The sequence below is a fragment of the Momordica charantia genome (genome assembly GCF_013281855.1).
Source record: "Momordica charantia cultivar OHB3-1 chromosome 10 unlocalized genomic scaffold, Mcharantia_2.0 BLBB01000010.1, whole genome shotgun sequence".
In the NCBI taxonomy this organism is placed as follows: domain Eukaryota; kingdom Viridiplantae; phylum Streptophyta; class Magnoliopsida; order Cucurbitales; family Cucurbitaceae; genus Momordica; species Momordica charantia.
Window position 1 is genome coordinate 22,945,238 of NW_028275158.1, and position 120,294 is coordinate 23,065,531.

The 120,294-nt window shown below is 35.5% G+C and overlaps 6 protein-coding genes, 1 long non-coding RNA gene and 1 pseudogene across 15 annotated transcripts; 1 reads left to right on the forward strand and 7 right to left on the reverse strand.

Annotated features, from left to right (window-relative positions):
• Nucleotides 1-595: 595 nt before the first annotated feature.
• PP7 (serine/threonine phosphatase 7) lies at nt 596-22,232 on the forward strand. Of its 3 annotated transcripts, none has more exons than XM_022302595.2 (5): nt 597-1,327; nt 1,609-2,103; nt 4,021-4,167; nt 8,398-8,505; nt 20,957-21,410. In XM_022302595.2, the coding sequence occupies exons 1-5, from the start codon at nt 770-772 to the stop codon at nt 21,056-21,058; spliced, it is 1,410 nt and encodes a 469-aa protein (XP_022158287.1). In that variant the 5' UTR covers nt 597-769; the 3' UTR covers nt 21,059-21,410. The 3 variants fall into 3 exon arrangements, with proteins under 3 accessions (XP_087974733.1, XP_022158287.1, XP_022158288.1); XM_022302596.2 differs by lacking the exon at nt 20,957-21,410 and adding an exon at nt 21,976-22,232 and having other exon boundaries at nt 599-1,327; XM_088118607.1 differs by lacking the exons at nt 8,398-8,505; nt 20,957-21,410 and adding an exon at nt 21,976-22,232 and having other exon boundaries at nt 596-1,327.
• Nucleotides 22,233-22,686: 454 nt separating this feature from the next.
• On the reverse strand, nt 22,687-35,255 carry LOC111024799 (AT-rich interactive domain-containing protein 3). Of its 5 annotated transcripts, none has more exons than XM_088118606.1 (13): nt 35,080-35,255; nt 33,922-34,705; nt 33,786-33,825; nt 33,186-33,238; nt 32,759-32,804; nt 32,176-32,268; nt 24,489-24,575; nt 24,311-24,362; nt 24,156-24,231; nt 23,879-23,945; nt 23,738-23,788; nt 23,315-23,428; nt 22,687-23,001 (listed from the first exon to the last, which is right to left on the reverse strand). In XM_088118606.1, the coding sequence occupies exons 2-13, from the start codon at nt 34,674-34,676 to the stop codon at nt 22,900-22,902; spliced, it is 1,536 nt and encodes a 511-aa protein (XP_087974732.1). In that variant the 5' UTR covers nt 34,677-34,705; nt 35,080-35,255; the 3' UTR covers nt 22,687-22,899. The 5 variants fall into 5 exon arrangements, 3 of the variants coding, with proteins under 3 accessions (XP_087974732.1, XP_087974731.1, XP_022158266.2); XM_088118605.1 differs by having other exon boundaries at nt 24,468-24,575; nt 35,080-35,251; XM_022302574.2 differs by having other exon boundaries at nt 23,315-23,407; nt 24,468-24,575; nt 35,080-35,247.
• A 2,554-nt stretch (nt 35,256-37,809) lies between these two features.
• Nucleotides 37,810-40,795, reverse strand: DGAT2 (diacylglycerol acyltransferase family). Its single transcript, XM_088119220.1, has 9 exons — nt 40,409-40,795; nt 40,250-40,324; nt 40,093-40,178; nt 39,908-40,014; nt 39,676-39,831; nt 38,986-39,072; nt 38,758-38,855; nt 38,261-38,348; nt 37,810-38,011 (listed from the first exon to the last, which is right to left on the reverse strand). Exons 1-9 carry the CDS (start codon nt 40,573-40,575, stop codon nt 37,910-37,912), a joined length of 966 nt encoding a protein of 321 aa, XP_087975346.1. The 5' UTR covers nt 40,576-40,795; the 3' UTR covers nt 37,810-37,909.
• Nucleotides 40,796-45,334: 4,539 nt separating this feature from the next.
• Nucleotides 45,335-68,844, reverse strand: ZWI (kinesin-like calmodulin-binding protein (ZWICHEL)). 3 transcript variants are annotated; one of them, XM_022302586.2, is made up of 24 exons: nt 68,604-68,841; nt 67,882-68,076; nt 67,478-67,550; nt 67,213-67,344; nt 66,901-67,139; nt 66,430-66,757; nt 64,388-64,487; nt 64,123-64,304; nt 57,529-57,644; nt 57,212-57,314; nt 56,434-56,586; nt 56,205-56,351; nt 55,891-56,091; nt 49,775-49,939; nt 49,592-49,696; nt 48,978-49,118; nt 48,697-48,891; nt 48,387-48,513; nt 47,811-48,013; nt 47,529-47,711; nt 47,094-47,189; nt 46,774-46,971; nt 46,298-46,569; nt 45,335-45,781 (listed from the first exon to the last, which is right to left on the reverse strand). In XM_022302586.2, the coding sequence occupies exons 2-24, from the start codon at nt 68,025-68,027 to the stop codon at nt 45,589-45,591; spliced, it is 3,798 nt and encodes a 1,265-aa protein (XP_022158278.1). In that variant the 5' UTR covers nt 68,028-68,076; nt 68,604-68,841; the 3' UTR covers nt 45,335-45,588. The 3 variants fall into 3 exon arrangements, with proteins under 3 accessions (XP_022158278.1, XP_087974814.1, XP_087974815.1); XM_088118688.1 differs by lacking the exons at nt 64,123-64,304; nt 64,388-64,487; XM_088118689.1 differs by lacking the exons at nt 45,335-45,781; nt 46,298-46,569 and having other exon boundaries at nt 46,910-46,976; nt 68,604-68,844.
• Nucleotides 68,845-84,272: 15,428 nt separating this feature from the next.
• On the reverse strand, nt 84,273-87,706 carry LOC111024805 (pentatricopeptide repeat-containing protein At2g13600 pseudogene; annotated as a pseudogene).
• Nucleotides 87,707-91,530: 3,824 nt separating this feature from the next.
• LOC148208802 (histone acetyltransferase HAC1-like) lies at nt 91,531-103,102 on the reverse strand. Its single transcript, XM_088116967.1, has 7 exons — nt 102,966-103,102; nt 102,544-102,857; nt 101,831-101,970; nt 99,963-100,041; nt 99,383-99,775; nt 92,456-92,673; nt 91,531-92,258 (listed from the first exon to the last, which is right to left on the reverse strand). The coding sequence occupies exons 2-7, from the start codon at nt 102,793-102,795 to the stop codon at nt 92,147-92,149; spliced, it is 1,194 nt and encodes a 397-aa protein (XP_087973093.1). The 5' UTR covers nt 102,796-102,857; nt 102,966-103,102; the 3' UTR covers nt 91,531-92,146.
• A 3,230-nt stretch (nt 103,103-106,332) lies between these two features.
• LOC111024804 (histone acetyltransferase HAC1) lies at nt 106,333-110,208 on the reverse strand. The gene is given in 8 exon segments (XM_022302590.2): nt 106,333-107,353; nt 107,462-107,696; nt 107,698-107,960; nt 108,056-108,323; nt 108,544-108,658; nt 109,106-109,226; nt 109,775-109,849; nt 109,919-110,208. Coding segments are annotated over 6 exon segments (1,809 nt in total). The 5' UTR covers nt 109,153-109,226; nt 109,775-109,849; nt 109,919-110,208; the 3' UTR covers nt 106,333-106,472.
• A 7,460-nt stretch (nt 110,209-117,668) lies between these two features.
• On the reverse strand, nt 117,669-120,288 carry LOC111024802 (uncharacterized). The gene is made up of 2 exons (XR_015787131.1): nt 118,436-120,288; nt 117,669-118,165 (listed from the first exon to the last, which is right to left on the reverse strand). It is a non-coding gene; the product is annotated as an uncharacterized LOC111024802 (long non-coding RNA).
• Nucleotides 120,289-120,294: the final 6 nt, after the last annotated feature.

The window sequence follows — 120,294 nt, forward strand, 5'->3', positions numbered from 1 at the left end:
ATATCCACAATCTAAAGTTGTGAGTTTGATCTCTCACTCCCGTGAATGAGAACGAGAGTGATTTAATAGATCTTTCGGACAAGGAAGGACATGCACAAAGAAGTGGTGGGCCCCAATTTATAGGTTTGAGTATATGACATTGCATCCGACCGGCGGTCGAGCATGTCGAAAATGCTTGTGCTAAGTTTAGTACATGTGTACTCAATAATTGAACAAGTATAGCTGGTCGTTCCTGGGGTGGAACAAGCATCCGGACCAACCAAGTAGTCGATTGCTTGTTCTCTCGATTTGACTGTTTCGAATAGTTGAACTATTTTCCATTTCGTGTCCTCATTCGCTTGGGACGTGCTTTTCTCAACCTGAACTGGAGTGGATATGAAAAGAGGAGGGTATCTCCCCATCTCATTGTTTTATATAGATTTCTCTTTTTCTAGCCTGTCTATTAAACTTTCTGATTTTTTAAAAATAGAAAATCAAAAGTAATAATTAAATATGTTTGGTTTTTATTTTTGTAAAAATAAAAAATAGTTATCATAGTATAGAAAATTAAAAATAAAAAACAAAAGACTGAAATGGTTGTTGTGGGCGTTAGCTGTTGAAATAATTATTTGCGAATGCATTACGGAAGCGAGGCAGGGCAGGGGGCACGCACTCGCATTCGCAGATCGTAGTAGTTAAGACTCAAAAGAGTAAAGAGTATAGAAATGGAAAGCTTGCAATCGCTAGGGCTTTGGTTCCATGCCAGATCTCTTCTCAGAAGAAGATAACAATGTCGTCGCAGTCGCAGCATTCGGATTTGGATTCTTCAGCTTTGGGTACTCATATTTCATCCACTCCGGCGGCACCCATGGATCCCCCCTCCACCTCCTCCACCATCTCTGAATCCGATGAAAATCCCTGCACATCATCTTCACCTTCTTCCGCTCCACCTCCAGTTCACTTACCTCTTTCTTGGCCTCCCGATGCCACCCTCTCCCTCCAATGGATTCACCATCTCACCGCCGCCTTCGACTGGTCTTCCAAGAATCTACCTCCATCCCAGTTTCCTTCCGTCCTTCCCGTTTCCGTTTTCGACACTCTAATCCTCACCGCTTCTAAAATCCTCCATAAGGAACCCAATTGCCTCAGAATCCTCGAAGACTCCGTCGCCAGCACTGACTCCACTGTAGTCGTTGTCGGAGACATCCACGGTCAGTTTCATGATCTCCTCTTTCTCCTGCAGGATGCTGGCTTTCCTTCTGAAAATCGATTTTTTGTCTTCAATGGGGATTACGTCGACAGAGGGGCTTGGGGGCTGGAAACATTTCTGCTCTTATTGGCTTGGAAGGTAATTTTTTTTTTATGGACTCATTTTAATTCTCTCCCTCTCTTTCGCACCTTGGCTTCAAGCCAAAGTTAGTATCAACTATTTACTTTTAAGCCAAAGCATCTGGCCTGCTGCTCAATTCTCTCTCACTAGTTTCTCTCCAATCTCTATCAACTCCACCTACTAATTCTCCCACTAATAAGAAAAATATGGCATCACATATATCCTTGCTACTTTGTAGTGTTTCTTGCCTTGTACAGGGCGTTTTCATTTGATTAAATTTTGCTGGGTAATGTCTAAAGGTGTTCATGCCACATCGAGTATTTCTTCTTCGTGGAAACCACGAGTCCAAGTACTGCACGTCCGTTTATGGTTTTGAGAAGGAAGTGCTAACGAAGTACGGAGACAAAGGTAAGCATGTCTATCGGAAGTGTTTGGGATGTTTCGAAGGGCTGCCTCTGGCCTCCATTATTGCGGGATGTGTATATACAGCTCATGGAGGACTTTTCCGCAGCGTATCAGTTCCTTCATCTAAAAGATCAAAAGGGAAAAAAAATCGCAGAATAAGCTTAAATCCTGAGGCCAACGGGTTGTCTCTTGGTTCTTTGGAGGAACTATCCAAAGCCAGAAGATCGGTTCTTGATCCCCCATGGGAAGGCTTGAATTTAATACCTGGTGATGTGCTGTGGTCCGATCCCTCGATGAATCCTGGTCTCTCCCCAAATAGAGAGCGAGGCATAGGTCTTTTGTGGGGTCCTGATTGCACTGAAGAATTCTTGAAAAAATTCGGCCTGAAGGTAATATTAACACACATTGCTTTCTAGGTTAATTTTAACAATGTGTGTGCGTTTTTGGATATGATATCTCTATTACTTGTTAAAAGACATATTTTAATGCAAATCTCCCTTGTTCTGGGGCTTGACTTTCTTCCATTTTTTTGTGCTTCATATCTTCTATGAAATTGTTTCTTATAAAAAAAGATATATTTTTAATGCAAAATTTTCTTTAATGAATTGTTATGCAAGTCTCGGTGGCAAAGGGCAGTCAATGGGGTCAAAATTCTTGTTTGAAATGCTAAATACTAAGTTCAAAATTATTCAACTATAGAATGTTCTGGAGTACGGAGTGGTCGATATGTGGAATTGTGTTTGATAATTAATATTTGGCTGTTTAAAATCTCAGTGTCTGTGAGTAAGAGCTTGGAAAAAATTATGAGGAATATTTTTTTGGTGGTGAATGTGGGTTTGGGATGGGTGGATGCGGGGAAGGTTCTCACTTAGCCAATTGGTTGCATGCGTTTGAGCTTATTTTAGTTTACCTTTAGTTGGACAAAAGCAAGAATTTTGCATTGTGCAAGCCGATTAGATGTGATTTCAACACTACTAAATCATCTGTTTTAATCATTGTAATTGTTTGCATGCAAGTTTCTTACCTTTTATTTTTTCTATTATCTTTATCTTTTTCTTCTAAGAAACAATTTCATTGATATCATGAAATTACAAGAGAGGAACAATTGAGATCAAGGGAGTTATAGAAAACATCTCCAATTGCATGCATGTTTTTTACGAGCAAAATGTTTGCATGGACGTTGTTAGTATGGTGCAACAGGATTGACTTACTACTTTGAATTTTTACACGGTGCCAAATATATCTCTTTTTTCAATCATAATAATTCATCGGAGGTTATAATGTTAGCAACAAGTAGGTTATCTGGCGTAATGTTGTTGCAGCCACTGTTTAGAGGATGTAGTTTTAAAGGAGTCGGAGAGTCTTCAAAGAAAAAGAAACTTCTACGGAGTGTTTTTGGAAATTTGTTCATATTTTTGCATCATCTTGGTGTCTAATTGACAAGTTGTTTTGTAACTACAGCTTTGTGAATTTTAATGCCAACTGGAAGTCTTTTTTGTAACTGTTGGCTCTTTGGGGATTGCTTTTCCCATTATTTTGTTAGTGGCTCTCCTTGATAATGGAATTCTCAGTTTCTTATAAAAGAAAAAAAATGTTCCATCTGGCATTGTCGTCCCTTCCAATTTTCGTAGGTTGAAGTTTCCTTGACTTGTGATATTCTAAATGACATGGGAAAACACTGCATGAAGGGTTGAGGCAATAGCCATTTATGTTTTCAGAAATATGTTTTGCTTCCTTCTCCTGTTCTTGTAGATGTAGAAGCTTGAAACATAGATCTAAGCTTCATGATATGTTTCTAGAGTTTTTGATTGCTTGCTGGTTTCCTCCTCCATCCCTTCCAAGCATTCCAATTTTCCTTTCTATTTCCAAGATTCTCTGCATTCTGTCTCCTCTTCTGTAAATGTCTTCACTCTATCCTTCACAGATTGCTTTTCCATGTTCTTTTCCTTTTCGCATTGTGATTTTGCTGCTCTGATTTTAAAGTCGATAGAAATAGAGAAAAAACCTAGGAACAATGTTGGTCAAGGTTGTCAAGCGTTTGAGTGGCTTGTTCTGTTCTTACATTCCCGATTTGCTTCCTCCCTTTCCTCTTATTCAACCTTATTCTCCTGAACCCATTGATTAACAAGTAACAACATGTCCAATTGCCTGACTCTTTACTTGTCAACTAACATAGCATATACCGTTGGACACAGCCAACGATACTCTAGACATATCTTTTATGACATTAGTAAAATGAATAAAAGGCTTTGGTCAATAAATGATACTTCAAGTGGTATCCTTATAATTTTCCTTTTGTTGTCTAGTTAATTATCAGATCCCATGAAGGTCCTGATGCTAGAGAAAAAAGGTCCGGTCTTGCAGGGATGGATCAGGGTTACACAATAGATCATGTTGTAGATTCTGGGAAGCTGATTACTTTGTTTAGTGCTCCTGACTATCCACAATTTCAGGTATTGACCGGATCTTTATCTCTTAGTCTCGTGGTAGGTATTGATTTATTTTGCATATTTGTCTTTCTTGCAAGTTCTGTTTTGTATGTTTAAACTCAGCTTGAAGGGATAGGTTTTCTATCCATCCGCTTGCCAGATCAAAAATCAGTGTCACAACTTTATGTGGTGTTATGTCTGTAAATGATCTGGATCATGGTAGTTGTAGAATATTACATGTTACCTAGTCAAAATGTATTGTACTCTGAATGCTGTTTACACAAGAAAATTATTGTTGGCCTCGATCTATTTTTACCCAAGATGACAAATTTTCTAACGCCAAACATTACATTAAGTCCATCCCCCACCATTGAAGGAAAAAACTTTTTCCGTACACTTATCTTCCGTTGAATTCTTTCCATAATTGGATCCTGAAATTGTATAACTATTTGGATTTCCATCGAACTTTGATCAGAAAAAGGTAATAGTTTCAGACTTATAACCTTTTTGTTTTTTAATTTTATTTAAACTAATGAAAAGCCACGTGATTGGATTACTATTAGGATATAATTGGGGATATTATTAGGGTATTAAGAGTATAATAGGGTGTGTTTGGTTGGTAATCAGAAAACAGAAATCTGAAAACAAGGGATTCAATGAAAACCAAAATTGTACTATGTGTTTTCAGTGTTTTCAGATATGTGTTTGATAGCAGATTTGGTAATTGAATCTCAATTTAAAAAATTGTCCAATGTGTGTTTAGTAATATATTTGCAAACTAGAAGTAGTTACAAACTAAATATTTAGTTTAATCTAAAATAATTTTAATTAATTTATTAACATTTTTTTTAATGAATTTTGTATAATTATTATTTTACAACGTTATATAATTTAGAATACATTATATTTTATATGTTTTAATTTTAACAAACATAAAATAAGTTTATAATATGAAGTAATATATTTATCAAAGTTTTTATCATTTTCAATGTAATTCTGTATCTTAAAAATTTCAAATTATAAATCTGAAAACACTGAAAACATAAAAAAGTCGTTTTCAGAGTTTCTATTGTTTGGATCATAGAATCTGAAAACAGTTTAAAAAAACGAATCTCTCAAACCTTGCAAAACTCATATTCACTGAATACAATGAATTTGAAAACAAGAAACAAAATCTGAGTTTCAAACCAAACATGCCTTTAAATTATTTGGTTAGGGGTTTGGTTATAAATAGGGTGAGGGATTAAAGATGAAAGCAGGCAATTAGTAGACTGGTTTAGGCTCGAGTAAGAAGACTCAAGAGAGGGGAGGATCCAAGTACCTCAAATTACTTTGGGAGATATTGTAGTTTTATATCTTTTATATTTCAATATATTTCTAGTTTGGATTCTATCAATTTGGTATCAAAGCTGCAATGGAATTTGAGATAGATGAAGTTTTACGTGAAGGGATGTTGACGATTTTACGTGAAGAAATGGACCAATTAAAGAAGCAACTGATGAAGGAAGTGGACTTGATGTTCCGATCTATGTGGGAATCCATTGCCCAAGGTTTCAGAGAAATGAGAAAAGAGATTACAAAAATAAAAGAGGAGATGCCAACATGAGCTTAGCTCAGTGGTAATTGGCACCTATCTCTAACCAAGAGGTTTATGAGTTCGAATTCTCCCACCCCACTTGTTGTACTAAAAAAAAATAATAATAATAAAAAAGGAGATGAAAAAAGAGGGCAAACAGAGTAGAAAAGAAACAGAAAGATAAGGAACACAAGTCGATAATCATCGAGATGGAGTTGGGTGCGTGGGGGACAATGAAGAGCCGTGGTTCCCTATGATGGTGTCATTGTTGAAGTTTAGGATTATATGTAGGGTCATCATCTTTGTTAACATAGATTGGGTCGTGAGTATGAAAATTTTGTTTAGTGTTTGTAACCACCTCAAGGACAAGGTGTCTTGGAAGGGCGGGGTAATGTGAGAGTCCTAATGGGATAGTTTGGTAATAGTATTAGTATATTAGTTAGGGGTGTTATGGTAATTAGTTAGGAGGCGAGTTTATTATAAATAGAGGTAGCAGGGATAAGAGGGGTATCTTTTGGGAATTAGTTTAAGGTGAAGAACTTAGCATGGTTCTTGGAAGAGAGATAGCCTTCTTGAAAGGCTATTGATATTATAACGTCTTTTGATATTGCAACATTGTTACCTAGTTTCGTTTAGTGTATTCAGGATCCTAACATGCTTTTATTAAGAAGAATGAAAAAATACAAAAGGGAATTACAAAAAGATAGCCAAACAAAATGAGTTGAACTAAAGTAATGGGCTCCTGTAAAGAGTAATTACAAAAAATTTTGAGCACAGAAGCCCAAAGGGAAGCGTAAAATCGAGCAAGGCCCAAACTTCCTCCCAAGATCTCTCTACCCCTTTAAAGATCTTGTTGTTCCACTCATTCCACAAACCCACAAATAGCTAATAAACCCGCCTACCCTACCACAAAAACCACCCCTATCCCTAAGAAGGGTGAAGAGAACTTCCTCCAACATTCAGCTACACTCTATGGTGCAAGCAGAGCAAACCTCAAAAGCTTGAAACAAAAAGCAAGCTGGCAAGGAGGTGATCGATATCCTTTGCTGCTTCCCTCAAATAACACCAACACGGAGTCCTGAAAAAGGAGATTTATAACCCATTTTTCATGCTATCTCCACTCCATCAATCTTGACGAAGTACAATTCACACCACTTTCCAACAACTGTATATAGTTCATCACCTTAAAGTCTAACAAAACTTGAAAAACTCTGATCATATTAAATAAGTCTCAATTGGAATCATTATCATCAATGTTTTAAAAGGATTTTTTTTGGATAGGAAACAATTTCTTTGATGTATGAGATTTACAAAAGAGAAACCCTATCTAATGAAGTTATAAAAAACTTCTCCAACTGGATACAAGAGTGTTCAAGCTATAATTGTTGAAAGGTGTATCATTTTTACACCATGTAATAGCCAAAAAAGGATATTGAGTCTAACAAGTGTTGGAGGGAGTGTTCTTTTTCCTCAAAAAGTCTATAATTCCTCTCTCCAAATGGTGCACATGAATGCTCTATTGATTTGTAGCCAAAGGGTAACCTTATTGTGCTTAAAGGGATGATGAAGGAAAGATGATGCTAACCAGTCCCTTCTGTTGTTTTGTGAGATGAAATTCCATCATTTATTGATAAAAAATGCTTCCAGATTTTGGAGGAGAAGCGACAATCTATGAAGATAGGATATTGAGATTCACAGTCCGCTTTACATAACAGCATCATGAAGGAGAGATAGACCCCCATGGACATTGTAAATTTGAATGAATAAAAATATTTGCCCCTATTCAAACATGTAACTTAGGTCTTCTTATATAGGAGAATGACCTACTACAAATAAGGAAAGCAATAACTACCATAAAGACTAAATATCAACAATAAAGACTAAATATTAACGACTAATATTTACACAAATATTGATAAATCCAACAGACATCTTCTTTAAAGCTTATCGAAAGAGTTTAAGGATGAGTGATTAAGTTCCCAAATTAAAAATTTGATATTCTTTGGGTAAGGATGCTTTCCAGATAGCTTTGTAAAGAGACATTGGGGGAGGGTCATTTCTCGTGGGGGAGGTTAATGATGATGCATGAGTCAATGATTTGGCAGTGAATTCTCCATGTCTTTCTAGGTTCCGAAGCCATATATCACTTATGTCAGAAAAGCAGAAAGGGGATAATAAAGAGGATAAAGTTGCCCATTCTTCAATTTTATCTTCTTTAAGATTCCTTCTGAAGTTCATGTTCCATGCCTTTGGTTGTTTCGAGTTTTAAGAGTTTCGGTTTAAAAGGCTTTTAAGGCTTATACTTTGAGGCAGCCTTTTTAGATTTTCCCCTTCATATATATAATCTTTAAATAAATTTGATGAAGAAATATATATGAGTGAAAAAATTAGGTTGTGGTTTATTCTTTTAAAACAAGGAGACAGGTTTTGATTCACATGTGTACACAACCTTATCCAGAAATGCTGTTTTTTCTGTCTTCCCTCTTAATGAGAAGGTTCTGTTTCCTTAAAAAAAAAAAAAGCCGTTATCCAGAAATGCTACCAAAATTCAACAATTGACTGCTTCACTAGTCAACGTTTCCAGTCACTTGGATATCTTGGTAAACGAATACTTGATTTTGCCTTTCATTTCATCTGAAGTGAGATAACTATTTCTCTTTCTGTTTCTTCCCTTGCAGGCTACCGAGGAGAGGTACAAAAATAAAGGTGCATATATTGTTCTTGAACCTCCAAACTTGGACGTTCCAATCATCCATAGTTTTGAAGCCATTACTCCAAGACCGAAGGTAGGAAGCTATTGCTTTGTTTAGAAGATTAGTTCAGAGTTAGTGAATCTTTCCTACCGAAGATATTAAAATCGAAATTTTAAATCATTTGGGAGCTCGTACCACATCCTATGAACTATAGTATAGCATAATCCTCTGTTAGCTAAAATGTCCAACATGATTTTTTTCAATTTTATTTTAATAATTAGAATCACATAATATATACATTTTAGAAGAAACAGATAATCACATTAAACAAAAGGAGGAACAACGACAGCCTATGGGCTGGGATAGAGGTCACCTCCGCACCCCCAAAAGAAAAAAGAACTGGAATAAGACCTTCCAACCATACAAAATCGTGAGGGGCCTATAATTACAAAAGAATCACATAAATATTAAGCTAACAATATGAAATTTTTTTGCCAAACCGAGCATAGCTCAAGTGGTTAAGGCATTTATCTCTGACCAAGAGGTCATGAGTTCGAACCCCACCCCCGTTGTATCAGAAAAAAAAAAAAAATGAAAATTTTCATCAATTCATGATACCCCTAGGAAAAGAGGGCTATCCCCCTCCAACTCATCACGAGATCATTTAAGCTATAATCTGTAAGAGGGGAGAAAACATGCATACATCAGCCAAGAGCCATTACAAAGACACCATAAATAGATCTATGAAAAGGCTGAAATTTACTATGGAGAGGCCTGTTGTTTCTCTCTATCCATAGACTCCAAAGGAAGGCTCTAATAAGTTGCATCCAAAGGATCTATTTCTCCTCCTTTAAAGGATGTTCCAGCAAAAAGGTATGTATATGCCTAAAAATGTCACAGATGAATAAGTGCTCTTGGGATTCAGCATCTTTTCTATACGCTATGCATCAATTTGGAGAGGTGGCAAGGTTATTTTTTAATCATCTTGTAGTCCAAAATTTTGTTGGCCAAAAGGATGGAATCAAGGATAGCTTTGCTAGAGATAAAGGTAGATAGGTTAGCTGCAACAATAGAGTTCTTTTTTGGATAGGAAACAATTTTATTGATAATATGAAATGTTACGAATGGAATAAACCCGTCCAAAGGATTAAAAATAACTTCTCCGATGGGATAAGAGTGAGTTTAAGCTGTAATTACAAAAAATGCCCATTTTTACTCCAATATAAAGCCAAGAAGAGGATGGCATCTATAAGGGCTTCATCTTTGTCTTGAAAAATCCAAGCGTTGCGTTTGTTTCACATTACCCAAACAAAAGCTCTAGTTACGTTCATTCACAAAGACCTTTTCTCCTGCTAGAATGGGTGATCTTTAAGAATAAATGACAACCAATCTTGAACATTGTGAGGGGTTCCGAGGGACCAATTAAAAGCATCCAAGAAAAGCGACCAGATTTCAAGGAAAACTGGCAGTGAATAAAAATATGGCTCTCTCCTCTAAGATCCATTTTCTGCTTTGCAAAAGTGTGAGGATTCACTCACTTTTGGTATTAGAAAATAACGAATAGAGCCCGTAGGAAATACAACCCCACCAATTTGAGAGGGTGGATAATCTCTCCCTAGCTACCTTTTGGCACTAACAACCAGAATGATTCTTTCTAACAAACCCCACTTTTCTACTACTCCCTGCCCTATTACGTTACTTGATTCCTATTTCTGATGTTGCCAATGTTGAGACCCCCTTCAGTAATTGGGAGTTGTACTTTGTTCAAATTGATTAAGTGTAGGGTGCCATTGGATCGTGGTCCTTCCCATAAGAAATCTCACAAGATTTTTTCTATCTTTTTGGAAGCTTGTCCTGTGAGACTGAAAAGTGATAAGTAATAAGTAGGAAGATTAGAAAGAACCGATTGAATAATAGTGTGTCTCCCTCCTTTTGAGATAAAGAAGTTGCTCCATTTAGTAAGTCGATGCTGTAATTTTTCTACAATTGGCAGCCCTAATGAGTCTCTGTTGGGGTTTCCATTGAAAGGGAGACCCAAGTATGTGGAAGGCCAAGAGCCTTGTTTGCACCCCCAAGCCGTAGCAATGCAAAAGAGGGTATCAGGGGGCAAGGACACACCCAGAGTTTCAAACTTGTTGTAGTTAATATTGAGGCCGTAAGCTGCTTCAAAGAATTTGATGACTCAATAGATGTTTTGGACACTCTTGGGTCTTTGCTGGTGTAAAGGAGAGTATCATCAGCAAAAAGTCAGTGATTAATCTTAATGGAGCCATCCCGAGATTCATATCCTTTAAGATGACCACAATTTCCTCTATGGATAAGAAAACAGCTAAGTACAATCAGTAATAAGGATGAAAAGGAAGGGGGATAATGGGTCATCTTGCCTTAAGCCTCTAGTGGCTGTGAATTTGCCCCTAGGTTTGCCATTGATGATGACGGAGAAGCTGGTTGTTGAGATGCACGCCCGAATCCATTTCCTCCATTTTAATCCAAAACCTTTTTTATGCAAGACCGTGTCTAAGAAATCCCAATCCACCTTGTCAAAAGCTTTTCAATGTCAAGATTTATCACAACACCCTCCATCTTTCTTAAATTCTAGTCATCAATAATTTCATTAGCAATGAGTGATGAGTCCGTGATCTGTCTGCCCTCTACAAAAGCTGACTGATACTCTGTGATGGTGTGTGGAAGGACCTTCTTGAGTCTATCAGAGAGTACTCTAGCAAGGATTTTATAGGCACAGGGCATAAGGCTGATGGGTCTGTATTCGTGGACAGTTTTAGCACCGACTTTCTTCGGGATGCGGCAAATGTAAGTCTCATTCAAGGCTTTGTTGATGATGCCATTTTTGAAAAAATCCTGGAACATCATCATAATATCAGATTTAATGATGTTCCATGCTTTTTTGAAAAATTCAATAGTGAAGCCATCCGGTCCAGGTGCTTTATCTGTGCCTAAACTGCTTACTGCCTTGTAAACTTCCTCTTTAGTGAATGCTTGTTCCAACATAGAGCAATCCTTCGTTGTGATAGGGTCCCATTGCAGATTTAATGGGCAGTATCGGCGTCCCTCCTTTCAAGTGTATAATGATTTGTAGAAAGTGAGGAATTCCTGCTCTATATCCTCAATCCGAGTCAAGCTAGATCCGTTCCTAGAAAGAATTTTAGAGATGGTGCTTCTCCTCCTTTTGTTGGCCAGAAATCTGTGAAAGTATTTTGTGTTTTCATCCCCTTCCATGAGGCATTTTTGCTTGCATTTTTGTCTCCTAGGCCAAAGTAAGAAGGTCGTCTCTAGTTTGTTTCTGTTTAAAACTTGAGAGGTGGAAAGAGGGGAGATACCTTCAAGACCATCAATGGTGCGGATGGTATTAAGGAGCTCCGCCCTTTGTGTATGCAGTCGCCCGAAGTGCTTAGTGCTCCAAGATTTCAAGGCAATTTTGAAGGTTTTGAGTTTAATCATGATGCCATGACCCAGCTAGCCTACTTTGCCACCATGTTTGGAGGAAGGGTTGGAAGCTAGGAAACACGAACACATTTTTGGGCGAAGTATCTGTGTCGGACACGTGTCTGACATGGATACGCCCGGACACATGTCGGATGCGTGTCTGATTTTTTTTTTTTTAAATCAGACACGGCTGGACATGGGATGGACGCGGGATGACCGTTTTGTGGGTTTTCTGAGCCCAAATAAGAAGGCCCAATGCCCATTAGTAATTAAAAAAAAAACAAATAAATGATCAATAACCTAATACCCACCCACAAAAATGAAACACACCACCCACTCCACGAAGCCGACGCTGCTCGCCCTTGCCGCCGCCACTGACGCTGACGCCATCGCTCGCCCTTGCCGCCGCAGCGAACACCGCCCTGCCCTCTGTTTTTCTTTTTTGCTTCTTAGGTGAACTCTAATAACCTAACTTTTTTTTTCAACCCTTTGTTTTTCTTTCATTTTCATATACTACAAACAATTCTTATTTTTTAAATTGCTTTTTGAATTTTGACCATTTTATTTCACTAATTTTAAACTTTATTTTTCTTAGTTCCTGCGTTTTGTTTCTGTCACTTTCTTCTTTTTTTTTACAAGAAAAAATTACAAGGACTTTTAAAACATTTTTTGTGTTAAATTTACATATATCCTAAAAAAATATTAAAAAATAAATAAATGCATCCCCAACGTGTCCGTGTCTTAATTTTTTAGGAATTGACGTATCGCCGTGTCCTATCGTGTCTGTGTCCCGTATTCGTGTTCGTGCTTCTTAGGTTGGAAGGAAGCATGAGTAAGCCACATATTCTCAAATCTGAAGGGAGTCGGACCCCAGCTGTTCTCACCAAATGCTAGCAAAATGGGGAAGTGGTCTGAAGTGGTTTTTTCCATTCTTTTAGCCATAGGTTGGTCGAATTTCTGAAGGCACCCCTCGGTAATGAGGAATCTGTCTATAAGCGAGAAGGAGATGGAATTAGACGATGTGTGCTTTCCATTGCTTAGTGAGATGTCCAATGGATTAGTGTCTGTAATGAAAGCATTGAAGAGACGCATACTCTCTTTGTAAGGGGTCTACCATTCAATTTCTCCCAAGACCATCTGGTGACATTGAAGTCACCTGCCAAATCCATTGGTTGGTGCATAAATAAGACAGATCATGAAGTTCCTGCCAAAAGAGGTGTCGGAACTTGGGAGTGGAAGGGCCATAGATTCCTGTTAACCAGAATGCAAAGCCATCAGCTAAACAAAAATGGATAGAAAGAGAGTAGACACCTTCTATAATCTCAAGCATTGTGAAGTTTGAATTATTCCATAGGATAAGGATTTCTCCGACCGATCCCTCAGCATTAAGGGTTGTCCAGTCGATACCATGAGAGCTCCAGATAGATTTTACAGTGTTGTGGTCGATGGATGCAAGTTTAGTCTCTTGTAAGATCACCACGTTTGGATTGATAAGGGAGATGGATTGTTTTATGAGGGCTCTTTTTTTCCATGAGCCCATGCCCCTAATGTTCCATGAGATGCTTACGCTTTTCATAGTTGATAGACGAAGAGAGATTTCTGAGTTCTCTGTTACCCACCTTTGATTTTTTATGACGAAAGTTTCTTTGCATGGTTTCTGCCTGTGGGTTGGCCTGTGGGATAGCCAAGTCTAGGAATTGGTTCTTCGAGGCTTAGGAACAAAGCTCTCTTAATGGAATGGTTATGGCGTTTTGCAGTAGAAAAAGGCAGCTTATGGAGACGGGTGATAGCCACTATTTATGGGGTGGATTCTTTTAGATGGTTCTTCTATTGGTAGACCTTGGAGAGACATACAAGAGACTCTCGGAGACTTCAAAAAGCTCTCCTTTTTGAAAGTATCCTCAGGTGAAGTAGTCAGATTTTGGGAGGACTCCTAGATTGATTCTGCTCCTTTATCCACCACTTTCCTGGATCTATTTGCTTTGTCCGCCAAAAAATGTATGTCCATTGCAGATTGTTGGTGGAGGCATTAACTTGGAATCTGGGCCTTAGAAGGAATCTTTTTGAAAGGGAAATGACTAGATGGGAAAATTTCATTGAAAAAATTGAAGTAGTTATTGGGAATGGTAGGGATATTTTATGGTGGAAGGTGGATCCCTCTAGTAGTTTTACAGTCAACTCAGCCGTTGTGGCGCTCACGTCCCCTTCTCCTAAACTTAATTCGGCCATGATATGGAATTTTAGAGCTCCAAAGAAGATTAAATTCTTCATTTATACTCTGTTCTACATGGGGAGTCAACACTGTAGACAAACTACAGAGAAAACTTCCTCACTGGACCCTTTCACCTTCTGTGTGCAGAATGTGTATGAGTAGTAATGAATCTGTGAACCACCTATTTCTACATTGCCCTTTTGTTTTAAAAGCTTGGGGGTTTATAGCTTCGTTTTTGGATCCCTAGAAGGATCGAGGACTTTATTGCTGAAGGTTTCGAGGGTATGAAGCTCAAGGGCAAAGCTTGGGTTCTGTGTAATTGTGCGACTCAGGTTCTACTTTGGTCTATATGGAAGGAGAGGAATATAAGACTTTTTGAAGATAAGTTGATATCGTAAGATTCTTTTTGTGTGAATATTAAGCATCTTGCTTCTTGGTGGGCTTTATTACACAAGAAAGTTTTTTGTAACTACAATCTTCTTTTGCTTACTCAAGATTGGAAAACAGTGATTGTATAGAGCTTTGGGGAAGGTTTCCTCTCCCCTCTGCCTTTTGGTTGTTTCCCCTTTAAGGGTCTTTTTGATTTGAACACATCTTTCTTATCCAAAAAAAAAAAAGAAAAAGATACATAAACCCATTTCTTGCAAGTAGCTTGCAAGATATCTACGAAGGCTATTTGGTGAGAAAAGCTCGTCTGTAATGGCCTTGCCAGCAAAGTCGACGCATAGTGGGTCTATGGTTATAGGTTGTTGCATGGATGGGTTATTAGCCGGTGGGTTCCAATGGGTAGCTTGTTTATAATTGGAAGCTTGCAAGGTGGGTGGAGAGGGAGGTGTGGCAGATGTGGGATGAATGGGTGAAGGGTTGTCAGCGGTTTCTGGGATGGTGAAATCACCAAAAAGGATAGCTGGGATAATCCGTGAGGATGGGCTGTGAGGGGTGGTTAAGAGGGAGCTGTCCTCGAGAAAAGGACTATCCTCAGGTAGGGGGCTGAGTAGGTAGTCAACAGCTTCCATATTGTCTGAAAAAGGGATGTCTTGTGTGGGGAAAGGTTTCCTTTTCTGGAACAAGGTGATCGGCTGGTAAGCTTCTATATGAGAGACATTCCTTCTTTCATCAATGTTGGGCAGTGGGCACTGGAGTCAGGTATCAAGGGGGGAGGCACTGGTAGGTCTGCGATTTTGTCTTTTCCTTTAGTCAAAGCCAATGCTAGCCTCGATGGGTCACTGTCGAAGTTCTCTATCACGATATCAGTAAACATTAGAGCATTGGGTTTCGCGCTAGATGTTTGTGATCGGGGTTTGTGGTCGGATCTCGTCTCCGGTGATTGGCTCGATGTTGGGAATTGATTTTTCGGCGAGTTTCAGCACGGCCATCTGTGGGCGGTTCTCGTCTCCGATGATTGACTCAAGGCTGGTAACTGTTATTCCAGCGTGTTCCATCACGTGCATATGTTGCTTCTGTGGATCTCGTTGGCGTCTTTGATTACCCACAAGATTTTTGGCCATGAAGAAGGGGTCAACGTGGATAGAAAGAGGGGCTTCCTTTGTGATAGATGGAGGAAGTTCTATAGTGGCTGGGATGAACCCCGAGCAGTTTACTTTGACTTTTATCTCGAGTTCCATGAGATCCATAAGCCTAGATGACTTTTTGGATATCTTCACGAATCCACCACACTGGTCACCGATATATGGTACAACTTCATCGATCCATAGATGAAGGGGGAGGTCTCTAATGATTATCCAACCCCCATAGGAAGGGACCTTTCGGTTTGTGGTACTCCATTTCAAGAAACGAAGTTTGTGTGGCCCATAGGTCTGCCAATCCATAGAAGAGCAAGGGGAGCTTGCTTGTGTGCCATCTTCACACTGCAGAAATGTTTTGTCGGCGAATATGGGGATAATGGTACAGAAACTGCTGATCTCTAGTTGGAGGGAGTGGAGGATGGAGTGCCAATCATCGTGGAAGGATTTGCGTTGTACTATGATCCAACAGCTCCATGCGAAGGTTTCTGGGAAGAGGCTCGACTTGTTTACCTCATTCGTGGAGTGGTATTGGTGTTGTGGGTTTGTTGGGTGGATGGGTGGTGGGGCAACATGAAGGTGTTTTATGTGTTTTATAGGGGGAGTGAAGGCGGCTTTGGATCAGGTAGAGATGGCTTGGGCTCCTTAAGGTTTGTGTGCAATTGTGCTTTGGGATTGTCTGCCTTTCTCAGTGGCAAGGTAGCCATGGATAATGCCATAGAAAGCTTCCATCCTTCTCTTCCTGGTCTCGAGGGTACCATGATTCTATTTTGCCTCCATTGTTGTCAAGCTTATTGATTTCTATCCAGTAGCCTCGTTTGTTGTTCTATTTTTCCACCCAAAGAGTGTAGTCGTCACTACGATGCTCTTTGAAAAACTTGTGGGTAAGGGGAGAGCCAAGTAGGAGTTGGAGGAGATTGGTGAGCCAGTGTAAGGAGACCCATGTCAGGGAGAAGGAGAAGGAGGAGTCCTTGCTGTTCTCTGTCAGACGGGTGCGACTTCCCTGTAGAGCTTGTCGACCGTGATGGATATTGTTTTACACTCGATCAAAACCTTCTGGGTGGGGTAGTTCCATTCAGACATGATGTACAAGTGGGAGGGGAAAGAGGGGGATGGGGTCAGTAGGTGGCTGGTCCATGACTGCCGAAGGCGAAAAGGTGATGGTGAGGGATGGCGGAGGCTATGGGGAGAGAAGGGCGGGGAGACATTTTCTTAATAACAACCATTTTCTCTTCATCCGTGAGTTTGTGAATATCAAAATATCGCTCAACACAAAATAACTAGGAGTCGAGATCCTTACCTGTGAAGATAGGCATATCCACTTTCTTGAATTTATTTTGATCATATCCCTGATCATTGATCTGAATTATCTTCGCAGTCTCCTCCATTTGTTCGTTCTTCTGCACCGATGATTCGCCAAGTTGCGAAATTGACGGAGTTTTGCCGTCAATGATCTCCGATATGAACCCTTCCAACATCATTTGGATTCTTTCGATCATCACGCGTTGTTCCTCTACCTTCGCACACAAGGTCGTGATAGCTACTTTAATGTCCGAAATCTCCTTTTTTTTTCCTCACACCAAACTTCCAACTCCTTCATCGTCATCATCGATCAAAATTCCCAGTCTTGAACTTGCTCTGATACCAATTTGTGAGGATTCGTTCACTTTTGGCATTAGAAAACAACGGATAGAGCCTATAGGCAATACAAAGCTGCCCCACCAATTCGAGAGGGTGGGTAATCTCTCCCTAGCTACCTTTTGGCACTAACAACCAGAATGATTCTTTGTAACAAACCCCATCCCTTTTCTACTGCTCCCTGCCCTATTACATTAGTGGCCCCCACACCTAAACTGTTATTCCTTCCCTTCTCTCATATTACTCTTTTGCCCCAGGTACAATTCCTCTTCTACACTTCCTATGGTAAGTCTTCACTATTGGTGGCCTAACAAAAAGCTACACCGATTGTGGGAGAGAGAGAGATCCATGGGAGCCTTTGTTGCACATGGTCATGGGTATTAAGGCAGCTGTGACTAAACTCCCAAAGGAGGAACTTAAGTTTCTTTGGGTAAAGATCTTTCCAAATCAACTTATATAAGTCACAGTTTTCCAAATAGGGGCCTCTTGCCAAGGTGTTGACTAGAGATTTAGAAGAGAAAGCACCATCCTTTTCAAGATTCCAAACCCATATCTTCCCTGTGAGAGATCGACAGATGCAAGAAGCAATGACAAAGCTGCCCATTCACTAATTTCCTCTTCTTTTACGTTTATACGGAGGTTCAAAGCAAATTTATTTTGATGGTCCCATATATCTCCAACCGAGGCTTCTTTAGAATCTCAGGGTGAAAATAAAAAGGGAAAAGTCATAGCAAAAGGTTTCTGTCCAATCTAATTGTCTTTCCAAAAAAGAGTTCCACCATTTCGAACCTTATGCTGAATGTTTGAATGTATTAGGCTTCCTTGTGAAATAATGTGCTTCCAAGGGCCTTTTAGGATACTTTTAGCCTTGAATCCGATTTGAGATCAAAATGGATAGATCCATACTTTGCTGTAATTACTTTTCTACACAGAGCCGATTTTTCAGAATGAAACCACCAAGGCCCTTTTACTAACAGGGCTTTATTTCTTTGCCTCACATCTGTGATTCCAGGGCCCCCTTCAGGCAAAGGCCACTTCACATTAACCCCATTTTAGAAGATGGGAGGCTTCCTTTGTTTCTTTGGAGGTGCTTCAGGCTTAAGCATATATTTGGAAAAGTCGGCTTTGATTGGGATTAATGTTGACAAGAATGAGGTGAAGAATACTGCTTTTGCTCTTCTTCCCATTTCTTATCCTGGATTCCTTTTGGATGTAAACCTTCTGCCCCTTCTTTTTGGAACCCGACTATTGATAAGGTGAGAAGATTTTTAGCCTTGAATCCGATTTGAGATCAAAATGGATAGATCCGTACTTTGCTGTACTAATCTTTCTCCGCAGAGCCAATTTTTAAGATTGAAACCTCCAAGGCCCTTTTGCCAACTTTGCCTCAAATCTTCCAAGATCTCCTTTAAGCAAAGGCGGCTTCACATTAACCCCATTGTAGAAGATGGGAGGGGAGGCTTCCTTTGTTTTTTTGGAGGTGCTTCAGGCTTAAGCATGTATATCTGGAAAAACCAGCTTTAATTGGGGTTAATGTTGACAGAATGATGTGAAGAATACTGTTCTTGCTCTTGGGTGCAGTGGTGATTTTCTACCCATTTCTTATTCTGGAATGCCTTCTGGATGTAAACCTTCTGCCCCTTCTTTTTGTAACCCGATTATTGATAAGGTGAGGAGAAAACTAGCTAAATGGAGAGGTTTCTGCATTTCCATATGGGGTAGACTCACTTTGGTGAATTTGGTGCTCACTAGTATATCCCCCTTCACCACCCCTCGATTATCGCATTTTGGCCAAAATAAAAAATTATTGATAAAGTCACCAGAGATTCCCTCTGGAAGAAGCTAACAAGAAGAGGGCAGTCATTTAGTAAGCTAAACAGCTCCTTTAAATTCTGGCGGCCTTGGTATAGGTGATTTTAGATAGAAAAATAGAGCTCTTTTGGCCAAGTGGTTATGGAGGTTTTCCCAAGAGGAAAAGCTTTATGGAAAGAGACCAAGAGAAAGAGAAAGAGCGCCAGGCTTCCTGACAAGATCAGGAAGAGATGGCTATTTGCAGCCTTGGAAGGATATCAACAAATGAAGATCTTAATTGGAGGAAGCTTGGCGATGGCCAGAAAATTATCTGTGAAAATCCTTGGATCTCTCCCATTCCTCTGTGCAGCTCTTGTCCCTCCATTTATACCGTCTCTAATTCAAAGTTTACCACCATATTCAACTGCTGGTCTATCTGTAACAACGCTTGGGATCTTCAATTGAGAAGAGGTTTATTAGACAGAGAACTGGAGGAATGGGCCAACCTCATTGTTTTACTCCAAGATAAACATCTCATTCAAGTTAGAGACTCCGTTATTTGGGCAGCAGATCCTTCAGGGGGTTAATCAGCTAGCAACATCCTTCATCAGGAGACTCCATTGCTTAGTGTTTCTTAGCGAATCATTTGGAAAGGAAATAGCCCAAGAAACAATTCTTTTTTTGTTTGGTCTCTTGTTCGTAGGAGCTTGAATACTATGGATAGACTGCAAAAAAGGAACCCAAACATAGCCTTAACCGCAAATATGTGTCTGATGTGCAAACGTAGTGCAGAAACTTGCGACCATTTGTGCATAAAGGCTGGAACTACATTTGTAACTGGTTTAATTTTGCCAGGTGTCTTTCCAAGAAGATTAAAAATGGGCTTATAGCGTTGCTTTCAGGATGGTAGCTTAAAGAAAAAAGTGAATTCCTCTGGTTAAATGATTGTAGAGCTCTTCTTTGCTCCTTTGGAAAGAAAAAAAAATTTACAGTATACAACCTCAAATTGGAGTGCTTTACACAAATCTTTTCGTAATATTCCCTCTATCCTCTTCTCTTCAGATTGAAGGTCTTTTTTTTTTACTCTTTTCATGGGCTTAGGGATCCCTTGCCCCTAAAGGCATTTAGGTTGTCATCTCCCTTTTTGTTGATAATATATATATCCATTTCTCCTTGAAAAAAAAAGAAAAAACAAGAGTTGAGGAGTCCAATCTTGGAACACCTTAAAATTATCTTCTTTGATTTTTTGTTTGGGTAAGAGGATATTTGAATAAAAAGCAAACAAAAGCAACAACCTGGAGGTCGTAGGAAAGAGATGACCCTATGCCAATGAGGCACCAGACAGAAGTCCTCCAGTCTAAGTTGATGAAAAGGATGGGGAAATTACCATAAGTTTTGTGTAGAGCATTCCAATTAGGGGCTGCACACTGAACCCGTTCCCACAAACTTACAGAAAACCACGTTTATGTTTATCAGAGAAGGTTCTAGAGTTCCGAGCCAAGGGAAAGCTTCAACATGATCCTAGCTTTGTCTTTGATACTAGACTACCATTCAGAAGGCCATCTTCCATCTTCTTAGGAGGACACCTATCAAAACTCTTACAAATCCTTGGTAATATTGCACCATTCTTTTTTATTTTTTTTTATTTTTTAACAAGAAACAAACTTTTCATTGATAATATGAAAAGGAAGAAAATGTTCAAGATACAAACACCCAAAGGGAGCTAAAATATTACACAGTTCTTTTAAAAACTCACTTTTGTAACCGTCGGGACTAGGAGCTTGGTAAGGTTGTCCTCGTTTACACTGAATTTCCAGAATTAAGCTTCTCACTCTAGCATTGACAAAATTATGGAAATGACCAAAATTGTCACCACCCTAACAAAAGGTTTTGCATTTCTGCTTTCGGCTCATGTCTTCCTTTTCCCTGTCTCCAGCACTGGAGAAAAATTTCTAGAGGTGGTGCCAAGCTTCCTTGCAACTCTAGGGAAGTGGAACTTATAAATCCATCTGGTGGGAACAAAGAATCCGTCAGTTAAGGAGAAAATTGGCTGATTCCTATCAGTAGAGCAATTGGAGAGTGGGAGATCAACCAAGGAGATGTAGTTCAACCTTTGCACACTATAAGTAACTCTACCACCAGAGGATCTCCCATGGTTGCACCAATAAAAGTCACCTCCTAGACATCAACATCATTCATAAAAAACCAGAAAGAGCCTCCAAGTCCTCCCAAAAGTGGTTCCTATTTATGATCAGAAGGGTTCACATGGGAATTGCCCCTGGAAGCACCAGATGGTTCCAATACAGACCAGCCCATGTACTGAGTCTCAAAGAATTGGAGAGTTTTTCTCAAAAAAAAAAAACAAAAAACAAGAAGAAAAGAAAAAAGAATTTAACCGAGAGTCTATCAACCATGTCACATTTAGGATAAAAAATGACAGTATCAAGGGTGCATTTAATTATAGTATCTTTAATGTAACATCTTTGGGGTCTCTTATTACATTCGAGCTAAGGATAAGGATCTTTATGGAAAAATGGAAAAATATTTGGAGACTGCCGAGCAAGTATTGTGGTCATAGTTCAATTTAGCAATGAGAACTCAAGGAAGGGCAAGAGTAGAAATGGATGGCTCTCTTTTCTGCATCCCAACCTCTTCAGCAGCTAGAATGGAGTTGAAGATGTTTTCAGAAACTCTTCAAAGGCACGAGTGGAAATGGATGGCAGTGACCACTTAATAAACTCCAAGTTCTATGTGCCCGCTTTGAGGTGGACTAGGAAAGGAAACTGGGTATGCACTGCGAAAAGGATGTAGATGTAAATCCAATTCCACTTCGCATTTGTAGCCCATTTTACTTGTCTTATAATGGAAAACTGTTGTGCTATCAGCTATGCCGCTTGATTACTTACTAATGCCACGGAAATGGAGTTTCTCAAACTGTTCTTGATTTACATGCAGGTCAATGCATATTATGACTATGAAGACGTAATTGATTCTGATGAAGAACTAGATTTGACAACAATGGCAACTGATCCATGATTGTAAATTGAGTCTAATTTACGAAATTATGAAATTGTGTATTATATACATCATATATATTGCAAGAGAAGTATCTTTGTTCCGGTCGATGGCAGTTTGACGGTTGATTTCATTCAAGTACCGTAAAATTCTTAAATTTCTATTTAAATTATTAAAATTGCATGTTTTTCTTCCTACATTGTGTAGTTGATTTCAGGATGATCTGCTTTAAATGAAAATTGGACCATATTTTTCATGTTCCATCTTGTTCTTTAAAGCATTGGATAGACTACTCCGTTTACAACTCTCGTCAGGCAGCAAGACAAATTTTGAAACGGTATGATTTGCTTCATGCTTTTCCTAGAACACGAAAAAGAGTTGCCTCAGAGATCTTGGTGTTGGAAGGCTAATTATTCTCTCACAATTTTCACATCTTTTTTCCTTGGGTTCTTGGTATTGTCCTTAGAAAGCCTTACACGCAATCTACGGTTCAAATTAAATTCCACAATTCAATTCACATAAATGTAGTCACATAACCTTGCGATGTACGACATTATATCAATACTCATTCCCAAGAATAAATGCCCAAATGCAACGAACAGTACCCTTACTCTTGTAAGCTTCGCTGTAAAGGGAAAATAACCAAATGTATCAGCTTGTAAACTTTCTACCTTAGATTAGAGGGGGCGCCTTAGGTACAAGATACAGTAATAGCCTGTTAGATGCCAGCTAACCACTACCAAATATCTTACAGAACAAAATCATGGTTCCTAAACAGTTTTGCTATTATCGAACTGTATGAACATTATAGGACGACTAATATATCAAACTACAAGCTTGGTTTAAACATCCAGCTTAACACCATCATTCCAACTGTTCAAATGGAACACGAACAAACAACTGTCCATGTAATGTGACAACGGCAGACGTCTGGTGTGGGTCAATTCTTGAAGGTAGGCTGACCACCTGGTACCAGAAAACATGCATTCACAATTATTTTATATCAACCAATAAAATTGATCTCATCTTTTTTTTTTTTCTTTCCTTATCCTTATCCCTTTTTCCAGACGAAGAATCTGAAGTGGGGGTGGGAAAATCTGGGGGAAATGGATTTGAAAAAAGAAAAACATTCACCGACAAGTTTGGTTGACTCGAAAGACCCAGCTGTCTGAGCTGGGGAAAGATAAGTTTCAATGATAATACACAAATATTGAAGGTAAAACGTAAATAGAATTGGTTGAATGTGTTGTGTTCTATTCAAGTTAAGGGGGGTAAGGACCTTTTTGAAGGGTGTGACACCCCATGGATTATAAGGATGTTCAGGTTCACCACTAATAACCAAGCGTCCTGCTGGATCAGACTGAACACGCACCTGTAGAAACAGAAACAAGAACTGAGGGAATATTTAAACTCTTCTGCGTGGTCTCTATGTGACATGTATACTGGTTGTGAACCAAACAAAAAAGTCAAACAATTATAGGTGCCTTCAGAACTCGTAACCCAAGACACTCAGAAGCTAAAGATTGTTAGCAGCTGACAGATGGAAAATGCTTATCTAATCGCCATTGAAAGAAATCAGAAATTTCAAAGCAATTGCATTGTCAATTGAGCTTCTAAAATAAAGTTTTTGGAAAAGATGAACAAACCAGATTCAACGTAAGAACCATAAACATTGCAAATACTGAAAACGGAAATGATGTACCTCCTCACGAAGTAGTCCGGGAACTAATGCATAGACTTCATAACAATCTTTCTGCCACAAGAATGAACTTACTCTATAAGTTCCCTACTATCATTGAACATATTCAATGTATTTTAAATTCAAACATGCTCCACAACTTACAGTTTTCTGCACATTGACCTTGACCCAATCAGCTGGTTGTCCAATGTCAACAACTGCCACATCCAACCTAGCCACAAACATCAAAAATAAGTTAGCGGAAAATGGTAAGCACCTTTCTGTCGTTCCTTCTATGCTTTCTTGCATCATGCAGGCACTTCAATTGGCCTGGCCAATTGTCATATAACTTGATGAACCAATTCACCACCTTTACCAAGTATAATGTATAGGTGTATATAGTTGCATAAAATAAACATATAAACATACAAAGGATACTAACTGTGGTTTTGATGATTTTGTACGTGCTGACTTCATGGGATGCTCCATGTAAGATGGTTTCTTCCGCTTGAGAAGACCTACATCAACAAACAAGATTTTATAAAAAGGAACAAAACTGCAGTTATGCATACTGCAAAGAACACAAAAGAAGCTTACCGATGCTTTTAAGTTGTTTTTCCCTTTTCTGGACTGAAAGTGAGTTCTTATCCTACAGAATTTATTGTAATGGCACCCCCATTGGAAAAGGATATAATGGAATAAATTGAAAATGCATAAGAGAAATCAATTCACGAAACTATAACATTTACTGGACCTTGATAATAGGATCACTAACTTCACCATTTCCCAGAAGACGCTGTGAGTGCCAGCCCTGCATTGCACGTGCAGCAGCGTCTCTTCGTGCTCTACCTGAACCTGATCCCTGATGAAATTTGTGTGCAAAACAGAGAGTTAGGTTTAATCAGAAACAAAGTTACTAAATAAATTTGATCACGTACAGTATCATCCCCATGTATTTCCTCAGAAATATAATACAAGCATATGCAGGATCAATAACACCACCAGCATTATTAACACCTAAACTTTCTTAAACCAGAGGCTACAATCAAAAGATGATCTAACATACACATTTTGTAATCCCCTTGGCTTTACGGATATCTCATCTCCTAATTTGTATATTCTATTTGATTAAATACAAGTTCTGTTTCTTATAAATACTCTGATAGAACTCATATAACAAAAAAAGGACATACAAATATCTAATCCGAAAGAAAGGATATACAAAAAGGCTCAGGAAATTGAACTTCAAGAAATCACGGTACTACAACATGTCCTGTTTGCCTATTCTAGAACAGGCTGCAGAATAAGGGTACTACAACATGTCCTGTTTGCCTATTCTAGAACAGGCTGCAGAATAAGAGTATGGTTCACTTATATAACTCTCATATTTTAAGGTTTTTAAAGTTTATTTGTCATTTTGATTAGGCTTGTAAGGTTTGTTCCCCATCACAAACACCCTGATCCCAAGTATTGGGATGCAGGCATGGTTGACATTGGTACCATCAAAATTCAGGCTAGGCCATTTCTCATTGCCTTCCAAACTTCCCCAGATTCTCAAGAATATTCAGTTGGGGAAGGCAATTGTGTACTAACAAGGGATCCTCCATCTGAGGTGCTGGAGATTTTCAAGTTTGGACCTTCATCTGAAACTCTCCTCTAAATCTTTAACCTGTCGCTGCCCTCCCTAAGCTACGGAAGTTAAAATTTTCAAAGAAAATTGAACTTTTTGCTCGCCATGTGTCTCTTGGCTCTTCTATGAAAAATTTTCCTTAATGGTATGTTTTATGGAAGCAAATCATGCCCTTGACATTTTCCCAAGAGATTTTGGGATAATTTATGATAAATATTTTTTTAATAAGAAACTAGAGAAACTAAATAGAGAAACTAAATTACGATGAATTATCATTTCTCTAGTGCCCCTCCACAGAGCTGTCATAGATAAGATAGATAAAGTTCTGTTGTGTCTGATCTGGCTTCCAATGACAAAGGAAAAATTCCGTGAAAATTTGCTCCTTATGGCAATTTTTTAAAAATTAGGTTGGAAAGAAATAGAAGCTGGGTAGAAGTGAGGAAACTGGCCTTATTTAATCCTTCTACCATTTAGAATTGCGTTACTAGTGTTTTTAGAATTCTTCCTGTTTTATTGACTACTAACAATTACGGTTCTTTTCTTATTATTTTATTTGAGTTCCCTATTAATTTTTGTTTTGTTTTGTTTTTGTTTTTTAGAAGAAACAATTCATGATATGAAATTAAATTACAAAAGGGAGAGAACCTAAGGGGGTTACAAAAAAGCTCTCCAATTGGATGACAATGAAGCAAAACTATAATGGTGAAAAAGGGGGAACATTTATACCATGAAATAACCATAAGAACAATAGATTAAAAAAATATGGAAATTGCGATGGATAGCAAAAATCTTTTATGTATTTCAAAATATGTCACCTGTTTTTTAAATTTTCAAATATAGTAAAAATTTTTACTTCTATTAATAGTATTTCAGATACTCATATCAGTAGTATATCAGAAACTCATGATAGTAGTATATTAGATGTATATCACATATATATTGTATGACACTTATATCAATACTATATCAAATGTATATCACATACATATGACATGTATATCAAACACTTATATCAGTAGTATATCAGATGTATATCACATACATATGACATGTATATCAAACACTTATATCAGTAGTATATCAGATGTATATCACATACATATATTAGTAGTCAGATATAATACATATATTAGTAGTTAGATATATTACAAATATATTATTAGTAGTTAGATATATTACAAACATATTAGTAGTTAGATATCATTTGTGTAAAGTTGTCATTTTAAAATTGAACCTCCATTTGTTTTAAGTGTTATATTTTGTAAAGTTTAGGGAGAATAACAAAATAGAATTCGATTCAATTTATGCCTTGATACAAACCTAATAACCTATTTATAATACACTAATTCCTAAACATAATAGGAATAGGAATCTAATACAATAATATAAAATATACTAATAAATACTCTAACACTCCCCCTCAAATTGGTGCATATATGTTAATCATATCCAACTTGTTAGAGAGATAATCTATCCGCGCTCCATTCAGTGCTTTAGTGAAGATATCTCCTAACTGCTCCCCAATCTTCACATATCCTGTAGCCACCAATCCTTGATGTATTTTCTCACGTATATAATGGCAATCGACTTCAATGTTTTTGGTTCATTCATGAAATACTGGATTAGATGCAATATAAAGAGCTGCTTGATTATCACACCAAAGTTTTATTGGAGTGGTGATGCCAAATACCAATTCAATCAGAAGCTGATATATCCATACTAATTCACACACTCACTGTGTCATAGCTCTATATTCTGATTCAGCACTCGAACGAGATACCACATTTTGTTTCTTACTTTTCCAAGAAACTAAATTACCTCCAACAAATACACAATATCCTGAGGTTGATCTTCTATCTTCCTTAGAATCTGCCCAATCAACATCTGAAAAACATTCAATATTAAGATGACCATGATCTTTATATAACAAACCACGTCCAGGAGCACCTTTCAAATAACATAAAATATGCTCCAATGCGGCCCAATGGTCAGTTGTAGGAGAACTCATAAACTAACTGGATCTAGTCAAGTTTAGTAACTTGTAAGGTAATTCAACTCCCCTACTAATCTCCTATACTTCTCAGGATCTATCAACAACTCCCCTTTTTTTGTAAGTTGTAAATTAGGCATCATTGGAGTACTACGTGACTTAGCAGCTAACTTTCCTGTTTCAGTTAACAAGTCAAGTACGTATTTTCTTTGTGATAAAATGATACCCTTGCTCCTTATTACCTCAATTCCTAAAAAGTATTTCAACATTTCCAAATCTTTAGTATGAAATTGACTATGAAGAAAAGACTTGAGTGATAGGATGCCTGATGTATCATTACCAGTGATCACAATATCATCAACATATACAAGTAAGATAACACCAGACTCAGATCGTTTATAAAAACAGAATGATCTGACTTACTCTTCTTCATTCCAAAGTCTTCAATCACCTGACTGAATTTTCCAAACCATGCCCGCGGACTTTGTTTCAACCAATATAAGGATTTACGAAGGCGACATACCTTTCTATTCTCCCCCTGAGCAAGATCACCATGGAGGAATGCATTTTTAATATCAAGCTGATGCAAGGGCCAATGATGAGTAGATGCCAAGGAAATGAATAACCTGACAGAGGCCAATTTAGCAACTGGAGAAAAAGTATAAGAATAATCAATGCACATATCCTTTAGCAACAAGACGAGCTTTCAAGCGGACGATTGATTCATCAGGATGAACTTTAACGGCAAACACCCATTTACAACCGATAGGTTTCTTTCCTATAGGAATAGACTAAATCCCAAGTACCATTATCATCTAAGGCAGTCATCTCCTCCAACATAGCAGCCCGCCAACCAGGATGAGACAAAGCTTCATGAATAGTTTTAGGAACAGATACAGACTCAAGGGATGCAATAAATGAACAAGTAGGTGAGGACAAATGGTTATATGAGACAACAGAAGAAACAGGATAAGTACACTTACGAGCAATAGGAAGATCATCACTCGTTTCTGGATCCACAGACGAAGAAGCTGCTGGTATAGGACATGAGACCGAACGAGGTTGCCGTCGAGAATAAACTTAAGTAGGAGAAAAGGATCAGGTACAGAGGTAGATGTATCTCTAGGAAGCACGTCAGTATAAGTAGAGACAATGGAATAGACAAGAAAGTCATCATATTCCTGTGAATGCTCCCCCTAACTGGTATTCAAAGACGATGAAAAAGGAGTATCTTCAAAGAACGTAACATCATGAGAGACAAGATATCGATTGAGATCATGACAATAACATCGATACCCTTTTTGAACACGAGAATAACCAAGGAAAATGCATTTCAATGACTTAGGGTCCAATTTGGTGAGCTGGGGTCGAACATCCCGAACGAAACAAGTGCAACCAAATATTTTAGGTTTAATAGGAAATAAATGTTGCGTAGGACATAGAATACGATAAGGTATCTTACCCTTAAGAACTGATGAAGGCATGCGATTAATCAAGAAGCAAGCCGTCGAAATAGCATCGGCCCAAAAGTATTTTGGAACATGCATTTGAAACATTAAGGCCCTCGCTATTTCAAGAAGATTGATGAAGAATACCGTATTCGCTTAAATAGGAGCCAAGAGCACTAGAGAAATATTCTTTAGCATTATCACCCTATAGAACTTTAAGAGAGCCACCAAATTGAGTTCGAATCTCAGCATGAAAGTTACGGAATGTGGAAGTAACTCAGAACGATGTTTCATCAAATATAACCAAGTTACACGAGAGAAATCATCGATAAAAGTAACAAAATACCGAAATCCACTTTTGGACTTGTCAGGACTCAATAGGACAAGGACCCCAAACATCATAATGGACTAATTCAAAAAGAGCAGTAGCTCGTGTATTAACTCTAGGATACGAACTGAGACGATGAAACTTAGCAAATTGACATGACTCACAGTCTAAAGAAGGCAAACTACGAAATTGAGGACGAAGACTCTTTAACACGGAGAGAGATGAATGACCCAAACGATAGTGTTCTTCGAAAGGAGTTGGCACTCGAGTACAAACGATGGTTGTAGATATTTGTGTATCAAACGTGTAGAGACCATCAGATTCACGCCCTTTACCAATAGTCTTCTTCGTTGTAAGATTCTGAAATAAGCAATAACCAGGAAAGAACAAAACACAACAATTAAGATCACGAGTAAGTTTACTGACAGAAATCAAATTAAAGGACAATTGTGGCAAATTTAAAACAGATGTCAATGAAAGAGTTTTGGAAAGATGAATTGTGCCAGAGCCAAGAACAGGAGAAGTGCCATCTGCTATGGTAACATCAAGCAAAGATGTAGATGATGTAAAGGTAGCAAATAAACTGGGGTTACCTGACATATGATTTGTAGCACCAGAGTCAATGACCCATTTTGATGCAGAGGAAAGAAGACATTTACCGATATTACCTAACTCAACAAGGACAGAAATTGGATTAGATTATGATGCCATCAATGACTTGATACTGTTGAAATTTAGTGAACTCTTCTGCAGAAATCGTCACCATTGATTTCTTCTGAGTCATAACTTCAACGATATGAACACAAATAGAAAAGAATGCACTGAAACAAACCAAACCAAATCTGGAAGAGGAAAGGGAATCGAACCAGTGACCGACCAGATGAACCAAACCAATTGAACAAAGCCAAGTGAACCAAATCAATTGAACCAAACCGACAGATGAATCGAACCAATTGAATTAGACCAAGGGGACCAAACCGGTTGAACCGAGCCAAGTGGACTGAACCAGTTGAATCGAGCCGAGTGGACCAAATCAGTTGAGCCGAGCCAAATGAACCGAATCGGTTGAATCAGGTCGAACCGACCCAAGCAAGTGTTTCACCCTACACAACACACACGGTGGCTGACGAAGGCACCACCCTGCGACGAAGACACCACGACGCTAACCTGCAGCGACTAGCAGCGGCTGACGGTGAGGCGCAGCGTCTAACAGTGACGTGCAGCGGTTGATGACAAAGCCTGCAAGAGACGAACCCAAATCCCATCGCGACAGCAGCAAACGAAGACTGCAACAGTCGATGACGGGCGACAGCGGAGGTGGCGACAAGCGATGGCGGCGACGGCGGCGGGTGAGGATACTAATGAACACTTGCAAAAAAGTGTTCCAAAATTCAAACCCTAGTGGGTACAAAACCCTAATGGGCACAAACCCTAATGAGCACAAAACCCTAAGATTAAAAATAAGGTTTAAAAATTTAGAGAAAACCTAGAGCTCTGATACCATGTAAAGTTTAGAGAAAATAACAAAATAGAATTCGATTCAATTTATTCCTTGATACAAACCTAATAGCCTATTAATAATACACTAATTCCTAAACATAATAGGAATAGGAATCTAATACAATAATATAAAATATACTAATAAATACTCTAACATATTTGAAAATACTAAATGTGGTTGCTATTTTCCTAATTTTACTAAATTTTTTTGCCATATTTGCAACTGTCCGTAAAATATACGGTGAGGAGAGTGTTCCATGTCTTGAAAGATCCTACGGTTTGGTCATGGTTTTGCGGCCGCCTTAGTTTAAGGTTTAAGATGGCTCTAACCTAAGGCTTAACCATCCTCATAGCATAGAGGAGGGAACTTAGTGATTCAATGATCAACTGGATTTGAGCTATGGTAAAAATTAAAATACTAAAAACAATCATCTATCATTTCTCTTTGGATGCCTAAATGTTGGTTCTCAGGGCTGAATAGGCAATGGGATTATGGGTACAAATCAAATTTACTAATTCCTAAACATAATAGGAATAGGAATCTAATACAATAATATAAAATATACTAATAAATACTCTAACATATTTGAAAATACTAAATGTGGTTGCTATTTTCCTAATTTTACTAAATTTTTTTGCCATATTTGCAACTGTCCGTAAAATATACGGTGAGGAGAGTGTTCCATGTCTTGAAAGATCCTACGGTTTGGTCATGGTTTTGCGGCCGCCTTAGTTTAAGGTTTAAGATGGCTCTAACCTAAGGCTTAACCATCCTCATAGCATAGAGGAGGGAACTTAGTGATTCAATGATCAACTGGATTTGAGCTATGGTAAAAATTAAAATACTAAAAACAATCATCTATCATTTCTCTTTGGATGCCTAAATGTTGGTTCTCAGGGCTGAATAGGCAATGGGATTATGGGTACAAATCAAATTTAGTGGTATCAACTACAAATACATCGTATCAATGAATGAGCAATCTGAGCACATCACTACCAATCGTTCCATCCATTTTTCAATCGTTAGTCTCTTGGAATTACAAAAAGAGATATAGCGAATAGAGAAAGGAAAGGGGACGAAAATGATTGGTGCTTTTCTCAAGACAATTTGATTGCCCTGAGTAGATGGTACATCAATTAGAGCTACAACCCTTCTACGCTTTTAAGCAAGGCCTTGTCTGGCATCAAACAGAACATGAGGCTGATCCCAATAAGACAAACATGGTGCATGTATTAATTCCGGTTGATACGTATCTTCAAAATAATATTAAATAATAATTGAATAGCATTGGATTCAATGAGTTGAAGTGTTTCATAAGCTTCAACTCTTGCTCTGCTTTGCCTCATCTTGTAAACAAAAAAAAACCATAGTGGTTTGTTTTCCCTAAAAGTCACAGTATCGCTAAGAGAAACATGGATAAACTAAAAAAAGAAAATCTTCAAAGCTGCCTAAGAAATATAGGTGCAAAAATACCAAAGCTCACATTTAGAATATAGATACAAATACTGTCACTGTCACGATGAGATAAAATAATACAACTTGAGTAATTTGAAATTTCATATTACCTGGTTTTCAATACTCATAGGTTCTGAGTTGGAAGCAATAGGTACACTGAGTTCACCACCATGGGTTTTATGCCTCTCATAATCAAGAAGAGCCTAAAAAAAACTCAAAAAGTTACAACCAAAAGCATTGTGTTCTAACCTAAGCAATTAAATGATTTCTTTTTCCTGATTTTTGTTAACAGTAGATGGACACATTTGAGTCCGTCTTGATGCAGAACTTACAAAACTAAAAAGCATCAAAATGAATGAAAACTGATCAATATAGTGGCCCAAGTTAAAAAATAATTACATCAGATAATAAGTTGAAGAACATACTTGCTATAGGTAAGAATACATGTATTTAAAACCTCATCCATTTGATACGAGTACAATGGATTACAGACCTTAAGACCAGACCCACCAAAATGCACATTAACTGACCCCAAAGTAGTCTTAATTTCTGCAATCCTATTGCATTAGCTATCAATTCAAAAGAACGGCTTTTCCGCAGAACTAATGTGATTAGCTTCACATTTAGAATATAGATACAAATATTTCAGTGATAATACAGAAATATTCAAAGAAAACATCTTTCCAGTATCACCTTCTCATAAAATCCTCGAAACGTCCATGATACTGTCGTACATGTCCTGCAAAACAAAAACAAATGTGAATTAAAAAGCTTGGAATATCCAGGCTGGGGGATAAGGCAAATATAAAAGGTCCAAGAATTCTTCCAAAATGGGGGCATTACGATGAAATCATTCATTTCATAAATGATAAGTGGTAAACAATTTGAAGAGTTCATCTAAAACGATTTAGTATAGAAGTAAATGAGCCCAAGGTTAGGCATTATGATTTCAGACACTATTTCTGCTTTTACTCTTGAATTCGAGAAAGAAAAATAGTGAACGAACATAAACCAAATAAACAATTCAAAATAATGTTAATTGGCAAGAGCAGCAACTTGTTTCCCACAATGTCATCCAGAAGATTATGCATCGTGAGTAGTTCTTAAATTGTTTCCATACTTTGGGGGCTTGAAAGACTCTCCCACTTGCCGCCACAACTTGCATGAAGTCACCTGTTCAAAAAAGAACTCCAGTTAATAGTTATGGATGCGTCAAAAAAAAGATTGCAAAGGCTCAAAATTATACAATCAAACACAACAAAGAAATATCATGAGAAGAAAACAGAATAAAAACACAAATAATAAACCATAACATCCTTAGTCTTCTCCCTCAACTACCTAGGTCTAAGGTTGTCAGAGAGGGGCCATTACAACACTTACAGAATGCTGTACTTATAAATTACATATTCTCAACCATTGAAGTTGGCACATTACAGGTTTCATAAGACCAGTGTAGTCAGTCATCTAGAACACAATATTATTATTAAACAGCCTCTCATTCCCTAAGAGGCTGATTTCTGTCCATAAACATAACAGTATTGGAACTATCTTACAGAAGAATTGATAGTAGCGTTCAAATGATAGAAAATCACTTATGAATTAAAACACATTGTTAATGAAGCAAGAAACGATGTTTCAACTTCAGGTTATCTTTCATGGGAGACGTATACATCAGACAAGAAACACAGTAGATATTGTAGAAAAAAACAACAGAACGTACCTTGTCATAGCCACCCAATCTAGTCACGGCCCTCCATAACCTTATGGTAAAAGGTTAAAAAAATGTATAAGCTAAAAATTTTAATTCTCATTGAATGACATAAATCATGCTACAGTATTGAAGAACAAAAAATTACTTGAGGCAATTCAGACCCTCTCCATAAAACTTGGGAGGTTTGAATTCCAGGCTTCTTTCTCTGAAGAAATTCTCAAGCTCCTTCATGAAAGCAGATTGCTCTTCTTCTGTTCCTGATTCGCTACCTTCAGCAATATGATTTTCATCCAAAAGAAACGAGTGGTTCACATTTGAATGCCCGTTATGAGGTGTAGTAACACTATCTTCATTGACCTTCAATTCTATGGCATTCTCCATTTCAGCTTTAACACCAGATGACAATGGATGAGGAGTTACAGGTTCTTCATGACTTGCAGTTGAAGTGTCATCTAGAGAACCGGTTTTAATTTCAGGCATCTCAATGGCCTCATATTTGGCATCCATGGAGGATTGAATCGTTTCCAGGTGAGTGTTAGAGGTAGCAGCATCTAGACCCACCTCCCTTGGCAGCAACTCATCAGGCCCGGTCTTGACATCAGAGGCAGGTTCAGCATCAGGCTTATCCAACTCTTGGTCATGATCCAGGGGAGGTGAAGTTGCCGATTCTTGATTCGGTTGCTGAGTAATTGGAGGTATATCTAAATTATCCTCAGGAGGCACAACTTCAGGTACATGAGTCTTAGGTGAATCAATCTTATTTTCACAAGACTTGGTAGTTGCCTCAGCTGGCACAGAGAGAGAATCATGAAGCTCATCTTTTGAATTAACTTGGTTGCCTTCACTTAAAGCAACTGGAACATCTTCCGTAGGTTCCTCGTTCCCCTTCGCATCACACATCTCCGGTTCGAAAGGAAAAAATTCTACAACTAATCAAAATTAAATTTAGGTTTTGAGAGGACAGTTAATTAAAGAAGGAAAGAATGCTATATTAAAGGAAAATAAAAACCCAACCCAGAAATCCTTTAAAATGAAAACCCAAATGGGAGGTAACTTCCTATTCAAAACGATGAAGCCATCACATCACACTCGTCTTATTATTTCCTGGAAAACCTAACCATAAGAGGCGATTCTCCATTCTTTTCCCCTCCCAACGACAACGAGAAAGGAAGAGCAAATGAAGTGAAAAGGGAATAGAAATGCGTAAATCATCAAGACAAAAGTTACGGTTTCATATGCATTTAGAGGCCCGAGGGGGTTGGGGAAGAAGATCAGATGGAGCGGCAAGCTTCGAAATTCATACCTGGAAAACAAGAAACAACATGCAGATTGCAGATGCAGGCCAAAAAGAAACCCTAAGAATCGCCTATTTGTTACCGTTCCTCTTCGGTGCCAGGATCGTGCGACGTTTGGTTTTGAACTTCAAATCCGACGTTTGTCTATTTCTACTTTTCTCTAACGATCGCCATCAAAATTTAGAATTCAGGACTTGGACCTCCAAAACTGGTTCAACATCGATGGGCTTTTTATTTGGGTTGGGACGCTTGCAAAATGCAAATACACCGAATATCAATTTTTATTTTAAAATATTTATAAAAAATGGTGGCAATTTTTCATTTTCATTAGAGTTGTAAATATATATATCAATTATCTATCTATGTCCACTTTGTCAGTTATTTTCTAATATTATTAGAAATAAAAACTGTAATTAATATTCTAAACTACCAACTAAATTTATAAATAATTCTGTTTTAAATTGCGAACTATTTATCTTCTCATCCAGAGATAATATATATGGAGATTTTTTTTTTACCCAAATATTTATGGAGTTGTATTTTTAAGAGAGGACAAATTGACAGAAAATTTATAAAAACATTGTTTTTAAAATTAGTTTGGGTTTAGAATATTTTAAAAACTAGTTTTAATTTTAGTAATATCTTAAAAAATCAAACCTTTTTATACTCATTAAATTTAACTATAAACTTGAATAGGGGTAAACTAAATAACTCTTTAATTTAATTAAAATTAAATTGTGAGATTAATCTTGATTAATTTAATAGAATGCATGTCAATATGAAGTTAGTTCAATAGTAATTGACACTTGTTTCTCGCCAAGAAGTTACGGGTTTGAATCCCAACCTTATTATACTTGTAAAAAAAATTGAATAGATTACATAAAATTTCAAATTAAGTGAAAATGTCCAAACTAGGATAATACTTAAAAACTCAGTTGTTAAAAAAAAAAAAACTAAAATAAGCATTACATAAAAAATAGTATAGTTCAAATAACTTATAAGAATGTTTTTTTCTTTTCCTTTTCCAATTCAATAATGCACGTAAATAGCCACAAAACTTAATTTTTCTTTATAACTAATCGATGATATTTAATTTAACTACTCATTCAAGTATAAGATTTAATTTGATAATGTTTAAAATTAAAATCGACAGTTCTAGAGAAGAATGCTGAAATTAATTCCTGAATTAAAATTTTAAAATAATTTATTTTTTAACCATGTGGGATGTAATTCAAATATTTGACTTCTAGAATATATTATTTTATTTTTTGAATTTATTCTAGATATTATTTTCATTTTTTGTTTTATTTTTTTAACTGAGTTCAACTAGATCTAACCATGCACGATATTAAGTGTCAGTGAACTATATAGCATATTGTTTTCTAAATTAATTTCAAGTAAATTGGTGTTTTGTTTGGTTATTTTTTACCTACTCGTTTATGAAATCATGCTTGGTTATCTTTCTGACTGAATTTAGTTATTTATACCACTTGATTTTAAATGAAAATTTAATATTTTTAAGGGATATTAATTTTCACAATTATTAAAGTTAATATTTCAATCTAATAAAAACTAAAGTTAAAAAAAAAAGAAAAAAGAAAAAAAGATTGGTGTAACTATCCACATGATGGTTGATGCTTTTAACTAGGATCGAATTGTACTTAAAAAAAAAAAACTATGATCGAATAAATTCCTCTCTCAAATTTCTCTATTGGTATATGCTGAACTATGTTCGATTTGACAATTTATATTTATTTAATACAAAAATTTTATAGTAAATCTTATTCCACATGATATTTCACAAATGTTTTTTTTTTCTAATATTTATAAATCTAGCTTTCTATGATTCTTTTTATTCACAAATTGCCTCAATGAATATCATTATACATTTATTATCATATTTTAAAATGAATCTTTTATAGTTTAAGGTTTAAGATTTAGAGTTTGGGGTCTTATTTCTTTGTTAAAAATAGAAATTCTCTCTAATAGGTATAGGATTTAAATTTAAGGCTTATGGTTTAGTATTTTTTATTAAAAGTATATGAATATGAGTAGTTTGGTAATTTTTAACATGGACCCAAGCCTCTATTTTGAGAAATCTATAAATTATTAAGATTTAAGTCAATTAAGTTTTTTTTGTATGCTTATCCTTCTGGTCTAATTCCTATAAAAAAGATCAATAAAGTAGTTTCCATGAGAGTACAATTTTGAATTTTTTTTAAATTTTTATGATATTAACCTTAACTTTTAATATAATACCTAAATTTTCCTTAGCATTAAAAAAAAAACTGTCATAGTGTGCGTCAGTAATTTAAACTTCTTTCACTCTTATATAATTATATAAATAAACCTTTCACACTTATTTTTTCTTTAATTAAACTCTTTCACGTCCTCACACAAATACCGTAAATAGGATTTTTAATAAAAAAATAATTCCACATTTTTTTAATTAAACTCTTTCATATTCCCACACGCCACAAGAATTTAATCGTTAAATAGTTTTTAAAAGTAAAATTATAAAAATACTTAAAATTAATAATTTAAATAAGTTGATTAAATTGATGAATCACAAGAATATTTAATATAATTTATTTCTAAAAATTAATTAGATAATTTATGACTTGATGTTTTTTTTAGTACATGACTTGATGTTTAATAAGTAATAGAATTTCAAAATTTTTTGAAATTTTAATAGTTTTACAATCTTTTTAAACTTCTACAACTATATAAACCAAATATAAAATAAAAGAGAATGAAGGGCATTTTTTTTAATTGCTGCAGATCTTGAATACAAAAAGTGAGCAGAGGATTAAACGCTGGAGCCAATTAACATGTTAATCAAAGAACTTTCAGCTGCAGATTATCATAGCCAAGCTGTGCTTTGTACCTTTCAAATATATCCTGGAGTGCTTCAACAAACTGACCGTGTACATCAAGAACCTGAAAAACCATAAACACAACCAAATATGGGACTTAGTTTTGTCCCCTTTCTTAATCCGCACCCACCTAACCCGATTAGGAGGCTGGAGTTTAGTAATCAAAAGATGGAAAAAAGAACACTTCTTTGTTGTCAATATTCTGTATGAACTTTTCTCTTCCTTTTCATATTATCAATGAAAATTTTGTTTCTCCTTAAATAGACACACATATTTCTCAGGTATATACCAATGGAATGAAGCAGACGCATACCTCATCACTCGTTGGGTTTGGATTTTTCTTCACCTCAATGGGTCTCCCCACCACCACATGCATCCGCCGCCTAAAGGGAAGGGGAGATCTGAAACCACCACAATATTCAACCACATCGCCACAGTGCAATCATGATTAAATAGATTATCTTATCATTTATAGTTCACTACAAAATGGGCAAGTAATTAAACCGATCAACTTAAATTCTTGAGTTAAGAACCCGACATTCTTATCAAATGTTAATGCTTAAAATAGCCCATGAACATTAATGAAGACAAAATTTAAAACAATGCTGTTATCCAACCATTTAGTAAGATTAAGGATGGCAACGGAGCGGGGACTCCCTGATCGGGGACAGGTTCCCCTACTGTAAGATGTACCTTTTTTTTCTTTCTCTGTCTTTAGTAAGATTGAATTTTGTTTAGACAAAAACGTGCATGGTGAGGAAGAGAAGAGACATGACATTTGTGAAGACTCGTGAGAAAACATACACATACCCGAAAACTCCCCAGAAGACAATTGGAGTGAACTTGATCGCTCTAGAAAATTGGAGGAACAACTTCCCACCAGGCTTCCACCAATGATAGACGCTCGACTACATAAATTTGGAGAAAACTGGTTAAAAATAATTTCTAAAATACAAATTAAAACACAGAACGAGGATGTAGTAGTAGTACACTAAAATCAAAGAGACTGGATAACACTAAGGATGTTAAAAATAATACCTGACCAAAGCAGAAAACTGGGACCAGGGGTGTGCCCATCTCCATCGCTAAGCGAACAAATCCTCGTCTTGTCTTGAGGAAGACAGTCTACAAAGTGAAACTTTTGGAGTTGTCAATCCCGCAAGGCTTCTTGAGGAATGAGAAATAAGATTGCAAACCAAATTATCAGTTCTGAATGACAACTGAACTTAAGAAAGAGATCTTGATAATATTGCTCATTTTAGGTCTTAGAACTCAATAAGTTCCACGAATTACATGTTGTAAGAAACATTTCAGCAAAGAGTCGCAAAGAAAGATAAGCTATCGATCATCGCCTCCTATGTTAAAATGTCTAAATGTCGAGGCCATACTAAACCACCTATCTGGCTTAGCATAAACAACCGAAAGATAAAGATAAACATCAATTGGCACGCTAAAGCAAACAGATTATAAAATGAAACTCAGCAGGCATTAATGACAAAGGAAGTAACTACCGAATGCCTCAAGGAGGACTTCCGATACTAGTAAATAGGAGGATGGAGAAGTAAAAGAGAGAAAATCCAAGTTCAAAATCAACGGACTGGAAGGAACTAAAATTTAATCTATCATACCTCCAGTATGCAAGTGCAGAAGAAGTAACCTTCTAGTTCTAGTAACGAGCGAAAAACAAATCAAATGAAATTTGTAGGTATATAAGAGATGGAGAATGACCTCCGAATTATGCTCCATATGAAATGTCTCTTGTACTCCACCAGGCACAATGATACAACTATAGCCAGCTGCCAAGAGGGAGATGAAATTTTTCTTTGTTGCTGGCGTTAGACCCATCCATGTCCATATGTGCCTCAAAAACGGTGTATAAAACACCTGGTCAATAATCACACCATAGAAAGGTTACAGAGGACACCAGTAAATGCCTATAATAAAGAGGCAGAAGTCTTACAGCGGAACTAGCAAGGACTTTTATTTTTTGGAGAGGCATGAAACCAGTAAGGTCGCTCAATGCAACAACACCAATAGGTAAAACCGAATGTGGCTCATAACCAAGAACTACATGATGGAACAAAAATCCACTTGATGAAAGGTTAAAAATGAAACATAAGAAAATGGAAATCAAATAGGACTAACCATAAGCACGATTGGGATCAAAGGCATGTATATCTTGGACATGTAGAGTAATAGGAAAATAGGCGGTAGCGCTTTTACATATATACCTGGGAGCGAAGGGCAAATGGTGAGGGGGAGATGAAAGAGAAAAAAAGGAGGAAGCAGAAGCAGAACAGACCTGGCCAATAAGCGACCGTATTTGGCTTTGTCGTTGACAGGAATTAGCACTAATATGAAAAGTAAGGCGCCGACCCTGAAAGGAAAAGGCAAAAAGAAAGTTGAAGGAAAGACGCGGCAAAAAGGGGAAAGAAAAGGGAAAGAGAGAAGCAAAACTGACGAGAGGGCTTTGGGGAGGGAGAGGTAGAAGAGGGAGATGAGGCCTAGAGCAAAATTGAGATGAATGGCGCCGAGCCAAATACACAAGGCTGCGATTACGTGCAAGTGCATCATCCGGCATTTGGTGGGCGACCCATCTCCCTTGAAAACTGTGACCGACGGCACCATCCCACTCGAGGATTGGAGAACCACTCCGTCTCCTCCACCTCCTGCTCCTTCTCCAGTAATAGACAACAGATCCAGAAAGAGGACAGAAGAACACGACTCTCGCACTCTGATTTTCGATTTCGTTGGACTCGACCGGGGAAGGAAGCAATCGTGGAAGCTTGAGCGCAAGTCACGTCGCACCTTTTTTTTTTTTTTTTTGGCAAACTGCAGCTTTTTATTTTTTGAGCAAATGACCTAGATGTGGAGGTAAATGAAATGTAATTACAGAATTCTCTCTCTAACTTTTTAACTTTTCTCATTGGTTTAAAAAATGCTATTATTCTTTCAACCTTATCCTTGATAATTTATAAATATTTCAAAAATATATTTTTAGTATGTTTTACAAATATTTCGAAAAAAAATTTACGTGACAAATTTTAAAATGATGTAACAATTAACGTAAAAACTTGGTATGTTAAAGATCGAAAATAGGTAAAATATAGAATACTTGCCATTTTGAACCGGAATGAAAGTAAAATTGAGTACTTGACAAGAGAGAAAAAATACAAAATTAAGTGAAAGAAATGTGAAGGAAGCTTCCATATTAATTATCACGTCAAATCTCAATCTAAAATATTAACGATTTGTTTAAATGTTATTTTCGAAATGTCTATGAAATGACATTATTCTTTTTTTTTTATTTAGTTTTTTTCCAAATAAGTTTTTTTTTTACTTGATATTGGTAGTGTCAGGTGAGCAGAAACTTGGCGGAAACACAGCCTCCTCGTTCTCCCTCCAAACTCTCGACCGGTAGATTTTTCTTTTCCTTCACCATCTTCATTGTTCTCTCTCATTCTCCTCCTCATTTGAGCAACTTTTGGTTTTGAAGATGTAACGAGGAAAGTACTTTTTTCATCTCTTTTTTAGATCGTTATACTTTTTTTCCCTCCCTGTTTCTCCACTCCCTATCGCTCCATCTCCATACCGCACGGCCATCTCATCTCCATCTCTCATCGATTTCTCTCTCTTCGTCAATATAACTGGCGATCTCGTTTTCCATCTTTTGTCGCTGTAGCTTGCGATCTCGTTTTTTTATCTCCTCATGGTAGCAATCTCAATTTCTCTGCTCATAGATTTTGTTGGGATAATGGAGCAAAAACAAATGACCCGTGTCTACGAGAAAAAAAATTTTCAACACTACTACCAATTCCTACAAAGAGTAGGATATTATTGTCTTATAAGGATTACAATATTGTTTTCTTATAAGGATTTGGATATTTGACTTCTTATAAATAGAACTATTTTGTTAAAGTTTCATTCGTACAGAATCCAAATAAAAGAGACTTGAGTGGTTGTGAGCAGGTGAAAAAAGGAGTTTGTATCTCGTGGGTTTAGTGTGGATATTTTCAATTGTGTAATCCTAGGTAGCCATTGTTAGATACTTAGAAGCAAGATAGTAATATCTTCAGTGAGATCTCCATTGTAATATTCCCAACTATAGTTAAACCTACTTTTTCGTAGAAGATTGGACGTAGTCCCAAGATAGGGGTGAACCAATATAATCTCTGTGGGTGTTAAGCTTTTCTATCCCTATCTCTTATTTCTTTGTTATTGTTACTTACTTATCTGCTTTTAGCATGTGGAAGTGAAAAATTAAATAGTTTATGTTTGAAGAACTTACAGGAGGATCGATCAATTTATATTTTTTTCCAACAATTGGTATTAGAGTGTTTGGTTCAGAGATCATGAGATCAACAGAGAAGTCAGGTTTTGAAGGAATCATGAAGTTCAATGGGGCCAATTTCAGATATTGGAAGATGCAGATTAAGAATTACTTGACCTGCAAGAAGTTGAATAAAGCTTTAAAGGAACACCCAACGGGGATGAAAGATGAAGATTGGGTAGAGACGAATGAACTGGTAGTTGCCTTTATCAGATTGTGTTTGTCGATGAATGTGGCAAGTCTCCTAGCAAACGAAACAACAGCAATAGATCTGATGAAAGCACTGGAGAATAGGTACGAGAAACCCTCAACTAATAATAATGTATATCTCGTAAGAAGATTCTTTAACATTCAAATGGAAGAGAATACTTCTGTCAATTCCCACATAAATGAGGTCACAAAATTAATCAATCAATTGACATCAGTTAAGATTACTTTTAGTGATGAAGTGAATGCTATTTTGTTGCTAACATATTTTACCTAAAAGTTGGAAAATGATGAAGACAACAGTGTCCAATTCGTCAGGAGACAAATCTTTGAAATTTTCAGAAATTTGTGATGCGGCAATTGTTGAAGAAATTCGCAGAAAGGAGAGTGGAAAAGAATCTACTTCCGACTCAGCATTGGCTGTCGAAAAAGGTGAAGAGAAGGTTGTGTCTGATGACAGGCAACAGAAGCATAGTATGAGGGATTAGAAGAGAGATGCTAGATGTTTTCAGTGCCACAGAAAGGGCCACATCAACAAAAACTGTAAAATATTAAAAGAGGATCTGAAAACGTATATGGTAGAGTCAAACGCAATTGTAGACAATTGCCTCGTTTATGTTGAAAGCAACACGGAAACAGGAAACCAGTCATCAGAGTGGGTAATAGACAGAGCAACTTCAATACACATATCTTCAAATAGAAGATTATTCACATCATCCAGAAGAGGTAATCACGACCACGTGAGGATGGGGAATGGAAGACTTTCCAAGACTAAAGGGACTGGAAATATACGATTGAAGACCGATAGAGGGACTGAGTTATTACTGCGAGATGTCAGGTATGTACCTAATATCATAATGAACCTTATCTCTACAGGTAAGTTGGACAATGATGGTTATTAAAGTAAGTTTGATGGGAACCAGTGGAAGCTCACCAAAGGATCCAAGTTGGTGGCAGTTGGCCATAGAAGACTATAGTTCACACGTCGCAATTGAGTGTTGCTAAAGGACCATTGAAACAACGGTTGTAAGTTGCAGATGATGTCCAAAGAAGTAAGACTAAACTAACAACAAAGACAACCAGAACAGATCAGGAGGATCTGCCATCAATTCAGGAACAACAATTGGGAAGTCAAAGAATGAGAACGGGTTCTTTAGGCTGTCAGGGATTATCCCCAGTTGTCAGACGAATGGGTGAATTGATAAAGTCGCGTCAACGAACAGTTGCATCAGAGAAGATGAACCCAGTAGGTACTGAGGTAAAGAATGAAGTTTCAATTCTGCCAACATGCTTGAATTGAGTTGTCAAGTCATCAGTGGGAAGTTCTTTCTTCAAGAATCAGTGTTTGAGAACGTAGAAGGAAGATTCAGATATTGCCACTTAGTTTGAGTGGGAGAACGTGACTGTGTCTCTTGCATCTGGGAGATGTTATTGCAGTGGGAGGAAAGATCTATGTTTTGTCTCCAAGAGGGAGATTGTTGGGATAATGGAGCCAAAATAGATGACCCGTGTCTTATGAGGAAAATGATTTGCAACACTACCACCAATTCCTACAAGGAATAAGATATTATTGTCTGATTGCAATATTGTTTTCTTATAAGGAGATTGTTTTCTTATAAGTATTGAGATATTTGACTTCTTATAAATTAAACAATTTTGTTAAGGTTTCATTTGTACAGAATCTAAATAAGAGAGACTTGAGTGGTTGTGAACAGGTGAAAAAAGGAGTTTGTATCTCGTGGGTTTAGTGAGAGTATTTTCAATTGTATAATCTTAGGTAGCTTAGGTACTTAAAATTATAATATTCCCAACTATAATAGAACCTGCTTGAAGACTGGAAAATCAAATATTTCCTGTTTGAAAATTTTAATATTTTTTTTCGCAGTAGATTTCCTCTATCAAAATCTGGATTTCTCTCCCCGCGGATTTTCCTCAACCAAAACCTTGATTTCTCTCTCCTCTTGCTTCCCTCCACCGAAGTTTCGATTTCCCTCTCCTCCCGTTATCGCTAATGGTGGCTTGAAAGTTTTGCAGTAAGGGCTTGATTGGAGGAAGAAAAAGAGAAAGGAGGCTTGGGAATTTCAGTATCGAGGAACTATGATCTAGAGAAAAGAGTTATTCTTTCTTCTCGAGGGAGAGAGAGTTATTTAAAAAAAAAGGAAAAAATAAATAATTTTCTCATACTTCCCTCTCAAACAATATTACATGTTAGAATAACAAGTTTTTAAAAACAGGGCCAATATAATTGACGATCTCAAATTTAGGTCATTCTGGCAAATTCCCCTATTGTTGTCCTATTCCACATTTTCCTCTGACACAGCTTTTTTTTTTCCCTCTAATTTCTAAACCATACTTGCATGCTCAAACTTATGATTTCCATGTCGAACTTGTGGCTCAAATGCCTCCAATAAGATTCAAAGACTTTGAAGCAAATTGAGGATCCAAAAATGAAGAAATTTGGAAGACTATAAAACGACTAAATACTCTGGAAACTTCTCAGAAAACATTTCAAAGTCAATTTCAATGCATTTTGAAACCTTGAATAAATGGTGATACAACTTAGTATCATGAAGTTTTATATACTCTATAATTTTAGTTTGACTTATTCGCAAACAAGAAGCCAAACATAAAAATCAAAGAATTATTTATTTAGAGATTGCAGGAACTCAATATATAGACAAAGTTCATATCTATTCACCGAAAAACACTCAATAATTAATCTTCTAAACAACTTTAAATGCTAAAGATAGAAAAAAAAAGTCAGCCCTTTAAATGTTAGTTAATTCGAATAATCTGGATAGAAGAGGTTGTTCCTTGAAAAGAAAGTACTATGGGCATTGGGCACAAAAGTGAAGTATCAATTTGCATCCATAAGTATTGTATGAATAGAATAATAAACACGTCTGTCCATATATACAATGCAAAGCCACTCAAACTATACAATACGATGCATTTCTAATAAGCTAGTCACAGCCTTACAATCCCAGTCCCAATTGACACAAGATAAGAATCAGACATAAGAATGGTAACTAATGGCATTTACTCAACATCTCATCATCCAACCCTACCTAGCAAGTTAGGTACACGATAATTGGAAAAAAGCTCTACATGGAATGTCGAACATCTGCTTTTTCTTTAGTATGCCGCTCGTCTTGAATTTCTTCCATGTCCTCATCCTCTCCCCTCCTACCTGCTTGCTCTTTCCAATAAGCAACTAATTTCTTCAATCGAGCAACCTCTTTAGATGATACATTTTTGCTTGGATCATTGACAATCGATCGAACTCTTGATGCATACCTGAGTTGCAAAGTAAATCCATAAAATGAAAACTTTTATGAAAATATATAATCTCTCTAAGTTTTCATTTTCCGTTCATATTTGATAATAATATACTTTTCTGTTTCGAACCATAACATTAATATTAAAGAACGATTTTGTGCAAATATAGATAGGAGAGAAGAAATTTTATCAAACATACCTATTACTTCCCACTTCTTTATAGGCCACAATGATTTAGAAAATTGACATATAAAATAGAACCCAAAAGTTTGAGCTAAAAAGCAAAATAAATACTCAATTAAATTCTATCCAAGAGTGATATGCCAAGTTGATCAGAATAATAATTTAGGTCCATATTTATTGACTTCTAAATAAATTCTCATATCAGGATCTTAATCAAACTTCTAGACACGAGTGAATTGTAGAAATCATAAGAGATACTTTAGGAATAAATTCCTATGTGATCTAAAAAATATTAGATAATTTAGTAAATTTCTCAGAGTATGGATATAATAACAAAAAAGGATACCATACATGAGTGAATTGTATGTCTCGTCCAAGTTGGATTCAGCTGGAGAGACGTTAACAAACATAAGCGTTTTGGCATTACCACCAAGTGAATCACTCATCAACATTGTTAGCTTATGATTTCTGTAAGGTATGTGTTGGCCACCCGAAGATAAAGCACTGATAACATCTCCAAGTGCTGAAAGTGATTTATTTATGCTTTGAGCTTCCTTAAGTTGGCTACCAGAAGAACCTGACTTCTTTACTCTCTCTGAACCCGCAAGATCAACAAAACTAAGCTGCAACAGAGAACTTTCACTTGTTTTTACCATGGAAAAAATCTCACTAAACCTTATGTATCTTTTGTGAAGTTGATTGTTTCTTATGGATGATGGAAATGCATATATACTAAGCCTAATAGCAAATTTTCACATTTAAATCATACAACCATCTATGTCCTTCACGTTTTATAAAATAAAAATTTTGATATGCTAGTACCATACCTTTCCTTTAGAGACAGATTGTGTTTGAAGGTTGGTACTTTCAATAATAATTGAAAGTATCAAATGTGATCTTGAACTTTCTTCATTCATCTGAGTCTCTGAAGTATGTCGTTGCTCTGATCCTCTATAAATAATATTTCTCAATTCTTCAAATGTTGAAATAGAGGCTATTGTGACATTTTCAATGGATACCATGCCCTAACCTCATCAAATAATTATCCACAAAAGTTAGAAGTAAAAATTCCAATAAATTGGAATTCAGATTGAAAATTCACATTAAATTGTGAAAATAACAAATGATTAAACATTAAAATAATTACCTTTGGATCCTTTTTAATATCTAGTTTCAACCGTTTTCCATTCTTCGGCAAAAGAAGATCTACCAATGTATCTTGATATAATTCTACCATGTATGCCTATATCAAAGTATAGTATGAGTTAGAAGAATAGAAATACCATCTATACATTCTAATGGTGTTCAATAATAAACATGTGCGTTATAAACACATGCATTCTCACATGTCATGTGTTTCAGGTTTCTTATAAAAAAATTATAATCAGTGAACTCAAGAGAATAATGTATAAAACATGAATTAGTATTTTGAGAATATAAATAATGAGCAATCTTAGTTATATGACATACGCTGTATACATTGTATGCATTATGATCTTTGAACTCGAGAAAGTAATGAATTAAACATAAGTTAATATTTTGAGAATGTAAATCATTATTTTGAGGTTGCATTAGCTTTCACCTTTAATGAAAATGAGAACTTGTTACTATCCCGCTTCAAAATCCTAAAAAGTTCTCCAATGGCCCGTGGTGTCAATCCAGGATGGTCCTCAGATCCATATATTGTAAATGTCTTCCCAGAACCAGTTTGACCATAAGCAAATATGCATACGTTGTAACCATCTACAGCAGACTGGACTAGATACTGCATCATATTGTGCAAAAGACAGTGTCAATTCATGGTTTGTATTTTCAACGACTACTAAAAAACAAAAAAATAGTTGTAGAACTCTATCAAACTTGCCCGTGTATCTTCAAAGACATCTTCTTGGTTGGCAGTGCCATCAAATACACGATCATACATATGCTGCTTTGGCTTATCATCTTTCCATGGATGTTCAACTGTGAACTCGTCTAGACTTGTAAGCATGTTTCTTTCTTTTTCAATAATTTCTTTTTCATTAAGAGGTCTTAGTCGACAGTAAACTCTAATCTTTCCTTTCATATCTGCCATGTATTCAAATGCAAATTTAGTGGAACATTTCAAGAAGCTGTTTTACACAAGTTACAAGTAAAATATTAAAAAAATAATAATAAATTCATGATAATTTTATGAGAGAAATAAAATAAATCAATTTGTAGCACTTAATATGTGTGTATTGTATTATATTATTCATTAAAATATATACATAACAAACCAACTTTCCATTGATCTGATGAAAAGTAGAGAAGAAAGTCATGTCTCAATGACCACTAGATCAACCAGTGGTAAACACAACTTTCTCCTTAAGCCTGTTTTATATTTAATATAATATGCAGCAAGTACTTCACCCGTGGAGACAAAAGAATTCATTACATATAGACCTCAAGGTAAACAAACCTTCTATCGTGTTGAAATAGCGTTTCCTTAAAACTTGTTCTTCCTTATAAAGCGCTTCCATTTCAGCTAGCTGTGCCCCTTGCATCTTCAAAATGTTAGCTGTTTGCTCATTCTTTCGGTCAATGTCCTAAATAAAGAAAGAATCATAATAAAAAAAGAGGGGAAAAAAAGTAAAAAGGAAAGAGAGAAGATACACCAAGTGTATAATAGATACTGAAGTTAGATCAGTTTCTGCCAAATTAAATAGAAACAATCAGTACATGGGTACTATTAACAAATATATTCATATATATCAGGATAGGAGCAGAACCTCTTTCATCTCTCGTAGTTCCTCTAGTTCCTTCAAATTATTTTGCAGTGTCGCCAAATCAGAGTTCCTGATCGCCAGAGTTGACTCCATGACAGCTAGCTCTTGAGTCAGTCCTTCAAGTTTTTTTTCAAGTTCTGCCACTCTCAGTTTCAAGACTTTGCGTTCGAGTTCAAAGCTTTTCTGGAGATGATCCATCTGCAAGTAAAGAACTTAATACATGTTACCCTTGTAATGTAAGAAGTGACAAAGATGAAATCATATTAAGAAACTATATCATGTACCTCATCACTAGTCTTCTTTTCAAGTCCAAAAACTCTTTGTTCCAGCAACAGCTTTTCGTTTACCAGTTTCTTTCTAATTTCGACAGTGGCTTGCAGCTCGTCATTCCGGAGCCTCAACTCATCTTGAAGCTTTTGTAAGAGCTATAAAATATAACATTCAACTCAATGCAATTAGGAGTATATTTTGTATCACTTAAATGGTTACATCAATCAAAATGTTGAATTACAAAAATGATGCCAGAAAAAGAAAAAGGAAAGGATTGTTAGGAAGTTGTTTTGAAGAGTGGCTTTCTGATTTTTTGAACAAAAATCCAATAAAATTAAAATGCATTTAAATTATTTTTTTAAATATTTATTTTCCTTGTTTTTTTCCCAAGTTTGCTTTCTCAGATGGCTTGAAATTAGTTGTTCTTTTAAAATCATGGACTACTTTTTTTTTTGGTATGAAGCTGAGAATATATTAGCAAAAACCAACCAACGAAAATCATGGACTCGTTTTAAACAAGTTATAAATCACAGTTTTAACTTTTCAGGTCATTGGACTAGTTCTTACAACAATTTCTAAAACAAAATATAAAGCTGTTTTTGATCAAACAAACGGCTCAAAATTGTACCTGTTCATCAATTCCAACCGTATCTTTTTTCACATTACTTTCCAACAGTTTGGTGCTCAACTTGGTTATTCTTGCTTCCATACCCCTCTTTTCCATTAACAGGTCCTGAAAATGTTATAAAATGACCAAATAAATAGATATAGAGGCTGAATCTATGTGCGATGCTAAGTAAGTTGTACTAACCTGATGTTCCTTGTCTTTTTCATCATACTGCGATCTGAGCATCTCAAGACAACGTGTTGCCTCAACTAAGTTTTGCTTTTCAAATCTCAAAGATTCTTTTAAGGTCTCCAATTCTTCTTGCATTATCACTTCTTGCTTATTCTTTTCATTCAATTCCTTCCGCAACTACATTAAGAAAGGTTTCATCACAAAAGCAATAACATGAAAAACACTTTTTAAGGATATATGGTAATATCTAAACAATGAAATCCAATTATTTCAAATTTTCAAAAAATCTAAAGAACTCAAGAAATACAATCCTTCTTATAAGACCAGAAGCCAGGCAATAATATCCAATTTTTTTCATTTTCCATAGAATTCAAAGGAATATTATCAATGAAATTTATAAGAATATAATTCTCTCTAGGTCCTGGTGTTACCCAAAAGTCATTCCTACTTTGGTAGGGTGATCTGCCCATTTTCCCTCCAAACTACAACTCTTATCTTATACCTTCTCATCTCGACTCCCCTTAGAATTTACATAGATTATTTTTAGCTTCAGAAAATTTATTGGTTTTTACCATCGGGTTTTGTTGCTCAAGGGAGAATGGAAAGGTATGCCGCCTTTGTAAATCCTTGTGTGGGTTAAAATAAAATCCACGAGCATGGTTTCAATCAGGTGATTGAGGACTTTGGAATGAAGAAGAGTAAGTCAGATCATTCTATTTTTTATAAATGATCTAAAAGTGGTGTCATCTTACTAGTTGTATATATTGATGATATTGTTATTGTTGATAATGATAATGATACATCAGGCATCCTATCTCTCGAGACCTTTTTTTCATAGTCAATTCCACACTAAAGATTTTGGGAATGTTAAAATACTTCTTGGGAATTGAGGTAATAAGAAGCAAGAAGATAATTTTTTTTATCACAGAGACAATATGTACAATATGTACTTGACTTGTTAACTGTGACAGGAAAGTTAGGTGTTAAGCCTCATAATACCCCGATGATGCCTAATTTACAACTTACAAAAGAAGGGATATTATTTGAAGATCTTCAGAGGTATAAGTGGTTAGAGGAAAGTTAAATTACCTTATAGTGACTAGGCCAGACATAGCTTACCCAATAAATATTATGAGTCATTATATGAGTTCTCCTACGATTGACCATTGGGTCATATTGGAACATATTTCTGTGTTATTTGAAAGATGCTCCTGGACGTGGTTAATATAAAGTTTGGCTCCTTCAAGCCTTAACTGGTGGAAGGTTCAAAAACGTTAAAGGTACTCTGTGGGCCTTCGTGGTGGCAGCAGTTTTGTGGAATCTATGGCTGGAACGAAACCATAGACATTTTAAAGATTCTTCTTTAGATTTTAAAGTTTTGTGGAGTAATATTCAGCTACTACTTCTAGGTGGTGCTATAGCTTAATCACTCCCTCTATTTTATCCTTCACAATTGGAAGGCGTTTAGGCTGTTCTCTTTTGTGATTAATACATTCTTTTTTTTTGGGAAGGGGCTCTCTCTACCCCTTGCCCTTAGGCTGTTCTCTTTTGTGATTAATACATTCTTTCCAATTCTTTTTTTTTTTTAACAAGAAACAACTTTTCATTGATATATGGAAAGGAAAAATGTTTAAGATACAAAACCCCCAAGGTGGTGAAAAAAGAAAAGAAAAGAGAGAAGAATAGAAAAATAACGAATAAATATCGCAACAAGAGCAATACAAGCTCAAAAGAGATAAAAGCATTCTAAAACAGAACTCAAAAAAACTGTTTGTTGCCGAGCTTGGGAAACCAAACTAAAACCAGGGACACAACCGCATGAGGAAAAAACCTTCCTTAGCACCAAGAATGAAGACCAAACTCCAAAAAGAACCAAGTAGAAGATAGGGCACAAGAACAGATCGCAGCCCAAATGCTAAAAAGGAGAAAACACCAAATACAAAGTCTCAATGTTGTCTTCAAAAAGCCTCCATGTATAAACCACTAAATGTCAAACCATACGCTGGAGAAGACTTTGAAAACCTCATCAACCAACCAACCGAACTAAAACTACGAAGCTTTAAAATCTGCAGAAGACATAATTGAGAACATTCCAACATTTCGAACAACTTAAAACTCAGAGAACAAATTCAATGGGGACAAGGGTAATCCTCATTTCTTCAAAAAAGGAAGGAATGGTTGTTTAGAGAACAGATTCAATGGGGACAAGGGTAATCCTCATTTTCTTCAAAAAAGGAAGGAATGGTTGTTTGCTGTGGGCGTTAAATAAGATTGAAAATCGTCCGCATAGGAATGCTCAGAAAAGTCCTCAGTTGGGATGTCTGACTTTGGAAAAGAGTCTAAAATACTAATACTAATTGCGCCATCCTCATCTTCAAAATCATTATCCGAGAATTCTATGGAAGATGATCTAGAGACTAACCTTCGTTAGTGGAGTGGATAGTGCCAATGGACAAAACATTTACCTTATCCAAACAATCTTTACTAACTACTTCTCGTTCCTCAAAGAAAGCCTTATTAAGGTTAACTTGAACCCCTTCAGCTACCGAGAACTTTGCAAGCTCGTTTCCAAAATTAGTATTAGGCTTTCTACGAGAGTAGTAAAAAGGAAGGGGTTGAATGAATCGTTCAGTATTCTTCATATCCAGTGGGAATGGGTTGCCCTTTGACTTTTGGTTCAAAATAGCTTCTGCATTTAGCTCTTAAAAAACAGTAGGACCAATAATGCCCACTTTTTGACCAATGCCTACTTCTTTTATGACCATAGGGGTGCTTAATTGACTCGGCACATCTTTTGGGGCAACGGGTGCGTTTTGAGTAGCTGAGGGGACAATTGCAATATGCTTTTCCAAGCTAACCTTATTAGAAACGTTGCCAAATTGAAATTCTTTGTCTCCCAAGACTTCTTGCAATCTTTGGATATCCAAAGGATTTGAAGAATCTGCAATCAATGAAGTCTTTGAAAGCTGAACGGAGGGAAAAGACGCCTTGATAGCTTCATTTAAGGCAACCACATTTAACACAAACACTCCACGTTTCGTAGTTATCTTGATAGAAGCCGGAATAAACTTGCAATCATTATTCTCTACTTCAATGAAAGCTGTTGAACAATCTAACAGATTAAGTGTTGTTGAAGAAATTTTCTTCAAACCTCCAAGATGGGTTCCAATGGCCTTGAAGCAATTTGTGTTCCAAAACTCTAAAGAAATTTTCACCCAACCACCAAAACAAACTGTCATTTCATTCCTGCCATGCTTTTCAAGATCCCACTTCTGCATCTTCACGTGAAATCCATCTAACTTGCACAATTTTCCATTGAGCCAATCAGAGTTCAAGGGTCTTCCACTTTCGAATCTAAATAAAGCCTTATTTGCTAAGAAAGGGTTAAATTGGCAATTTTCAGAGATGAACTTTTGAGGGAGGCAACGATTGCCTTCCAGCTATCCTGAGCGCAAAACCTTGAGATAACCATGGCATTATCCCAATCTGTTTCCACAACTTCATGTTCCTTTTGAACCCAATAAGAGTTGTTCCCTTTTCTTTTCTCAAAAACCTCATCCTCCACAGTAGGGGATGCCATCATACTATCTCTGTTCTTAGCCCTCTCTGCAAAAGAAAAGTTTGAGGCACCCTGCAATACCTTCTCTTTGAAATTCATCAATGAGTCTTTTATCATGTCCCAAAAGGTTACCCAACTGATCTTTCTAATCCCTGCAGGTACAATTATGGATTTTCTTCCACCCGAAGAGGGCAAAACAACCCATTCCAAAAACCAACCTTTCAAGAGTCTATTTCTCTGGAGTCGAAAAGTTTCATTCCCATCCCTAACTTACATGGAAAATCTTGAATACAAAGGACAATGCAGAAGTTTCACCAAAGCCTTTTCTAACCACTGAAGCTGGGAAAGTTGAAGAGAAATCTGAATATTCTTCCTAGAGTCTTTTATGAGAAAACGGTCACTGTCGCACCCAACCCAATAGTAATTGTTTTGAATGCTGCAATTTCTCCAATCCATTTGAAAGCAGCCAAAAAGGATGGTGAGCTGGTTATGAGGGCGTTGGCGGCGACTTAGGATAGGAGGACGTTGGCGGTGGATTAAGATTGGGAGGGAGTTGGTGGCGGAGGAGGACGTCGGGTTAGGGGGGCCGCCAGAAGGGAACGACGAAGTCGAGTTAGGGGCACCGACGCTGAAGGGTAGAGCAGCGGCGATGGTGGGAAAAGGACCGAACGAGGAACCCTAATGGCGCTGACGAGAGGGGAGGTGAGGGTGGGCAGCAGCGATGGTGGACGAATGAGAGGTCGGCAGCTAAGATTAGGGTTAGGGTTAGAGCGGTGGCTAGGGTTTGGGTTAGGGTTAGGATTAGAGAGCCGACGACGAATGGAAGAAGACAACAAGGACTAGGGTTAGGGATAGAGTGGTGGCTAGGGTTAGGGTTGGTGAGCTGCGGCGACGGCGAACGGTGCGGCAGCTAGGGTTAGGTATGGGCGGTGGCGGCTAGGGTTAGGGTTGGGAGGGAGAGAGTCGGGAGCAAATTCATCCAAGTTATCCTCATGTTCCTATACATTCTTTCCATTTCTTATAAAAAAAAAGATATTGTGTATTCATTGGAGGTAATCTTGTTTCTAGGAAAAGTAAGAAATAAAATATGGTGTCACGTTCAAGCACTGAATCAGAATATAGAACAATGACACAATTGGTGTGTGAATTAGTGTGGATATATCAACTTGTGATTGAATTGGGATTTGATATCACCACTCCAACCAAACTATGTGTGATAATCATGCAGCTCTCTGTATTGCATCTAAGCCAGTATTTCATGAATGGACTAAACACATTGAAGTCAATTGCCATTATTCATGCAAGAAAATACTACAAAGATTGATGTATACAAGATATGTGAATATTGGAGAGCAGTTAAGAAATATCTTCACTAAAGCATTAAATGGAGCACGATAGATTGTCTCTCTAACAAGTTGCGATGTTTAACATATATGCTCCAACTTGAGGGGGAGTGTTAGAATACTTAAATTATTACATTTTATATTTTTATAATAGTCTTTATTATTTTGTCCTTTTACATTCTTTGCTTAGGTCAACCTTGTATATTTATCTATATACATTCTCCGGTGAATGATAATAGAATTATAGAATTCTCTTTAATTCTTTCCAACCTTAGTCTATACAAACCTAAAAAACATATAATAACAAGAGAGATTTATGTTAAGTCCCTTATTCAACAAGGAAAACACCCCTCCCCCAATACTCCCAATCATTCAAGATTCTGCCAGTCGAAGCATTGATAATTCTCTTGTTAGCAATGAAAAGGAAGACTTTTGTCGATATTTTGAAGAAGTAAGAATCGCTCTTCTTGAAAACTAAACCTTGAAGTATTTTTGCTCAATATTTCACTGTTGGGGTTGTCTATTCTTTTGTTGCCTCTTCTTATCTTCGTTGGTTCATGGTTTCATGTTTGGAGGGACTGCACTCTGTTATATGCTTTTCAAGGCCTTCAGCTTGAAAAAGTTGCAATCTTTCTAGAGCTTTGTATTTGTTTCCTTTTCGGTTTTTCACTCCTTTTAGGAGTTTTGTTTCCTATGAACACGTGTTGTTTCTTTTTATCATTGAAAAGTTTGTATCTTCCAAAAAAAAAAAAAGTCATCACAGACATCTAATGTTCCCCAAGGGGTTTTATAAATCTCATATTTTTCTTTTTTGCCACTAGATTTGTTAAGGCGGGTATGTGGTCAGTTTTAATTATTATTGAATACATAAAAGGAGGGTGTATGACTGTTGAGGTAGTAGGACTTTAAGTTTGCCTTCTGGGATTCAAATATTTTTAAATAAACTACCCCGAAGTGGTTATTGCTCTAAATATTTTTCATTAACTTGAAATTGTCCTTTTGCACCAAAGTTATAGCCTATAGGACTTAAATTGTAATTAATTGAAGTTTGTAGGTTTGAAATTAAATTTGAAGTGAGTAGTTTAGGTAACATTGAAATTGTCAACTTAAGCTTCGAACCAAGTGGTGACTTAAAAAAACTATACTTTTTTTCTATGAGATCCAAAAAATTACATGAAGAGAAGGTTTCAAAGCACCACATATGCATGCACTCTTTCAAGGGTTACCTGTTCAGCATTTCTCTGAGATTCTTCAATGTCTTTACTCAAATCTTGTACTCGTTTTTCATATACTTCCACACTTTGAGTCTTAAAAGTGCTGGAAGAATCTCCAAGAATTGAGCCAACCGCGGCAGATCTAGCTTTAGAGTAGCGACGCAACATGACATCGTTTATGTGCGTTTGCAGAGCAATGCAAATTTCTTCTCCCTGAAAAATGAGAACACCTCGTCAAAATAACATAATGGCAGACAGAGGCACATGTTGGCTGAAATTCCCAAACACAATTAGGGACGCATGGAGATGAAAGCAACATAGCAAACCTGCTTGGTCTCAAACTGGAAAATGTGTAGGACACCAGCTACTCTCATCTTAAAAAAGACAGCAGTGTTACTGCTACCGAACTGCATTATATCTCTTAATTCAGCAGAATGTAAATACTCCTTTGGAACTGGACGGAAGAAATGAACCTACAGAAAGTTGAGCAATTAAATCAATTGCAACTAGCCAGATGGCACATTTAGGAAAAATTAAATACAAGCATCTCATTACCCCTCTTTTGTTGATACCCAAAATTATTCGTCCAGGTAGAAGTCCAATGGGATCATCGATCTTGCGGACACCAAAGAAAACTGAATTCCCATAAGGAAGTGTTCTCAATATCCGGAGAAATTGTTGTCTCGCATCATCTTTTGTCAGATGCTCCTGACAGATTAGTAAGAGTATCTTAATTTTGAGAGAATAATAATATTTTAATACATTCAAATATGTGCAACCTAGGTCTTCTTTATACCGGGGAAGGACCCACTATAACATAAGGATAAAATAAAGACAATAATAACTAAATATTGACAGCTAATATTTACACAAATATTCATAAATATTGGAAATTCCAACAAAGAAGTATTGCAAACTGTTGTTTTTTGTTGAGAATTGAATGCCTGATAAGGCAAAAGCATTTATAATCAAAAAAGGCAAGGAAAACTCAGAATAAACCTTTTATACATATTTGTTACTAATAGATGCAAAAAGTTCACGGGATAAGAAATTTTAATCTGACAGTAGATCACGTTGAATAGTATACTAACATTTTTTTCCAGTTCAAAGGTGATCAAAATTGGCAACAGTATAAAAATATTTCACTTAATAATACCAAAAAACTATATCTAAAAAACAAGAATGCCTGCCAGTGCTTAATAAAATAGTTCATAAAATAAAATTGACAGTAATATTGCCATTATAATTGATTCAAAATAACATTGACTAACCCAAAAAGATTCTTGAAGATAAAAATTTGCTGAAACAGGATAATCCAAATATCAAATCATACCATTGAACGAAAACGAGAGAGAATATCCAACTCCCACTCTCGCTTTGGTCTTGTTATGGCAATTTGTCTGGGTACAAATCTTTCCAGAAGCGAATTCCAATCACTAATACCCATCAAAAGGTTAAAAATCCAATTAAAATAAATGGGCACAAAAACCTATCCTCAAAAGGGTTATTCCTTTCAACATAATTGAGGATGAAGAAGATACTTGTAATAGAAAATACAGAAAGCGAAATTTTAAGATACTGTTTTAATATGGCAAAAAGAAAGCAAACTGATAAATAAATGCAATAAAGGAGAGCAATAAAAACACCTACCTGCAAGATTCCGGACTCGTAATAAACCCAATTTCAACAAGGATTTGTAATGCTGACAACTGTGCAGCATCATCCCTTCCAACAGGATAATTTCCCAACAAATAGTCATGCTGCAGCTGTAAATATAAACTTACAGTCACATAGATGTTAAATATAAAAATATCAAATGGCAAATAAGATGTATCGGTAACTTTCTAAGCAACCTTCTTTCTTTTATCCAGAAACTGAGAAATGTGCTAAAAAGAAGAAAACTTTTTGATTTCTTCTTTTACTGTTAGTTTCATGGTTATTTCAACTTTAAATAAATAGTATTATTTATTTTATTAACTTTTTAAAATTACATACTCTAGATTTAGTTTATTCAATTTATTTTTTTAACAAATCAAACACAGCGTTATATTTCAATTTCAAGTTCCAAAACCTTTGTGAAAAAGTTTACATAACTAATTTTAATTCTTTTTTTCTTTTTTGATAATTCGGAATCAAAGCTATTTAGCTAGGTGCTCCGAACCCAAGAGACATCAAGGATTTTTGTTACTAACCCCACCTAAAGGTTTGAACACAAAATATCATAGGAGGTAATACCACAAATTATACGTCCTTGCAAATGTAGCCACCTATTGGTGGCATTTAAAATTTATTTTTTAAACTTATTTTGAATAAAAGACACATGCTCTGAGAGCTTGGTTTGAGTGGATTGGAAAAGTCGTATCTAACTATGGATTTCTTCAAAGTCAAGCTGAATATACTATATTTTAAAAACACTCTGCAAATAATAAAATCTCAATGTTGATTGTCGAGGATATTATTCTCACCGGTGATGATGAAGAAAGTCTAATTGGTCTCAAGAAAAATCTTGTAACTGAGCAAGGACTTCGAAATATTGAAATATTTCCAATGGATGAAATTTTCAAGATTGAAAGGTATCTTTGTTAATTATAGAAAATATGATTCCTTAGTTGCAAGATTGCAGAAACTTCAATGGAACCTAATCTGAAATTACAAGCAAAAAACGTAGAAGAAATAAAAAACAAAGACCGATATCAAAAACTTGTGGGAAGATTAATTTATCTGTCTCATACACAACCTGATATTGCATTTGATGTAAGCATAGTAAGTTAATTTATCCATGCACATGTACTGACTCATTTTGAAGTTGCCTATACAATCTAGAGATATTTGAAATGAACTCCTAAAAAAGGTATTTTATTCAAAAAGAATAATCACTTTTAAGTAGAAGTTTATATTGATGTAAAGTAAACTGGAAGTGCTACCGATAGAAAATTACTTCTAGTCATTGTTCCTTTATTGGAGGAAATCTAGTTACATGGCGAAGCAAAAAACAAAATGTGGTGGTCAAGAGTAGTGTTGAAGCAAAGTTTAGAGCCTTAGCCCATGAAATTGTGAAAGTATATGGATCAAAATGTTACTCAAATAATTGAAGTTTCCACATACGACACCTATTGATGTAACTAACTATACTATCAGTTAGTTCGTAGTTAGCTTACTGTTAGTTAGTTTAGTAGCTAGCCCTTTCCTGTTTTTATCTCTTTTGTTAGTGGCCCTTATCCCTGTAAATAGGAGGCCCTTTGTATCATTTATGAGATTGATTCATTCTAATAAGATTGGAGTTCTTAAACCACACCAATTTGGTATCAGAGCAACCAACGTCCTTGGGACTTTTGTCGATGGCGGGAAGGAAGAGTGCTTCGATTGGAGGAGACTCTTCGCTCGTTGATAAAGAAGCGGAGCCTACCGCCGCTCTCTCTCCACGATCGTCAACCATTCGCTCGCTGATGGTTGAAGGTGCTGTTGAAAATTTACAGCAGAATGTGGTAGAGATCAAGCAGATTTTGAATGTTTTGGTAGACAAGATTGACGGATTGCAAGTACAGCAAGAACAGCCAAGAACAAAGAATGGAAAAGAAGTTGTAGATCAAGGAATTGTCATCGGTCAAGAGAAGAAAGGTCCAACTCAAAGATTGTTCCAAGATTCCCTCCCTGACCAAGAAACCTACCCGATTCCCCAACGACAAGACATACCTCACACACCAGAGCCTAATGTCCGACATCTACCCCAACAATATGTCCAAGATTCTCTCTACCTACCCCGGGGAAATCAAGATTGGCGGCATAATCAACCTCTTCCTTGGAGGAATAATCGTTTCCACAGGCGACAAGATTGGCAAGATAATTCTTCTAGTGATGAAGATGTTGATCTACATTAGAACGATGATGGGCCACGGCATCACGGGTAGCACCATCATTATCGCCATCAGACTGACTTCAAGATGAAGGTGGATCTCCCTCACTTCGATGGCAAGCTGGATATTGCAGGTTTTTTGGAATGGGTGAAGAATGTAGAAAATTTCTTTGATTATATGGCAACTCCAGACCACAAAAAGGTATGACTAGTCGCTCTAAAACTCAAAGGCGGCACCTCTACTTGGTAGGAGCAATTAGAGACCAACAGACAAAAATTCTAATCCTATTTGCAATTGGGAGAAAATGAAGACGCTAATGCGGGACCGCTCCCTCCCTATAAACTTTGAACAGATATTGTATAATCAATATCAAAATTGTCACCAGGGAACACGCTCCATGGCTGACTACACAGAAGAATTCCATCGCTTAGGAGCCAGGACGAATCTTGGCGAGAATGAGCAATATCAAGTGGCAATATTTGTGAGCGGACTACGTGCAGACATTAAAGAAAAACTCCAGCTCCAACCAATAGGCTATCTTGATGAGGCCATTGCCACAACGGTTACCGTTGAAGAGTAGCAAGCCAATCAGTTTCGCGTACAATATCAACAAAGGACCGTTGGTGATTACCAAGCCAGCTCATCCAAGAAAGGTACTTCCACACTCGACAAAGCTACTTCTAGTGGAACGGTTGCCATTAAAGGTAAGGGTCCTGATGAGGTAAAACCAACTGACCCTATCCCTAAAAAGACTCCAAATACCTACGCTTGACCCTCTTTAGGAAAATGTTTTTGTTGCAGGCAAGTGGGACACTTATCGAATGAATGCCCCCAACGCAAAACTGTCAATATAGTCGACGATACACAAGATTTTGACACTGCTCACATTCAAGATTTTGAGGAAGAAGTAGCTTACCTAGAACCAGATGATGGAGAACAGGTTTCTTGCATATTAAAGCGCATCCTCCTCGCACCAAAGACACAATCCACCCATCAGAGACATTCCTTATTCTGTACTCACTGCGCTGTCAATGGAAAAGCCTGCAACATCATCATTGACAGTGGCAGTACAGAAAATATAGTGTCAAGTAAGTTGGTTTCTGCACTAAATTTGAAAGTCACTCGCCATCCCACACCTTATAAGATTAGTTGGATTAAAACGGGAGGTGAGGCACTTGTTAATACGATATGTACCATCTCCCTCTCTATTGTAAAGAGCTATAAGGATCAAATTACATGTGATGTCCTCAATATGGATGTTTGCCACATCCTACTAGGACGTCCATGGCAATTTGATACACAGGCTATCCATAAGGGACGAGACAACACGTACGAATTTACATGGATGGGCAAAACTGTGGTACTTTTACCATTGTTGAGTCCCACACCTTCTAAAACTTTGGAGAAAGGTCAATTATTTCATTTATGCAGTGCGAAACAACTACTGTGCGCAAAAACAGAGCCTATTCTTGGACTTGTTATCACACATTTCAACTCACCCGATACTATCCCCACACACAACATCACTCCTCAAGTCCAATCTCTTCTAAATAAATTCCCCGATACCATTCAATCACAAGATGTTTTACCACCTTTACAAGACATCCAACACCATATTGACCTCATACCCGGCGCTACATTACCTAATCTCCCACACTATCGAATGAGTCCATCAGAGTACAAAATACTCCATGATCAAGTAGCTGACTTACTTACTAAAGGCCATATACAACCTAGCCTCAGTCCATGTGCGGTGCCAACACTATTAACCCTTAAAAAAGATGGGACTTGGCGCATGTGTGTTGATAGTAGACCTATCAACAAAATTACTGTCAAATACGGATTTCCCATCCCTCGAATTAATGACCTTTTGGATCAATTGGGTGGAGCACATTACTTTTCTAAGGTAGACTTGCACAGTGGATATCACCAAATCCAAATCCGATCGGGGGATGAGTGGAAAACAACGTTTAAAGCAAATGAAGGGCTATTCGAATGGCTAGTCACGCCTTTTGGTCTCTCAAATGCCCCTAGCACCTTTATGTGACTCGTGCATCAGGTTCTTCTCCCTTTCTTACATAAATTCATACTCATATATTTTGATGATATTTTAGTCTATAGCACCACCATGGAGGATCACTTAATTCACTTGGAAACCCTGTTCCATGCATTAAATACAAATAAGCTAGTTATTAACCTAAAAAAATGCCTTTTCTTGGTCACTGAAATTTCCTTCTTAGGCTTTATAATAAGCAAAAACGGCCTTCAAATGGATCCTTCAAAGATTAAAGCCATCTCCGATTGGCCTCAACCCCATTCTGTTAAAGACATCCAATGCTTCTTAGGGATAGCATCATTTTATAGGAAATTTATTAAAGACTTCAGCACAATAGCAGGACCTTTAACCGATTGTTTAAAAAGGGGTAACTATCAATGGGGAACAACACAAACGACAAGCTTCCTATCCCTAAAAGAAAAACTCATTCAAAGCCCTGTTCTAAAACTCCCCAACTTTACACAGCCATTTGAAGTGGCTGTTGATGCCTCGGGTATGGGAATAGGAGCAGTGTTGTCCCAAAATCAACATCCTATTGAGTATTTCGGCGAGAAACTAAGCCCCTCTAGGTAGAAATGGAGCACAAATGAGCGCAAGAGCTTTATGCCCTTGTTCGTGCATTAAATCAATGGGAGCACTACTTGCTCAACCAAGAATTTATACGGTTCACTTATCACTTTTCCCTTAAGTTCCTCAATACTCAAAAATCTATAAGCTAAATGCATGCCCGGTGGCTGTCTTTTTTACAACGGTTTGAGTTTGTAATCAAACACAGAAATTCCACTATGAATAAAGCAGCTGATGCTCTAAGTCGAAAAGGGACTTTACTTACACTCCTTAAAGGAGACATTATTGCGTTCGAGGAATAACCTACAATTTATCATGAGGATCCTGACTTCCAAGTCATATGGACCAAATGTCATTAACATACAAATGCAGGTGAGTTTCATTTACTAAATGGCTACCTTTTTAAGGGAGATCAATTGTGTATCCTCCACACGTCTTTAAGGGAAGCTTTAATAAAAGACTTACATGCGGGTGGATTGGCTGGACATTTTGGCCAGGACAAAACACTCTCATTAGTTACATCTTGATTCTTTTGGCCGCAATTAAGAAATGATGTTTTTAACTATGTCTCGAAATGCTTTATTTGTCAAACAAGCAAAGGTACAAAACAGAATACTGGATTATACATCCCGCTACCTACCCCTGAAACAATTTGGTAGGACCTATCTATGGACTTTGTGTTGGGATTACCTCGTACACAAAGAGGATTTGACTTGCTTATGGTGGTCGTGGATCGATTTCTATTTCGTGGTTGAATGGAGTTAAGGCACTAGTGTATGATCGGTGGTATGAAAGAAACTTGAGGATTTTCGAAGAAAAGAAGCAGCCTCCGCCAGCACGTTTTGATCTAGCTAAGTTCAAGGCTTCCCATTGGAGTTCTTTATCTTCCCTATTTAATCCTTATTGCCCTAGTTTGATTAACTTGAATTGGGGTGCTTTTATTACAAATTTATGAGTTTTTAGTTTTATTTGTAATTTTATTTGCTTTTCACTCGCTTGAGAGTTTGTATCTTTGAACAATTTTGTTCCTTTTCATTATTTCAATGAGAAATTTGTATTTTGTTCAAAAAAAAAATTTAGCTTGGGCAAAGGACAAGTTAGTATCTTGATCAACTTTTTAATTGCTATTTGGTCCTTTTTTTTCACCTAAAGCAAGTCTTCTTTGGGTAAACGGTCTTAAAGCGCTTATATCCGAGTTATGGTTTGAGCAGAACCAAATGACTTTCGAAGGGAAAAGCCACTCAGCTTTCGAATGCTTCAGTATAGCTAAGTTCAAAGCCTCACAATGGTGTGCTCTCTCCAATCTCTTTGCAAATTATTCTCCTTCCATGATTTTGTTCTAATTGGGAGCCTTTTTTGTGTAATGTTTAAGCTTCCTTTATTAAGTTTGGTTTGTTTGTATCTTTATTTTTATTTTTTCCTTCTTTATCCCTCTTCTTTTCACCCCTTTGGGGGTTTGTATCTTTGACAATTTTTGTTCCTTTTCATTTATCAGTGAAAAGTTCGTTTCTTGTTAAAAAAAACAAAAAAACAAAAAAGAAGTCCAAATAAGGATCACTTTAGGTAGAAGTAAATCCTCCGACCCTTAGTATGCTCCTTTTCCCTATGTACTTCTTTCTTTTTTTATCAAAAACAAATTTAAAAAATTTAAACACTTGAGCACACTTAAATTTAACTAGTTTCAAATAAATGATACTAGAAGTCCAAATAAGGATCACTTTAAGTAGAAATAAAATCTTTTGAAGTGCAATAGATAAAAAATCCTACTTGGACATATGATAGCTGTACAAACATTGGGTCTGCTACAGCTTCATCAGACTCTCGAAACAGCTTTTTTTTAAATGTCAATTTGAAGTGCAGAATTTCTCCTTTACTTCGATCTTTTGCCGTCTTGAATTCTGCTAAAAGATCTCCAATATATTTGTTATCATCAAGCCCAACATACTCCTCTGTTGAGAGAACTCCGTGTAAGAATAGAGATGTCTATTTTCCAGTTCAAACTACAAACAAAATGTAATGAAAGAAATTGTACCATTTCCTAGATCAAGTGCTTTAGCCCCACTGACAATCTTACGGCATTCAAAAAGACTGAAGCTAGAGTGTGCCAACAGCTTTATAATTCCCGAAAGTTCCTGGACAAAAATATGAATGTTTTGAGGGGAAATGAGTTAAAATACTAGATCCAACTCATGAATTACATTAATGAGTGTGCAACTCACGAGGAAACATTCACTTAAGTAAGCCAAAAACCATGTTTTTCTAACAAAAACAAAACTTACAGAGTGCTTCTTTAATTCTAAATAAATAAATAGAATTCTTCTCATGGAGCCCAACTACTATTTATCTCCAAGACTAGGATGCTTTGAAGGCATAGTTTCTAATGATAGGATAAACTGACCAAAGATTAATAACCAATGATGCAAACCAATTGGATATGCTTGTGACAGGCAGATAATTAATATCTAGGTTTTAAAATGTTAAAACCCAAATAACATACAAGGATTTTAAATAGACATAGCAAGTGAGGAGTTATAGATACAAGGAAAAAGTGCCCAAAAAGAGCCTTGTCAATCAAATGGTCCTACTGTAAACAGTTAAAAATCCCCAAATGAAACCCTACAAACAAACAAAGAAAATAGCTTTCCACGAGTTCCTGAACTTGTAATTGGCTACCACATCTGTGTCCAACCATTCATTTCTTCTCAATGAAAGTTGGTTTCTTTATTATAAAAAAGGAGGGGGAAAAGGGACATCTGCGTCCAACAATTGGAGTGATGCTTGTACCTAATCACAATAACCTTATGATAGACACAATCAGGTTTTAAGAAAAGTTCTGCAACCACTCAGCCAAAAGAGTGACATCTTTCAACCCCAAATTTCGGGGCTCACCCACCTTTTCCTCGCAATAAATCCACAAATTTCTTGAGCCTAGCAACTACAAGGTTGAGGATGGAAATGACATGCAAAGATATACCACTAAAGACTGATAGAATCAATGTAAGTTCGTCCCTGTTAGAGAAAAGCCTTCTTCTAGGAGGGTAAAACATTTGTATCATGAGGTTCGAGAAAGAAAGCATCTTGGATTATGACTCACTATAGAACCTAGAGATGAAGAAGGCAACAAGGAAATCTCAATGCATACTGTTTGTGCCTACCTAGCTCTAGAGGGATCATAATTCACACAACCCACAACATTTTTTCATGTTGATCTTCAAACGATATTGATTTGGAAAGATCCAAAATCCTATTCACACCAACAAAATAATACTCCTGATACGAATCCTCATACCACCTCCCTCCCCTAACAGAAGAAAATGGCATCATTTACAAGCAAGCTAGACCCTTCACTCCCAACATGGAACCCTTAGTCAAACCTTTTCTGTGTCCAGTTAGAGATGAGTCTGACACTGCTGTCAAGAGGAAAGGGCATAAAAAAACATCTAATGTCCCTAGCAGGGAATATTTTGCCTCTAGATCTCCCATTATACAAAAGGAGAAACTGCTTAAAGACAAGTTTCCACCTAAGTTCTCCAGTTATAATCAAAACCTTTTTCCCCAAACATTTTGTTTATAATATCTTAGTCTATGATATGATCATCCATTTCAAAATCATTTCATTAAAGGATTTGAAATTTTTAATAATAATCCATCTCTGAGCCACAAAATCACCTTGAAGGTAACTGTAACTAAAGATCTAATGAGTAATGACAGTCATTCCAACTGTATAAATCAATCTTCAATTTCTACAAAAAACTAATTTTGAAGCTAATAAAAAATTATATATAAATTACTGCTTTTGATTAAAATTACCCACAAACACATTACAAATAAACATAAATTTAATTATTGAGATCAGACATATAACTCATACACTAATTAAGAGAATAAGATCTCAGTTTCTTTAGTAAATAAGGATTAAAATACAAGAAAGAACCCCACATAATACATAATTTTTTTTCAAAAAAATTCAATAGATAATTTTCCATCCTTAACGGACAAAAGAAAACAATATCATCTTTAATTTATTTATTGACAAGATACACAAAAGTAAAAGAAGAGTAGTCATGAATCTACCTCAACAGCATCAGCCACTGTTGTCGTCATGTCATATGTGATTTCTTCGAAAGTTTCATCCAAGAAAAACACTATCGTTGTAAGCTTTCGCCCTGTCAAAAGAGCTTCAATTTCCTCACGACCAGGTATTATATGTCTGGGACCAGCCTTCATGCAACGCTTTAAAGCATTTAGTGTATTTAATGCAAGAACTTGAACCTCTGGATCAGTACTTGTGCCTTGTGCAACATTATGAACATATTCCGAAAGATACCCACCAATATCCTTGCTAGGAGGCATGGCAGATGCACATAGATACATCAACTCCCATGCTTTGATCAAATATTGCCTGTAATATCGATATTCATAATATAGAGAGATCAATCAAAAAAATTAGGAGGATACATTCTAGTTCAAATATTAATAATTCGTGCTAGAACTTTATCACTAAAACCAAGGATCAACAAGGAACAGAAAAGTTTTAGAGCATACCTATCAGGAGAATTTCTAGTCTGCTTTGAGATTTGGATAAAAAGTTCATCTCGAAGCTCTGAACGTTTCAAAGTGTGCTTGTATAGTTTTCCAACAAGCTCAATTCGTTCATCTAAGCTTATTGCATTAATTCTATCAGAATAGTCAACACCAATGTACTTCAAGATTATCTGGAATAGTTTAATGGCTCGGCTCACCAGGTCAGAGTTAATTTTAAGTAATGAAGTTGGTATAGGATCCTGTTAAAATTTACAACTTACATGTAAGAGTTCAGTGAGTACTTAAATTTCATGACAAGAAAGATGTTCTCACCTTTTGGAAACACAACATATCCTCAAATGTGAATTTTTCCCGAACTTGAGGACCTACAGATCTTTTGGAAAAGAATCCACGTTTTCCAGAAGAATGGATCTGTTTATGCATCATCCTCAAGAATCCTTCCACCTTTGGAAAATAATAACATATAGAGAGATCAATTTTCAAGGATTGTCGTGAAAATAGAGATTAAGATAGACATCAAAAACAACATTGCAAACCCTTTCACACTTGTAGTGTAGGTATCATAAATTTATCCCACCTGAAATCTGTCAACCAAAGGTATGACACTAGCAAGTTCAGCCGGAATTGCCATGGATATGGTGGTAGGAGTACTACAAAAACAACAAGGAGAAAGCTAATTGTCAGAGCAGAAAAAACCACTCAAGAAAACAACAAGCTATAATATGAGCTGAGGAGCTGTTGAAAGAGAATAAGTTGGATAAACATTCAAAGGTCATTTGACATTCATGAAATTCTGGAGGTGCAAACCACTCAAGAAAATAAACATTCATGAAATTCATGAATAGCTATGATGGGTATTCTGGAGGTGCAAAGCTGTTGAAAGAAAAAACCACTAAAGAAAAAAAACATTCATGAAATTCAATATAAGGTGGATAAAATTTAAGAGATAATAGTTGTGATGGGTATTTTGTTAGGACTCACGGAGGTGCAAAATTGGAGCCATCGCTATCATAATCATCCCCATTTGAAGCAGCAGCAAAACTGTTAAGAAAAGTATCATCATTTCCACTGCTGGAGTTAAAGGAGGAACCCATTGTCCTAGCACTCTGAGCCATGTCAAAGGTCATTTGACTTGCAGAAACAAATTTAACTTCTCTGGACCCCTATAACTAAAAACTGCAAAAAGAGACATAAGATTCTGATTATCAGCATCCTCGACCATGAGATAAGGATTATAACTGTTGAAAATGTCCCACTGATGCACAATTGAAAAGGCTAATTTCAGTACGATCAAGTGAGATCCAGAGCCTGGTCTCAAATAAAGATTACCCGTTTCCCATATAACAGGAACGTGAAGTGAAGAAGACAAAGATGAAGTATAGAAATTAACGAACTGGTCGAAATTAAAGTCAATGTACGTTCATTACAAATTTCAGAATGAAAGGAACAGGGAGACAAAATAGCAATGAAATTTTGGACTGTTCCGGAATCAATTTTGCTGTCGAACTATAAAATTCATTGTTTATCAATAGCCACCGCCCGAAAGTGAGACAATAACACATTGAAACGCACCAAGGACGCAGCGATTACTTAAAGAGTAAAAGTTGTATGTATAGAACAAACCCATATCAGCTACAAGAAAATAGATCCAGACTTCATTACAGGAAGGGGCATCAAAGAAAAGAAAATGCAAAATGAGTTACCTTGTGGAACCAAAAGAGAGTTGGCGGAGAGATCTGAGTGGGTGGGTCGTTGAAGAAGAAGCCACAGGGAGAGGGAGCAGTAGAAGGGGAGAGAGAGAGCAGTGGTGGGAGTCACGAGAGTGTTTTAAATGGCAAGCAAAGGCCAAAGCGAGTTGAGTTGCCGGCCTCACAATATCCAAACGCGCTGCTACTCCTTCAAACCGGGGGGAAAATACAAAATCCCGCGACTTCAAAACACATTTCATTTGATCGAGGAAAGAAAGATAATGAGATTCTATACTAATTATAAAATAAATAAAAAAGTCAAGGTACATTTAACTTTTGGTTGTCCATATAGTTCTTTTTTTTAGATAACTTCCAATATTATATCAGGTGTAGAATAATTCTTTCCACGTATATTCTATTTGTTGAACAATAATTCTTTCTGTATAACTTAATCTCATTATAAACAATGATAGTGAAAATATTTTTCAAATCTGATATGGTTCCTACGTTGAGATATTATCTCCTATGATTTTTCAAGATATGTAAATTTATAAATCATACGAGTAACCGATTTTAATGGAATTGATATATACCAATTATTTTTTAGATTTTTAGAAAAGTGAATAGTGTTTTTTTAGTTAACTAAAATACTAATAAAAAATTTAATGGTGTCTAGTTATATATTCAAATATGTTTTAAAGGTTAAAAAAACATTTAAAAGAGTACTTCAAAGTAATTTTAAAAGAATACTTAATTCCTTTAAAAAAACATTTAAAAGAGTACTTCAAAGTAATTTCAAAAGAATACTTAATTAGTACTTCTTTTCAAAATATTTTGGAAAAAAAATGTTTCAATTAAAGTACTATTTTCAAATTTCATCTCACATCAAGAGTAAGTAATTGTAAATTTTGATACACAACTTTGATCCCTGAGAATTTGATCTTAGGACTCCTCACGTGGACTTAATCTAGTGAGAATTTATGTCTTTCAAATCTCTATAAATAAGAGTCTATAGAGAATTTATGTCCACTAGATTCTATTAGAAAAAGCTAGTAATCGACGAAGCCTTATACGTCATGGAAAATTTCTGGATTGCGGAGGAAATTAGAAGTTTGATGGAGTTCAAGTTGGTGGTATCTGTCTGTGCCATCGAAAGGGATGCAAATCAGTTGGCATTTCGATGCAAATCAGTTGGCACATGTAATCGCACGTCATCTTCCGAAAAGTGCTAACTCAATAGTTTGGGGGGTAATTTTTCGGTGATCCCTGCATGGATAAGGGATCAATCTACCCTATCTTTCTATTCATCGTTTCTTCTCCTTCGTTTTGTTAAAAAAAAATTAATAAATAAGAGTCTATATATATTCCAACATCAAGATTAAGGTAGCAATGCAAATTATATATTGCTGAATAGATTTAAAAAAAGGACGGCAGTTACATTGCAATTTGAAAAATCATATTGTGGTAAAAATCATGACTTCATATCATAAATAGTGAAGGGTCACATTTGATCTAAATAGATTAATGATCTTAACACAATATAATCATCATTCATCAACATCAATATTAGAAATGTCAATGATAATGTCAATAAAGATGGACAAAAGTGATTTCCCCGTAATTCTACCCCCACCCAATTCATTGTCATCATATCCGTTTGATAACGTTTTAGTTTCTTGTTTATGTTTCTTCATTTTTAATAAAGAAAAAATATAATTGTACGACCCCCACACTTATGAATTCAACGATGATCAAATGATATTTATATTTAGTTTTGTAACAAATTAGAAAAGGAAATAAGAAATAAGAAACTTATTATGATTTTTTTCAAAAATTATACAATTTTGAGAATGTTTCCAAAAAAAAAAATGAAAAACAAAGAAACATAATTTTTTTTAGTACAAAAACAAGAAACATAATTAGTTGTAAATACTTAAGTTTCTTAATAAAATTGGAAACAAGCCCTAAATGACGTACCATAGCATTTTTTTTTCCTTTTTTGAATTCAACGAAAAAGTTGGGGGTAGTGATTGCCTTTCAATAGCTTATTTCTATATATTAAATGAATTATTGCAAACTGGTGGACTAAGAGCGCGTTTGATAACTATTTATGTTTTTTGTTTTCATGTTCGATGTTTTTTGTTTTATGTTTTTAAAAAACAAAAACCATACCTATTGGATAATTGTTTTTTTATTTTTTGTTTTTAAAAAATAGAAAACTTTTGGTAATCATTTTAAGTTTTCTATTTTTAAAAAGTTAGAAAATTGAAACTATATATCAGAGAGGAAACTTCTAGGCAAAGTAGAGATGACAATAATGTGGGGTGGGAGTGAGGATGTCCTTTTTCTTATTATCGTGCTGGTGAAAAATTTCAGTCTTCATCTTCACGTTGTTTTTCGGTCCGGAAATTGAGATCCAGGTTAAAGAATCTTTATTTGGGATGGTGAAATTCGCGGGAAAAATTACCAGTTTTATAATTAATTTTAATTATTTTTATAATTTAAGAAAATAAAAAAGTATAATAGATATATATTAATTCTTTTTAGAACTATTATTTACTAGTATAAATAATTAGTTTTTAAAAATATTTTAATATTTTATTCATGTAAATATGTCAATAAAAATATATTAATTATTTAAAAATGGGATTGGGGATCGGATCGGGACATGTATTTCTTATTCTTAGAGTGGAGACCCAACCTTGCGGGAACTTTTGTCATCCCTAATGCAGAGACATGAAAATAAAGTTTAGAGATATGAAAATAAACTTTTGAAAGAGAAACTTTAGAGTGATAAAGAAAAAGATTTAGAAAAAAAATAGTAAAAGAAAAGTTAAAGACAAAAAAAAATGTAGAGAGGAAGAGTAAAATTGGGAGGAAAATATACATTAAAGAAAAAAAGAAATTAGAAAGAAAAAGAAAGGTTACAGTAAGAAAAAATTTAGAGATAAAAATAATATTCGAAATATATTTGTCAGAAAATATAAATAAATAAAAGATAAATAAAAGTTATAGTGAAAGAAAATTGTACGAGAAAAGAATATATAATTTCTAGAGAAAAAATAGATGAGGAAGAGAAAAGAAAGTAATTTTACCGAGACAAAAATTCAGAAAAATTTTAAATTTTCATAGAGATAAATGAAGGTGATATGTTAGAAAAAATACAAATAGATAAAAAAAAAATTTTAGAGAAGGAGAAATAATGATAAATATTTAAAATATTAACATTTTAGAGAGATAAAAATAAATTTTTAACGAGATTCAGGAAAAAATTATAGAGCAATAAAGAAATTTGTTAGAGATAAATATGTCAAAAGAAAAAAAAAACTAACTATTAGAGGGAAAAAAAAGAGATTTTGAGAAAAACAGAGATGCGTTTTTGAAATTTTAAAAATAAATTTTTAACGAGATTCAGGAAAAAATTGTAGAGCAATAAAGAAATTTGTTAGAGATAAATATGTCAAAAGAAAAAAAAACTAACTATTAGAGGAAAAAAAAGAGATTTTGAGAAAAACAGAGATGTGTTTTTAAATTTTTTTTTTAATTTACATAAAAATTCAAAATGGTTTTCAAAAGCATAAAAAACCAGAAAATTAAATTACTTATCAAATACTCTTTGTTTTTCAAAAATTAAAAACAAAAAATAAAATGATTATCAACTACCGTATAAATGGCAATCCAACCTCTATTTTTTGGTTGGGCATGTCTACGTCTTGGGGAAGGGAAAACCGGTGGCTGGCGTTGGGCGGCTTCTTTCATGAACAACATTTTATAACAACTCGCGAAATTGGTCGCTGGCTGAAGTGGACATCCTCCAAATCAACGACACATCATTCAAATTCAAACACTGGAAAAAGGGAAATCTTTAGAAATAGTTAATGCATTTAAGACACACATGAGAAAGTTGAGGTGAGAAGGGCTTATTATTGTCCCTCAAATTGGCGAGCCATAAATTATATTATAGAAAATATTTTAAACAAAGGAGTTGATTGGCTGGATAAAAATAGACATAATATATTTTAAACTTTTTTTAACATGCTCGCCATTAATTTGTCAAACATATTTTGGGTAGTATGTTGTCAAGTTTGCTTAAATTATACGTGTTGATAGATCTCTTTTTTTTTGGATCGGATGCTTGTTTGAGCTTTTGAGCTTTGATACCATATTAATATTCAGGGGTTTCATCTCAAAATTAATTGGCAATGAGAGGAGTAGCCCATATCGATTATAAACTATTGTTAAGTCCCTTCTCTTTTCAATGTGAGATCCTTAACATATCTATATAAAAAAAAAATTAATGAGGAATTTTTTTTTTTGGGAAAAATACACTTTTTTTGTGGTTGGGGTTTGAAACAAGTGGCTATTGGCTCCATAGACACTTTTGGTCATTGAGGTTTCAAAAGTGATTCTAAATAGTTCTTGAGCTTCTTTGACTGTTTATTGGTTCTATCTCCCCCTCTTTTCTTCCTCTCTCCTTTTCTCTCTCCCATATCCACCCAACATTGTCGTTGCCATTACTAATCGTTTCTATCCTTGCCTAATGCCTGACGCCACCATCGTCGCACCATCGTTGTTGTTGTGTCGTCGTCGTGGCCATCACACCCGCAAGAGGAGAGGTCTCTCCCTCGTTTCAAAATCTAGAACAAAGGTCTCTTATGGAACTCCCTTACATCTTGTCCTCGAATCAATAGCTTCTTCGATTCCATTTAATTTCTCTGTATCAATTTACATTGCAAAAAATGATGATTCCTCCAAGATTGAGAAAGACAGGCCACTGGCGGCGGTCGACCGCCTTTTCCTACGATTGGAAATCAACTAGATTATTAACTACATTGTCGAAAGTATTTAACTCGATTGATTGTCATCGTAGGCCTACCGCCTCCTCCACTTGAACAAAGGTCTCCCTCTCTCCTTTGTTTAGATCGGGAACGAGGGAAAGAGAGAGAGAGAGTCTCTCTCCTCTCACCGGTGTGATGGCCACGGTGATGGCGATGATGCAGCGACAATGACGATGTAGTGATAGTGACATCGGGCGGTGGGCAAGCATAGAAATAGTTGGCGGTGATGATGACAATGTTGGCCAGAGATGGGAGCAAGAGAGGAATAGAAGGAGGGGAAGAGAGATAACCAACAAACAGTCAAAATATGGTCAAATGAGCTTAAAGACCTGTTTAAAACTATTTTTCAAACTTCGAGAACTAAAAATATTTATTTTGAAATGTAAGCATCAGATAGACATTTACTTCAAAGACTAGAAGTATTCATTTTAAAATTTCAGAATCAAATAGACCTTCAAATCTTTAGAGACCAAAATTTCATTTATTATATTTTTTTTAAGGAACGATACTTCCATTGTATAAAAAAAGAAAGTATACAAAAATGGATATCCTAAGTCACCAAGGGGCTAGCAACAATGGTGTATTAATACTATATAAAAAAGACTATAAATGTATTTAGAACTAAAATTGAAAGTTTAATAGCATAGTTCGAAACTTTTTAAAGTTCAAAATTAAATATATACAACCATATTTTATAATGTAACATATTCATGCACATCTGCATCAATGATGTACATGCATTCTTCCCCACAACTTATTCTAATTGATCTCTCCATTCATTCATACACATATAAATATAGTTTCCTCCCAAATTTCTCAAACTGCATGTTTTCTATCACTCTCTCTAGACATGTGTTATCTCTCAAATCTTAGTACTTATTAATCTCTCTTCACACATTATCTTTCACCAACCTCTATTCGATCCCTCTACACACAAACTTCTCTCAATTTTACCTCTCTGCACCCTAATTTGTCTTTATATAAACACTATCTTTAATTAGCCGTTTGTTTGCTCGAGCTCTTTCTGTTAAATAATATATCCCAAACTTATTCAAGAAGCCTCCTTGGAGATGGAAGTCTCTAGAATCCACTGGGATAAGAGATTTCTCAAACTTGCTTAAAAAGCTTTTCCTTGGAGAGTTGAAGTAACTAGAAGCTACTAGAGAGGAATATGTGGTAAATATATGGTCACTGGATCATCATCTTATCCAAGACTAATATGTGCGGCACATTTGTAGCGATAGAAATTTACTTGATGAGCAAGCATGGTTGGACTATAAATAGGTGGGATTTACTGAGTTGAAGTTGCTTTTATTGTTTGAGTTTCAATGTTCTCGATCAACATATTGAGATGTCTCTTTATTAACTTTTGGAAAATTGTGATAGGGAGTGTTTGACTACATCTCGTACTAGGTTTACTTAAGTCTAAAGTGTAGGTACTTAGGAATAAACCTCAGCTAGTAAGACTATAAACTGAACTGATATGCTTTCATTTTTGCTTTAAAACTTGAATAACAGAAAATTTGGGAAGTCTATGAAGACTCCATGTATGTTTGGCCCATATATCAACATCCTTAATGTTGTAGCATCGTTCACGTTAGTCCAAAAGAAGTCATTTAACTCTTCCCCGTTACCTTTGTTACATCAATAGTACCCATTTTTTAAACTCACTCTGTCTTATACCCGCTTTGATTTTGCTTGTTTCCTTTAATATTTTCTTATTCAGTAAACACTTTATGCATTTAAGTTCCATAGTTTTTCCTTGTTCAACATATATTATAAGTTGTGTTTTTTCTTGAGTAAATATTGAAGTGTTTAGTCATTAATCCCTATAGATACGATTTTTTATCACTTGCTACAACGGTTGTATACACTTGCACAAATGAAACATAAATCGTTCAACATTACTCAAGAAACCTCTTTGATGATGGAAGTCTTTAGAAGCCACTAGGTTAAGAAAGCTTGCTCAAGAAGCTTTTCTTTAGAGAGTTAAAGTAACTAGAAGCTACTAGGGAGGAATATGTGGCAAATATGTGGCCAATAGATGATCTTATCCAAGACTAATATGTGGCACATTTGTAGCCCTACAAATTTGCTTGATGCAAGTATGGTTGGGCTATAAATAGGTGGCACCCATACTTAGCAAACTATTCCAAAAATTCCCAATTCAAAGTGAGTTAAAGTGAGTGTGAGGCTTGGTGAGATAAAGATAGAGAAAGTTTCTTCTTATGAGAGATTTTGTTCTCCATAAGATAGAAAGTTTGAAACTCCTACTTTATTAAGTGGAATTCTTCTTCCTTGCTCATGGTTTTTACCCTAATTCGTTTAGAGGGTTTCCATGTAAAATCACTGTGTCATTTGCTTCTTCTTTCCTCCTTACTTCTTCTCAATCCATTTTAGTTGTGTCTTACTCTATTCGGTTCCAATCCTCTTCACAACACTTTCTACATACCCACAAACTTCTAGAGATATTTATCTAAAAAAATAGTAAATATTTTAGCGACATTCTACAAAATTTTATTTATGAGAACGACATGATAACATTCAACATATCTAGTAATTTCCATGTTTTTAAAACAAACAAGTAAGAATATTATATCTTGAAAATAATGTTATCCACAAGAAAGGGTCAGAGAGAGGTCTACTAGTAATCAATTACAAATTTCCATTACAAATAATATTTTGAAATCAAATAACAAATTTAATTTGATCTAAATTAGAGTATTCCATAGATCATAGTGACCTAAATGTTTCAAGAATCAACCTACTCCAAAGAGAATGAAGATCGAGAGGAGAGGTCCTGAAGATTAAAAAAGAGCCCCTAAAAAGAGAAAACTTCATTGGACCCACGAGCACATCTTGACAATTTTCAAGGGCCAAAAGAAGTAAACTAGAATGAAAAGGAGGATGGAGTTTGAGGAAAGAATAAGGAAGCGCCCATGACATGCACGTGGACTATCCAGCACGCTTAGCCCCAGCTTATGAGCCTCGCAAGGACATGACCCTCATTTGTCCGCAAGTATCCATACCTGTTGGATTTGTAAGGAATGCAAACAAAGTCTCACATTAACTAGAGAAGTGAATGATCATGGGTATATAAAAGAGGACAATTATCTCCATTGATATGAGACATTTTGGGTGAAACCAATAGGAATATGTGCGGGCTATACCCAAAGCGGACAATATATCATACCATTGTGGAGATACGTGGGGTACTTGGGGTACCGTTGTCCTTAACAAGTGGTATCAAAGCCATGAAAACCTAGCTGTGTGGGGGAGGAATAATCCTCGGAGTTGAGCAAGAGTGTTGGGTAAGCCTAATAGTCATTACGGAACTTGTGGATGAATCTCTAAAATGGACAAAAAGTGCTTGTAGTGGGGAGCAATGACATGCTCTGTGCTCTGATTGATACTAGGTGTTCCCACAATGTTGGTCCGTGTAGGAAGTGATCTATCTAGAAGTGCTGGATAGAAGTAGGCTCTCGTTGACAGCTGGGAGTAAGTGAGTGCATGACTATTCGAGGCAAGATACAAGTGACGCTTTGTTCAAGGGGAGGATTGTTGGGTTTGTAAATAATGTAAACAAAGTCCCACATTGGCTAGGAAAGTGAATGATCATGGGTATATAAGAGAGGACAATTATCTCCATTGATATGAGGTCTTTTGGGTGAAACCAAAAGCAAAGTCGTGCGGGCTATGTCCAAAGCGGACAATACCATACCATTGGGGTACACTCTTGCGTGCACCTTCAACCTATGCCTGCGCACGCACCTTGTCGTAGGCCCATATCTCGCCTGCATGCACACCCCTACTGCCAACACCCTGTCAGCGTTTGTCCACGCCATTTGCTCCTGCACCAAACTGTCTCCAAACTGTCGTGTGGAGACATGCAAGTGGGGGTGTCCTATATAATGAGTTTGTATAAGACCGGACTACGAAACAACCAATCTTTGTATTTCATAGGATGACTCATTCTTAATCCTGAGTGAGTTATGGACTCCTACCGGTAAGGGTTCATCCTTTAATCTGTATAGGTGAGAGTGGCCCGAGTCGCTGACTCAACATTCCTACCATTTTGGGGACGAGACTAAGCGGGGAGCTGGGAACATAACTTTATAAGATAGAATTCACTCCTCCCCGATTTTAGGAGAGTAGATGAGTGTTCCTTTTAGTGCTGACTCTGAGACTTGAACAAGGGGTTCACCCTCTCACTAGCCTGAGAGGGACTTTTAGTTATTGGTACCCCTTTGCCTACCAACGATACAGGAAGGCCTACCTCAGACCCGCTCCCCTTTCTTTTCCAATTGGGCTTTGTGCCACGCCACTTCGGAGAGTGAAACGAAGGAAAAGCCTGACATGACCTTATTGTTAGGTCATCCTATTTCGGTGCATGGTCAGGTTCTTAAGGTATGTGCCAGAACAGTCGTGGGTCTGCCTTTTTCAGGAATTAGATGATCGTTGGTGAAATAGCGTATAGGTCTGGGTGGGATGATACGAAATAGAGCAGTTGCCAATTGGCATGCGAAACCGAGAAGGAACTTCCTTATTCACTAAAATTCCTGTGTGAAAGAGCCAAAATGATTTAGCGTTTTAGCGTAGAGAGAGGACTTTCGGGTGAACGAACGATTTCAGATGCAGCGCCTGATTTTACGTAGTTCCGTATATTGATTCTGACGAGTGAATTTCATCCATTTACTGATAGATAAAGGATAGGAACCTACCTAATAAGAGGATGCCCCATTTTTTTTGTGCGGGTTTTTATAGAGTAACCAGTAGTTAACGTATGTTGATTAAGGTGGTTAATGAATTTAACCAATTAATTTCATAACGTTGGAGCTTCTGACCTATAGGTCCATTAAGTCCACTTGCTAGCTCGTAAAGGGTAATTAAGAACATTAATCTTGGAAGTCATTTGAATTGTTCAAATTTAATTAAAGAGATTTTGAGTTAATTGTGTATGACACAATTTAATATAATGTATGATGATACAATATAAAACTAAAACTATAGGGTTAAAGTTTAATGTGAATTAGATTCATATTAAATAGGAATAGTATATTTATATGATTCAAATATTAATTTAATTAAATGTGATTTAATTAAATTATGTTTATTTAAGTAATTAATTAAATTAAATATAATTAAATAAATTGATATATATATATTGTTAATTATGGTATTAACCATAATTAACAAACACCACTTCCCAGAAATTTTGCTGGGAAATGGTGAGGTGGAGAGTCTCTTCGCTCATGCCTTCAAAGCACAGAGATTTCTCTGTGTTTTGGGTTTTGGTTGTTGTTGGTTGTTCATCCCATTAGAACAAAAACGCTATCTCTCTCACAATCCCAATTTTACTCCCTTTTGTTTTCTTGTCAAGAAGGATCTCACAATCATGTTCTTGATCCTAAAGGGAATAGCAAGGTAATGTGGTGGTAGTATCCAAGCTTTGGGTTCGTGCATTCATGTTCGTTAGTTCGTGCTACCACAAGATCCGTGCTCGGGGAAGAACTTTAGCCAACGGTCTTCAAACATAAGTCTGTTACTTCCCCAAGAGGCTTAACCTCTACATTTAAATAGAATGGTTCTGTTTTTCAAAGACCGATAACATTTAATTTCTTCAAGTTGAATCACAAGCGATAAATCGCTTCCGCTTGGGATTCCATCCCTTCAGAACTATATCACAAAACCATTCAATCTGTTGGATCAGTTTGACAACCCTAGAGGGAGGTGAATAGAGTTTAATTAAACTTTATAAACTTTTTACTACAGTGGGCCCAAATTTAAACAAATAAGTAAACTTTTTAGGAACAATTAATTTTTATCACAAATTAAACAATAAATTAGAAATACAAACACCCTAATTAATTTCACCACTCAAATAATTCAAATATAAACATTGAGCATAAATATGAATAACAAATTCGAACAATTAATTTTATGCAATTTGTAATAAAGAAAATTAATTGCAAAAATTAAATAGAGTAGGGTTAGAGAAAATGACACCGGAAATTTTATAGTGGTTCGGCAACAACCGACCTACTCCACTCCCCAAGCGTCTCTTGGGTATTCGATGAAGAAACTTTGACTCTTTCCACAGTAGGAGTCAAACCGATATAAAACCTTCTTTTTCCAGGAGCAAGAAGAAACCTGATCCTTTCCACGGTTCATGATCAAACCGTTACAACGCTCTTTTTCGGGCTCAAGAACAACCCTTATAAAGGATATGAAATTTGAGAATGAACTTACAAACTCTCTCAAAGAGTGGGTATACAAATATTTGCTCACAAATTTGTAAAAAAACTCTTACAAAATAAAAGCCCTCAATTTGGCTAAGACAAATAAAATTGGAAGCACACGGATCTCTCAAATAAAATTTCTCTCACAAGAAATTAGAACAACATTGAAATTTTTGGAGAGATAAACAATAGAAGAAATTGGAGAGAAAATTGGGAGAGAATGAGTTGTATAAAATGTTGAAGGAAGTGGGGTTTAAATAGGTGAGGAAAAGTTGAAAATAAATTTGAAATCGAAATTGAATTTGGACCATTAGATCTTTAATGATTGAAAATCAAAAGTTGAAATTTTAATTGAATAAAATAATAATTGGTTTAGAAAATAAATAATAATAATAAAATATTATATATATATATATATATGTAAACTTCAACAGTTACCTCCCATTTTTTTTTTCTTAAACAAATGTCAGATTTGACATGATATATGTATGTATATATATTTTTTTTCTTTCTGCAAGTTACCTGACGGTAACATCTTTTTTTTTTCTTTTTCTTTATTTCTTTTTTTCATTTCTTTGTCTATTTCTTTATTTTTTTTTTGGGAAATTTCAGTTGCCACATGTCACCTTGTTGTTGGTTCACGTCACGTCATACCATTCTTTCAACTTATTTTCGTTGTAACTTTTTCGTTTGAGCTCCGATCTGGATAATTCAAAATCCGTTGGAATTCTTGTTTCGAGCTCTACGCTGTGGACTATTTAAACACTAAAATTATCAATAAATAAAATATATATTATCAATAAATCATACAATATGATTGAAGCTTATAATAAATTTATTCTTTATAACAATAATTCTTACACACCAAAAACAATTAATACTAAGTGTGTTTGTTATCATCAAAATATTAATTAATTAAACTAATTAATCGAGATTAAGGGCCAAAAAGCCAACACAATCGTCTTTCTGACAACACACCGTGATTTGCGGGGCGGTTGTAACTACTTCTCAACCGCTGTTAAAAGCTTAACACGTATAAATAGAACCGCCTGCCTCACATTTCAAGATACGTGAATACTATATTCTCTCTCGAATATAGCTCGGTCGCCTATTGACTTGGGTGTCAGAGTGTCTTCTATTTTGCAGGTCCTTTGGTTGACACACTTCCAATTCGTCCTCCAGGTCATCCTCTGTCTGAGTCGAGGTTTGCAGACTTGGTCAGTTTTCTGATCAAATAGTTTGGTCTGTCTATGAGGATTCGTATTCCAGTCATATAACTCAGTTCGGCTAGACAATGTCTGAATCCCATCTCCCCTATTAGAGAAAGCTCGCTAAGAAAGGGCTTGCATCAATCAAAGGGATGAACTTCCATCTTATAGTTCACCTCAACCTTAAGAATAAACTATTAGATAATCCAGGATTCCAAAACCCTGTCCTTGGGGTTTAGAATCCTTGATTATCTAGCCTTTTATTGTATTCAGATAACTTTTCATTTGTCAGGTTATTTGTCAGGTTATTTCTATAAGAGTGATCTTGCATCTGGAAGTTGGACATTTTCTTCAAATTTTGGCTCTCACCAAATTTGAGTGTTGGTATCATCCAACATTTTTTTATCTTTTCATCTATCAATGAAAAGACTTTTTTTTTGTTAAAAAAAATAGAAATAGTATAATTTTCAAAATCATCTCAAAATCTAGTAACATAAACCATGAGAAGAATACAATTTACCAAAATAAAAAGAGACACGTAATGAACTTTTTCATATGGAAGTCATAATGAAGCTACAAAATGGCGCTCTCACAAGTCATCTACACAACCGACCCAATACTCTATATTTAAAGTTCTTTCCAATTGTTTCTTCTCAAATCTCCCAAAAAACACAGGTAAATCAGTATAGTCCCATCACCTCGATTTCCCCTTTAAAATCAAGGAAAACAGCACCCTCAACATTTGGAAAAACCAAACAAGATGAGGAGATCTAAGCCATTTACATGATTGATTGAGACACGTCTGAATGAGGAAGTGAAAAGTGCATATACATAACATGTACTGTCATAAAAATTGTACAAATAAGGACATTTTCTCACAATTGACAATTACATGATTGAATTAATATCATGTAGTTTTATTATCTAAAGGACCATTTTTTCCTTTTTTAGAAGAGACAGAGAGTCACAAAAGAAGGAACAACATCCTTGAGGCCAAACTGGAGGTCACCCTCGAAAGAACTAGAACAAGACCTTCCAATCATACAAAATCAGGCGAGGCTATAAATTGATGAGGATTTGTAATGGGTAACATATAAGTTTTTTATATTTAACAAAATAGCATAGCATGTCTTTTTGATATTTTCAGATATAGCATTTTTTTGAAAATCCTGATTTTAAAATTTTCAGTATTCCCAAATTACTCTTTTCAGTTATTGCTTCGTTATTATATATCAAACATATATCACATATATATCAGAAGTATATCTAACAACATTAATATATCAGAAGTAAATCAATAGTATATCAAAAGTCAATCAGTTCTATATCAGTTGTATAATAGTAAATCATTATTTTACCTACTTTAACCCTTTGTCTTGTATTTTTTTGATCAATTAGAAATTAGTAGGTATTGAAATGCATGGAAAATGAGAAAAAAATTTGATAATTACTGAAAATGAGAAAGAAAACTTGAAAGAAACGTGAATGTGAACGTCAATGGTGATTTTCGAAATTACTGTAAATGAGAAATCAATTAGAAATTAGAGGTAAATAAAAACTTGGGGTTTTTCTGTATATCAATAATATATTAGTGATATATCAAGTATACATTGTACATATATCAATAGTACAATTAAGTTTTATTTAAAGTTTTAAAGATCAAAATGAAAACAGCAACAATGTCATTCTTAAAAGGTTTAAATATCATTCTTGGGTATCAACATCAAGATCAAATCAGCAGCAAAGTCCTTCAACCAAAAACTTAAAATTTTAAACATCAAAACGAACCAGTAGCATAAACCAAAAGTAGACTAACAATGTCATTCTTAAAATTCTATAAAAGAAGAAGCATAAGTTCCAACAGTCTAGAAAAGCATAAGTTTCATTCTTGTATAATCTTTAGGTAAAATCTTGGGACATCAATCTTCGTTCTTGGTGATTGTCGTGTTTTCGGAGATACTATCTTTGAAGTTTTCCGTTTTTCCATAGACAATACTTTTGGTGTTGGTTTATGTTGTCTTTTGGGACGAACGACATCAACATTTTCGACGATGTTTTTTTTTTATTTCATTTTTCATGTTTGTACCATTGCTTTTATCTGAAAAAAAAATTATTTCATATATTAGTAGTATATCATAAAACATATATTAGAGGTAATATGTTCGAAATAATTGGTAGATATCATAGTTATATAAGAAGTAAATCAATTTCATATCATATGTATATCAAACATATATCACATATATATCAAGAGTATATATGTTAATCATAGTTATATCAGAAGTAAATCAATAGTATATAAGAAGTCAATCAGTTTTATATCACCTATAGTAGTAGATATCATAGTTATATCAGAAGTAAATCAATTTCATATCATATGTATATCAAACATATATCACATATATATGAGGAGTATATCTGTCAATCATAGTTATATCATAAGTCAATCAATAGTATATCAAAAGTCAATCAGTTCTATATCACCTATAGTAGTATATATCTTAGTTATATTAGAACTAAATCAATTTCATATCAAATATATATGAAACATAAATCACATATATATCAGGAGTATATCTGTCAATCATAGTTATATCAGGAGTATATCTGTCAATCATAGTTATATCATAAGTAAATCAATAGTATATCAGAAGTCGATCAATTCTATGTCACCTATAGTAGTAGATATCATAGTTATATCAGAAGTAAATCAATTTTATACCATATGTATATCAAACATATATCACATATATATCAGGAGTATATCTGTCAATCATTAGTATATCAGAAGTCAATCAGAAGTAATTTATTGTTGGTTCGGACCTGCAGGGTATATTTGTAATTTAGAACGTGGGCCTCCGTTTTTTTGCCAAAAAAATGCTATATTTGAAAAACCCAAACCTTATTGCTATTTTTCTTATTTTCCTAACTTTTTTTTGCCATATCTCAAGTTGGCCCTAAATCTATATTACAAAATAATTTATTATGGTTTGAACACCACTCAGAAGTTGTGTGCTATACACTATTCCACAAAATATCTTCAGCTATAAAAGAGTCTTCAAAAACTCGTTTGAAACAATATAGTGTCCTAAATGGAAAAAAAAATATGGTAGATAAACAGGGGTAACTGAGATATATTTTTCAAAGTTATTCGACAAAACAGAAGTACAACATGGAATAGATTAGATCCATTATATAATGTAACAATCTATCCTAACAATGTTTTGATTAAAAAGCTAGAGGAATATACGTCTTCTTTACATTGAATTTTAGCAAAAAGAGTGAATATATGACAGTAGTTTGACTTGTCTCTACTTCTCTCAAAATCCTGAAGATCAATTCCTACTTGGATTATTTATATCCTTCGAATCCATTATTACATAGATTAGCTAGAATAATCTATTCACCTGTACGTGACATTTCAATTTGGTAAGACGAGGACATTGTCACGTTTTTTGATTGTTCTTCATCAATTTCATTGCTGCAAACATATGGGACATATCCAGCTCGTCTCATCTGTTGTAGAAATGTTCTCAAAAGCATGTAGATTTCTTTCTTCTTTGGATGTCTTTTATCCTTAACCATAAAAATATCCAACTGACCTTGAATTTCAATCCAACTGCAACTTGGATGTTTAACCACTCCTCTCTTTCTCATCAACTTTCTTATTCTCACAACATTCCCCCAATCTCCACGTTCAGCATACATATTCGAGAGAAGAACATATCGCCCAGAATTCTCAGCATCTACCTCCAAAAGCTTCTGTACTACATATTCCCCCAATTTGATATTCCGATGGACTTTACAAGCAGCAAGCAAGGATCCCCATATGATAGCATCAGGCTGCATCAAGATTTCCTTTATTAGATCTTTTGCTTCTCCAGGGCAGCCAGCTTGGCCTAGTAAATCAACCATACATGTATGATGGTCTTTTAATGACACCAAACCATGTTGTGCACTCATGGATTGAAAGTAATGGCGGCCTTCATCAAGCAACCCAACATGACTACAAGCGGAAAAAATACTAATCATCATGACATGATCTGGTTTCTCTCCTAATTCTAACATTTGATTGAAAACTCCAAGAGCCTCATTACCAAAGCTATTTTGTGCATATCCAATTATCATAGCATTCCATGAGACACAATCCCTTTGCACCATATGTTCAAACACCTTACCACCATTCTCAACTGATCTACATTTCATATACATATCAATTAGAGAATTCCCAACAAAAATATCCGACTCTTCTCTTGATTGAAATCGAAATCGAAATCCATGCTTTAAAACATGAGAGTGAGCATGTCGGCCGATAACCCTCCAAATAGAGAGTTACTTGGGAATAATGTTGGTATAAATTAGACAAAGATAGAATCACTTGCACCCTTATTCACTTAGTTTGTGCTAAGAAGATCATAAACACTAGTTTTCTACATTTTAGTATTGTCAATGGCAATTGAGCTAATTTTGGTGCATTTTGCTACAGCTTTGACGATACTACAACATCAGATCCAGATTTATAAAGCAGTAGAAAACGACAAATTGATAGTGAAAGGACTGCTCAATGGATTTACCACAGTAACTCGGAGAAATATCTGAAATTTAGAGATGGGGCCCACTTATCCTTTGTCTTATTTGAACCTCTTTGTTTTATTTTCATTCTAGTTTTTATTTGATTTTCTTATATGGCTTTGCGTAGCTAATCTAATTTGTGAAAGGGAGGTTGTTGTGAACCCTTATGGCTGTAGACTTTGTTACTGTTTTTAAATGATGAAGAACATTGAGTTGAAGTTGTTTTATAAATTTATTTTCAATATGTTTGATCAGCATGTTAGAATACATTCTTGTTAACTTTTGGAAAATCGTAATAGGGAGCGAAATACTTCATCTCGAGCTAGAGCCTACTTGAGTTTAGCGTGTGGTGACTTAGGAATAAGCCTAGCTTGGTCATGAAAACTGTGCATATATGCTGTTATTGTTTGTCTATCAATGTTAACAGTAGAAAAAATCTGGTATTATGCTGTAGCATTGTCCGTTAAGTCCATGAGAGTCACTTAGCCGCTTCCCCCTTAATCACTTTAATATCAATATTTCAGTTCATATTTGCGCATTTTCCTCAAACATTTTGCTGTCATCTGTCTTGATTCATTTTAACAGTAGTGTATTGGTGTATTGTTTTAGTTGATTTACTTTAGTTTTCCTATTTGTTATAAATACTTTGCTTGTTTAAAATCCCTCATCTTAAGTGATTATTGAAGTGTTTAACCATCAATCCCTGTGGATACGATCTCTTTTTCACTTGCACAAGGGGACATAAATCGAACCAACATTGGCCAAGCTGCAAATCAGCAAGGTTTGCACCAGCATTGAGGAGATTGTCAAAGGTGTAGTGTGTAAGCCAAAGACTCCCTCTTCAAAAGCGAAAGAGTATAAGTGCCTCTTCATTCTCTCCATTTTGTGTACACCCTGCAATTAACGCATTCTAAGTAATTATATTTTTCACCATCATATTTAAGAACATACATCTTGCAGCTTTGACACTTGATGCTTTTGCATAGCCACGTACCATTGAGGTTTCAGACACCACACTCCTAATTGACATCTGATTGAAAACTAGTCTAGCCTCGTTAATCCTGTTATATTTGGCATACCTATCAACCAATGCATTGCCTAAAATAAGATCATTTCTAAATTCATCACATTTCACAACACGAGCATGAATCTGCTGACCTTCTTTGATCGTCGACATAGTTGCACATGCACTAACCACACTAGCAAATGTTACTTCATCAGCTTCAACCCTACATTTGATCATTTCAAAAAAATAATGATAATAACAAGAGCCTCATCAACCGGACCATTCTATTCATAACACATAATCAAGCTGTTCCAAAAAACTCTACTTTCACGGTCATTCCATCAAAAACACTTTGAGCGTAGTCAACTCTCCCACATTTAAAGTACATATCTATTAAAGCAGAGCCCATATACGCATCTGATAAATAATTTGACCTATATATTAAACTGTGGATTTGGGAACCCAATTTCAAATATCGTAAACTTGCACAAGCACTAAGGGCACTACCGAATGAATATTCATTCATCAGAAAACAATGACTATGCATTCGAGCAAAATAATTTAAAGTTTCATCAAAGCGGTCACGTTGTTCAAAACCTGAAATCATAGAATTCCATGAGTATTGGTCAACTTTGGGCATCTTCTCAAAGATGTCTACAATCAAGAAATCCGAACTTTGTAGGTTTCCAAAATAAGGGGTAAAAATCAATTATGCTAAAAAAAAACTGCTTAGCCCAAAAAACCAGAAAAGATAAGAAGAAAGAGTGAGGATATGTAATTTCATAAGTGACATAAGTAATGAAGATGAACCCGAATGTTGGAAAAAGGGCTGCTTAGCCCATAAACCCGAATGTTTGCGGGAATTTAGAGAGAGAGATGAATGACAAAATTGTCGTCAAAGTAATGAAGAAAATGATTAAAATTAAAGGGCAAAATAAAAGGATAAGTTTCTCATTATTGTACCTTTGTATAAATAACAATAATATGACTTATTTGGATCGTCATTCAAACTTTTTCTTTTGTGTCTAATAATTTTTAAAGTGTCACATATGTCTCTAAACTTTCAATTTTGTGTCGTTCTTTGACTTATTCGATGTTTTTTCAAATTCACGAAACTATTAAAAACAAAATTGAATTTTATGTTTAATGGTATTGTTAGGGTCAAGGTCGAAACTGACATTGACACGTGAAAAGACACTTGTTTTTGGGCATCAGCTCGGATACGTCGAAGACGATCAATGAGAAGGGCCGACATGTCCTTAAACAAAACTCAACTCAGCTCCGACCTAGGGAAGATTTTGACTAGCAAAAAGTTGTCTGACATTTGGCAGAGGACGATTCTACTTAGTGGATCTTCCAATTGTAGGCAAAAACCCCATTAAATGACAATACAAGTGTCGTAGCGACAGAGTCACACTTCCAATGCTCCCTAGTCCTATAAAAGGTGGGGTCCCACCTTAATGCAATCTCTTGTATTCTATATAAGCGGGCTTGACACCAGCTTGAACTTAGTTTCAACATAAGCTTCGGAGTGTATTTGATCGAGCACCACCTCTTGGCTAAAATTGTGCATCAACAAATATCATAATCTTTCAATTATATGTCTTTTATAAGTTCGTGAACTTTTTAAAATGTCTAATAGGTCAATGACTTATTAAAATAAATTAAAAGCTGTAATACTTATTAGGCATAAAATTGAAAGTCGAGAGACCTATTATACATTTTTTTTAAGTCTAGAAACCTATTAGATATAAAATTAAGAGTTTTAGAATCTATTAGACACTTTTTAAAATTTAGATACCTATAAGACATAACTTTGAAAATTCATTGACTAAACTTGTAATCTTACCAAAAAGAGAGAAGTAAAAATATCAATTTGGGTCATAAACTTGCAAGCTATATCAATTTGTACCTAAATTTTCAATTTTATCAAATTAAAAACTTGAATGAATGTTGCAATATTCACTTTAAACTTTCAATTGCAATTTTTACCTTCTGATAAATTTTGATTAGAAGAATCGTTGAAAAAAGTATTATGATAGGTATCCAATGAATTATAAAACATATATTTGGCATGCAATTCATAGGACTAAGGCAAAAATAACATTACTTTTTTGTTGAAATTTTATAAGTTATGGTGGAGTTTTTTAATATCAATTTTGTGCAAAGTTTGATTTTCATTAAATTATTTAGTTTTTTACATTACTTTTTATTAAAATTGGTGGGTAAATTAGAAAATTTCCAAACATTTTACCGGTTTTCATCATAAACTTTCATTTCATTAAATTGGATCCTTAACTATCTTATTGTAATTTTTAACTTTTTTTTACCTTTGAATTTGTAAGGGGTGCAAATAAAGTTTCACATTGGTTGGGAAGGGAATGATCATCTATATAGATATATGAAGATGACATTCCTTTTAGCCGTCGTTCTCCTCCGTAGATAATTTGTAACTTTTTTTTTTTCAAAATCTCATAAAATCTTAACAAACCAATTATTAAGAAATCTATTTTTAAAAAACAAAGGTTAAATTAATTTAACTAAAAAATCTAAAAAAACCTTAACAAACCAATTATTAAGAAATCTATTTTTTAAAACAAATGTTAAATTAAATTTAACTAAAAAATCTAACGAAATCTTAAAAGACCGATTATAAAATTAAATCATTCGATGAATGTGTGATTACAAAAATGTTGAGTAATAGCTATATATCCTCGTTTAATTCTAGTCCTTGAATAAATGAAACTTTGATGAATAACTAATTGATTTTCTTTCTTTCATATATTCCTTTCTCATTTCCTAGTCTATTAATAACAAAACGTATTTTTCCAATGTATAAAATAAAAATTCCAATGGCTTTTGCATCAAAATTAAATTACGAAAAAAAAACGATTTCATAAATATCCCAATTTAATTTGAAAGAAAAGTCAAAATTTCATGAATCTAGGCAAAGATTGCATATATTTAATTTAAAAAGAGGATCCAAATTATTAAGGAAAAAAAACAATTTCATGAATACTAGTATTTAATTTAAAAGGAAAGTCAAAATCAGAGAGAAGTAAAAAAAAAAAAAAAAAGACTAGTGTGGATCCCGATTCGGGATAGCAGGAGGGGTCATATATCCCAATTTGTCTCTAGCTGACCGGGTCAATTCAAACTCACTAGAAATAGAATTGAGAAGCTCTAGGAACTAGAATGAACAGTGCTGTAGCAATAAATGCGTAGATTGAGACTTTTTAAACATCGTTTCATTTTTCTTTAATTCGCAATAACTCGGGATTTCATCCCATAGAGATGAAAAATCTTTCGCCTGTAAATGAAATGGGATGAATTACATCTCGATGATATCTTTTCGTATCAAAATATCATGAATAACAATATCTGAGCTAGAAAATCGATTCATCGTCGAATAGTATAACATAGGAAGATCTTTTATCCATACCTAATTATAAATTGGATTCCTGATTCAATCAAGAATTTCTTTTTTTTATTACTTTCTTTTTTATTGATCATTTTTTTTTCGATTTTTTCTTTTCTATAACACCGACTGCCTCCTTGTACAATACAATCATCTGAGTATCATCTGACCGCCTTTACACCTGACATCTAAACTTGTATGAAAATTCATATTCTGCTTATGACATCTAAACTTGTGTTCTAAGCCTCTAAATAACAAATTTTCATCATCGTTCTTGCTTCTTCATTAGTATTTATGGGAAGATATCATTTGATTGAATTTGTTTTATGATAGATTTAATTTATATTTTGAATGCGTTAAATTTGATTTTTAAAATTGATTTATTTTAAGACTTGGTTAGAATTTTTTTAGTTAAATTTAATTTAAAGTTTATTTATAAAAAAAATCTTGGGATTTTTTAGTTAAAGATTTGGTTAGATTTTTTAGTTAAATTTAATCGTGCATGTCGTTTCTCCAAAGAGACGACCCCACCTCACCAGGTTGTCTCTTACAAACTATTTTCAAGTATTATTCTTGAAAATAGTTTGGTGAGAATATATTTTTTTAGAAAAAGTTTTTAAAAAAACATTATTAAAAAAAAATCCGAGTAGTTTTGCTTATTCAAACAAAAGTGACATTGGAATTTTTTTTCCTTTAATTTTGTAAGTTTGGAGAAATTATTTAATGGTCAATTTTGTACATTAACCAAACTTAATTTTATGTATGAACTTGATTTTCATTTGTCTAAAAAAACTCATTAGATTAGTGATTTCTTAGAATTTTTTAAAATTATTTTTTGTTAAATTAATGGGTGAATTATTATCGAAAATTGAATAGATGGTAAAGTTATAACATTTTTCTAAGTTTTAGAGTTGAGAGGAGCAATTTTTTCCCCTTTATAATTTATTGGACTCAATTATCTACAACTTTTAAAGCTTAAGGTAGATAGCAACACCTATCCAAATTTAAGGTGCAATTTGATGAAATTGAATGTTTTTTGTATTATTATTATTATTATTTGGAATATGGCCATAATTAAAAAATGGTTGTTTATGCTATAGGTTACGCTTAGGATGGTGAGGGTTGGTCGAGCCTAGGACTTGAACAATGGACACTCCTAATTGAATTTAGAATGGACAAATCTTCCCCATCGTTTCTCCTCCCCTCTCTCCATTCCTAATTGAATTTAGAATCAAATTATTTAAAGAGAGTTCTCTTACTCGAATTCGTACACAATCATAAAAAGCTATGAGGTAAAACAATCTCCTCTAATATTGGATTTTATGTCCACTCGAGTATCATTGATACTAAGCTTAATTTATGTTGAGTTATAAACTAGTCATTATTTCTGTCCACTTAATCCACTACAAAAAGTTTCTAACAAAAGTCCCTAATAGATCCTTGAAATTTCAATCTTCTATCTCATAGATTTGTGCTATCCTTTGTTAGTTTAACACTTACACCATTAATTATAGCCAAAATATTAGCCATGTAATCATGAAATAATACAATTAACATATCACAAAAACAATAAATTTCGAAGTTTCTGTGAAGATCTGATCACTGCTTACAAGAAGAAATAAAACAACTATGTAGTTAGGGGAGATCGACCTTTACAGAGATGATAGAAAAATGAAATAAAGGGCCTACATAATGCATACCATTTTGGATGGTCTAATGTGTCCAAGTCATACATGCTAGGAACTCGGGAACGGTAGCTATGGAAAATCAAAATGCTTCAAATCTTACACCCTACCAATCAATGTTGTTTACCTATGAATTAATCTAGTAGCAAAAATTATACAAGTAAACCTCCCAAGTGAATGTATATCCATTGGGCATTGCCTGAAGCTACTTATTATTTAACCTTATAAAACATGGGTACACAATCGCATGCTACTAAAAGATAATATTTTACAGATGATAAAAGAAAAATCAATATGAGTTGGTGGGTGAATCAGGATTAGAAGCATGGTGGTTAGTGGTAGTTGACGAAGATGGGTAGCTGCTCGGGTCACTGGCTTTTCTATTGGGAAAAATCAAATCGTAGATATAGAATAAAAGAATTGTTCCCTAAAGCTGAATATTTAACCAATCTGTAGAGTATAGTCGTACTGCTTCCAGCCGTCGTGCTGTCACTGCCTGGTTTCCTAGCAGCGCTCTTTCAAGAGTGGCTTCAAATTTTCTTTTCACCCTCATAAGCGTCCAGATCCTAAATTATGTAAACCTACAAATTGGTCATCCAGTGTTGTTCAGTTCCGCAGCTCTCTGTCTCATCATTTCCATCACAGCTGCTCTTCTCCGTGAATCAGACTGCTGCTGCAGCCGCCTTAAGTGCTCTTTGAGATCTCTGAATTACATTACAATTTGAACCTCTAATTTCAGTTATACTGCACACATAGATACATATGCATACACACAGACAGACATCACACACACACATACAGTAAAAATAGCTTCACGAATGTACAATCCAAATATGAAAAAGAAAATTATATAAAGGTAAAGGATAGAAAGTAGTTCTTGCTGAAAGGATGTCCACATTACCTGCAACGGGGTACATGGCATTGAGATTCTTTGCATGCTCGAGCATGTAGTTGAAGGAGATACCACATTTTCTTACAGAGAACACAACCACCAGATGCACGTATTTTGCATTGTATCCCATGTCGAAAAAGCCCCTTCACCTTACGACAATTTGGATACTGACAATGTGCAGAACGACATTGAGATGCATGCACCAGAAGATCGAGCATTTTTCTAAGCTGCAACATCAAACTAACAAGAGTGAGGCATAGAAACTGAAATAAGAATTCATGAATGCAAACACATGGGATCGAAGAAAAATGAAACATAATATTTCAAGAGTCAAGGTGATCGCCCAAAATAGAACAGATATGAGGAATAATGAACACCACAAACACTGCCAATTGAAGGGAAGGAGAATTCTAGACCAGGGCATGCTATATCACAATATTAAGACATTGCAATCTGATTTATTGAATCTTTGGCCCTGATAGCTTCCAACATAGCAGCTTCACAGGAAAATCTGTGACTCAAAACCTTCCAACAGATTTGGTTTCCTACCCCGATAATCTTTATAAATCCATTTGGGAGGCCATGCATCCGAAAAAAGGTCAAGTTCCTAATCTGGGAATTAAGTCACTCTTGCCTCAATATTTTTGACAAACTGCAAAGAAGATACCCCTGGTGGTCTCCCTATTGGTGCTGCTAATGCAAAGCTGGTTTTGAATCACAATTTCATATTTTTGTGGATTGTCCCTTCTCTACAGGGATTTGGAAGAATTTCTTATCCATTTCCTTTTAACAAATATAGCTTGAATTCTCTTTTATAATGGGAGAAGTACTTTGTAACTTCATTCGATACGTTTTGACCATTTTGTATAATTTCATATCATCAATATATTGTTACCTATCCTAAAAAAATCTTTGATCTGCTAGAAAACTGCACATGTTTAAATAAAATAAGCATCTATCTCGTAAGATATATGATATTCGATAATCCAATTGGAGTTTTCATTTCCCGAATTTCCTGGACCCTTAAGTGTTTGGGTTGGATTTGTCAACCTCCCTCTCCCAGATACAATTTCTTTCTTTATAAATACATGTGATGCTTATCCATCTCCTCCCTCAATAGCCATCCGAAACAGGTTATTGACCTCAATACATGTGTTTATTATTTTTGTTTTATTACTATTACTATTATTATCATTATTTTGTTTTCTTGAGAGCCAAATATTGGTCCCTGCAGTTGATGGTTTGGCGGCTCACCAAATTTGTGATAGCGCCTCCAACGGCGGAGCACTTGTCCCTGCTGAGGATGCTTGAGTTTCGTACCCCACCCTCGAGATAGCACCTCAACCTAATCATTATATTAACTCCACTAGCAAGCACGCTCAAGTTTCGTGCCCTACCTTCTTCTTGTGGAACTTCCTTCACCTTCCATGATTGGGTTGGCCGGGGGCTGCAAAATCCAATATGTGTAGGTCTTCTCCTTGCCCTTCACAATTCTCTTATCTTCAAAGTTCGAAGATGGGTCGCCCTTGTTTCTTCCCTTGTGAGGCTTACCTTTTCGTGTGGTTCTACTTTCCTGATTTCTAGTTGTGCCTTGTCCTCATCGTTGGTCTATTCAATTGGAGAAAGTACTTGATTCTTGTTCCTTGTACAAGTGTTGGGGGGCCCATTTAGGGGGCAGGGTTCCATCCATTAGTCAATGAGGCGATAGTGGAAGGTGGTTCCATCCATTAGTCAATGAGGCAATAGTGGAAGGTCTGCTGCCTTTGCCTTTACCCCTGGGGTTTCCCTTAGGGGGCGTCTTATTAGTGCTGGCTTCTATGTGGGCCCTCTTAGCTTCAATTGTTCTTCAAGTGGTTCCCGTGGGCAACCCCTTAGATAATCCTAAAATCCCTCCAAAAGAAGGCAAATCAGTTGGTAAGGAGTTGTGGCAACTAAGAAAGGTTTAAAAGAGTAGAGGAAATTAAATCGTTCGATTTAACTGTGAGGGTAAGAAAGCTTCTCGGGAAGCAGCAATACTGGTGGTTATCCAATGAAGGTCTTAGCTTGGAATATCAAAGAGCCCAAGGCTAGGGAAAAACATAGGTCGGTCAAGGGGATGCTTACTTTGTAAAATCCAGATATACATTTGAAAACCAAATAGATTACCCACTATCGGGAGTTGATTAAGAGTGTGTGGAGGAAATGTCATGTAAGGTGGGCTGGGTTGGAGTCGATGGGGGCCTCAAGGGGAATTAGCATATTACTCCAACGGTTAGAGATTGTTAGAGGTATTTTTTCAATGCCTATCTACTTTAGGTTCCTGAAGGAGGGATAGGTGGGGTGGGTGTCCAAAGTGTATGACCCTACTAGAGCTAAGCTTAGGAAAGCCTTTGGGAGGAGCTAGGGAGTTCGTTTGGTGTGTGAGACTCTTGTTGGTGTGTGGCAAGGGATTTTAGTCTTCTGAGATTCTCCCCTCGAAAAATTCCAACAAAAGTAGGATAACCAGATTTAGAAGGAAGTTTAATGGGTTCATCGAAGATTGTGTCCTGTTTGATCCATCCTTAAGAATGGTAGATTTACCTGTTCTAATCAGACGTGCTGTAGTAAACTAGATAGATTTCCCATGTCCAAAGGTTAGATGGATTCTTTCAATAGTAGAAGACATTTCTTAGCTCCCGTGGTTACTTCTAAACATTGCCTTGTTTGTAGTAACCACTGCCTTGTTTGTCTGGATTCTGGTTCTCTGAAGTAGTGACCATAACCCTTTAGATTCGTGAATATGTGGTTGTCTCTGGATTCTGGTTCTTTGAAGTGGTGACCATAACCCTTTAGATTCGTGAATATGTGGTTATCCCACCCTTCATTCAAATCATCCTTACCTTCTTGGTGGTCTATCACGGCTTCTAGGCAATGGGATGGGAAGGGTTTTGCTTCATGAGTAAAGCTTCGATCCTTTAAAGAGTGTCTTAAAACATGGAGTTGAGAGGTTTTTGAGGATATCAAATTCAAGAAGCAAGAGATTTTGCCTAGGTTAAACTTTCCGGACGGGTTAGAAATTGAGGGTGCTTTACGTGAGGCTTACAGAAGGGAACGAGATAGCTTTAAGGTCTAGTTCGAGGGTTTTTGTTAGGAAAGAGGACACAAGGTCGAAAACAGGAGAGGAGTAGAACACCATTACCTCCTTGGTAAATTCAAATGGAAATCTTGGAAGAGAGATAAGAAGATAGAGGAGGAGATTCTTTCTTTCTTTACTTCCCGTTATGCCTCTAAGGTCTCCCCAAAACCTTTCCTTGAGGGCTTGGATTGACATCCTATCTCAAATCATGACAAATTGGATTTGGAAGCCCCTTCCTCAAATCGCGATAAAAATAAATCCCCAAGACCATATGGATTCTCTATGGCATTTTTTCAAGACATTTGAGATTGTATTAAGAACGGCCTTTGGAAGGTTTATATTGGGATTTTTTAGATAGGGATCTTGGACAATTTTCTGAACTAAACTTCTATTTGTATCGGCTTAGTGACCAATATTTATAAAATCACAGCCAAAGTCTTGGCTGATAGGTTAAGAAAGGTTCTCCCTACTAGAGTTCCAAAGAACCTTTATTGGTAGAGCGTATCATTTTCAAGATTGACTTTGAGAAAGCCTGTGATCATGTAGACGGGAACTTTTTGGACAAAGTCTTGGGAAAGAAAGGCTTTGTTTTTAAGTGGTGATCTTGGATGTGGAGCTGTATTGGTCAGTTAAAATACTCCATCCATATTAATGGTTAACTAAAAGGTAGGATTGATGCTTCGAGAGGTTTGAAAGGTATCCTATTTCTCCCTCCCCCTTTCCCTCGGTAGTTGATACCCTGAGCAAGATCATTTCGAGAGGGGTGGGGGGAATATTCTTGAGGGCTTTCAAGTTGTTAGGAATGTCGGCATTCCACCTTCCATTCGCAGATGATGCAATTTTCCTCTGTCCTGGCAAGGAGGAGTCTTTTTGTTAATCTAAATCATATTTTGAGGTCCTTTGAATTTATTTCTGGTTTTAAGATCATCAGAGGCAAATGCCTAGGGTCAGGTATTAATTCTGACCCCTCTAAGCTGGACAGCTGGCCCTCCCTACTGGGGTGTGAGGTTGGTTCTTTTCCCACTTCCTATTTGGGTCTTGATCTCGGGTTAAGAGTGTTTCTTTTTGGGATTTGGTTGTTGAAAAGGTTCAAAAACGTCTCTCCTCTTGACAGAGAGGTTTCTTTTTTAGGGGTAGACTAACTCTCCAGACCATCTTGAATGGAATTCTAATATACTTCTTTTCCTTCTACTTTAGTTAGTAATGCCTTAGAAAATGTCAGGAGGGATATCTTATGGGATGGGATAGGGAGGGGAAGAGTTCTCATTTAGTTAAGTGGGCTTTGGTTACTCAGTCATTGAAGTTGGGAGGTTTAGGCATTGGCAATGTTAGGGTGTGTCGCCCTCAGGAGTCTGACTCTTCATGGCATAAAGTTAAAGTTATTGTGAGTAAGTACAGTCTTTGTCCCTTTGAGTGGATCTAAGAGGGGATTAGAAAGGCACTCCCAGAAATCCATGAAAAGTTACTTCTAACGAATTCCCTTTGTTACTTATGTGGGAGATGGTTCAGATATGTACTTTGTGGAGGATAGGTGGTTGGAGGATAGCCTACTCTTTGTTTCCTAGTCTGTATCATTTATCCTCGATGAGGAATCAGTCAGCAGCTTCTGTCCTGACCTCATATGGAACTTCTTCTTTCCCCTGTTCTTGGTTAACAACATCCATATGATAGACTTCTATATTTTGTAGGGGCGAAAGAATAGTCGTTTTTGGAGCCCTAGCCCTTCTAAAGGGTTTATGTGCAATTCCTTTTTCTATTGCCTCGTAATGGTGGATTCATCTGCTCCTAGTTTTGTCCTCTCCTTGCTTTGGAAGGTTAAAGTTCCAAAGAAGGTTAAATTTTTTGTGTGGCAACCTTCATGGTAGAATGAATACTTTAGAACGAGTTATGAGGAAGTCGTTTTCAATGATAGGGCCACGGTGTTGTATCCTTTGTAGGGGACAGTAGAGGAGTTGCTTTCCTTTTTGCCCTTTCATGAAAAGGGCATTTTCTTTGGCTTGCTAGGGCTTGGTCTATTTTATAGGGATTGTGGATGGACTGATGGAGGGAAACAGTAGAACTTTTAGGGGATGGTTAGGGGCTGGAGAGATCTTAGAAGGATGTTTGTGTTAGACCCCCGTAACTAGAACTTATTCTAGAAAGGGTAAGAGTGTAAATGTACGCGAGGGCAGGGAGGGAAATGTACTTGAAGAGGAGAATAATCAGGGATGAGGTGTAATGGCTAGGAGAGAGAAAAGGGAGTAAGGCTAGAAGGGAATTGGGTAGAAATATTCCTTAGGAGAGTAGGCGAGGATCATTCTAGTTTTCAGTGCAAGGAGGTGTGTAAAGGAGAGAAACTCACCCTCTCGAATTGGTGGGGTAGCATTGTTTTGCCTAAGGGCTTGTTATTTGAATACCAAGAAGTATTGTGAGGAGATACCTCACAGTTTGGTCTCTCATTAGATTTCATGTTTCTCTTTGGGTGGTTAAGGACTTTTGTAATTATCTATGAGATCTTATTTTGTTAGATTGGAGCTCCTTTTTGGTTTAGTTTGGCTCTCTCGCTAGGGTTGTCCATTTCTATGTCCTCTTTGTATTCTTTCATTTTGATCTCAATGATAGCTCAGTACATTTTTTACAGAAAAATAATAATAATACCGCAGAACTGAAGACCAGAACAAATTGAATTCTAGTCAAAACTCAAAGTTCGATAGATTACTACGAATATTGAAATGTTCTAGAAGACCTGAACAATACATCCGTGCCTGCTAATTAAAACAAAAAAAAAATCAGAAACGAGCCATTATAATATTGTGAAAAATAAGGAATCAAGCACTAAAATGATTTATTTATTGACTTCTTAATCATATCGTCTAATTAGATGAACATTTCGTTGATCATCACAAAATACTACTATAACACCCTTGGGTGTTGGCATAATGGTAGGATGCTTTGGTTTTAATATACATGACCCAAGTTTGAGTCCTTGCATGTCTCAAAATAAAATTACAAAATACTTCTACATTGATAATTTCTAGACGTTAGGAAAAGATTGTGACTACTACATGCATAGATCTCTTTCACAACATCAAGAAAACCTGAAGTGGCATATAGTTGAAAGGCCATAAAGAAGTATGTTGCACAGTGTTGTGGGCATGCTTGTCCAGGGTGTGTTACCCATGGCCGCATGTCCAAACCATCCTCACCACTCGCTTTCCTCTCATGTCTTTAAAGCTTTCTAGTGTAATTTTCTTGTATCGGGTTTTTGGGGTTGTAGGTGGAATTTGGCCGAGCGACTTTGGAACTAGGTGTGTATTAGTAGGATATGTAAGCACGCCAAATTTCAAGCCAATCGGAGTTCACACGGGCCCTGTAGGCCACCGAGTGACTCCTCGCCACTTAGGACGTCTACACCTGCCACACCAAAAATGCCTTATAATGTACCTTAGGGGGGACCAAGTAGTCATCAAACCTCCCCCCGACCAAGTGTTGTATACTTTCTTGCAATCAAAGCTTTCTTGCATCCAATGTCTACAATGCTTGTTTTAAAGATGTTTTCAACTGTTTTTCTCTCTCACGTTTTCTAAAACCAATTTTCTCCTAAAACGTGAGCGGAGGCTAGACCCACGACCGAGATTGTCCGCAACTTACAGTTTTTCCTGGCTGACTTGCTCGTTTGAGTTAGAGCAAGTGCCGCACAATCGCTCGAGCTGCTTCGAAAAAGTGCGATTGTGACACACAGCATACAGCATGCAGGCCCTTCCTTTAACCGAATATGCATGTAAATTAGAATGACAAGAATATGCCTAGATGAGTAAATAAGGCCAAGACATTATGCAATAACAAGAAAATATCTACATCACCTGCAAGACTCGTAGTTGCCGAGCTTCTTTATTTTGTGCATCTCGATCAACCACGGAAGGATGATTAGTCAACTTATGAGGATGATCAATACCCCCATCCTTTTGGAAACAGGAATTACATACATCATAATCAGGGCAAACTTCACAACGCCAGCCTTGACCAGTTTCAATGTCTAGATGACATAAATTGCATGTTGTGACGAAAGCAGGAGCAGTTGGATTGTGAAGATGGTATAGTACCATCATTGAAGAATGTTTAGCCCGCCGAAGAGTATCATACTGATAATGATTTCCTTGGCACAAACTCAAAAATGCTTGCCTAGTGTCAAAAAATTCACTCTCAAGAATCTCATCTTTATCCTTTGTATCAACAGGCACGTCATTGATTTCATCCTGTGAGTTAAGTCAGCTATCACATATTAATTCCAAAGCAAAGAAATATACAGATGACAAATAGACAAATGCTTAAAAACATTTTCATGCTTTGGTTGCACAAAATGTTAATTATTTTTTCAGATAACAGGTACTTCAACAACGGTACAAAAATACTGAATCTATTTCCATGGACTCAGAAACATACAGGATAGAGCACATGTTTCTCTCTTTGATTTATGGGATGTTTTTCTCTTTCTTCACGTTTTTGTTCTGCCTCAAAGCACCTGTGATCAGATTATGTCAGGGAAAAAATATATATATAAAAAAATAGGTCTTTTCAGAAGAAACATCCAATGTTTTGAAAGGCTAAAGGCGGCCTCGAGGCTTTTCCTCTTGAATTGGCGAGGCATAAGCCTCGAGCCAGTACTCAATTTTAATTAAAAGAATTATACAAATCTAAAATTTGTATGATCAAGTATTGCTAAACATAATAGTTATATAAAAGTATAGGAAAAAATCACAATTTAATTGCCACTTAGATAAAAATCCTAAAAGAAGATCCTCAATATCATTACTAATATCGCTACTATTATCACTAGTACTATTATCACCAATAGGATTGACTTATTCTATAAAATTTGTCTCCAATGTTTTTAAAGTCTAGGCAGTAAAAGTAGTGATAGATTGAATCGTCACCACACCTATAGTGCATTCCATATGCAAAGAAACCTTTATATTTTGTGATAATTGGGCAAATTACTAATATTGTTCTAATCATTACACGAGGCGTAAAGACTTTAAGCCTTGGTGCATCTTCAAAGAGGCGTAAGCCTCTTATGGTTCAAAAAAGGCGTAAGTCTCGAGGCTAAAAGTTAGAGCCTTGCCTCGAGGCGAGCCTCAAGGCGTAAGCCTCAAAAGCTTTTTAAAACATGGGAAACATCATTTCAAATTCACCACTGCCATAATTGACAACGAAAGACGACCGCCAAAAGTTAATAACCACACAAATTAAACTAAACAAAGTAAATAGATGCCTCGGGTATGGTTGATCCTATATCTTCCCATTTCCCTTCTTTATACCAGGACTTTTAAAATGAATAGTTACCTGACATTAAGAAAATATAAACGAAAAGAAACAATTGACGAGAACTAGGACGTCACCTCATTATTTCGACTAAAAAAACTCCCAAAACAACGTTTTCCCAAGTCTCCATCAATATTAGATATTACTTCCAATTCATATCAATAGAAACATAAAGAAATATCTAGAAGACACTATCAGCTCTAAAAGAAAGGCAAAACTGTAGCAAATAGCTGGGAATGGAGAAAGCAATCATCACCTTCCGGAATTCACCCATTGCTTTTAAACATAAGGTCAAAAAACAATGCATAAATTTCAGAAATTCTATTGAGCAAAAATGAGGCTTAAAAACCCTGAAAAAGATTCATATAGATAAATTATAGATTTCCCCCTTTGGAATCTTTTGCCCCTCTTTTGTAATATCATTCCATTAAAGAAATTATTTTTTCTTGTAAATATATATAGACTTTCCCTCATGGTTTAGTCTGATAACTCATTACCAAAAAAAAAATGGAAATCATATGTATTTACAAAACAACCATCAAATGAAGACTATTTTAAGTTCTTTACTTAAATTGATCACTCTTAAAAGTATTTATAAAATCATGATCGTGATTTTGGCACTAATAAAGAAATAAAAGTCAATATTGAAAAATAAAATTGCATTTCTAATACAAAAATAAGAAATTTAACCTTTTTTTTTTTTTTGAACAAGAGACAAAATTTTATGTAAAGGAAAGATTTGGTAACTATAGATTTGGTGAAAGAAGGAAACTGATTCAGGTTAAACTAAATATATTAGTTTTTTCTACTGCTTATCAGATCAAAAGCAGAAATTGAGTTTAATCAAACAAGCTGAGACAAATTACCTAACAAACTAAACCATGAAGGGGGGAGTACACAACTTAACCTATATCTATACATATGTATGTATGTATGTATACAATGCAAAATGTTGCCCAAAAAAAAAAGTGATAACTGCGGGCTCTTACTTATCACATAGTTGAAAGTTCTTGCATTGGTTGCAAGCCCAACGACTTCCAGATACCATAAGAATACAACAGTGACTGCATGCGTGCTGTAAATGAACCATGATAAAATCTTCCTTCATAGGAGAAATAGTTTCACCAAGCTGGAGAAAAAACAGATATCAATTTGAGATAATAGGTTTAATGCAATTAAATTGATTATCTAATCTTCTAAAAAATGGTTATTTATGCTCATAATTTTACTATTTGCAAAACAAAACCCTCTGCTAGCATAGCAACTATTCATAAGGATGCGTTCATAATTACGAGAAGTACAAGAACATATTTAGCAGAAATGAAAATGGCGTGACATTACTTGATGTGAAAGAGAAAAATAAAGGTAGCCTAAAAAAATACGGCCAAATGAAGGGCTGCCACAAAAACACAATTATACAAAAGAGCCCCAAATGTCAATAAATTTTTAAAAAATTATTAAAAAAATAAAAATAAATAAGAAAAACTAGTTACACTCATCCAAAGGCATTAAACATAGTCAAATTCCATGCCCCATCACATTTATATTTTTATATTTATCATTAAATACAAATTATTCTGCTTAAACTATTAGGAGTGCGTTTGGAATTGCCTTAAAGGTGTGTTTTACATTTACCGATAATATCTAATTGAAGCACCACATACAAAAATATGAACCAAAAGTTCTGGAAAAAAAAAATTACTTTATGCATTAGTAGCAGATCCTTCGACGCGTTACCAGAAAGATCAGACTGACCAGATGCTTTTAGAGCTCTCTTTGTTATTGTCTTTTTAGTCATCCCCTTTTTATTCTGTTTTCTTCCATCCTCTTCTTGACGAAGCTGATAAATCAAATCCTCCGCAGCACCAGGCCAATAATCACCATCAAAATATGGCAGCCTGGGCTGCTGTAACCTTAGCCTTACATTCACCAGTAGATACAAAGAAATGGTCATATAGATTAGTCAGATCAACAACAATATTTTCCTTGGCAGCTTTTCTTAACATTGATAAATACCTGAAATTGAACAGCATGCCAAACAAGGAGTTAAAAATGAATAAATTACTTATATATGGAACTAGCGAAACTAGAAATATTATCCATAAATTTTATTCTGACTCTTACCACTCCCGAAGTTTATCAGATTTTGGTGTTTTCTGGATTTCCGGATGACAATATAATATATAATCTTCACCCTTCAATGGAGGGCAGGCCCATATATAGCAGCTTGTAAAGCCCCGTTTTTTGCAATATTCAAGGTATCCTATCTGAAAGAAGAAAAAGGAGGGAGATAAGATGCTATAGCTCCTTGCAGAGAATTTAATAACAAAGGACATGACTAAAACCACTCACAGGTATATGAAATAATAATTGTCTAGATAAGAGTATTTAAAATAATAATAACTGACCAAAATTTCATGGTAAACAAAAGTGCGGAGAGCCTCTCCAGTGTGTGTCTTAATCTCAGGTCTGAAATACTTCACTGAATCAAGGTATGAGAGATAAACACGGCGCTGATTAGGAAACTGACATTCAGACCCAAATTCTTGAACATACATGCCAAATAGGCACACTTCTACACCTTCAATCTTCTGAAACAATAGAATTGCCTGGCAAGAGATTTTAAAGAAGATAGCTTCAGAATACTGACATCTTATTGCCTAGCAACTCACGTTACACTAGAAGATTATATCTATATAGCTAGAAAATAAATGATATGTTGGTCCCAATAATAGTCCATGGTGCTTTTTCTTTGTACCTTAGATTTATAAGGGAACTCAAACGGATAATTTTCTTCTTGAAAAATTTCGAGAAACCTTTGCTTCACTTCCAACTTTTTGTCAACTGAGGAAACGACTCTAATGACAAGTCCATCTGCTCCAGGAACCTAGCAACATTAACAGGACAAACGAGTTAAAGAAACAGAACACATGCTGAATTTCAAATAGCAGTCAATATAGATCACGTCTCTTTCAGGTGTTTTCCATAAGAAGAAAATGTTTCAGAAATCCACCAAAAAAATGTACACCAAAATTGAAATCCGAGAATCTGATTCAAGATTAAAACCCCTGGCAGCACACCACAACATGTTATGGCAAGGGAAAATACGCTTACAGAAACATTTGTAGATAATTAATATCCTAGATAGGTAGCTACCATTGAACTCATAAACATTCAAAACATTTAGGTTTACCACTTGTCCCTTTGTTATGATGGTTCTGTTCATCATTTCATTAGTCAGACATATTAACGATACTACTAAACAATAAATACAAAAGGCAGTCGGAGGATAAGGCACCTACCTTTCAAACCAAAGACCAGAAGGCATAATAAGATCTTGGATTGGTTTAAAGATAGAAGGCAACCATTAATAATAAGGAATATAAAAAGGACGGAAGACAAATCCTCCCAAGCCAAAAAAGGAGTTCCTAATTATTATATCAAAACGTGAGTGTAGTTACAATATTATTTTTTCTCATTTCACATAAATTAATTTTTAATAAAAAAATATAACAAAGAAAGGCAACAAAATAACTTATATCCAATAAAACATGCTTCCAACATTTTTACAAGTCAGAGATCGGTTAGTTGAAATCACCTCATCATAACTTTTCCCTTGAATCCTAGCCCTTTCCTGTCTTTCCTGTTTCAATCTCCTAACTAACCGCTGCTCTATGTGATCACTAAGAATTGTTCTAGGCAAGTCTTTGGCGCCAAGAACAGCACTTTGAGGTAATGGTATACGCTCTCCTCTTTCAATTTCTTGAATATAACAATTTGGACATGTATACTCAGCTTGACCCCCATCGTTTCTTCGACCATTGAAAAGAGCACAGATCTGATGTTGCCATGCTTCACATTTATCACATTGAACCCACTGAAAGAAATCATCAGAGTGGTTGAAAATTTTAAAAGAGGAAGCATAAGAAAATCATCTAAAAATCAAACATAGCATACTGCAAATACAACATACCCATTCCTCAGTCTCTTCATCATTTTTCTTCTTCTCTAGCCTTGACTTGGGAATGGCAGTCCCATCAACAACTATAACATCTCCACGAGAATCATTGTAACATGGGATACAAAAATAATGTCGTGTATCACCAGCACCTACCGTATGATACATTGCATTTCGCTTTATACGAGCACCACATGGCGTGCAATATATAGGTGGTGGCTCAAAAGTAAGTTTTTCAACTGCACACAATTGACAGGAATTCTCACTCATTGACTGTTCCATTGCTTGATTCTTCTCAGCCTTGGACTTGCTCTGGGAAAATAAAATGTAAATAGAAAAGAAGTTTTGAGATCACTAAGTGCACTTGATCACAGGTTTAGTACCCATATTTCGCACCATTAAAACGATGTATTTAAAAACACCTCAACATGAATGCGACAATGGGTCGCTGGGAGATGAAAGGTCACAAACATAAAATATCCCATTAACATCTGTACTTTACTACTTCAATCAAGATTTCAGATGAAAAAGATTCCAAGAGATTAAGAGTCGAAGAATACATTTCTGATAAAAAGTCTGTTTCCTAAATTAAAAAAAAAAATCTAAACAATGCATCCCCATAAATGACGACAAGACATTAAGAAATAATTAATTTTTAAATAATTTAAATTTAAATTTAAAATTAAATTAAATAAATAAAAACTTGTAAGCCTTGTTAACTGACCTGGCCAACCCACTGTCTGAGACTGATTATATGCTCTCTAACTTGCTCTGGAGTGAACAGTTCAGTTAGTGACACCCCCTTAATTTTTGGCTTTCCAGACTTGGTTCCGGCTGCATGCTCAGTGACATGCGTTGAAGGATCTTGGATGCTTGGCTCTGTTTCTTTCTCAATTTTGACATTCTCTTGCTTGGGTAAACTAGAAAACTCATCATACGTGACAAGGTCAACTTCAGACCTTTGGCTGCAATTATTGTCTGCATTAGCCTCCTTTAAATCACTATGGCTTTCAAGAGTTGAACTCTGCATCACATCCATTTTTACACCTACGAGCTCATGCTTAACAGCCATAGTAACATCACCTTGTGGATAACCTTGGCACTGCACGTCCAAAGACATATGTCGTTCACTCAAAGCAGAAGTTGAAACTGCCGAACTCTCACTCTCAGGAATAAGAGACTGAGAGGACTGCTCTATCTTCATGCGTTTAAGAGAAGATTGCAGATCTTTCGAAGTTTCAGTAGCTTGAAGAGACTTCATAATAAACCTAGTGGAATCTGGAGTATCACAGGATTTAGAGAATCCATTGGTTGATTTTTGCAAACTTGATTCAGACATGTTGTGGGGGCGTACTTTCTTTCGGTTCTGGATATAGTTTCGGACAGGAATACAAACAGGACAGTTTGGATCGCTACAAAGCTTGTGATGTTGAAGCAATACCTTGGTATGTTGGCAGCGGAGATATGAGCATTGAGAAGAACTGCATTTATCGAGATGTTGCCACAATTTCTGAACAGTGATACAGTTACGTTCCGGACATTTACCTTCAGGAGCTGCACAGCGACGGGCATGTCGCAAGAACAGAAGCCATCTCTGTTGATTAATAAACTGGCGTGCAGTATTGTTATTCTGACAGGTGGCACTAAGGGGATTAGGAGGCTCAGATTTAGTTCTAGTAACAACAGGTTGTCCAATGGTTGATCCTTCCGTAGGTAAAATTGTCACACTGCACTTTCTCATGACCAGATACCTTTTTATGGAAATCATGTTGGACATTTTGCTCATGAAGTATGCTTCCTGGCCTGTGATTTCTATCTTGTGATTGAGGATGCCATTGACCCTGCAAATTTGTATCTGATAGAGCTCCAGCAGGACTGCTAAAACGACTTTGAGAATTTGAATTTAATAGATGCGGATGCAAGAATTGTTGCATCTGTTGAGAGCTTTGAGAAAGTGGAGAGCGAATATCACTCTGGCTAGATGAAACAGAAAGATATTGAGCATTCCTCACGTAGTCTTCGCTAGAATTCTGATGAAATTGGCTGTGTGTCTCAGGCAGTGGGAAATGTTCAATAACTTGTGGCTGATAAGGCCCATTATGATGTTCCCCACCAGGTTCCTGCTTCACATGACTGCTTAGGTTGGACGATAGCTGAACCTGATTAAAAGAATCATTATTTAATAGGTGCTGCTGAGGTTGAATTTGCTGTTTCTGGATCGCAGACTGTTGAATAAATTGTTGTTGTGGTTGAAATTGGTGATGTTGTTGTTGAAACTGCTGCTGAGGATGAGAATCAATGAGGTTCTCCCTGGAAGATAGTGGAGGTTGGAAATTCATCTTATCTGGCCCATCAATGAGTGGGGAGTGTGTGCCCTGTTGAGTTCCATGAAAATTTGACTGGTTAGTGGAGAAAGGTGAACTGTTTTTGGACATAGATGGTACATTTGCCGAGTTCAGATTATGAGCAGTCATCATTGATCCAACAGATGTTGCAGGGCCATAAAGGTTTTCAGACCCAAAAGAATCAGTAGTGTTCATTCCATATCCATCACCTGCCAAAGAAATTGATCATTATGACTAATCAGGTAGTGAAGTGATGTTCCATCAAAAAACTGCTAGACAAAAAGGACGGAGCCAAGAGAGATAGAGAGAGATAATACCCTGCACCAACGATTTCTCATTCTGCTCAAAGGATTGTTGTACAGGTTTGGTTAAATTACCATAGGACGGGACAGTCAGATAGCCCTCGGAGGTGCTAGATTCTTTCAAAAGTGGCACATTACCTCCAATTAATCCTAAGCTACCATTTACAGCTCCATTTGTAAACCCATAAGATTTCTGCTGTAAGCCAGACCTTATTCCACTACCCATTTGGCTACCAAGATTGTGTAGTATTACGGCTGTTCTGGCCACCAATATGCTGCTTTTGCAATTGCACTTGAGACAACCCTGTGGGTTCAACACTGGGAAGCCCACTACCATTACTGGAAGAGTCCCTGCTCACATAAGACTGGTTGCTGCTCATATGGTTAATGTTATTGCTGAAACCAGGTGTAGGAATCATTTGACTAGCAATTCTTTGTGCACCAGCAGATGATATAGTTCCACTAGAACCAACAGAATAACTTGGGGACTGCTGATATCCATTGGACAAGGGACCTGTAAAGGAAGATTTTATTAATTTTTTCATAAAAGCAGAACTTTTTATATATGGAAAAAAATTTATGTACAATCGGGTCTGCTAAAGGAACCACCATTTATTCCACCCGGTGGCAAGATGCTTCCTGTGCTGACAGTCGTAGGTGCTAAGCTAGCACTAGAAGAAATAATAGAATCGTCCGAAGGGGCAACCATCAATTTTGAATTCCCACTGTGAGCCATGCCTGGAGTTGGAATCATCTGACTTATGGCAGAGGAAGAACTGACCACCTGCTGATATTGCTGGTTCTGATTATTCAGAGGCGAACGCTTGATCAAATTATGCAGACGACTCTCCAAAGTATCCAGATTCATATAGTCATCCTATGTTATATTATCATAAAGTCAAAGTTTATTAACAGCAAAAATATAAGAACTCAAAGCTATTAAGCACCACAGTAAGTAAAAAGTTAACATGCTTGTACATCTGAGAATAATAAAAGGAAAAAGTTAAAACCACATAAGAGGTGGTCTCTCCATTCTTCTTCAACATTTTAGTGGTAAAGGAATTTGTTTATTATGGGTTTGGGGGAGGGTCGGAGACCTTTGTAAGTGCAATTTTAAAAAGGCCCTCCTCTAAGCGCTTCACGATATCCTTAAATCTCGGCCTTTGTAATTCATCAATGGGTCGTTGATGCCGCTGTAATAAAATCTCAAAGCTGAAAAGCAGAAGATATAAAATTATATTAGACAGGACTAAATATTTCTCGAACACAGTTCATTGGAGAATGGAAAACTATCAAATATAAACTACAAAATTCAGGCCTAAAAGTCCTACCAATCAAAAACTAAAATCTACCATGACTTTGTCTTTCGGGCTGGGTTGTTGTTGCTGCCCTTATAGGTAGATCCAAAATTGAAAACCAATCGATTAAAAACTAAAAATGACATAAAATCAACAAACTTAAAATGTGGAGCTTTCGAAAAGGAGAAAAAAACTATTCATAACTCCCAAACATACAATTGAATAAAATAAAAGTTTGAGCTATTTCGTGAATTATCAGGTTCTCAGGACCATCTGGGTTTAAACTTTAAAACAAAAGTTCCAGATGCCATGCCCTTATTATAGTCTTCATCGAGTATAGATATATAATGATAAGCCTTACATTTTCTCTTGCATGAAGATACGTGCTTTATAGAGTTCAGAGTCCATATTGAACGTAGCACGTGGAGGACCACCTCTCTAGACAACTGCACGCCGGCCTTATCAGGCACCTGCCCCGATATCTGACAACGAAATAGGTTTGCACGTTCATTTTCCTTATCTTAAGAGCTGCCTCTAACAACCAGAGCGTATCACTCGGACAAGGTCAGAAAAACTACCACATAATAATCATTCAAATGCAGTAGAACTGCTACATAATTTAAAAACTAAATGAAAGGCTTTTCTCTTTTACACAAAAATAAAAAAACGTGAGTGCCCAGATGATAATGCACCGATCCTATTCTAGGCGAAAACAGTTGAAATTGAAAGAGACCAATAACAAACCAGTAACATACTGAGTGAAAAATATAAACGGAGTGGATAGCACAACTTGGAATTGCTAGTTTTTTACTTGGGAAATGAAATAAAATGTCAACTATGAGACGACGTAACTGAAAGCAGAGAAGATAGAATCATAAAAAATAAATTTAATAAACGGGGGAAAGTATGGTCCCAGGAGATTCTATGCATATGTTTCAGATAACAGAAATGCCCTTTTTGTTTTCTTTTTTACTCGGAACCAAACAAATGCCGTGAGAAACGAAAGGTTGAAGAGCGAATTAAAGAAAACCTGATAAATCTGTTCAATTGTTCCAAAGTTCCTCTTCTCCTTTAGATTGTGCTTTGTTTACTAATGAGTATTCACCTGCAGATCAGACGAACTGCCCGCTAGAAAAAAATTGAAGAATCAATCACAGAATAATAGAGGGCTTACCGTCAGACATCTGATTTTTCATCCATGGACGAAGCAATCAGCCGCAGTAACTGAGTTTAGGGTGAAGAGATAGCACGATTCTCAGTTTTAGGGTAAAGAATCGATCTATTCTCAGTTACACTAATCGATCGTAAAGAATTGATCTGCAGAGAGAGTTTAGGGTAAAGAGAGATGGGCAAAATACGAGAGATTGAGGGCTAATTTTTCCTTTTTTCCTTTTTCTTTTTCGGCGTAATACTGCTGAGCCAGCGGCAGCGCGACCGATCTTCACTCGTATTTTTTTCCACGTTTCTTCTATCTTTTATTGAGTTTTTATGATATTTACGTCCGTTTACATTCTCATTTAACCAAGCTTCACACAAAAAACAAAATAAATGATTTTATAAAGAAATTATTCAGTATTCTATTAACTTCTGATAAAATCATCGTACTTAAAAAAAAAAACTGATAAAATCATCAATATGCCATTTTTTTCAAAATTATCAAATTATCCTTTTAACTTTATTAAAAAAATTACATTTATACGGTACTTTACATATCTCTTTACCTTCTCATTTTAACTAGCATCCATAAATATACCAAAAAAAAAAAGGTAAATTGCACAAACTACCCCTAATATATGTTAGCGGTTGTAATTTCACTCATAAACTTTCAATTGTGAAAATTAAACCCTCGAATCTTCCTAAATGAAAAAATTGGACCCCTGAACTTTTAAGTAGAAAAATTACATTAGAAAAGGAAAAAATTAGATCCTTACGCTTAAAATTTTTTCATGTATTATACTCTATTCCTATCACATGTTCCCATGCCGCAATCACACAATTCACAACTATTGTTCGGATCTTGAAAGCTGTGGAGGTGGGTTTTGGCGTCCGATCATTTAACAACCTTCATCAATTTGTCTTTTACCTTTATGCACATACGCTCTCCCTCTCTCTCGGTCATTTTGTACTTTCGTTCCTGGCTACTGCAGAAGTTCTCATTTTGTGTGTCATCCACCACAATTTGAATAGGAAAGCACACAAGAATTGCAATCTACTGTAATTTTTTTTATTCCAAAACTCATTAATTTGTTCCCAAATTTGAAATAGGAGACCGCTTTCCGACGGTAATGTTGTTTGAGTATATTAAATCCAAACTGCTTGTGTTTTTGCTCTCATCCAGACTGTCGACTCCATTCACAAGTTCTTCCCTCTCCAAAAGAAAAGAAAAAAAATTTAAATTCATTGACCTGGATTTTGGCGAAGGAAGGGAATGGGAGATAAAATAGAGAAAAATTCAAATTCATTGACCTGGATTTTTGCGGAGGAAGGGAATGGGAGATAAAATAGAGGAGGAAGGGAATGGGAGATAAAATAGAGAAAGGAGAAAATGTGGGAGATAAATAGTTAATTGACCTAATTCTTTGAAATCTTAGGGGTTCAATTTTTTTCACTTGTGAAAGTTTGAGGGTTTAATATTAACTATTAAATATTTACGGGTCCAATTTTTTCATTTATGAAGGTTCGAGGATTTAATTTTGACAGTTGAAAGTTTATGGGTGAAATTGCAACAACTAATATACATTAGGGGTGGTTTGTGCAATTTACCCAAAAAAACCTACCATCCATGAAACATAAAAAGGAAAACTAAATTGTTTATAAAAATAATTGCAAAAATAAACTTCTAATAAAATAACCATTATGCCATTTTTTAAAATGACCAAAATACCCTGTTAGAAAATCTGTTTTTTAAAATGAGATTTTATGCTACTATACTCGTTGTTAACTTTCAAAAAGTAAAAAGGGAAAAAATGATTTTATAAATAAAATTTTCAAAATTACCAAAATACCTAGGTCATGATTGCAATTTTTTTAGATTTTTTATAAAATAATTTATTTGTATTTTTTTATGGATGCCGGCAAAACGAAAAGGTAAATGGGCGTGTAAAGTAGCATAAAAACTCAAAATTTTAAATTTGCATTTTATTAGTACGGAAAGAAGAGCATAATTGTAATTTTTTAAGGTTTTTTTTTTGTTATAAGATAATTTATTTGTCCTTTTTTTTTATGTTGGCAAAACGGGAAGGTAAACGGACGTGTAAAATAATATGAAAACTCAAATTTTCAAAAGAGCATTTTTGGCAATTTTAAAGAAGGGCATGATTGCAATTTTTTAAGAAACTTTTATTTATATAAAATCATTTATTATCTTTTTTATGGATGTCCGCAAAACGAGAAGGCAAACGCACGTGTAAAGTAGCATGAGAACTCAAATTTTTCAAACATGCATTTTGGTAATTTTGAAAAAATGGCATAATTGCAATTTTTAAGATTATTTTTTGTTATAAAATCATTTATTTGTCTTTTTATGGGATGTACGTGCTTATAAACATTTTAATATAATATTTCTACCAATTTAACATATAGAATAACAATTGAACAAAACTTTTTAATGCACTAATATTTTGTTTCAAATAAAATATATTTAATATAATAGGAGATTTGTAATTGGTAGCATATAAGTTTTCTATATTTAACAAAATAGCATGTCTTTTTTATATTTTCAGATATAGTATTTTTTTGAAAATCCGGATTTTAAAATTTTCAGTATTCCCAAATTATCCTTTCAATTATCGTTTCGTTATTATATATCAAACATATATCAGATATATATCAGGAGTATATTTGACAACATTAGTATATCATAAGTAAATGAATAGTATATCAAAAGTCAATCAGTTCTATATAGTTGTAGTAAATCACTATTTTACCTGCTTTAACCATTTGTCTTGTATTTTTTTTTTTGATAAATTAGAAATCGGTAGGTATTGGCATGCATGAGAAAACTTGATACTTACTACAAATGAGAAAGAAAACTTGAAAGGAACGTGAATGTGAACGTTAATGGTAATTTTTGACGTTACTGTGAATGAGAAATCAATTAGAAATTATAGGTAAATAGAAACTTAGGGTTTTTCTGTATATCAATAATATATCAGTGATATATCAAGCATACATCGTATATATATATCAATAGTACAATTAAGTTTTATTTAAAGTTTTAAATATCAACGTCAAATCAGTAGTAAAGTCCTTCAACCAAAAACTTAAAGGTTTAAACCTCAAACGAACCAGTAGCATAAACCAAAAGTAGACTAACAATGTCATTCTTAAAATTCTATAAATGAAGAAGCATAAGTTCCAACAGTTTAGAAAAGCGCAAGTTTCATTCTTATATAATCTTTGGTGAAAGCTTTGGACATCAATCTTCGTTCTTGGTGATTGTCGTGTCTTCGGAGATAATATCTTTGAAGTTTTCCGTTTTTCAATAGACAACACTTTTGGCGTCGGTTTATGTTGTTTTTTGGGACGAACGACATCAACATTTTCGACAATGCTCTCTTTTATTTCATTTTTCGTGTTTGTACCATTGCTTTTATTTGAAAAAAAAAAGTATTTCATATATTAGTAGTATATCAGAAAATATATATTAAAGGTAATATGTTCGAAATAATTGGTAGATATCATAGTTAAATCAGGAGTAAATCAATTTTATATCATATGTATATCAAACCTATGTCACATATATGTCAAGAGTATATATATCAATCATAGTAATATCAGAAGTAAATCAATAGTATATCAGAAGTCCATCAGTTCTATATCATCTATAGTAGTAGATATCACATAGTTATATAAGAAGTAAATCAATTTCATATCTGTATATCAAACATATATCACATATATATCAGTAGTATATCTGTCAATCATAGTTATATCATAAGTAAATCAATAGTATATCAGAAGTCAATCAGTTCTATATCACCAATAGTAGTATATATTATAGTTATATCAAAAGTAAATCAATTTTATATCAGATGTAGCATTACAACTCTATTTTTTAAAGGACATAATTGCAACGTTTGAGTTTTTTTTGGTTCTAAGTTCATTTATTTGTATTTTTTATGAATGTTGGCAAAACGAGAAGGTAAGTGAAGGTGTAAAGTAGCATAAAAACTAAAAAAAAAATTTTCAGAAGGGTATTTTAATAATTTTGAAAAAATGTCATAATTGCAATTTTTAAGTTTTTTCTTTTTTTGTTATAAAACCATTTATTTGTCTTTTCTATGGATGTTAGAAAAACGAGAAGTAAATGGACCTGCAGAGTAGAATAAAAATTTAATTTTTTCAAAATGGCATTTTGGTAATTTTGAAAGAGGGGATAATTGCAATTTTTGAAGAATTTTTTTTTTCCAGAATCACTTGATTTTGGTATTTTGTTAGTTTTGAAAAAAGAGACATGGCACTTATTTTTGAAGAATTTTTTTTGAGAATCACTAGATTTTCCCTGATATGGATGTTGGCGGGATGAGAAGGAAAGCCGACGCCAAAAGTAACGCAAAAAGGGCTTTTTAGAAAGATAATTTGGTAATTTTAAAAATTGGGATGACATTAATTTTTGAAGATTTTTTTTTGTTCAGAATAATTTGATTTTCTCCAGTATAGACTGTATAGATGTTGGCTAAATAAGAAGGTAAACAGACTCGAAAAGTGGCACAATAAATGAATTTTTAGAAAGGTATTTTGGTATTTTTGTAAAAAGGAAATGGCGTTAATTTTTGAGTTTTTTGGTTCCATAATGTTTGATTTTCTTTTGTATGGATGTTGGCTGGATGAAAAGCTAAACGGACGAGAAAAATGACGTAAAAAACGACTTTTAGAAGGGTATTTTAGTAATTTTAAAAGGGGCATGACAACAAATTTTTTAAGATATATATATATTTTTTTGGTTTCAAAATCGTTTGATTTTCTCTTGGATGGATGTTGGCTCAATGAGAAGGTAAACATATGTTGAACGATTTATAACTTCTAAAGCGTGCATCCTGAGGAAGCTAAGGAACGATAGAGACGCTATGGTGCGTAGGATTCTTTCGCAATCCCGCGATTCAATGTATCACATATGTGAACTGAGACGCTATTTGCAATTTCTTCAAGTACACAATCGTTGTAGCAAGTAATAAAATATTGAACCCACAAGGATTGATTAACTAAATATTTCAAACAATTACTTGAAAACAAACCAACTTAACAAATACATGGTTGAGTAAAGACTATGGAATTTAAACAAAATAGTGCTTAAAGGATTTGTTGAGTAAGAACAAGTAGAAAAACAAGCAAAATCAGTTTGATTATAGGAAGGTGAGCAAAAATGGTTAACTATTGGTGTATAAAAGGTAAGGAGAAGAGTTTATGTGACTTCTTCTAACCTCACGTAAACAATGTTGGTGACAAAATAGACATGTAATCTTCCTAGATTTTCCAGAGTTTTTGCTATTTAAGTTTTAACTAAAAACCAACAGCATATCAGTTGAGTTTCTAGTTTTACTAGACGAGCCTTATTTCTAAGCACTTACACTCTAACTCAATTAGATCTAACACGAGTTGAAATTCAAAAACTCTCTATTACAATTTCCAAGAGTAAATAACGAGGTACTTCAGTCGATCAAACACATTGAAAATCAAGCATTAAAAACAACTTCAAGTATACATCACCTTACCGTCCAAAATGAGTTCAGAACTTCCTCCCTTTACAATAAGAACTTAGCTACTTAGCTACTTAAAGTCATACAAGAAAAGGGGAGTAGAATGACTAACAAGCTCATTACAAAATGAAAAAGAGGGAAGAGGAGAAGCTGATGAATATCAGCTCAAGTTTCACCTGCTGCTGAAGCTTCTTGAGAACTTCACTTCTTCTTCTTGCCTTCTTCGGCTCTCGGAACCCTTTTTTGGGAGTGAGAAGGAATGATTAGAAGTATTTGAGTGGCGGAGGAGAGGAGTGGGTTGATCAAAAGATTGTTTGATGGAGACCAGAAGCGAAGCTTGTGCCTTGAGGGATGGAGTGTGGGAGGAAACACAAACAGAAAGGAGGAGAGCAAGTGTGAGAGATGTGAGGAGGACCTTTATATGCCATTGCCAAACACAAGCTGCAGCCATGGGAGTTGGGAGCTGAGAGAGAGAAAGGGAAGATTGCACTACAATCACTCACAAATCCGTATATTCTCTAGTTTCTAAGTCTGCTCACGCATAAAGAGAGAGATCTGTAATGAATTGAATTTTATAGGCAGCAGCATTCAAGGCCATCTCTTTTGTTCTCTCTCCCTGGGGCATTGTATATTTGAGATTCAATTTAACTTTAGAAAAAAAAAGAAGCAAAAAGCAATGTTTGCATAAAGATGCAAAACCATAAGTCGTCCGATCAGATCGCAAACTTTGGAAGAGGAAAAGCTTTAAAGAGTAAAATTACATGAATAGTCTCGGAAATTACTTTTTTTTTTCCTTCTGAAAAAGAGACGATAGGAGGAATGAAAGAAAAGAAAAGCTAGGGTGTTGGGTTTTGTTACTTTGTTGTAAAATGGAAGGCCATGTTTGGTTTATCTGTAATTGTATGTATTGTATTAGTATTAACAGTTAACACTTAGCCACACCCTTCCAAGTCACTATCACTCACTCACACTACCGGCAAATGGCAATAGTAGATCCTCAAAGATTCATTGATCAATTTGATAGATTTGAAATCAGCAACTTAAAATAATGAAGATGCTGATAGTGATTTAGATTGCTCATTTCCTGTTGCCTAAAGTAGTTGGACTATACCATTTCGTGGCCCGCATTCCGTGAGAGACGAAACATAAATTATGGATCAACTAAATTAAGTCCTCTCAAGAGCTTGTTTAAGAATAAGAAAGAGAAATCTCATGTGACGTTGCTAATTGAATCTTTGCATATTCTTTCGAACGAAAAAAAAAACAATAGCAAAAAGATCATTGAACTCTAGGAGTGTTCTTGACTGCTTGTGTGGGGTTGACATGCACTTGGGTTTATTCATAACCATTTAAATGAACACTTTTGCAGAGTTAATTTGTTTAATGCTTTTGATGCTTTTGATGGGACCATTATAATTTGTACGTGTAAAGAAATGAAGTTTCGACCACTACCACCAACCAAATACTTCTTACTCAAAATTATCATATTTTAATATAATATAGAACTACTTTTAAAAAAATTCAAAATACTTTAAATTAATTTCTTTGTGAGAAACTACTTGGTTTTACACCAATAATACATATTTTCTCACTCTAACAAAATTTTAGCCTACGGTGACTAATCTATAGATCTAATACCTATTACATACCTTTGAATGAATTCAATATTATCTTTTTCTTCTAAACTATAAATGGCAAAGAATTAAATGTCTAAAATTCAGTATTTTGAGTACCGTTAAATATGTTTTTGGCAACTTCTAAAGAAAGGTTCTAGACAACTTCAGAAAATATTCAATTAAAAAGCACCTAACTCAAAATCATTCTTAAAAAATCAGAAAAATCTAAATATTTTATAAAAATGATTTAAATTAATAACTTAAACATTTATATTGTCAATATTACATTAGTTAGATCTATTTCCTTAAACTCAAAAGTTCAAATTCTTATACTATCATATTTGTTGTTTAAAAAAAAATTGTAATCACTAAACATCCCTAAACATAACTCAAATTAATCAAGTCAATCCAAGCATAACTATTGATAAGTCATCCTACTACCATCTCAAAAGTTAATAATTTGATCCCTACTCTCCCATAGTTGAATTTAAAAAATGAAAAACTCAATTAATTAAGATACAAATTATCAGGCAGAACACTTCATTTCCAGAAGTTCAAATTTAAGCAGAACATTATCATGCAGCGCTTTGTTTTCTCAAGGGAAAAAAAATAATAATAACAAAACATGAAATAGGAATTGTTGGCATGGCCAGAAACAATTCGTTTTAAGTTGCTTAGTGCATAATCACATATGATAGGTGCAACTCACTTCTCAAGCTCCATTCCTACTTTAATCAAGACAAATAGGAGCAAAGAGAAATAATTGCCATTTCATACAAATGAAATGTGAATAACCCGTCCTCCTCTCTTTGAAACAAGGGACGCTTCACTGCCTTCCAAACAAAATTTGGAACAATCATGGAGAAAACAGAGGACCTCTCACCCAGCAAATTGGTATTGCAAAATTTCCACAATATTATAAGGCTTTTATGGGATTCAATTTTTTTGTGCTTCCTCACGAGCATATTGCAGTGAATTAAATTAAAGCATAAAACGAAATCCCCCCAATCATCAGCCAGCATTCCCGTCACTAACCAGCCGTTTGAAGGATCTGCTGTGTGTTTTTTTCCCTGTATTAGTTGCATCTGGCTTGGCACGATCAAGTGCCTACAGAATGAAACAATGTATTTTTTTTTCGAAAAAAAAGAAAAAAAAAAGCTTGATCGAAGAAAAGAAATAATGATATTATTATTGATGACAAGGAAATGATATTTTTAATTGATAAAATAAAACCTCAAACAACCCGAAAATAATACGTAGGACTTCACAACCCAAAACAATCCTAAGAAAAGTCACAAAATCCTATTTCAAATTATTTTGATCCGACAATTTTCTCAAACATCAAGATGCACCAAATGAAAGATGATGGAATACTACCTGAATCAGAGACTCCACACGACGTCGCATCCGTGTGTGCATAAAACCCTCTGAACACTGTCAGGAGATATGACTATTCAGAACTTAATAATGGAAGATTCCAATGCAAAACATGAAAGAAATAGTTACTACCCTTATATAATCAAGAATCCCAATTTTAGCTCTCCTCCTTAAAGAGTTAATGAAAAGAAACGAATGTTCAAAATACAACTCCAAAAAGAGGAAACCAATCAAAATATAAAACAAATTAAGGAGGAACCCAAACGAAAAAGTAACAAATTAAACATGAAACATAAAAGCATTCCAATTTAAAAATTTAAAAATATCTTGAAGATGATAATCCACAAATAATTTTGAAGAACACCCCACCGTGAAGCTCTAAAAGAGGCTAACTCAACGATTAATCCAATTGCGAAGCTTGTTTTTAATATCCCTGATTGTGTTCCAACTAAAGCTCTGAAATAATGGCATTGACTCTGTTAAACCATAGCAAGTGAAGCTCTAAAAGAGGTTACACTTTGAGTCATTTGAAAAGACCCAACGTAAACCAAACTTCACAAAAAAAATGGTACCAGCACACCAAAGAATACGAGCAATCACTTAATAAGTGATTTAAATGGCTTCAGCAAGAAATGTCATCGGTTGGAGGTGAGTCTTTTAATTTATATCATTGGGAAGGCCATTGATATAACATGCAATTTGCTGATTTTTGTTTCAGCCAAGTTGTTTCTTGCACCAAGCCTATGGTCTATGGAACCATCGGTATAGTCCTCAATTGAGCATGAACCTTGCCTACAATGTTGGAATAGGTTATACAATAATTGTTCATAATTTTTAGGTAAAAAATGTTTCTTTATTAGCCTTAACATCTTAGGCCAATTCTGAATAGGATTCTTCCCGTATTTCCTTCTATTCGATTAAAGTTGGTCCCACCATGCAGAGGCTCCACTTTTGAGTTTTAAGGCCACAAGTTTGACCTTCTTTTCTTCTGAGGTTCCCATGTAGTAAAACAAGTTCAATACATTCTTGACCCAATCCAAAAAAATTCAATACTCATTCTTCCGTTGAAACTAGGAAATATCAATCTTCATCTTATATTCAGAATTTCCTCACCATTCTTGCTCCCCGATATTGAGGATAATCTTGGTAGTGTTCTTGATAGGGAGGTGGGAAATTAGGTGCTAGTTGTTGGTATTGAGGCATTCTTAGAGGAAATTCTTCTTCACTAGATGAATGTGAATCAAAACCGAGGGGTGGGTTAGTAATTCTCTCTTGGTATTGCTGATTTCTTGGAGGATGGGTGAGTAGAAACCCATGATGGTGCTGATTTTACTGGATTCTTGGGTTATCGGTTGGTTAATTTCTTTGATCGCGATAGTTTCTTAGAAAATCAGCATGTTGGTTTCCTTATTTTCCCGGTTGATGAATGTGGGTGCTAGATTTTCTTGCTAGCTTTGATGTCTACGTTCTCTTCTTCAAATCTTGGTTGATTGGTGGCTAAGCTTTCAAGTTGTTGAGAGATGTGTTCCATCATATCTTGCAGTCCAGTCCTATTAATCTTTATTTCTTCTAGCTAGAAGTCTAGTACTGAAGGAGTGGGGCGAAACAGATGCTACAGCATCTAGAATGAGTTGATCATCATCATTGCCCTTAGCAACATTTTCCAGACATTAGGCCCACGGTTATAAGGAAGGTTTTAAGGAACTAACCGTTGGAAACTTATAACAAACAATTAACCAACAGAACAACTATCCCAACTAACACTTAACTAACTGAACTACTTTATTAACAACTAAATAAAGTAGTTAGTTATGTCATAACTGCTAGCTCTTTAGCAAATCCAGCAAGTTTTAACGGCT

Excerpts from the sequence above, each read along its gene's own strand:
- ZWI (XM_022302586.2), bottom strand. The coding sequence starts at position 68,027 with ATGACCTTTGACATGGCTCAGAGTGCTAGGACAATGGGTTCCTCCTTT. Across the intron at positions 48,514-48,696 it reads AACTACGAGAGATGAAAGAG|GACATTGACCGAAAGAATGA; the intron begins GTTCTGCTCCTA and ends TTCTTTATTTAG. Across the intron at positions 47,190-47,528 it reads AGTTCTCATTTTCATTAAAG|GCATACATGGTAGAATTATA; the intron begins GTGAAAGCTAAT and ends ACTTTGATATAG.
- LOC148208802 (XM_088116967.1), bottom strand. The coding sequence starts at position 102,795 with ATGACCATTTCTTTGTATCTACTGGTGAATGTAAGGCTAAGGTTACAG. Across the intron at positions 101,971-102,543 it reads ATCTGCTACTAATGCATAAA|CTTGGTGAAACTATTTCTCC; the intron begins GTAATTTTTTTT and ends TTTTTTCTCCAG. Across the intron at positions 99,776-99,962 it reads AGAAACATGTGCTCTATCCT|GATGAAATCAATGACGTGCC; the intron begins GTATGTTTCTGA and ends CTTAACTCACAG.
- PP7 (XM_022302595.2), top strand. The coding sequence starts at position 770 with ATGTCGTCGCAGTCGCAGCATTCGGATTTGGATTCTTCAGCTTTGGGT. Across the intron at positions 1,328-1,608 it reads TGCTCTTATTGGCTTGGAAG|GTGTTCATGCCACATCGAGT; the intron begins GTAATTTTTTTT and ends TAATGTCTAAAG. Across the intron at positions 2,104-4,020 it reads TGAAAAAATTCGGCCTGAAG|TTAATTATCAGATCCCATGA; the intron begins GTAATATTAACA and ends TTTGTTGTCTAG.
- DGAT2 (XM_088119220.1), bottom strand. The coding sequence starts at position 40,575 with ATGGTGCCGTCGGTCACAGTTTTCAAGGGAGATGGGTCGCCCACCAAA. Across the intron at positions 40,179-40,249 it reads TACGGTCGCTTATTGGCCAG|GTATATATGTAAAAGCGCTA; the intron begins GTCTGTTCTGCT and ends CTTCGCTCCCAG. Across the intron at positions 40,015-40,092 it reads TGATCCCAATCGTGCTTATG|TTCTTGGTTATGAGCCACAT; the intron begins GTTAGTCCTATT and ends TCCATCATGTAG.
- LOC111024799 (XM_088118605.1), bottom strand. The coding sequence starts at position 34,676 with ATGTGTGATGCGAAGGGGAACGAGGAACCTACGGAAGATGTTCCAGTT. Across the intron at positions 24,363-24,467 it reads TTAGTGATCCTATTATCAAG|GATAAGAACTCACTTTCAGT; the intron begins GTCCAGTAAATG and ends TAAATTCTGTAG. Across the intron at positions 23,789-23,878 it reads AGGTCAATGTGCAGAAAACT|AAAGATTGTTATGAAGTCTA; the intron begins GTAAGTTGTGGA and ends TTCTTGTGGCAG.